Source organism: Vulpes vulpes, chromosome 15 (assembly GCF_048418805.1).
Source record: "Vulpes vulpes isolate BD-2025 chromosome 15, VulVul3, whole genome shotgun sequence".
NCBI classification, from domain to species: Eukaryota; Metazoa; Chordata; class Mammalia; order Carnivora; family Canidae; genus Vulpes; species Vulpes vulpes.
The window spans coordinates 51328089-51452789 of NC_132794.1; the positions used below are offsets into that span (position 1 = coordinate 51328089).

The 124701-nt window shown below is 49.9% G+C and overlaps 5 protein-coding genes and 4 non-coding genes across 15 annotated transcripts; 4 read left to right on the forward strand and 5 right to left on the reverse strand.

Annotated features, from left to right (window-relative positions):
* Positions 1–6871: 6871 nt before the first annotated feature.
* On the reverse strand, positions 6872–26950 carry DUOX2 (dual oxidase 2). Its single transcript, XM_072738409.1, has 34 exons — positions 26691–26950; positions 25948–26031; positions 25589–25678; positions 25138–25302; positions 24359–24546; positions 24019–24220; positions 23713–23879; positions 23265–23325; positions 23019–23115; positions 22495–22585; positions 22135–22237; positions 21434–21597; positions 20690–20865; positions 20351–20469; positions 19826–19963; positions 19492–19605; positions 19099–19301; positions 18614–18799; positions 17438–17663; positions 17265–17358; positions 15218–15393; positions 14649–14718; positions 14115–14198; positions 13379–13557; positions 13045–13275; positions 12818–12917; positions 12068–12117; positions 11688–11815; positions 11285–11438; positions 9883–10115; positions 9503–9661; positions 8996–9151; positions 8764–8892; positions 6872–8456 (listed from the first exon to the last, which is right to left on the reverse strand). The coding sequence occupies exons 1-34, from the start codon at positions 26761–26763 to the stop codon at positions 8334–8336; spliced, it is 4713 nt and encodes a 1570-aa protein (XP_072594510.1). The 5' UTR covers positions 26764–26950; the 3' UTR covers positions 6872–8333.
* A 273-nt stretch (positions 26951–27223) lies between these two features.
* Positions 27224–30866, forward strand: DUOXA2 (dual oxidase maturation factor 2). 2 transcript variants are annotated; one of them, XM_025998640.2, is made up of 6 exons: positions 27224–27370; positions 28524–28581; positions 28852–28986; positions 29406–29619; positions 29889–30103; positions 30469–30866. In XM_025998640.2, the coding sequence occupies exons 1-6, from the start codon at positions 27224–27226 to the stop codon at positions 30660–30662; spliced, it is 963 nt and encodes a 320-aa protein (XP_025854425.1). In that variant the 3' UTR covers positions 30663–30866. The 2 variants fall into 2 exon arrangements, with proteins under 2 accessions (XP_025854425.1, XP_072594512.1); XM_072738411.1 differs by having other exon boundaries at positions 30021–30103.
* A 478-nt stretch (positions 30867–31344) lies between these two features.
* Positions 31345–39904, reverse strand: DUOXA1 (dual oxidase maturation factor 1). 2 transcript variants are annotated; one of them, XM_025998639.2, is made up of 7 exons: positions 39639–39904; positions 34528–34704; positions 34149–34206; positions 33703–33837; positions 33279–33492; positions 32813–33030; positions 31345–32127 (listed from the first exon to the last, which is right to left on the reverse strand). In XM_025998639.2, the coding sequence occupies exons 2-7, from the start codon at positions 34672–34674 to the stop codon at positions 31871–31873; spliced, it is 1029 nt and encodes a 342-aa protein (XP_025854424.1). In that variant the 5' UTR covers positions 34675–34704; positions 39639–39904; the 3' UTR covers positions 31345–31870. The 2 variants fall into 2 exon arrangements, with proteins under 2 accessions (XP_025854424.1, XP_072594511.1); XM_072738410.1 differs by lacking the exon at positions 39639–39904 and having other exon boundaries at positions 34528–34920.
* Positions 39905–40518: 614 nt separating this feature from the next.
* Positions 40519–72972, forward strand: DUOX1 (dual oxidase 1). 4 transcript variants are annotated; one of them, XM_072738412.1, is made up of 35 exons: positions 40519–40625; positions 42011–42164; positions 42428–42533; positions 44360–44443; positions 44606–44770; positions 46053–46240; positions 46379–46580; positions 46734–46900; positions 47288–47348; positions 47477–47573; positions 48514–48604; positions 49751–49853; positions 50097–50269; positions 51453–51628; positions 51837–51955; positions 52565–52702; positions 53372–53485; positions 54434–54633; positions 55258–55443; positions 57451–57676; positions 57949–58042; positions 58321–58496; positions 60035–60104; positions 60574–60699; positions 61252–61430; positions 61606–61836; positions 62373–62472; positions 62733–62782; positions 64158–64285; positions 68180–68333; positions 68736–68968; positions 69234–69392; positions 70667–70822; positions 71065–71193; positions 71865–72972. In XM_072738412.1, the coding sequence occupies exons 3-35, from the start codon at positions 42476–42478 to the stop codon at positions 71985–71987; spliced, it is 4656 nt and encodes a 1551-aa protein (XP_072594513.1). In that variant the 5' UTR covers positions 40519–40625; positions 42011–42164; positions 42428–42475; the 3' UTR covers positions 71988–72972. The 4 variants fall into 4 exon arrangements, with proteins under 4 accessions (XP_072594513.1, XP_072594515.1, XP_072594514.1 ...); XM_072738414.1 differs by having other exon boundaries at positions 60610–60699; XM_072738413.1 differs by lacking the exon at positions 42011–42164 and having other exon boundaries at positions 40523–40625.
* Positions 72973–74381: 1409 nt separating this feature from the next.
* On the reverse strand, positions 74382–93967 carry SHF (Src homology 2 domain containing F). 2 transcript variants are annotated; one of them, XM_025998371.2, is made up of 7 exons: positions 93443–93965; positions 84219–84360; positions 81659–81865; positions 79963–80103; positions 78577–78748; positions 78313–78432; positions 74382–74937 (listed from the first exon to the last, which is right to left on the reverse strand). In XM_025998371.2, exons 1-7 carry the CDS (start codon positions 93941–93943, stop codon positions 74751–74753), a joined length of 1470 nt encoding a protein of 489 aa, XP_025854156.2. In that variant the 5' UTR covers positions 93944–93965; the 3' UTR covers positions 74382–74750. The 2 variants fall into 2 exon arrangements, with proteins under 2 accessions (XP_025854156.2, XP_072594517.1); XM_072738416.1 differs by lacking the exon at positions 79963–80103 and having other exon boundaries at positions 93443–93967.
* A 5667-nt stretch (positions 93968–99634) lies between these two features.
* On the reverse strand, positions 99635–99706 carry TRNAH-GUG (transfer RNA histidin (anticodon GUG)). Its single transcript has one exon. It is a non-coding gene; the product is annotated as a tRNA-His (tRNA).
* A 1490-nt stretch (positions 99707–101196) lies between these two features.
* Positions 101197–101268, reverse strand: TRNAH-GUG (transfer RNA histidin (anticodon GUG)). The gene has a single exon. It is a non-coding gene; the product is annotated as a tRNA-His (tRNA).
* Positions 101269–101927: 659 nt separating this feature from the next.
* Positions 101928–101999, forward strand: TRNAH-GUG (transfer RNA histidin (anticodon GUG)). The gene has a single exon. It is a non-coding gene; the product is annotated as a tRNA-His (tRNA).
* An 8307-nt stretch (positions 102000–110306) lies between these two features.
* Positions 110307–110410, forward strand: LOC112920106 (U6 spliceosomal RNA). Its single transcript, XR_003235027.1, has one exon. It is a non-coding gene; the product is annotated as a U6 spliceosomal RNA (small nuclear RNA).
* The last annotated feature ends 14291 nt before the right edge of the window (positions 110411–124701 follow it).

Here is a 124701-nt window from a genome sequence, read left to right on the forward strand (position 1 = left end):
ATTGATTTTTTTAAAAAAATTTTCCAAGCATTTATTCTATGCCAGAGATCATTCATAGAAGTGGCTAAGACAGACGTGGAGCTGACATTTAATTGAGGGTGGTGACTGGAAGGAAAGAAATGATAAATATGATCCTTGCAGGTTGATGCATTATATAAAGTATAATATACAGGATGATGTGTTAGAGGATGTTACAGTTTTCTATTGCTGCACAAAAAACCAACACACACCTAATAGATTAAAACAAAAACACTGATTAAAAAAAAATTGTTTTGACACAGCTCTAATACAGATTTTGATTTGATTTGATTTTGATCAAATCAATTTTGATCTAATATAGATTTTGATTTGACAACCATCACTATGACACATCAAATTTTAATTTTTCTTTGTTGCAAGTCCTTGCTTATTAAGTAATTATAATTTTAAAGTATCTTTATTTTTTATGACTATGAAAGTAATATATACTTCTACAAAAAATCACAGAAATGTATAAATAGAAAATGAAAGTCACTCTCAGTTCTACTCCACCCCCAAAGTTAAGCACTGTTAAGAATTTATAAATATTTTCAGTTACCATCAAAACATAGATACAATTTATTTTCACCTAATAATAAGTATTAACCATTTTTATATGTTTACAAAATCTTTGTAATTATAGTTTTTCTAAAAAGACTTGTTTGGACTGGAATCCTTTTTTAATGTTTTTTTTTTCCTCTTATTAGAAATATCTTGGTGTACCTGGGTGGCTCAGTCTGTTAAGCATCTGTCATCGGCTCAGGTCATGATCTCAGGGTCCTGGGATTGAGCCCTGAATCAGGCTCCCTGCTCAGCTTCTCCTTCTCCCTCTGTTACTTCCCCTACTTGTGCTCTCTCTTCCTCTGTGTCAAATAAACAAATAAAAATCTTTAAAAAAAGAGGAAAGAGATATCTAGTATTTTTTAACAATGAATAGAATTACAAGAGGAGAATAAGATCAACCATAACATTGTCACCTAGAAATAATCACTATTACAATTTTGGCACATTTGTCTATAAATGTAAATCTTTGTTTAGATTTTTTATCATTTTCTTGGGATAGGTTCCTATAAGAGGAATTAGTGGGGGGTGAAGCACGGGCTTAAATATTTTAAGATTCTGAAGATATTTTGCCACATTTCCTGAATATGAGATTACTCATCTAATAATTTTCACTGTAAATGGCTACATTATATTCTGTTTGGTCCTGTAGCTTACTTAACTATTCTCTTACTGTTGGGCGTCCAGATGTTATGGCCGTTTCACAGGGCTGCTGAGAAAATGAAATGAGAGAACATAGGAAGGAACCCAGCTCTGGGCCTGATTCGGAGGGCAACTCCATTACTTTGCCTACCCCTTCCTTCCACCACTTCAGGTACTGGCATTCTGTCTCCCTGAAAACTCAGTCCTAACTGCCTTCCATCCCACCTGGAGGCCACTCCAGCCCATCCCCCAAAGCCTGTGCCTTCATGGATGCCAACCTCTCCTGAACCCAGACCAGGCGAGACTCCTGTTTCCTAGAGGATGATGCTAAAGTGACAATGCTTTTCCAGAAGTCGCTGACACTGACAAAGTAGCCATATCACATTTGGTGTTGGCAGATGCAAAGGTAATAGGAATTCAGAGATGTTCTTTCCTTCTAAGGATGCTGTCTTTACGAAGGTCTGACTGTGGAAGGGGAACACAGCTCAAGACTGGACCAGTAGAAGTAGATTCCAACCCAGGATGAGTTTGTACAACTGACCTTCTGTGTCCTAAAGGCTGAGCTCACAGTCTGTCTCCTTCGGAGAATTTTCTAAACACCTCCAGTCCTTACACCCTTGCCATCATCTGGGCATTTCATCAGTCATTTATTGTGTGATGCAACTTATTCACCAAATACCCTCTAAGAGCCTGCTCTGTGCCCAGCACCATACAAGGCAGTGAGGAAATAACAGGGAGCAGCAAAGGCACTGGTCTTACCCTCTGGTTGCTCACAGCGTTAATAGGAAGGAGGGGCACTGCAGGAGAACTGTGCTTGCAAGAGAGACTCCTCTTCCTCACAAGAGCTGGGCTGATTTTCCACCCCTGAGGGGCTAGGAGTGTGTCTTGCATTCTTTTGGGCCCTGTGTGATTTAATATGCTTTGTGTTCACAGCAGTTGCTCAATAAATTACATTTGAACAATTAATAATGAGAAAATAAAATAAAACAATAAAAATGTTGATTGCCCCTTTTTTATTGAGTTGTCACTGGCATATAACATTATGTTAGTTTCAGGTGTGCAACATAATGATTTGATATAGTATATATTCCAAAACAATCACCACAGTTAGTGTAGTTAACATCCATCATCATATATAACAATGTTTTTCTTGTGATGACTACTTTTAACTACTCAGCAAGTTTTAAATATGTAGTATGGTGTTATTAACTATAGTCACCATGCTGTACTTCGACTGCTTCTTGATTGCCTTCTCTTTCTGTATGTTTAGAGACATCAGGATGGAAAGAGCAGAGATTCTAAGATTTCATGGGACCTAAGTTCAAATACTGATTTTGCCTGTTATTAGCTGGATACTAACGGGAAATTTGCTCTCTGAGCCTCAAGCACCTCCTCTGTACAATGAGGGTAACATTACCTCCCCCAAAGAGTTATTATGAGAATTAAATGAAGAGATTTATGTAAATGTGACATAGGATCTAACACATATAAGTCCTCAAATGCCAGGTCTCCTCCCCTAGCCAATTGAACCTTGGATAAGAGGCCTAGGAAGACTTTTTCCTAATATGAGGTCTCCATTCACTTGAGACAATGAGTCTCTTAATGAAAGTGATAATATAAACAGTATTACTAGGTGCCAGGCACAGGTAAGGGCTCTCCACACGTTATCTTTGCCTGAACACTTATAAACTACAAAGATGATGCACCGAGAGTTTCCTTTGTTTGCTCAAGGTCACCCTGCTGGGTCTTAAACCCAGTTTGATTCAAGAGTCTTTACACCCGGGACGCCTGGGTGGCTTAGTGGTTAAATGTCAGCCTTCAGCCTGGGGTATGATCCTGGGTTCCCAGGATCAAGTCCCACATCAGGCTTCCTGCATGGAGCCTGCTTCAGTCTCTGCCTCTCTCTGTGTGTCTCTCATGAATAAATGAATAAAATCTTAAAAAAAAAAAAAAAAAAAAGTCTTTACTCTTAACTACTTCTCTACACTGGCTTCACTTACTCAAAAATTCTTAGCAAGTGAGTGGGAAGGTTTCCACACTTTGTCAACTTTCTCTCCTCTCAAATGAGGTAGCACCTCAGTCTGGAAAGTTGACAAAGCGGCAAAGAGCAAGGCTTCATTCCTTTTCTAACAGAGCTCAGCCTCAGCACCTCCCCATCCTCATATAGTCCATTCCTACCTGACCCTGAAGCTCTTCCATCCAATTTCATCCTCATCTTCTTCATCCCCCATCCCATTGCCATCAAATCCCACCTGATTCCTTCTCTAACTCTGTTCCACTCTTATCCTCACCCCTATCCCTTTGAGGCAGAATTTGGGTTGGGTTTTGTCCCAAGGCCTGAGATCGACATCTATGACCTGAGGTAGAGAAGGTTTGTTCCTTTTTACACTGTTAGTTTGAACGTTTCCATAAATTTCCTCTAAGTCACTCTTCCCTAGTCCTCTTTTCTTGAGGTATTTTTGTGACTTCCCTTGCTTACATAATTTTCTGGAGTCTATCTTCTCCCCTACGCCCCCTCGATGACCTCATTTTCTCAAAATGAGAAATCGCCTGATGGCTGCCTGTTCCTGGCTTATCCCAGTTGCTTACTCTTATCTCAGCAACAAATGGCTTACTGGAAACCTGGGCAAGGCTAGACTGGGCAGCCAGACCACAAGAATATATGCCTAGGGTTGACACCTAGAACCTGGTTGGAGTAGGGCATTAGAACTTGAGGCCAGGGAGGCTGGGTACTACTTGAGGCTATTCAAGATCATGATGACACATCCCTGTGTCCAGCTGGACATGCATTTGATATTGTCTGGTGTCTGGTCTGGGCAAGAGTGATCATGGAGTTTTTAGGAGATCCTCAGGCCCTATCATGGCAGGGAGGGTAGGGCTGAGTAGAGAGTGTTACAGATAATCATGACCGCCATATCAACAACATTCTCTAGTCTGGCAAGGAGAGGTGAGTTAGGAGGGGGAAGATAAATACTTTGAGCAGTCTTTAGAAGGAAATAAGGCAGGCACTGGTGGGCCAGATTTGGGAATAAGTTAAGGTTGAGACTTAAGCGACTAGAGTTTAGGATTAATCACTGGTTGTACACCTGGTGAGGAGCAGAGGGGCTGGAGGCCCATAGGCATGATGATATTAATAAGTAGGTTGATTAATAATTATCACATATTGCAAATGTATAATACATTCTTATGCTATAGTGCAAGCTCTGATGGTTTTTTCTTCCTTTTCTTTTCTTTCTTTTCTTTTTTTCTTTCTTCTTTCTTTCTTTTTCTTTCTCTTTATTTTCCTTCCTTATTTATTTTTTTTAATACAAGTGACTGATTTAACTCTTGATTGCTGAGGCATTAAAAATGGTCAAAGGAGGGGCACCTGGATGGTTCAGTTGGCTAAGCATCTGACTCTTGGTTTCAGTTCAATTCATGATCTCAGGGTCCTGGGATGGAGCCCTGCATTGTTCAGAACAGAGTCTGTTCGTCCCTCTCCCTCTGTTCCTCCCTTTGCTCTCTTTCTCTCTCCCATAAATGAATAAAACCTTTTAAAAACCAGTCAAAGGACCAAAGAAGACACACAAAAGATCAACAGGTACATGAAAAGATGCTCAATATCAGTAGTCATTAGGGAAATGCAAACTAAAACTTCATACCTGTTAAAATAGCCATCATCAAAAAGATAAGAGATAACAAATGCTGGCATGGCTGGGGAGACAAAGGAACCCTTGTGCACTGTTAGTAGGATTGCAATTTGCGGCCACTCTGAAAAACAGTATGGAAGATCCTCAGAAAAGTAAACATAGAACCACTATAAGATCCAGCAATTCCACTTCTGGGAATATATCTAAAGGAAACAAAACACTAACTTGAAAAGGTATTTGCACTGCCATGTTCATAGAAGCATTATTTATGTTAGCCAAGACACAGAAACAATTTGAATATCCATCAGTGGATAAATGGATAAAGAAGTTATGCTATGTATGTATATATACAGAATATTATTCAGTAATAAAAAAATGAGGAAATCCTACCATTTGTAGTAACGGATGGAGCTTGAAGGCATTATGCCAAGTGAAAGAAGTCACACAGGGAAAGATAAATACTGTATGATCTCACCTATATATGGAATTAAAAAAAAAAAAAAAGCAACCAAACTCATAGGAAAAAGGATCAGATATGTGGTTACCAGAGGTGGGGGTGGGGATAAGGAATTAGAGGAAGGGGATCAAAAGGTATGAAACTTCCAATTATAAGATAAATAAGTACTTGGATGTAATGCACCACATGTAATGCACCACTGCAGCTAACGCTGCTAAATGACATACAGGAAAGATGCTAAGAGAGTAGATCCTAAGAGTTCTCATCACAAGGAGAAAAAAAAAATTTTTTTTCCTTGCTTCTTTTCTTTTTATAGTAGTTATATGATATGATGAATGTTGTTAGTGGAAGCTATTGTGGTGATTATTTCACAATATATATAAATCAAACCATTATGCTCTACTGCTTAAACCTATACAGTAATATAGTGATACAGATTAATTATTTTTCAATAAATATGAAAAAAAAAGAGGCAGTCATTTAAAAAAAAGATGGCTATCTTGAATAAACACATTACCAGCCACATGGCTAGATAAAGAGCCAGGCTGTGGCTCCCTCCCACCACACCACTCAAAGTTCCATTGTTTTAGAGGTCTCGGTTGATTTCTACTCTTTGAACTGCTTGTTTTTCTCTTCCTGTACTTTTGATTCCCACTCTTAGGGATTTAAAAAAATTTTTTTAGAGGTGCAGAGGTGCAGAAAGAGAATCTTAAGGAGGCTCCCTGCTGGGGCTTGATCTTAGAACCCTGAGATCATGACCTGAGCCAAAATCAAGAGTCAGACGCTTAACCAACTGAACCACCCACGGTGTTACAACTCACAACCCTGAGATCAAGAGTTGTGTGCTCCACTGTCAACCCAGTTAGTCTGGAGCCTCTCTATTCGTATGTTTTAAATTCACCAATAAAGAATGAGCTTGTGAAATCCTAAGCACCCATCCTCTACCCCAATAGACGCAGATCCCCAGGCCTGAGCTATGACCTCCCTGTGTGGTCCCAGGTGTGTCATGTAATTTCCAACACTTTAAGTAATAAACCTCATCTCTTTCAAAGTCTCCTGATGGGGGCATCTTGCAATCATAAGAAGAACCACAAGGACTGGTCCAGCTACAACACTGATTATTAATGGGATGAGACTGGCACACAACACATACATTTTCTCATCTGCATCTTTTTCTGGACCAGTATTGCTATCTGACTTCCTAATACCCACACAGACATTTTAATACATGAGGAAGCAGGCTCAGAGAAATTAAGAGTTTTTCCTCTGTAGCTACTTAAGGATAGAGTTGGCACTGGGATCCTGGTTTCTGATCCAGCATTCTTCCACTTCTGTCAGAGAGATTCCTTCAGTATAGAGGGTTAGGAGCTAAAGGCATTTGCCCCGTCAGAAGAAATTGGGACCAATGAAGAGAGGAGCATAGGGCAGGGATGTGGAGATGGACAGAAACTCTCCCTGCCATAGGTCCTATTGGCTGGAAAACTTCATGACCCAGCAATTCCACTCCTAGATATATTCCCAAGAGGAATGAGTACATTATGTCCACCAAAGACAGGTGCGAGAATGTTCATTGAAGCTTTATTCAGAATTACCAAAAACTAGAAACAACCCAAATGTCCATCAACAGAAGAATGAATAAACACTTTGGTACATTTCTATAATGGAATACAATTTGGCAATGAAAATGAATATACCACTGATACACACAACAACATGGATGAATCACAAAGATATTGTGCTGAGTGAAAGAAGCCAGTTTCCAAACAATACATTCAGTATGGCCAAACCTAATCCAGGGTGACAGAAATCACATCAGGGGTTGCTTCTACTGGTTGGGGGAGACTGTTGGAAATGCTCTATACTGTGACTTGGGTAACGTTAACACATGGACATGTAACTTTACGATTTGCACACTTTGCTGCATGCAAATTATACTTAAATTAAAAAAATTAAAGCTCAGATTTTTAGGAAAGGGTCAGTTGCAGAAGGAAAAGAAAGTGTCTTAAAGAGCTGAGTATGGAGATGACATCCCAGGCTGCCTCCTGTGTGAGGTCACTAACTTTGTCTGAGTTGCCTGGGATTCAGATGTTTCCTAGGATAAGAGACTCTTTTTTTTTTAAATTTTTATTTATTTATGATAGTCACAGAGAGAGAGAGAGAGGCAGAGACACAGGCAGAGGGAGAAGCAGGCTCCATGCGGGGAGCCCGATGTGGGATTCGATCCCGGGTCTCCAGGATCGCGCCCTGGGCCAAAGGCAGGCGCTAAACCACTGCACCACCCAGGGATCCCCAGGATAAGAGACTCTTAGTGGTAGAACTGGGAGTGCCCTGGGCAAACTGGGACAGCTGGTCACCCTGCTTCTGTGGAAGTAGGAAACTGAGAGGGAATTTTGGGTGTCTGGCAGATAGGCTGGACTCCCTTAGTCTCAGAGCCAAGGGGCTGCCCCACAGACTCAGAGAGGATCCATCAAAAGGTCATGGTATCATGCATTGCTGGTTGACTGCAGAAACATCAGGACTAGGGAGCCATCTTTGTTCTCTGGTTATTTTTCAGTGTTCCTGACCCTTTAAGAATAAGAAGGGGTCAGGGGTTCAGTTGGAAGGACAAGACCTCGAGACTAAACAGAGGCAGTTTGACTGTCTAGGTTCCAAGCATCATGGCTTCTGAGCTAGGCTCTGAGGAGATTCTCACTTAGCCCTCAAATGCTGAGTCCAATACCAAAGCAATACATCAACTTTGTGCAAGGAAAGCAGAGATATGGGGACTGATCGGAGGCAGACACTATCATATCTCTTCACCTATACAGATGTTACAAGGCAGGGACTGTCCCCATCCTACTTTTGTTTGCCATAACCTGCTGTGACTTTAGCTAGAGGGGTCTTCTCCACCTTCTCAGAGCATAGGACAGATAAGGGCCAGGAGGGAGGGGCTCTTCTAGCTTCCCAGCTGAGGCCTGAGAAAGATTCTGACAAAGAAACTGCTGGTAGGGCTGGTCCACAGAGGGAAAACAGGAACCAGGAAGTTCTCAGAAGTTCTCATAGTGGTGCACGAAGTGGGCCTGGTCCAGCCTGTTGATGAGCTGACAGGCCTTCTCTACATTCTTGGTCATTCCTGGAGGGCCACAGCTGAACACCCCAATCTTCAGTACCTATCAAATGTGTTGAAAGGAATGGTTGTAGACAGGAGAGGCCTGAAGGCTTAAGATGCTCACCCCAGAAGGAAGCTGCTTCTTGAGCCTGCTGGAATGACCAAGGCATTGACCCTTAGTCCTAAAGAGGAGGCTTGAGTTGGGGGCTGCAGGGGGTCAGGTCTGAAGCCTTCCTCCAACACCTGACCCTATACTGGGGCTGACATGGGGTGGTTCTCCATTCAGATTACAGCTGCAGGCTGCTTGAAGGCCAGGATATCCCAGCAGGGGAAAGCCAGGGTCCCAGGGCAGGTGGGGAGGGGCTGACCTGTGGGTGGACCTCCTGCAGGGACTTGAAGAATGGCTCAAAGGGAGGTCGGCCAAAGTGGGTGATGGAGCGCAGGCCCGTGAACAGACTCCGGTTCAGCACCTTCTGGAAGTGCCGCTCACAGATGTACTGGGAGATGGAGTGGAGGAGGAAGGTCACAGCCAAGCCAGGGTCAGCTCTTAGTCTAGATGGTGGCCCACCTACCTGCCCTGCCTGGCCGGCCCTAACATACCAGCATGGTGGTCCTGAGGTCAAACTTCTCAGCCAGCTGGGTGATATAGATGTGCACGGACACCAGGTCCTGGTGGTCATTCTCCTCTACCTCCCGGATGATGTCAGCCAGCCACTCAAACTGCCGCTGGGTTCGTGTCACCCAGATGAAGTAGATCTGGGGATACATGGCTGGAGCTCAGGACTCAACTCAGCTTAAGGTTCCTCCACTCCAGATGCCTTCACCTGAGAGGCTGGAAAACCTCAGACCACTCACAGACACCAAAACTCTGGCAACCCCATAACCTTATAACCAACAGACTCCAACAGAGGCCCTTCTGTCCATAACTCCTTCCCTCCCTCAAATGTCAGTGGATATTTGAGGCATGTGGATAACCATGTATGAATGACTCAGAAGCCTCAGTGCCTAGGAGCTGAGGGCTTTTCCTCATATTACTCTGCTATGATGTGGGGACACAATCAGGCAGTCTGTCTCCATTCCTTCAAAAAACGGGAGAGAGACACTCACCTTTTTACAGAGCATTTGGCTGCCCAAGGATGACTTGAAGACCAGGTCTTTGAGGATAGAGGCAAAGGGGGTGACCCCAATGCCCCCTCCCACCAGTACTGACACTTCAAACTTATGCCATTCCTGATGGCCCTCCCCAAATGGTCCATCAAGGTACAGCTGCCAACCAAAGAGAGAGAGGAGATGAGCCTGGCCTGGCCTCAGCTCTGAGGTTAGAAATGGGGATGGGGCAGGGAAAAGAAGGACATAGGAACATTCTAGCATTTTCTGAGGTACCAGCCTGCTGTTGTGCTGGCTGGAGCATCTAGTCTCAGGGTAGAGGAGGGTGGGAAGCCTTTGCCAATGCTGGATCCCCCAAAGTGATTCCCAGTGGTGGGCACCTTTGGGTATCTGGCACAGCCGTCACCCTTTGGAAGTGAGTAGGTCTCCCTGAGGCGAGTGGTCCAGGGCCCCACTGCCCGGATGTGCAGGCTGAGTGTGTCCTCATGGGGTGCAGAAGTCAGTGTGAAGGGGTGGTATTCATTGGTTCCCAGAGCCAGGCAGGCGATCCGCACCCACTGTCCTGACTTATACTCAAAGCCTTGGGGTCGCTGGAACTGCAGGTGGGTCACTCCTGGGGGTCATGAACAGGCAAGGGAAGGGATCAGAACGCTTGCTCCTAGTGCCTGAGGACTGGCAGATGTCCTGTCTTCTCCACACAACCAAGGAGTGGACATATGGTCTGAGCAAGTGGGGTTCCTGGAGGTGGGAGTTGGAGGATCCCTTTCTCTCTTTCCTGGGTAACCCAAGAGCTGGGTTTCCAGCTCCTCTCTTCTCCTCCACTCCTTATTCCCATGAAAGTCCTGTGCCCTAGACCACCTTCCTATCAGTCTACAGGTAGGGGACCTCGAGTTCCCCAAGGACCAATTCAGTGTTTACCAAACCTCCACCATCTGAGAATCAATTACTTTTGTGATGGGCCATTTCTACACACCTCTATACTATTGTTTAATATTTTTCCTTAAATTGACTTACTTTTTTCAATTTGATTTACCTTGACAAACTTCAGATTGCTAAAATGGGTAGAAAACCAGTATCATGTGATCATGTATTCTAAATAGAAGGCAGTATATTTTATCAAATTTTCGCTGGGTACTGTTTGGTACCTGACCATAGCTGAGCTTCAGGCCCATTCTCTTTATTTAAAAAGTTGATTTGAAGAAAAAAAAAGTTGATTTGCAAGTACTGGAGAGTACAAAAGGCATACAAAGCTCCATGCTGAGGCTTTGTCCTGGAGTAATCTTAATTGACATAAAGTTGAAATGAGGTTAATTTTCTTACTATGTTAGTCCTGAAGATTAGAAGGTCCTACAACACCTAAAATCATCTTCTGCCAGCCTCTACAGTGATGTGAATTGCCACTTTGGCCAACACAGACTCTCAAAATGTGGGCCTAGTGCCCATTTCTGAAGGGGGGATAGTTATTCTAGAAGAAGGAATGGGAGGGGTATTTATGATTCCCCAAGCCCTACCCAGGCCACACAGGAGGTAGTCTGTGTTGTCCTTAAACCTCTTTGTATGCACTCTCAGCTGCCTCTTCTCACAGTCTCTTCTCATTGTTTGCAAGGCCTCCTGGGGGCAAGCATAGCCCTTTCTGGGGCTCTGTTTGCATCAGGAAAGCCTCTTCCCCAAGAGGCTATCAGAAGCCCCCAGTTGTGGTCTGGAGGCCTGGAGAGCTGTCTCCACACACCTCGTGAGTTGATTTCCAATGCTGTCCACCTGGGGTCAGGCTGGGCCTGGTACCTGAGGGCAGCAGCTCTGCCTTCACCACGCTGATCTCCACCTTCTTCCGGCTCAGGCTCACCAGCTTGTCCCCCACATAGATTAGTGCCGGGACCAGGAAGTAGACGTAGAAACGTGGCAGCTGGATCAGGCCAAAGCTGCCATGGATGATGAGCTGGAGACATGGCCAGTTAGTACAGCTCAGGCAGCCAGGCCCCCTCCTTGCACTCCCCTTGCCCAGACGCCTCCTGACCGGCCCTCGCCTGGGCTGAGTAGACAAAGCCAGTATAGACTACAGAGGCTGGGGTCTCCGATCTCAAGGTCTTACCCTGAGATCTGAGGTCCAATTCAGCCTGCTCCCTACCCTCATCGTGAGCACTCATCCCTGTCCCATGGCCTGTCCCTGCCCAGAGGAAGCCCTTACCAGCACGTAGAGCACGATGTAAAGGTGGTGGGTCAGCCAGAAGCCCCGGAAGCTGCGGCGCCGGAAGTGGTGGGAGGCGAAGACATACATGACGGCCAGAACCAGGAGCAAGAGCACCCCTGTCATGCCTGAGAGCAGTGGGGACTGGCTCAGAGAATACTCTCAGGACTTTAGCATGAGGTGAGAATACAACAGAGCATTGCCCCCATTCTGCCCTCCTTCTCTGACCTCCCTGGCCCAGCTTGTCTGCAGGGACTGCAGCCAGGGCTTGAAATGGAGACTAGAAAGAAACCACGACCACTACAAACAAGCAGGTATTCATGTTAAGTGGAGATCCTGAGATAGAACCCCCACACCCTACAGACAGCCCCACTCCCTACCTGGGACTGTTTGGAAGAACCACCAGTAGAACTTTTGGGGAAGCTGGGACCTGTAGGGCAAAGATATATGGAACTTCTGTTTGGGGCAGGACTGGCTCCCCCACTGTCACCATGTGACTCTGCTCCTGCTGGCCCTGACTGCTAAGGTTACTGGGCCTCCACTCAGATGGCCAGGGATCCAACTGAGGGACATGGCCTCCACAGAGCCTCCCACAGCTCTACCCTCTGTTGTCTTGGCAATTTTTCCCCCTGTGTTATCTTGAACTCTCCTACCACAGCTGACATTTGCTTCCTTGACTGCTTCATATTCTGTAAGCTCTGTGAGGGCAAGGGTGTGGCTCTGCTCATTGCTTTAATCCCTTTGCTCAAACAACGCCAGGCTGAAGTAAATAGTCAATAAGTATTTGCTGAATGACTGCATGAATTTATCCTGCCTATTCCCTGGCACCTGGATGGTCACATAAGATGTGCTCCATAAATGTCTGCCCAGTGAATGAATGATAGGCTAAGATACCAAGTTCTGTGCCAGGTACGTGTGGGGAAAGGTCTCCAATTCAACTTTCAAACGTCTTTCTGGGCTAATCATGGCCAGCTTGCTTCCAGAGCAAGGAAGTCACCTTTCAGCTTCCCCCACCAGGCTTCTCACTCTCATTCAATGAGAGAGTGGAGTTAAGTGCCATCTATTTCTTTTCCATTATACCCTTCGGCCTGCTCCTAGTGTTCCAAGGGGGAACCCTCCCCAGAACTGACCCATCATTCATGAAGATGTTGGGGAAGATGCAGGCCAGCAGGCTGAGGGGACTGACTGAGAAGATGAAGACATTGACTGCATGGCCAGCACTGTGCAAAACTGAGAGAGATCATGTTAGAGATGTCACTCGGGGCCGACTCTTCCTCCTACCCGAGGGACTGTTTCCCTCCCAGCTAGACCCAGGGGGTTGCAACAAGGGAAGGGGGGATGCCCAGGAGCCACGGACTGGCCAGGACAACAGCAGCCATGGCGATCCAGCGATGGAAGTCCACGGCGGCGTCGAAGGGCACGTAGTGGTTGAGGAAGGTCTCTCGCAGGAAGGTGATGAGGTTGCGGCACATGGTGAGCAGGATGTAGGAAAACATGAAGGAGATGCTGGCGGCTGTGCCCCGGGACAGGATGATGCCCACAAAGGTAGTCTCTGCGATGCCCGAGGGTGGCGAGGCAAAGGCATAATCTGGACAGGGGTGGTGGGGGGATCAGCAGGGCACAGAGGCTGGGGTCAGACACCTGGGCTCTCCACATCTCCCTCCCCACTGCCCATAACCTGGAGCTCTCACAGTAGGCACGCTCTGCAAACAGGCCGGCACAGATGGCTGAGAAGACCGCAACGCATACGATATGCCGCCGGTAGTTCTCCACGAAGCGCTTGTACTGCCGCAGCTTCTGAGCCAGGAGGCCCCGCTGCATCTTCTCCTTCAGTGCCTCCGTGTACAGCCGGGGTGTGGGCCCCACCACCCTGCAGCCATGGGAGGCGGCTGGCCCTAAGACCAGGGTACCCCAGCCTCCCCTAAATGCCATCCCACGAAGGAGACCTAGTGACCTGGCAGGGCTCAGGATGGGCCAGAACAGATGAAGGAAGCAGCTTATGGGAAGTTAGCTCCTACCCTCCTCCAACTTTTACCTAATATTTATTTGCTCCATCTACTCACTCTGCTGTCTTCCCACTGCTTCACGTTATCTTCCTCCTGCTCATTCTGTCCTTCCCTCCTGCTGTTCCCACCCCCCACCGCCCCTGGCCTTGCTGCTGTGCCCAAGGCAGGCAGGAGCCAGGAGGCCCCTTACTGCCATCTCTGTATTGTATCTGAGGGCCAGGCCTCTTGCCTGAAGACTAGGGTGCAAAGGCTGGAAGATGTTGAAGGATCATTAGACTCTGTGGCCCACGAGTCAGGTCAGGGACACGTGGAATGAGATACATGATGGTTCCTTGTGTGTCCAGGAAGGGTGGACAGGGCCCAGAGACTTTGAGACTTTTCCCCATGCTTCCTTGGACCCAGGGGTCTGGAAAATACTCACTTTTTGCCAAACCTCTTCTTCAGCCCAGGGCCTCCCAGCTCTGGGGCTTCTGAGGCAGAGAACTCCAAGTCCTGGGAACAGGAGCTGAGAAACGGAAAATGGGGCTTGTTCTCCCCTTGTCTCTGAGGCCAGGAGAAGAACCACCAGACCAGAATTTCAGGAGATGGGGATGGATCCTGGGACCCATCCCTGCCCACAGAAGCCTGTAAAACTCTCTGCCTGTAAAACTGGGCAGAGAGAAGCCAGGCAGGAGATGCAAGGCGGAATGAATAAAAGATTCTGTTGCTGAGAAGGATTCTGTCCCTGAGAAGGATTCTGTCCTGGAGGGGCAGGGAGAGAGCCAGGCTCCTGAGCCACATGGGGACATGGGGTGGGAGAAGCACTGGAATTTGGACCAGGATCATTCATGTACTAGGAACTTCTTTCAGAGGGCAAATAGCTGATTCCAAGGACTGACTCAGCCAGCACTACTTCCTTCATTTCTCTTCAGGGAACCTGGCTGAGGGGACCTGCCAATGCTCCATTCCTGCTCACCGTTTCCCAGGAGTTCGAGTGATGAATGAGACTCGGCAGCTGATGTTTGGTTTAAAGATGTCTCCAACACCTGAAGAGAAGAACGAGAGTCTTCTCCAGGAAGGCTGCCACAGCACTTGCCAGAGACTTGATCATGTTCTCATCTCTCGTTCCAGTCTCGTTCCCCTCACTACCCACCCTGAGTACCCATTGGACACAAGGCAGCCACTGCTAGACAAGGTGGTGACTTGGTACCATTAGAAAAGGAGACCACCGCATCCTTTGTATAAAGAAAATAATGCCTCTTCATCTGACTAGATACACCCCAGGCCCATGTGCATGAGCTTAGTGAGTGGCATGTAGGCTAGATTTCAGCCCACCCCCTGATGTCTCAGTAGGCATCTTTGTGCAGTGAACAGATTGCACAGCTGAATGTGACACCCTTGATTACATGTATCTGGCTCTATATTAGGCACAAAAGACTTGGGGAGAAATAAAACCTGGGTGATCCTATCCACCAGTAACTCTCATTTTGAAGGAACATCCCTCCCTGACTCCTACCATTTCTTACTCACACACCTCCACCTCACCTCTGACGCAGAGCTGCGTACGCCGGAGCTCACTGTCATGATCCCGCAGCATGAAGTGGAAGTCCTCCCATGTCAGTTCCTCCTTGTCCTGGAAGCCTGACTCCCGGAACATGGACTCTACCACCTCAGTCAGCTGGGCCTTGGACAGGCAGTTTTTGGAGATCTCGATGAAGGACCTGGAGGAGGAGGAAAGACAGAGCAGCCTGTCATCCAGCAAGGTCAGGTTCAGGCAGGTGCAGGGTGGGGCGGGCCCTAGATGATCTAATGTGGTTACCAGTGACCCGGGAAATGGCACTGAGAAAGTGTTCATCCAGCCTGCAGCTAACATGAAGCTGGGGGGTGGGGTGGCCAAGGGTTTGAAATTGAAAGTGACCTTGACCAGTTAGAGAAAGCAGCCCTCAAACAAGGGGGCATTGAAAGATAGGATGAATGTCCACTTAGGGTAGGGACACGTCCAGATGGGCCACAGGCTTCTCATGTGGCAGGCTCTCTGCCCACTCTCCTGTGTTAACGCATCCCATGCCACCGCTGGCCTTCCCCTTTCACAGTCCAGTGGGGGCACAGACAGCCCGTGTGGGGGGGGAGGAGATATAGCTACATTGGCTGTGCTTCCTTGTGCCAGCACTTCAGGGTACAGAGAGGAGTGTCTACACACCCCATCTGATATAGCACCTAGAGTGACAGAGGCAGTGGCCACACTCTTTTCTCAGGCTGTGCTTTGGGACAAAAACAAAACAAGCATGCACATTTGTGTGAGTCCAATAGAAAGATACCTTTGTGAGCATGGCAAAGCAAGCACATTAGAAAAACACATCATCCAAGTGAGGCTGAGCAGGATTCACAACTGAGTACAGGCGGAGAAGGTGGATGCTCTGTCCTGGGAGACAGGGACCTTCTCCTAGATTCCCTAGAGCCTCACCCAGGCCTGGGCCTGCAATGGCACACCCAGGGAGGGATGGACAGCAATCAGCTTCACCCTAGCCTTTAAAGATTGATTGATTGATTTGAGAGAGAGCTAGTGGGGGGAAGGGCAGAGGGAGAAGGAGAGACAGAATCTTCCAGCAGACTCCCTGCTGTGCAGGGAGCCTGACTCAGGGCTCAGTCCCACGACCCTGAGATCAGTACCTGAGCCGAAATCAAGAGTCCGATGTTTAACAGACTGAGCCACCCAGGCAGCCTCACCCTAGCCTTTTAGACACCCATGTCCAGTTGTGGTATCTGGGCTATAAGAGGGATGCAGCAGTGAGGGGGAATGCTGAAAGCAAATGGAAAGGCTTAAGGTAGAAAAGATAAAAGACTCTGCACTGTTTTATGCATTCTATTTATTCATTTACTCATCTACTCCACCCAATTAAGATTGTATTGAATACCTGCTATGTGCTCATCACAGTGCAGAAGAGGTGGAGTCAGAAACAAAAGAGAAATAAGAACCCTGTCCTTATGGAGCTGAAGGGGACTGTGTTACTGAAACAGTGTCTTAAAGAATAAGAAGTCTATGCATTCAAAACTGGTCTTTAGCAGCACACCACAACCAGAAATAGCTTAAGAAGCAGGAAAAAAGGGGGGCTAGATTATATAAGAACTTCCCATGTTTCTCCTCCTGCATGTCATGGTGATTAATATCGGAAGAGTGACCAAGATCATCCATCCTCCATCCATTATTTCACAATGTAAAGCACAGTGTTATGGTATGCAAGAGTTTACAAAGATCCAAAGGCATCCAAAAGGGGCTAGTAGACATTTGTTATTGCTCATGTGGGTTCGGTTGTCATTGTTGTTTGTTTGTTTGTTTGTTTGTTTGTTTTTAGCTGGGGAAGGAGAACTTTCTGGCTGGTATAGACAGTGCAGATAATAGACCCTCCTGGAGGCAGAGGCCTGGCCAGATACACTTATGAGGCTGGATGCTCTGAGAGCCTAGGATGCAGTAGCTAAGCCACCTCTCAAAACAGATGGTCACATAGCCTCCTCACCCACCCTCCTCTGAATTGACGTGTTTTCCTGTATCAAATAGCAGGGAGTCTCAGAACTGGAAGGGCCCACACTGTACCGCATCATGGTGAAAAACTCATCCTTGGAGAGGAAGCCGTTTGCATCAAGGTCATACATGGTGAACATCAGGCGAGACTTGTCCTCTGGGGAGCCTGGAAAGAGAAAGGGGGATGCAGATCACCTCTGTGCTGAAAGATTGCTGGTTCCTGGAATGGCCCACCCTCCCTCTACCTTTCATAAAGACCACCAGGATGTCCAGAAACTCCCGGAAGGACAGGTAGCCATTGCCATCTTTGTCAGCCAGAGAGAACATGGACTCCACAAACATGTCCTGGGGCTTAAGGCCCAGGGACTCGGCAAACTCAGCTCTGCTCAGCTCGCAAGTCAGGGCCTCCCGCACCTTCTGTGATGAGTTCAGGGGCAGGGTCCCTGCATCTGCCTGGTCGATGTCCAGCACCTGTATTTGGGCAGCAGAGGGAGAGAGATAAGGAGATGAGGCCTGGGCTGGATGCAGTTCAGTGACCCTTTATATCTCCCCAAAGCCCAATTCAGAAAGGGTGAGCCCTAGTGACTACTCCTGGCCCTTAGTTATACTTCTGCCTTGGGCTTCTGCTCTCCTGTTGAGGGGGTGACTCAAATCTCTAGCAACTAGCCCATCTTCTCCTTGGACCCAAGATCTGGGAGCTTTACACAGTAGGGATGGGATGATGTTAGGTCTGTAGCGGGGTAAGGGGGGAATGAGAAAGGGCAAAGTTTGGGATGCAAAATGCAAAATGAAAGAGCCTATACTGGGGACAGAAGAGGAATAGTCAAGGGTGGACAGGCAGGAAGAGGCTAGAGATACGTTCTCTTATCTTGCCTGATTTGGTCTCTGCCAATCATACAAAAATTTTAAAAGTCATATATGTGTAACTACCATTTATTAAATGCCTACAATGTACCAAGTACTTGGATAAAACACTATACACAGAACAGTGTTTTTCAAAATGTAAAGCCCCCTGGAGGGCTTGTGGGCCCCAACCACAGAGTTTCTGATTTACTAGATTTGATGGGGAGGTTTTAGATTTCTAACAAATTCCCAAGTAAGGTGGCTGCTGCTGGCCCAGGGGCCACACTTTGAGAACCACTAATGTAGACTATCTTACTGAAGTGTCACAACAACCCAAGGTGATAGATCCTATCTTAATCATTGTTTTACAGATGAGGAAATGGAGATACAGAGCAGAGACAATGGGACTAGCCCAAGGTCAGGCAGGGAATGAGTTGCAAAGCTACAATCCAGTCAGAAGTGTCTGTCTCCAGCCCAGAGAGCAGAAGCTTAGTTTACCTCATGTAGGGTCCTGTCCAGCCCAGCTCCCCTCCAACCCCTGGGCCAGGTCCTGTCTCCAAAAGATACAGCTATGGCACCTGGGCAAACAGGTATCTGAAGAAGATCTCCAGGATTCGGCCCCGCTGCTGCTTGGTCACAGCTCTTCTGAACAGCTCATTCTCTCTCATCTCAGCCACGTCAAGGCCCAGAGCCCATTGCACACAGAAGTCCTGCAGATGCTGCACAAAGGTGCCCCGCTCTTCCTCAGAGTTAAACAGCAGCACCTGGGTAGAAGGAAGCCCGTGCCAGTGCTCAGAGCTCCAGCTCTGGTCCAGTCTTCCCTCAAAAGGACCTTGAGTTTAGGGAAGGGGAGAAAAGCTGCCCCCCGCCAATCCATCCAGGCTGGAACCCAGTGAGTAGACCAAGGGGGTCAGAGGGAGGGTCATGTTGAGTGTGGGCTCTCCTCAGCATTGCCTTCACAAGGGAGCTCTGTAGCTGGGGAGAGGGTAAGCGACAGGACTTGCTCTGAGAGGGGAAATACATAAATAAGCATTCCAGGTAGGGGAGGCAGGAGGGGCCATACCAGGTCATACTCCTTGGGGATCTTGAGCAGCAGGGTATGGCGTCCACGGTTGCTGGACAGTATGAGGTTGACCTGCTGGGGGGGCTGCAGCTGGACAGTGCGGAGCACAGACAGCTGTCTGTCCAGGACCTGCAGTCGCCTGTCTGGGAGCAGCTGGATGGTGATGGGATAGCTTTTCTCCCTGGGGCCTGGCCACTCCATCGCTGGGGAAGGGACAATTGGGCAGAGCATTCAACAGAGGTACCCAGGCCCCTAACCTCAAGCCAATTCCACTCTACCAGTCTGAGCAGGCACCCCAAAGCCTGGCTTTAACCTCATATCTGTAACCTGGTTTTTCTCCCAGGGTCCCCAATCTGGCCCCCACTCCCGTCTCTCCCCTCAGCCCCATCTCACCTGGCACACCGTCTTTGGCTGCTTCTTTCTTCACACTCTCTTTGCCTTTCTTCTGTAGCCTTTTGCGTTCTCGGCCTCGGAAATGGGCCACCACCCCAGAGATAAGCAGGCTCACTGAAAAGGATCAGAAGGAACCAGTGGGGAAGGGCCCCTTTGCCCACAGCTTCACTGAAGGTTCTGCTCTTGCCCCTCCCTTCACAAGGTCCCCTGCACCTGGCTTCAACTGCAGCGAGAAGCTAGTCCCACAGACCAGCACATTATGAGGGGCAGGGACAATCAGAGGGCAGGGCAACAGCCAGGAGAAAAGAGGTGGGTGAGGGTGTGAAGGGCTCACCTAACGGAAGACAGCAGAGGGCCACAATGGTGATGCCAAAACCAGGACCGCTGCCCTCAAAGTAGTCAAACACGGTTAGGGGCACACATTGGGGCAAGCCTTGAGTCGTGAGCTGCCGAGGCTGAGGGCAGGGGGCACCTAAGGGAAAGGATACAGAAGATCTCAAAGTCTGAGCATCTCACTCATTGGTCAGGTATTCTTCTCTCTCCTGTAAAGAACCAGGTACCCTTCTCCTTCCCAGGCCCACCTCTCTGGAGCTTGTTCCCCTGGAAAAGTCTCCTTCCATATCCTGTTCTCAGCATCCATCCCAGCTTGACCACGGAGTGCAGCCTGCAAACCAGTCTAGTCCCTATGAGGGGAGGCAGCCTAATGCAGGCTTCCCAGTGCAGTCACCCTAATGCAGGCTTCCCTAATACAGAAGGGACTTCCTGGCACCTGGCTCCCTGGACAGGACCAAAGTGATTCCCCCTCCATGCTTAGTCCTTTCTCTGGCTGCCATTCACTATGTTCTCCCAGGCCACCCACCGTCATGCCAGATAAAAACATTGGGTTGTAGAGCACTGTGGTTCACGTTAGTAACAGCCACCAGCACGTCCCAAAAAGTGGTGTTTTTTATTTCCGCAATTTCCTCTTTGGAGAATAGCCTGTTGGAGAAAGCCAGGAATTGTTGGCATGGGAAGGGGCTGCCAGCCTCCAGCAATCTCGAATCCAGGGACTCAGATGAGGAAAAAGACCCAGAAAGTCTGGGGGGAAGGGTGAGGCCAGCTGGGAATCAAAGGCCCTTGAGGCTGCTGACATTACACACAGAGGTCCTGGGGCTCAGGCCAAGGTAGAGTTTGAGGAAGGTGCGCCGGAAGACCTTACCCATTCCTGGTGTTCTCAAACCAATAGCGGTCACCATCCCGCAGCCTCACAAACTGGTCGAGGATGATGGCACTGAAGAGGGGCCCGGGGTCCCCATGGCTCTCCAGGAGCCCCCCAGGGAGCAGCTCCAGCCTGGTCAGGTCCTGGTTGTACAGGGCAGCTGTGGCCTCCAGCACCTGGGGCATCACAGTAAGTGAGGAGTATGTGTGTACACATACACGCATGTTTGTGTTAGGAAGGGCAGCCACTGTTGCTCCCTCAGGACTCCCTCAGCTTTCCGGCTTGCTGCTCAGGCCTGAGGGAGTCTCCTCTTCCTAGACAGCCGCCCTCAAGAGTGGCAAGTCTGATGGAAGGACAAATGTGTCTCCACCCATGGTGAGACCGCTGTGAGGTGCCTGAGGACCATATCCACTACCCAGACTATCCGGCCCCAACAATGAGCAGTTTCAAGGTCACCCAATTCATGAGGAGGGCACCAGCAAGAATAGGACAATGGCACCCAACATAGGCCAGCCTGCAGGAATGGTACAGTGTAGCAGTGAGGAACATAGAACATGCTCTAGAATCAGAGGGCTGAATTTAAATCCTCTCTATGACTGACTTACCAACTATGTCATTGGTAAAATAAGGGTAATGATAGTAACTACCCTATAATATTCTTGATATAGATGAAATGAGTTACATACGTACAGATCTTAAAACAAGAAAGTTTTAGCTGCCATTGCCATCATTAGTATTTCTCACCTGGGCGTCCACATTGGGGTTGATATGACTCCAATTCCCGGGAATCTCCAACCCCAAAGCCATCAGGGCTTGGGTATAGCTGGGCAGCCCCATATCTCGGCCACGTTGGATACTGCTGGCCACATAGTCTGTGCGGGAGAACTTGCCAGAGCCAGGCCAGTAGTCTGAGAAGGAGGGAGGACCAGGCTATAGGCTGAATCCTCCTGACCCTTCTTTGTCCAGCAGCCTTACTTTAGGCTGTTGGCACTACCCATCCCCAGCACTCCCAATATATGGGCCCATATCAACCTTGCCTCCATGTGGGGTCAATGTTATCATGTGTGATGGGAGGCAATTTTTCTGGCAAGAATCTTCCTCTGGGCTCAAGACTGTTCTAGTCACCAAGTAGTATATTCCCTGTCCTTTACATCCTTAATGTCATGAAAGGGCTGGATGAAAACCTTTAGAGACCTAAGCACCAAGGAGTTTGTGCTGTCACCCCTCCTCCCACACTTAAGCATAGGTAAGTTAGAATAAAAACTACACTAAGCTCAAATTAAGCAAAAAAACAAACAGAATAAAAGCTTTTTTCTTCTATTTGCAGTGTGTGTATCTGTGTTCCCACATTGTAGGTATTCTAGGGTCTGCCTGTTGATTCATCCAGAAGGATCCCCAGGCTCCTGGGCCTCTGGGCCCTTCTCCCCTCTGGCTCTTGAGCTCACCCCTCAAATCTTCAACCACTATCCTGTCCTCCAGCTCTGAAATCTGAGAGGCCATTCCCAGCAGGAGCTGATCCACCGCCTGGGCACTGTTCAGGTTGGTGTTCTGGAAATAACACATTCAAGGTAGGCTCTTGGGCCTCTCCCCAAAGCCTGGCTCTTGTCACCCTGAACCACTGCAGTACCTCAGGACAAAGAGCCCTTGGCCCATCCTAGACTCTTTTGAGCTGTTGTCCCCAGATAATTTTCTGATCCCTACTACCTGGAGCAACAGCACCCGAGAAAGGGAATGGTTGCTTTTCCCAGCATGTGTGTCCAGGCTGACACTGACCCACCTTCCCATGACCCGGACCCCAGGCTGACCTCCCGAAGCCAGTAGCTGTTGCAGACCCTGAGAGCTGGGGAGCTGCCCAAATCCTTGGTCAGGACCATCTGGAAATGACAACTGGCATTTCTGAAATGGAGAATCAAGGATGAGATGAGAAATCAGGGGAAAAGCTGAGATGAGGTTGAGTGGGATGAGAGACTCAGAGGGGTATGGCCAGGACTGAGGACTGAAACTCTTTGAACATAGATGCCACATAGATGTGGCAATGTGTGTGGATGGAAGGTATGGGTTGTTCTTTGCCCACCTACAGTGGGAAGGTGGGGAATGAGAGTAACCCAACTGCTGAACAAGTCCTGCTCTCAGCAACCAAAGTTCAGCCATTAGGAGGGATTGTTAAGATTGAAACTCCTAACCCAGGGTCCTTTTTAGGGTTCCAAATTCTGCTTCTCTTCCCCATTAAACTGTGGAGTTGTATAAAAGGCGCCAGGTCCCTGAGGAGCCTTGATTCTTCACCTCTGCCAGCATTCTACACCTCTCCCACTGCCAGCCCCTCCCTCACCTCATGTAGACGCCAGGGGGCACCATGGTGGAGAAGAACTGCTCAGAGGCCACCAGGAACTCTGGGGAGATGCTGGGGTCCAAGAAAGGATGATACCCTGCCCCATATGGTAATAAGAGAAATAGACTCCTTATCACATCGTGCCATACATGCACTTACCCTATGGATCCTATGGATCCTGGCCACCCCCACCCCTGGCCACTGCTCCTCCCCCATAATCCCGGTATCTTCACCCAACTCCTTTACCTGTATATTTTGGGAGTGTTTTCTGCAGGAAGCTGGGCAGCCACTCATAGAGAGCAATGTTCTGAGGGTCAAGAGAGGGCAAAAGGGAGGCAAGTGCTGGAGCAGTCCCGCTGGAGGGACCTGAGCCCAAGGAAGCCTTAAGTGGGAGATGAGGGCCAGGCAGGGGCAGTCAGTCATAAGGGAGGCAAGTCAAACGGGACAGGTGCAGAGGCCTGTCCCCCACTAGGAACACGGGATGGGAGCAGGGGCCACTAGCTAAGAACCACAGCCAAGTCTCATGTGTAGCAGCCCTTTGCCTGCTCCTCCTCCAGTTCTGGGGAGCAGTGTCCTCCTGGAAAGGGGCGTTTCTGGGGGCTGCTCACGCGAGGAATGAGGGCTCCGCGGGGCACGGTGGGGGTGGGGCGGGGTGGGGGGCAGGCGGGGGACAAGGGGAGGGCGTGTGGCGGACCTGGTAGGTGGCAATGACCCTCTTGCGCGCGTGCTGGAACAGCTCCTCGTCCCCCCAGTGCGGGTGCTGGCGGGCCAGCCGCTGCGCGCACAGGTTGTGGTAGCGGAACCACAGCAGGCCCAGCGCCTGCAGGAAGGGGTCGCGGTTCCCTCGCTCCGCCCCGAAGGCTGCAGCCGCGCAGGGCCGCCGGGGAGGAGACGGGCGGTGTGAGCACGGGGAGTGCCGCCCGCCGCCCCCAGCCCGCGCCCCGCGCCCCGCGCCCCGCGCCCCGCGCCCCGCGCCCCGCGCCCCGCGCCCCGGCCTCACCGTACAGGCCCCCGGGCCCGCGCTGGCCGCTGGCGGGGTCGGGCGCGCTCCACATGAGCAGGGGCGGTTGCGCGTTCCGGGGGAAGGCGGGGTCGGGCCCCGACGCCAGCTGCCCCCCGGAGAAGCTCCGCAGTGCGTCGCTCCAGGAGTGCGAGGAGCCATAGATGGCGCTGCCGTCCAGCCAGCCCGTCACGTCGTTGGTCTGCGGGGGCGCCGGAGGCTGAGCCGGGCTGGCGGAGGCGGGTGTCCGCGGGCGAGGCCGTGGGAGCCTCTCCTGCCCCGCACCCGCACCCGCACCCGCACCCGGACCCGGACCCGGAGCCCGCCCGCCGCGTCTCACCAGGTCCCGGGGGTTACTGGGGCTCTGTCCGCTCTCGGGGTCCCAGCGGCTCCTCTGGAAGGGGAGGACCACGTCCCCGCGCCCGTTGGGGTCGAACACCGGGTCCCCGGGCGGGATGCGGATGTTGAGGAACTCGGCCGGGCAGCCGGGTGTCTCCACGCTCACCAGGTCCGAGAGCACGTGGTAGCCTGTTGGCAAGGGGGCCAAACTGATGGAATGGCCCTTCCCCTTGGGCAGCGAGTTTCTCTAGGTTTCTTAAGAGTCAAAAGACATGTTGGAGTGCAAGCTCTACCACCAGCTCCGGGTCTTTTTTTTTTTTTTTTCTAATTTTCAGAGTGGGGATATAGTTTCCCCTCCACCCACCTCATAACATTGTTGCAGCAATCACAATCATACGAGTGTAAGGGCTCCCCAAACTAATTCCCATCCCCCAACAGATCTGCCTCCCCCCTTCTCTTCGCAGGAAAGAGGATATGATCCTACTGGCAGGAGAGCGGTGGCGGAGGACTCAGCTCCTAGGAGGTATAATGGCGGTCCAGGGACACTCCCAGGTTTGGAGCAAGGGGTAAGAGAAAGATCAGAAAAGCAAATATCCCTGAGTCGAGACACTCCCCAATCCCTCTGAGATAGAAAGGCTGGGAGTGCTGCTCAGTGCGGAGGAGGAGGTGCCCGGGAGGCTCGGTCCGTCCCCTGCGCTCTTGCAGAGGGCCACCGGGCCGTCTCCCCAGGCGCTGAGCCAAGCGACTGATCGCCCCCGTGCTCCCCCACTTTGCTCTCACCAAAGAAGACCCCCAGCACCGTGCGGTTGCGCAGGGATGCCTGCCCGGCCGGGCCCCGCGTGACGGCGTCGCTGAGGACGCGCGGGTTGGGCAGCAGGGGCTCCCCCAGAGCCTGGTAAACGCCGTCCGCGTAGTTGGCCGGCACGCGGCGCTGCAGTCGGAAGCCTGTGCCAAGCGGGGAGCGGGGCTCTGTCGGGGCACTCGGTCCCCAGCAAGCCCTCAAACCTCTCCCTACACCACGTCGATCCCCATCCTCCCTGACGAGACCCTCCTTCCAGGGGTCTCCGGTCCCTGGAGTGCGTAAGAGTTCCGGGCGCACACAGCGAGCGGGCGGGGCGCGGCTGGCGGCGCGCTCCCCGCATCTCCGCGCGGGGCTCCGCCGCCCGGCTCTCCACTAGCCATCCCCCTAGCCCCCTCCACCCTCACCCCCGCCCCGGACCACGGGACTCACCCGCTGCGCCCAGCTCGTGATGCCTCAGGTTGTTGAACCAGCCGTCGTAGCGCTGCACTTCCCAGGACAGTGGGGGTGAGTCCTGGCCGCCTGCCGGTCAGAGTGGTCCGCTCAGCGCTAGCCTCCCTGCGACCACGACCACCCCGGGACACGACGGCCTCGCCCGTGCTTCTCCCGCTCACTGAGCGCCCCCAACCTTACCCAAGAGGCAACCCCTGAGCGGCTTTGAAGCTGCCCTGGGATATTTCCCCTCCCGCTCCGTGTGATTTGACGGATCTTGTAGCTTGCCTGCATCTGTTCCTCCCGGTCCTCAGGAGGTACGGGGTGACATCCCGAAGCGAGGGGCGCCGGATACTTACCCGCGGGATCCAGGGATGCAGTCAGCAGAGCTCCCAGGAGCACCACTGCCTCTGGCCTTGCACAGAGCATGCTGAACCCGCTGCCTGGGAGGTGGGAGGTGAAAAGTGAGGGACGAGGAGCTAGTGTCCCCATGCCTGCAGCTTGCACTGGGGAGGAGGTGCCTCATGTTTCCACTTCTGGAGCAAAGCTTTTAGAAGCATCACCAAGGATCCACACCTGCATGCCACTCTTTTCAGGATACCTGGTAAGCACTGACACTGGGTCCCCACTTTCTACCTGGTGGAAGAACTAACAGTGGCCAAAGGAACCCCCCAGGCCACTAGTCCTCTGAGGTTTGTCAGTCCCAAGCAGAACTTTACATCCAGCCTCGCAGCCACCTGCCTGCATCTCCACCCCCACCGGACAACCTCCAGTCTCCATCCCCAAGCCCTCTGTAACTGCTTCTCCTAGAGGAGGCATGGAAGGGAAAGCCATTAGTGAGCTGGGAACCCATGATCTGCAGCCCCTCCTACTCTGCAGTGAATGCCTGTGCATGGACAAGAGGGATGGAAAGATCAAGCCCCAAACTCCTGTCCAACCTCTGGTTTAGGACCCCCATCTGAGGTCAGAAGTTTTTCTTTCCTCTCAGAATCTTCTGAGAGCTTCTCTGCTCTCCTCCCAACCTCCATCTTCCCAACACAGTACCACCACCCCTGCCCCTCCCAACTCTGAAGATCCTTTGCCTCCCCAGCAGCAATCTTACCCTCTTCTCTGGATCCTCTAAGGCTAGCTGCCCTGGTGTCCACTTGAGTCAGATCAATGCCAAGAGTCTGCATCTGGACAGGAAGCTCACCCTCTTACTGTGATGGTAGGGCTCCCCTCATTTGCATAGCAGCCTCCACCCCTTATTTGCAGGATTTCTTCCCAACCCCACCCAGCTGCCAAGCCCAGACAATGGCCCAGCCAGCTGCCCTGGCTACTATAAAAGGGCTCCAGGTCCTGCACCGCTTACAAACACTGAGTGGACCACAGAGCTGCGAAAGTAACTGGCTATAGCCAGTGAGAAATAATTCCTCTCTCCTGCCTACCCGACCCCTCCTGGGGCCAACCCAGAACACTTGAAGGCAGCCAGCCACTCTGCTTCCTTAGGGGTGAGTTGAGGAGCTCAGACTTGATCAGCCCATTGAGTCCTGTCCAAGAACACAAGAGACTGGGTAAAGAGAACTGGGATCCGGGCTCGGTTGCCAAGTTCTCACTTTTCCCTCTCCACCAGACCCAGCCTGGCCCGGTTGCAGCATGACTCTGTGGAATGGAGAGCTGTCTTTCTACCCCCAACCCCGGCATGCCCCTGGCTTCAGCGTCCCATTGCTCATCGTCATTCTGGTGTTCTTGGCCTTGGCTGCCAGCTTCCTGCTCATCTTGCCTGGGATCCGTGGTCACTCGGTAAGGAGATGCTAGATGCTAGGGCCTGAGGGTCATGGGCAGCTTGTCTCTGGAAGACATAGGACAGGTAATACTGTAATAAGGGCCTCCATGAATAGTCAGATGAAATGTTGAACCAGAGGAACATAGGTGGAGCAGACCCAGAAATCTGGTGCAGCAGGCGCTGCCCCCCCCCCCCCCGCCCCCATGCACCGCTGCCCAAAGACTGAGAGAGGTTGAGGCCCTGTACAAGACATTCTAGAGACTGATCCCACCTGGATCATTCAGGAGGCTGCTACAGAGAGTGGGTGCCCAGTCCAGGAATCCTGGGGCTACTTCTAGTCTTCACATGCTGCTGGAGTCTCCCTCCTCTCCTCAGACTGTGGCTGCACTCCAGTTTCAGCCTCCAAGTACTGACCAGTGGACCAAAAGGATAGAAACCAGTGGCTGAGACTGCTGTGTTTCACTGGTGTGCTGGGTTAAAATGCATGTGTATGGGCTCTCCCATCCTAGGAACTCAGGGACTCCCATGCAGGATTCAAAGTCATAGCAGCCTGGGTAGTTTTTGTTGGACTCCCCCTTCTCCTAGAACATAAGTTGTTTTTCAAGTCTAGGAGTATCTAGCCTTCCTGCTTGCTCTGTATTGGTTTCCTTGGGAAACTGGTGCAACTAGGAGTATCTGAGAGGCTGCATTCCCTCCTTCTCTACTTGGCAACAGGACCCTGAGGCTGCCCTCTCCTGGGGTAGGTGACCTCAGCCTGCCTAGCACTTCTGGACTTACTGAGCCTCACCATAGTAGTGACTCAAGTAGCTGGCAAGACCAGGACCAGGAGCCAGATCAGGGAGGGGGCCGGGGGGGAGGCTGGTGGGAGTGAAGGTGATGGGACAACACCAGGCAGAAAGCCAGATTGCAGAGTGGACTGGGAAATGGGGTAGGGAGGCAGAAGTGCATGGCTAGAAAACTTTGGAAATGCCAGTGGCTCAGAGGGACTTGCACAGAAAGCAAAGCAAGACTGTAGCTTCAAAACATCAGGAATGTAACTGGGAAAAGGGTGTGGGGCAGGAGAGGACAGTTGCAAGGGCACTAAAGATCTAGGTGGCATGGGGTCAAGGGAGGTCTTGGGGACTCTAGTTGGGCAGTTACCAGGCCTGACAGAGGTTCCTGTTCCTGCAGCGCTGGTTCTGGCTGGTGAGAGTTCTTCTCAGTCTGTTCATAGGCGCAGAAATTGTGGGTGAGTGTGCTGTGCAGTGGATCAGGAGAGGACCTGGGGTGAGGATGGAGGTGGGTGGAGGGCACCTAGGGAAATGGAGATTTGGGGTTTGTTTTCCACTCTCTCTTCCCATTCTTTGGCTCTTTCTAGTGCCCACTCTTCCACCCTTACAGTGTCTACCACCTTGGACCCCTAGAGCCCCCATCTCTCTGTACAGTGTCCTGTCTGCCCTCCCACTCTGCAATTTCCTTGTCTTTAATTCTCTCCCTAATCCCCCCCCCCCCCCCACAGCCGTGAACTTCAGCGCACAGTGGTCAGTGGGAGGGATTAACACCAACACATCCTACAAGGCGTTCAGTGCAGCACGAGTCAGCGCTCACCTTGGTCTGCACATCGGCCTGGAGGGGATTAATATCACACTCACAGGTGGGGGCTTGAACTTCTGGAGTAGCAGATGGGGTGGTGGGGGGGAGTGCGGCAGGGGCAGCCAGAGGAAATCTCAGACCCCACAGGCTTGAATAGTATTTGAATGGTTTCCTTTGTTTTGTTAAGCTTTTATTTATTTATTCATGAGAGACACAGAGAGAGGGGCAGACACAGGCAGAGGGAGAAGCAGGCTCCATGCTCCCCTGATCCCGGGAACACACCTTGGGCCAAAGGCAGTCACCCAACCGCTGAGCCACCCGGGCATTCCCTTGAATAGTTTTTAGTCCCCATGGATCCGTGTTTTCTCCCACCGCTGCGAACCCATTTTTCCGCACACCCTCCCCCCTCCCATCCGTATTGGCTTAGCTGCGGTCCCGGATGGTGCGACCTCCCTGACCCCGGCCGCCCTCCCCTCGCAGGGACCCCAGTGCACCAGCTGAACGAGACCATCGACTACAACGAGCACTTCAAGTGGCGTCTGGGTGAGAACTACGCCGAGGAGTACTGGGAGGCCCTGGAGAAGGGGCTGCCCGATCCAGTTCTCTACGTGGCGGAGAAGTTCACCCCGAGCAGCCCCTGCGGGCTGTACCGCCAGTACCGCCTGGCGGGCCACTTTGCCTCCGCCGCGCTGTGGTGAGCCTGGAGGCCCGGCCCGCGGGAGCGAGCGCGGGGGGCGGGGCGGGGCGCGGCGGGGCGTGGGAGCGCAGGGCGCGCGGGCCGAGAGTCCCCGCCTCTTGGGCGGGAACGTCGGGAGCCCAGCACAGAGGTCGGAAGCCGGGAGGCCCCGGAGGGTTCCGCTGCGCGCTCGCCATCCCAGCCCCTGTGGTTGTGGGGTCGGGCCCCGGGGGGGGGGGGGGGGGCGAGGCCGCGCAGCCGGTCACGGTGCGGCGCCCGCTCCGCAGGGTGGCCTTCTGCTTCTGGCTCCTCTCCAACGCGCTGCTCTCCATGCCCGTCCCGCTCCACGGAGGCCTGGCGCTCCTGACCGCCGGCGCCTTCGCGCTCTTCTCTACCTTCGCCTTCGCTTCCATCTCCAGCGTGCCGCTCTGCCCGCTCCGCCTCGGCTCCTCCACGCTCACCACTCACTACGGTGCCGCCTTCTGGGTCACCCTGGCCACGGGTGAGGACCAGGGGGCGGATCCCGGGAGGCCAGGGGAGGGGACGGGACTCATACCCAGGTGCGCTTTCCCCGTTTACAAAACGAGTCCACATATATCATCTAATTTGCTCCTCTTAATAGTTCCTACAAGCAGGCACTGTTATACCCATTTTCCAGAGGAGGCCAGGGGCTTCTGAGGGGCGCTTGCCCCAGTTAGCACAGGAACTCGTGTATCACGCACGCACGTAATCCATATGAGAGGTCTTTCTGCTGCATGTGCTGGGGGAGGAAATGCAAGGTGTAGCTCCCAGGAGATGGAAGCGGGCTGGCCAGGTTCTGGCCTGCAGACCTGACTACCCTGTTTCTTTCTGTCGGGGTCACCGCAGGCATCCTGTGCCTCCTCCTCGGAGTGGCCGTGGTGAGTCTCCACTACTCTCGGCCCAGCGCTCTTCGCACCTTCTTGGACCAAAGTGTCAAGAACTATGGTAGCCAGGTGAAAGGGAGCTTGCCTCTCATCCTCAGCAACCCACTACATAAGCAATTTGGAGCCCTGGACTTAACGACCAGTACTAACCTTTGAGGGAGACTCAACTTCGGACTTCTCCCTGCCTCGGCCCTCTGCAAACCCGGTAGCAATACCTGCTGGGCTCTGGCCAGAAGAGCATGAGGACAGTCACTGCGCGGCAGGCTGGGCGCAGGGAAAAGCAGGCGGCCTCAGACATGCCGCTCTCCTGTGCCCTGAGAATGGTCCAGGGCGAGCTGTAAATAATTTTTTTTAAACTTGTTTCTGTTACATTCCATGGCTTTTCCAGGCTTGGGAAATATGAGTCGTCAGCCTACTTCCCTGGGTTGGAAGCAGTCTCTCTTGCTTGCCACAGGCTCTGGGAGAGGGGCGCCCTCTAGTGAGCCCAAAGGGAACCCACAGGAGCCAGCATCTTCTAGAGCTGCTCCAGAAGGATCCTAGGTAGCAGTAAGGAGGCAGGTCACCCTCCCACTGGCCCAGTGGGATCCCCCTCTGCTGGCCAGCTGAGTGGAGTAGGAGGGAATGGCATTTTTGAGGTCATTTATTAACTCCAGTTTATTCACTAAGAGGTAGTGTCCAAGGGCCAAGGTAGATATCGGCAAGGCATAAAAATGCAAATCCTAGGATTTTTTTTCTTTAAGGTCCTTGGCAAGACCTACAATCTTATTTGGCAAATTTGAGAACGGGAGCTTAAAAATAATGTAGCACGCTGAGTTAATATTAGGCCCGGGACAAGAAGTTTTGTTTCTTCTCCTGCCGAGGGCTTTCATTGTACCAAGAGATCACACAAGTTGGGGAAGTAAAAGAAAAACAAAAAGGACCCAGGAAAAAGGAAAACAAGAGGTGTAGAGGGATGAAATGGGACTACCCACCACACAGACACAGACACACACACACACACACACACATACACACACACACACACACACCATGTAGATGAAGCTGAGTTTCAATAAATGGCCCTGTCAAAGAGGCAAGGCACTTAGGGAAGGCAGTGTTGCTGTGCAGAAATGGGCAGCACCTGCTCGGTATTACCATGGAGACAGGCTTTATAGTAAGCAGCCCCAATGTCTGTTTAGCATTTTAGGGCTTTTTGTTTTGTTTTTTAACATCAATAGGAAGAGCTTCTTTTTCCTACTCCACCTACAGATTGGGGCTGGGGGCCAGACACAACCCATCCTGCAGTCAGTCGTGGCAGGTTTGTGAGGCTCCAATGAGATCTGCAACCAGATTGGAAGTCCAGGTGTCCACCAGGGAGAAGAACCTTATAGGGCACAGTCAGGCTCTGTGGGATGCTTCTCCTTAGAGCATGCCTCAGAGGAAGCTTCTGACAGAGGAATGTCCTGGGGCTCAGGACTCTCAGCTGTGGACCGGTATCGGGGGCTCAGAAGTCCCCCTTCCTCGGGATTCCACTCCAGTGCAGGATCCTCCCCCGTACTCTGGTTGAAGAAAGCCTTCAGCCTTTGGGGATGTATCCTGTGGGCCACTGCCATGGCCAGGCCAAGCAGCACACAAAGTAGTCCTGGGGATGAGACAACAGGTGTCCTGCCTTGGTAACAGTAACACCCTGCCAAGAACATCTTCTCCTAAGAGCATCAGAACAACTCTAAGAGAATTGCTGGCATCCCTGTTTCAGGGCAACTTGGTCTCAGAGCAGGGACTAGCTTAGGGTCATATGGCTGGTGTGGCTCTGTTGTACTGAGTTTTTGGACTCAGCCCAATGAGCCATGAATTACATCTCAGAAGAGAAAGAGAGAAAGAGAAAGAGAGAACTCCAAAAAGAGAACCCTCAGGGAAGGGCAGGGCACAGAGGAGGAGGCATGAGAAAGGGCAGGACAATTTAAGGCTATGTGAGGCAGGGAAAGAGAAGGAATGGAGGACACAGAGAAGAGTATTTGGGGGAAGTGGACCAGGACATAAGACTGGAAGATTTGGGAAAGAGCTGGGTGAAGAGTTAGGGAATGAGGGAAATGACAGAGACAGAAGACACAAGACAGAAGACAGGGCATAGGCATCCATGGGGGTGGGGAGTAGAACTGAGGAGAGAAAATCCAGAGATGAGTAATGTAAGAGGGATGGTGCTTTAAAGAGAGGAAAAGCATCCTGGCTACCAGAGGCAGACCCTCAACCCCCACCAATATGGTGGTCCTTGACCTTCTTCCCCAGCCTTAAGCCCTCCGGTGTCTATCTTCAGGGCTGGGCCTCACCTGTGGTCAGTGTGATCCAGAAGGCAGGCCCATGGTGAGTGTGCAGCGAAGCAGTGCCCAGGCGCAGGGGACAGGATGGCGTGAGTGATGTGGCGGTGGAAAAGAAGAGCAGTCCCAACATCTGGAAGATGCCTGTGGCCAGCAGCATGTGGCCACCATAGACCAGCACAGGCATGGACAGCATCACATTGGCCAGCAGCCAGCAGAGGAATGCCACCCTAGAGAGCCAGGACCAAATGAAGGCTGGCCTAGGCACCTCTACTTGGAAGGGCCCAGGTGGAGGCTCAGGGACCCAAGAACATCCCAAAGATGTGAGATAGGGATTTCTGTCTATTGGTTTCCCAACCAAGCATTGTGGGGCTGGTGCCAGCCTGTCCCCACTAGGGATTTCCACATAAGTGGAGGAAACATGGGTAGAAACTCCATTTCTAGGTCTAGGCCAGCAGGGCCTCCATCCCACCCTCACCAGAGCATGGCTGAGGTGTAGTGTCCTGCCAGGCGGTACTGGCCATGCAGACCACACGGGCTGTTGGGGGTGAACTTCTCAGCGAGGTAGAGCACAGGGTCTGGTAGCCCCTTCTCCAATGCCTTTGCATACTCCTCAGCGTAGTTTTCACCCAGGCGCCAGGTGAACTCCTCGTTGTAATTGATGGTCTCATTCAGCTGCTGCACTGGGGTCCCTGGGGAATGGGGCAGTTGTGCTCAGCAGGAACCCAAGGACCAGAGTGGGCATTTGCCTAGGTAAGGGCTTGTCACATTGGGCAGAGGGACAGGAGCTGGTCTTAGTGTCTGGAAATTTCCCTTCCTACCGTCCCCCCATCCTGTAGATCCAAACCAGATCCCAAAGACATAGCAGAATCTTCTCCTCCCTCACAAGAGCCATCCCTCACCTGTGAGTGTAATGTTGACTCCTCCCAGACCAACCTGGAGCCCAACATCTGCGCGGATCCATTCAGAACTGAAGGCTTTGTATGATGTGTTGGTGCTGACCTGGCCCACGAACCACTCCGAACTGAAATTCACAGCTGGGGTTGGGGAGTTGGACATATGGGAACTCAGGAAGGTCTAGGCATTACTGGGTTAGAGTCAGAAGGGGTCTAGGTCTGTTTTGCTCACAATTGTAGATCTGTTAACTAGCTCAGTCTCTGGCTCATGGTTAGCTTGTCAGCAATATGTTTGCCCAAGACGAATAAAGGGATCAGAACCCAAGATTTCCCTTGGTGACACTCTGCTTCTGCCCCTCCCTCCCTTCCCTGAAGCAGAAGCTGCCAGTGAGGAAACAAGGAGAGGAGAAGCTGACTGCTGAGGGAACTAGATGGGACAGGATCACACTCACCCAGGATCACAGCCCCGATGAATAAGCTGGTCACCACCCGCAGCAGCCAGAACAGCCTCTGAGTCACAGAGTGGGTAGGTTTAGGAAGGAACACCCTCCTTCCAAATCCACCCTTCCTCTTTCCAAACTTGGGTGTCTGTGTGTGTAGGCAGGGGCACATATTCTAAAATTGAGGTCACTTGGTCAATTGAAATCAAAGTGTCTGGCATGTAATAGGTACTCAATAATCATCTTTTGAATCAGGGAGTAGGAGTGACACTTTTTCTCAGGACTGGAGGCTCTTTCCTGAGTGTGGTTGTAGTCAGAGAGTCTGGCCCCCTCACCCTGAGGCCAAGATCTCTCTGGGGCTGGGGTCTCCAGGGCTGGGTTTGTTTCTCACCATCTTGCCTCGAATGCCAGGCAGTATGATGATGAAGGTGACCAGTGCAGTCAGAAAGATGGCAATGATGACGGCCAAGGTGGTGTCCATTGGGAAGATTGGCTTGTGACCAGTATAGAAGGGGAAAGTGTGTCCCAGAGTGGCCATTTTGGTGGGGTTGTGCAGGGGAGGCGTATGCTGTAGGACAACAGATATGTATGTCTCAGTGCTGGAAATACAGCAGAGAGTAAACCAGACTAGGTCCCTCATCTCTGGAGCTCACCAGAGTCTACTGCTACTGCCATTCCACTGCCCCTCTGTCTTTCATCTCCCTATGTTTTGACTGTAAGAGAGTGAGGGTCTTGGCAATCTGTCTCTGCTGCCTCATGCTCCTTTCCTGACCCTGAGGTCCCTTAAGTCAGTGCCACAACCACCCTCGAGGCTTCTCTGCTTCCTCTAGGACTGTCTTAAGAAATATAATTCTCTTTTATCTCTCTCAGGCCTCCAGCACAATCAGACAAATCACAGGACATAAAAAGAGCTATATTTACTATCAAGTGAAGGCATAAGGGTGAAAGATGGTACAGATTACAAAAAGATCGGCTTTCTTTCTTAGTCCCCAAAGGAACAAAGGGCAGACAGCTCTGCTAAGTGTATAAGCCAACTACATTATCAGAGGACTGATTCCCAGTCCTGGCGATGCCCACACTGGTCTGTTCCACTTTCTCAAGCACCCTGGCTCCTGCTCTGGCAACTCTAGCATAATTGAAATAATTGAGTTCACCTCGTTTGACAGTCAATGAACCTAGCTCTGCTAATTATCCCTATGTGTGACCTCTACTGGGGCCCTGGTTTGCCCAGGAGTCTCCATTATTTATAGTCTGACCGGGTAGGGTCTTGTTAAGCCATATAGTAAAAGAATAAGTTTGGAGTTAAGCAGCTCTGTGTTTGAATTCTGCCTCTGCCTCTTGCGAGTTATTTGACCCTACAGAGATTTGGTTTTATTACAAAATAGGGATGATAATGTCATTGTGAGTGTGAAACAAGATTGTGTCTGTAAAATGCTAAGAATAATATCTGAAACAGAATGAGATCGATAGACAGGGGAAAGGGGACATTTTATCACTACCACATTGGGAAAGAGGGGACATTTTATTACTCCATGTATCTCTTTATCCAATCCTTCTCGGAGAGAACCATGGGTTAGAATCAGATCTGGGTCCAGTTCCAGCTCTTCATTAATTTTAAAACATTGGGGAGGCAAATGACAACCTCCTTGGCCCTTGGTTTCCTCATCTACAATTGGAAATGGTGATCTCCAGGTCCTCTCTAGTTCTAAATTCTGTGATTCTTCTATAATACCTGGTGGCTCCCAGCCTTCTACTCTCCTTCTAGGTGGGCCACCTCCTATGCTGTCTCTGGGGGTAGCATAGTGTCAGGCAAAAAGACAAAGCGACAGACAATTTTAACTTTTAATCCTGTCTTTTGGACAAGTCACATAACGCCTGAGTCCCAGTTTTCACATGAAGTGTTGCTTTTCTCTTAACTCTTTAATTCTTCCATTCCAGAGGAACAAGTACCTCTTTTCCTCCTGGGCTGTCACTCAAATCCTGCCTGCCTACCACCTTTCTCATTCATCATCCCTTTTCTCTTTACAACTTCTCAGCTTCTCTTTCTCTCCTGGCTCCTTCTTCTAAGGATATGTGTACATTTCTCCCATCTTAACAACACAAAGAGAAAGGACTCTCTCCCTTGAACTTCTCAGTCCCTCCAGCTACTGTTTTATCCCACTCTCCCCTCTTCACAGCCAGGCTTTCTGCAAGAATAGTCTATGTTGGTATTTTCACTGCTTTACCTCCTCAACTCATTGCAATCTGGGTTCTCTCCATCTCCAACTTCTCCATTAGGTTACCATATGCTAAATCCAAAGGGAAGTTTTCACTTATCATTCTTGATCTCTCTGTGGTATTTTGCATTGTGGACTGTTCCCTCTTTCTTCAAACTTGTCCTCCTTGGACCTCCATGACACCATGCTTTTCTGGGTCTCCTGCTTTTGGCCATTCCTTTTGTGGCTCCTTTGCTAGTCCTTCCTCCCTCTGAAATATTTGTTTCCCCGGATTCTGTCTTGGCTTTTTTCTTCTAGCACTCTTCATGATTCCCTAAGCAAACTCCTATGGCTGATGCTTCTCAAATCTGTCTCTAGGTAGACCTCTTACCTGGGCTTCAAACATAAAAGGGCCAATTACCCCATAGACATCTTCACTTGGCTTTCCCACAGATGCCTCAGATTTAACAGGTCCCACACTGAATTCACTGTCTCTGGTCTGCTTTCATTCTGTTTTTTAAGTCTCTTTAGTGGCATCACCATCTTATCAATAAAATAAGTCAGAAAGCTGGACCATCTATCTTACCTCCTAAACATTTCTTGAAACCATCCATGCATTTCCTTCTCTATGCCCTAGCTCAGCCTCATCTATCTTGCCTTGACTAAGCAAATATAATCATCTTACTTATTTGCTTTAGGTAAAATCTAATCTCACAATCACATACGAAGTCCTCTGTGATCTGATCTCACCTACCATTGCATCTGTCTTTGGCCCAGCCTAACCTCCAGCCATACTGAACTACTGGCCTCTCCCTGAATCTGACACGCTCTTTCAAGTCTTCATGCCTTTGTATATGCTATTTCCTCTGCCTGGAATGCTCTTACCCCTTAGCAAACTCCTTTTACACCCTTCAAGCCGCAGCTCATGTTACTCCCTCTGTGAAATATCCTCTGACACCATTGGGCCAGGGTGGATGTTCCCTAATGTTCTGATTGCATTTTGAATATGCTTCCACGAAAACAATAATTACACTGTATTGTAATTGTGTGAACATCAGTCTCCTCATTAGCTTCTAATCTCCATCTTTGCATCCCTTGCATGTAGCATATACTAATCAGACTGTGGGTTGAATGAAAGAATATATGAATGAGTTCCTCTCCCTTTAGGTGGCATCTTCTATTTCACACACAAGAGGGAGCTATGCTCCCTCTGTCCTCGATACAGTATTAAACTCTCATTCATTGTTAATGGAGTGTCACCAGGACAGGGCTAAAGATTGGGCAGGAAGGGATTTGACCAACTCTGTCCATTTTTGTGCTTTCACAAAATGTTCAGAAAGTCTCTTCCAATAGTTGGAATCCAAAGTATGAATATTCATGTTTAATTGAATCTGAAATGCATTTCAACACAAGCTAAAGATAAATAACAACTTGTAGATTGTTATCTTTTAAAATGTGTGATGATATTGATTTTATTTATGTTTTAGAAATTTTTTATCTATGACCTAGACTAAAGCCATTACAATTGTGATGGAAGGCTATATTTTTTTAGAAAAGTCTATAAAATATAGAATATCTTGGTTAATAAAGTAGGAAGAGAAAGCAAGTTAGCTAATACATGTTATATGTTGAAATTTCAAAAACAAATATTTGCAATATAAGCAAATAATTGTGTAATGTATTTTGGTTAGAGTTACCTGTTAACATTATCCCTGCATATATTTTAATGGGAGGTTATAAAATATTTTACAAGAATGGCTCATCTCTAATAACATAGTGCTTCAAAGAAACACTAACAAAAGGCTCTCTATCTTAAGTACAAAAAAACAATGTTAACTTATTTCCAATTCTCCAAAATATTTACTAAAGATGACTAAAGCAAAAAGATGGTTGGTGAATAAAATTCACCTTCTTTAATTTCTTCTTGTTTAATTTAATGAATTAGGTTTTCCTTAACCTACATTGTCTAATCCAAAGTTAATATTGGATGACACTGATCTCAAATTAGTTTTAATTATTAAGGTAACAGGCCTCCTGTATGAAGTGGTGGGACTGAAATGAAAAGTCCCCATGCCCAGCAATACTGCTTTTCTTACAGATTGTAGTTTCCCTTTGGAACATCTTCCTCCTTGGCAAGCCATGGAGGCTCTGACAGCAGAATTTCTTCCAATCTGAGAAAAACCTTTTGTCAGTCTCCACTCACTTCTCCCCTAGCTCACCACCATGACTAATATGTATACACAATGGATATTGATATAAATAAGCACAAGATACAGTCAGACATACACTTACAATTTCTGTAAACAGAAATATAGACCGGAGAAGAAAGTAGTTCTCAGTAACATAGAGAACTAGATACATAAGCCCTCAATCAGAGGCCCCGGGTGACAAAACTGAGGTGCTTTCTCAATGGATTGGCCAATCCCCACACTCTGGGGTCCTCCCTCCTCCCTGGCCTGGACAAGTGAGGGGCACCCCCCACACACACACCTTTCTGAACTCCCTTAAAATACTGAAGCATTTCTATTGCTCAGTTGTGTTTCAGACAGTTAATGTAATCCTTACCTATCTCAGGTTGAAGTAGAGTTCCTGTGTGTGTATGAGGGGTGGGCAAGGAATAAAGTCACACACCTTTAAGAAAATTCAGCCTGGTACAGCAGGTCCTCAGCATTCAAAGTTCTCAAGTGCTTTCTTAGTGTTCTGTGGCCCATCTGGTAGCCTGACTCTGCCCACCTCCCCCATCTTCTGGAACCTAGTAATTCTCTACAAAGGGGAATGGGTGACATGGCTGGAGTTGCCAAGAGCTCTGATTAATGATACACAGCTACTGGAATGTAATATTTTGTTTCTCTGGTTGGAGTTGATCCCATTAAAAGTTTACAACTCTGGCTGGCTAAGGGAACCCTGCCAGGAGCTCCTGCCCCAGCCTCTTCAAGAAGATGAGTGGACATGTGTGTGTGTGCTGTTGCACCAAGGTATGATTAAGTGGAGCAACAGAAGATCTGAGAAGTGGGTTGAGGCAGGAATCCCCAGTCAGGGCTGAGGTAAGGAGCCCAGAGGGGCTGAATCATGTGAGTCAAACTACCTGGGCTCCAGGTAAACCGGGATAAGGATTCCATGTCTGTAAATCCAGTGGCCTCCTCTTAAATCTTACCAGGCTCTCTCTTTGAGGAACTCCCACTCGATCTGAACTTGCCCTGGGTGGGCGCTGGAAGTGCACGTGCGGGGCCGCTCCGCAAACCCCTCCTGACCGCACAGACCCCGCAGACTCGACCCCGCCACCCACCCCTGGACCCTATGTCCTTACCTTCGCGTCTTGCCGACAGTGCGTGCGTGGCAGCCGGCGCCGCTGGCCTCCCCGCGGTGGAACGTCACGGGCGGCGCTTCTGCGGGTGGGATTGGGCCGGGAACCGGGGCCAGGCGCTCTGTCACCGAGAGCGCGCTCCCTCCCCGGGCCCAGCTCGCTTCCAGCCCCACTCCTCCCCTGATTCGCTGAAGGACCAGGCCTCGGACTGGACTAACCGGGTCCGGGTGCTTCCCCGCCCGCCACTCCAAGCGGCTCTCAACCTTCTCAGACCGCACCCGAGGCACCGAGGCGCTGCCCCCCGCCCCCACCCCGTCCTCGATCTGGGACTCGGGAGGGACCGCGCGCCAGAGCCCCCCCCCCCGCCCCCCCCCGCCATCCCTCCTGCCGGGACCCCGGGCAGCTCCCGCACAAACCTAGCGAGGCAGTCCGAGGCCTGAGACCTCGGGAGCTCACGAGGAACCCCGGGGGGGGGGGCTGCCACCCACTCTTTCAGGGTCTTAGGACGAGCTTCCTTGCCGCGCGCGCTGACCGGTCCTCCTGGTCCTGATGCCCGATCCGAAGGTGTGGGGAGTTTGGGGCTGACGCTCCCCGGCCTGCCCCCCCGCACCCTCCCGGGCTTCCGCCCCCTCCCCACCCGGAGCAGACTTGCCCTCTTCGCCGTCCAGGCGGCCGCACGGACGAGCCCTTGCCGCGGACGGGACCGAGGTCGCGCCTGAGCCCCGCGAGCCGGTGCCGCCGCGCCTGGCGCACCCCGGGCCCCTCGGCGCACCCCGGCGGGTCCCGGGCGCCCCGGCTCGCCGCCCGCCCGCCCCGCCCCGCCCCGCCCCGCCTCAGCGCTGGGCCGCGCCGTCGGCTCCGCACCCACAGCCCCGCCCGCCCCGCGCAGAGCTGCGGAGCCAGGCGGCGGGGAGCGGGCGTCGCGGGCCCCGCTGCGAGCCGGGAGGGAGCCAAGGCGCACTCCGGGGTCCAGGGACGCCGCGGCCGCAGGTCAGACCCGAAGGGCTTCTCGGCGCTCGGGGGAGGGACTCCCCGCGGGGCTTCGGCGGAGCGCCCCGGCTCCGCTGCGCTCCTTGAGGGAAGGGGAACTGGAGCCCTGGCCCCCCTGCGCCTCGGTTACTAGCCCGAGGGAGCCTACCGTGGAACGTGTTCAGGCCTATCCTCCACCCCACCAAAGTTTTAGGTTCCTGGAGAACTGGGAATGTTCCGTGGCCTACTTTGCTTGGGCCTAGGGGATCTCTCTGGAGCTCTTCCTGGCACCAGCACGTTATGCCAGGGAGGGAACTTTGGGTTTTTAGAGAGTCCAGGCTTCCCCTCAACCTTCCCTTGGGACCAGGTTGGAATCCCTAAGGCTTTGGCTTATATTTACCCCCACCCCAGAGTCACCATTGTAGGAGTTCAAACTGGAAAAGTAGCCATGTGGAGCAAGAACAAGGTAGGCCTGTGTTCTCTCCCTGGTTCTGCCACTGCCTGGGGCTTCACTGCCCTGTCATAAGGTTATGCCTTCTGCTCAAGGTTGTTAAAAAGTTACTGAACCAATGTTGCTGTATAAATCATTGTGGCTACCTACCTGAAAGGAGTGGGTTTTAAGCATGCCCACATTCCTCTTCAGGTTTATCCCCACAGCTCGGCCTGAAAGCTCACTGCATGCTTTTACCAGCTGGGGTCCAGGATCCTGAAGACACAGTGGTAGAGGGGAAGGGGCAGGGCATCCTAGATCAGGGAAGGACCGCTATGGCCTCATCAGCATGTCCATCCCTATGGCTTCAACCGTTCCAGACCCAGTTCTTCACATACTATCAAAGGCCACCATCTGGACAGTCTCTGTGATGGAGTGAGTGGAATGCTGAGCTTTTGAGTTATGACAGGGCTTAGGGTTTTTCATTTGTTTAATAGGAGATGGCAAGTTGGGATGAGGTCACCCTCTGGGGCTCCTCCTCTGGGACTAGACAACCTATTCAAGAGTCCTGAGGATTTAGTTTGCCATAAGGCTTTCTCTGAACTCCCACCTTCTTCCACTAGAGAGTTCCCCAGCCCCACCCCACCCCCAGTTTCTACGGGAGACTTTAGAAGGTCATTACTGTCCTGAGGCACTACCTATGCCAGTTAGGAGCCCCAGCCTGAGTCCCCTGCTGCCTCTGTTTCCCTGTTGTCTCTGGGCAATTTGTTGGCCTGGGGAGAGAGAGCAGAAAGCTGGCACCAAACACAGGAGTGCCTGGTGCTGTATTCTTTGAGTCCACAGAGCCCACTCTCTCTACATATCACATTTACATAACACCTGTAGCCTTTCTCGCTTTAAATTCAACCTCATTCTTGCATTGGATTCTGGCAACCATGCTAGGAGATAGACAGTTCAGGCATGTTTACTCCCATAGCTGGAAGAGGTAACCAAGGTCCAGACCAGATAAGTGACCTGCCTAAGACCACATTCGTGGACTAGCAGCAGCCCAGTGTCCTGGCACCTGAGCAAGACTCTGTCCAAGGAATATATACTTCTGGAAGCTGGGCCAAAGCAAGGTTTTTCAGAAGGTAAGTCCAGAAAGGCGGAGATTTCTGTGTGCTTCGTTCATCACTTAATCTCCAGTTCCTAGGTCAGTGCCTGATACATAGTGAGTGCTTGTCAAGTGTTTGTTGAATGAATGAAAGATTCTTGGGAGACGGTGAGTCTCCTGCTCTTTGCTCCCCACTATGGTGTTGGTCCAGCCCACACCTAGATTCACAGGGACCTGCAGAGGCCTTGGCCTGAATCTCCTGAATTGCTGGGACACATTCTCCCTGTCCTCTTTTTCTAGGGTCTCCATTTTAGGGTGTTCTAACACCTAAGCCCTATTATATTCATCATGGGCTTCTGCCTGGCTCTGACATGGACATTCCTGGTTGGGTCATGGACATCCATGGGTAAGTACAGATTGAAGAAGTAGAGTTAGGAGCAGAGGAACCTTGCTGTGTCAGCATTTCCAATTTCATTCCTTACAGTCTGGTGGCCCTTTCTCTCTCATCTGTCTTCTTTCTTTCTTCATAAAGTAAGGACCCCTGATCCCAGGTGGGAAAAGATGGATGAGGCATACAAAACAATAAAGGATCTTGTGGCCAGATTAGACCCAAAGCTGAAGGGAAGTCACCAGTGTTTTAAAACAATATGAAAACAGTAAACCAACCACCACCACCGATATGGTCCATTTGATTTCATCTTGTTACTGTCAGCTTTGGACAGTCTCTTACTAGAATCTGAGGCCATTCTCTGAAGTCTGGGTCTCTGAGAAGGGGAGTGGGTTTACGATGCTACAAGTTAGGTTAAAAAAAAAAAAGGCAGTTCCTTATCATCAGGAGGATACAAGAAAAGGAAGCAGAGGAAACCTGTGGAATGATGAATGATCTATTCTGACTGAAGGCAGTGGACCCCTGCAGTTTCTCCCAGGATGGAGCTGTTCACATTCCTATTCCTTCTAACTCCCTCTTTGCTTTGATCTTGGATCTTCCTTTTCTAGCCAGCTCTTGCATTTATTCCCAGGAGGCATTCTACCTTATACCCTTCCCCAAAGGCCTTCCTCCCCCTTGTTCTGCCACCAGTTCATCTTATTTTAGAGATCACATGTACGTAGTAGCTGCCGTAGTTCGTGCCCCAAGTCCTGAATCCTTGGTTGTGCTCTTTGCTCAAACATCAGGGCCTGAGTCACTTTCCTTCTCTGGCTTCTGGGTGAGTGAATGTGCACGCATGGACGTGCACATGCACATGAATGTGGGGCTAGAGGGTAGCTCTGAGATCTTGCCCTTGGTCTGGGAGGAATGGGTCTCTTGCTGGCTGATGTGGGTCCTTTTCTTTGTTCTTTCTCTGAAGTGACTAGAGAGGGAGTTTTAGTCCTCTAGCCTTTTGGTTTGGGGAAAGGAATATGACTGGTCATCTGATCTACTGACCAGAAGGACCCCCATTCCACCTCTGATTTTGGACCCCTCCCTCTGCCCTCACTGTCTGAATTCTTCCCTCAACAACTGAGTGCTCCCTTCCAGATCCTAGTTTTTGGAAAGTATAATAGGATCAATCAACAAGGGGAATTATAGGAGGAACATGATGCCTCAACAGAGAGGAAAGGCAAGGTTATCACCAGGCAGTCCCTGATCCCACCCCAGAAACTGAAACTGGAAAAGAGATCAGGGTAGCAGTAGACCCCAGAGCCACAGCCCCAGGGCTTGTACCCTTGCCCTGGGCTTTGCTTGGCAGGAGAGGGCCAAGCCCCTCTCCACACTGCCCCTACCCAGGGAGTGGTCACAGAATGACCTCTCCTTTCCTGGGTGGAAGAGTGGTTGGCTGGCTTTTGGGATGTAGCTGGCTCTTGCTCCATATGATATCTTAGGGTTGGGAATGGTTTCTGTCCTGCCCTATCTCCCAGGAAGCTGAGCTGTGAGGGCAGTAGGAAGCTCCTGCATGCCCTTCCACATCGCTACTGTTCTCTAGCTTCTGTCTTGTTCTTGGAGGTTCTTTATCAGCACACACTGCCCCTGGCTATGCTGCTTCAGTGCTCCCTACCATGTTCCCCTCACTGAGAGCTTGAGTTTGGATATCATTTTGTCCTCAGTTCTCTCCCTTTGCACCCTACCTTCCACAGTGTGCCTGGGGTCCATTTCTGCTGCTTTCCTTGCCAGGATCCCAAGACCTATATCTTGCAGGCTTGCCTGCCCTCTCATGCCTGAACTAACCCAGCTGCCCCTTCCCTCTTCTCACACAGGAGCTCAGAAACCCATTTCCTGGGAGGTACAGCGATTTGATGGGTGGTACAACAACCTCATGGAGCACAGGTGGGGCAGCAAAGGTAGGTGAGGGCCAAGTGGAGACAGCCCCAGGGCCAGGGTGCCAGCAAAGGCTCATTGATTATTAAGGTTTTAGGATCTGTGGTATGGAGGGAAGCCTGGGAGAGAGGAGGTAAGGGAGCCCCACTGAGGATTAATCTTTGTCCCTACCCCTCTAACCCCAGGCTCTCGGCTCCAGCGCCTGGTTCCAGCCAGCTATGCAGATGGTGTGTACCAGCCCTTGGGAGAACCTCACCTGCCTAACCCCAGAGACCTTAGCAACGCTGCCATGAGGGGCCCTGCAGGGCAGGCCTCCCTGCGAAACCGAACAGTGCTAGGAGTCTTCTTTGGTGAGGGCCTCAACCTCTGGGGGATGGAGGCCAGTAGGGTCCACTGGACACCTCTATGTCTGAGGGGGGAGTCAGGGAGTGAGAGAGAGAAGTGATGGAGGATCTTAGAGATGGGGGTGAGAGACGGAGAGGGAGGCAGTGGGATGGGATACTGTTACCCAAAACTGGATTTGCCTCTTGGGGAGTGTTGAGCCAAACGACACAACTAAGCCAAGAATTAGGAGTTTTATTTGGAACAAGTAAGGGGGAACATGGAAGATATTTCCCAAAGCAGTGTCTTACCCAATAACAAAATTGGGGAAGTTTTAAGCTAAAGGTACTTACAGATTCATAAAGGCACTTGTACAATGGGGAATTCAGCCTAGAATTTAGGCAAAAGTCATCTCAGAGTGACAGAGTCCAGGTCTTAATTGATGGAAGTCACACAAGGGCTGGCAAAGGTAGGCATCAATTCTCTGTCTTTAACTGATCTGATATCTGACTGCTCAAGGGGGTTTAAATCCTGCAAAGATAACTCAAGAATGTACTTTGGGCAAGTAGTCATAAATTACAAGATGTCTGGGGCCTAACATGACTTTCCTTAAGTCAAGAAAGCCATGTCTTGTATTTTTTCTGGGGAAGAAAAAGTAAAAGGAGAAAGTCTGGATGGGGGAAGCATAAATTTGCCTCACATTGAGCTGTCGATGGAAGTACAGGTAGAGGCAGGAGCATGACAATAATCTGGTAGGGACTCTTGGTGGGAACCTATTCTCACTTTTTGCTTCTGTGACTCCTAGGACAGTCTTAGGGCAGGGTTCTGATTTTGGCTAGAGGGCTGGTGGGGGTGTGTGTCAAAATAGGGGTGCTAGGGTGGGTGGTGTGACCCCAGTGACTGTGGGTTGTTGGCTCTCAGTTGGAATGCTTGGCTCCTGCTGGCCACCCATGTGTCTACATTTGATTCTAAGTGTCCAGCATTGCAGTGAGACTGACAGGTTATCTGGGCAGGCTGCTCCCAGCTGCATGTTGGAGCAGGTGTTCCCAGCAGGACTGCCTAGGCACACTCACCGGGCACCTCCCAGTTACCAAGGAGAAGACCAAACTGGCAATGAAAACAGTTTGGACCAGGGTGTAACAAAGGATTAGGAAGGGTGGAGGAGGTCAAGACTTGGCTTTACTCTAAATGGCTGAGGAGTCTTTTGAAGCTTCAAGGGAAGTCTAGGAGGGCTAGATACCTGATGCAGAAGGGAGAGTGGCCCTCAGCTGGCCTAGCACACCGTGTCCCCCTACCCTCTCTTGCCAACAGGCTACCACGTGCTCTCGGACCTGGTGAGCGTGGAGACACCCGGCTGCCCGGCCGAGTTCCTCAACATCCGCATCCCGCCCGGGGACCCGGTGTTCGACCCCAACGGGCGCGGGGACGTGGTCCTCCCCTTCCAGAGGAGCCGCTGGGACCCCGAGAGCGGACAGAGCCCCAGTAACCCCCGGGACCTGGTGAGACGCGGCGGGCGGGCTCCGGGTCCGGGTCCGGGTGCGGGTGCGGGTGCGGGTGCGGGGCAGGAGAGGCTCCCACGGCCTCGCCCGCGGACACCCGCCTCCGCCAGCCCGGCTCAGCCTCCGGCGCCCCCGCAGACCAACGACGTGACGGGCTGGCTGGACGGCAGCGCCATCTATGGCTCCTCGCACTCCTGGAGCGACGCACTGCGGAGCTTCTCCGGGGGGCAGCTGGCGTCGGGGCCCGACCCCGCCTTCCCCCGGAACGCGCAACCGCCCCTGCTCATGTGGAGCGCGCCCGACCCCGCCAGCGGCCAGCGCGGGCCCGGGGGCCTGTACGGTGAGGCCGGGGCGCGGGGCGCGGGGCGCGGGGCGCGGGGCGCGGGGCGCGGGGCGCGGGGCGCGGGGCGCGGGGCGCGGGCTGGGGGCGGCGGGCGGCACTCCCCGTGCTCACACCGCCCGTCTCCTCCCCGGCGGCCCTGCGCGGCTGCAGCCTTCGGGGCGGAGCGAGGGAACCGCGACCCCTTCCTGCAGGCGCTGGGCCTGCTGTGGTTCCGCTACCACAACCTGTGCGCGCAGCGGCTGGCCCGCCAGCACCCGCACTGGGGGGACGAGGAGCTGTTCCAGCACGCGCGCAAGAGGGTCATTGCCACCTACCAGGTCCGCCACACGCCCTCCCCTTGTCCCCCGCCTGCCCCCCACCCCGCCCCACCCCCACCGTGCCCCGCGGAGCCCTCATTCCTCGCGTGAGCAGCCCCCAGAAACGCCCCTTTCCAGGAGGACACTGCTCCCCAGAACTGGAGGAGGAGCAGGCAAAGGGCTGCTACACATGAGACTTGGCTGTGGTTCTTAGCTAGTGGCCCCTGCTCCCATCCCGTGTTCCTAGTGGGGGACAGGCCTCTGCACCTGTCCCGTTTGACTTGCCTCCCTTATGACTGACTGCCCCTGCCTGGCCCTCATCTCCCACTTAAGGCTTCCTTGGGCTCAGGTCCCTCCAGCGGGACTGCTCCAGCACTTGCCTCCCTTTTGCCCTCTCTTGACCCTCAGAACATTGCTCTCTATGAGTGGCTGCCCAGCTTCCTGCAGCGAACACCAGTGAAGTATGCAGGTGAAGAGTTGAGGAGGAAGAATGGGAGAGCTAGCAGTATTTTGGAGGGAGGCAGCAGGGGGTGGGGAAGGAGGCTGGGCAGTGAAGGGCTAAATGTTCCTATCCCCTCTCCTCTCGCCTTCCCCCAGGATATAGCCCTTTTTTGGACCCCAGCATCTCCCCAGAGTTCCTGGTGGCCTCTGAGCAGTTCTTCTCCACCATGGTGCCTCCCGGCGTTTACATGAGGTGAGCGCAAAGGGTAAATGTTGGTGTGTTGGGGGGAGTGGGGATGTCATTTGAGAAAAATCTGCTCTTTAGAGCCCTCAGGAAAGGATTATCAGTCTGAAGTGTGCTCATTTCCCCAGGGAACAGTGAACTTGGGTGGTGGTGGGGGGGGAGAACAGTGTTTTAAAAAGACATCAGTGTGGTTTTTAAGCACTTTATGTCCATTTCCCTATAGCTGGTGTATATATTAACCCCCCAATTAAACACAGGCTAATTTAGACTCAGAGGGTGAGTTACAAAGCCTGCTCATCTGAACATTAGGTCTTGACACTACACAGGGGACATTTTTAGCTATAGGCACAGGACCTGGGGCTTGCAAGCCTTTGGAGGGAATTATAATAGAAATGTGTGAGAGTTGAAGATACATTTTGACTCCAAAATAATGAAAAGGGAACTTTAAACTAAAAAACACATATTTAATTAAATGTATATGGAACAAAAATGCCATTTCTTTTCACAATTGCGTTATAATTTAAAAATAATTCATAGGTTAGATTTTCTTACTCGGGAACAATTTTTGGATATGCCTGATGAGAACCACAGAAATCATAGCAATTGACTTTTCCACAGACAAGTAATTTCAAAACAACAATTAAAATCCTTTTAAAATGTTTTAACTTACATATATATGTTATATATATAATGTATAAACTCTCTCTTTGGGAATCAGGAAAGAAGTGGTACTCTAAACAGAGCCTCATGCTTTTGAGTAATATATGTATAGACAGTGAGATGGAGAAAGAGACAGAGGGAGGTGAGGCATGTGCATGCTTTGGGTACATTTTTAGATGTTTACAATGACCTGGGCCCCTGGCTATATATAGTCTTGGAGACCAGAGCTGTTGCCTGACTCTGGGACCTCATGGCCTCAGTCACCACTCCCTTTCTACTTGCATTTCAGAAATGCCAGTTGTCACTTCCAAGAGGTCATCAATAGGAACTCAAGTATCTCCAGAGCTCTCCGGGTCTGCAATAGCTACTGGAGTCGAAAGGTCAGTATGTGGGTGGGTGTATGTGTGTAGTGTGTGTGTGCACATGCCCTTCTGTGTATGAGTGTCAGGTATGTCATGAAGGTGGGCAGCAGGGCCAAGGCAGCTAGCTATATGCATGCTCAAAAGTTAGTCCTCCACTCCGACCTCAGGGCTATGTGACGGACAGTGAGCCCTATGCAAATGTGGTTCTAGGTTTTTCTTCTCCCTTGATAGCTCTGGGTCGCCTGTAGGCCTTGGAGTACCCCCCAAAGAAATGTCCCAATTAGACATACCTAAGGCAGTGTGTGAATGGGTATGTTGGGGGGGAACAAGAAGGAGGGAAGAATTCTGACATTATCAGGGATAATCTGTTCCATCCAAACCTGGCCAGTGTGGGTGAAGAGTGTTGACAAATAATTTTTTAAAATACTTTCTTTTTTTTAAGATTTTATTTATTTATTCATGAGAGACACAGAGAGATAGGCAGAGGGAGAAGCAGGCTTCTGGTGGGGGGAGCCTGATGCGGGACTTAATCCCAGGACCCCAGGATCACATCCTGAGCCAAAGGCAGATGCTTAACTGCTGAGCCACCCAGGCATCCCATTGACTAATAATTTAAAGCAAAATCAATACTTGATGTAGAGTGTTCATAAGAGGAGAAAAGAGGTAAAGAGAGATGGGAGGGAAAGGAAGAACAGGAAAGTGCAGAATCAGAGTCATAGTGCTGAATTGAAAAAGACCTCGGTGTCCTCTTAATTGTTTTAATTTAACTTAATTTAATTTTATCCCTAATGCTCTTTTCATTAAGGGAAGGGCACCAAGTTCAGAGAGGTCCTGTGACTTGCCCATAGTCACACAGCTGTTCGCTAACAGAGCAAGGACCAAGACCTACATGTTCTAGTGCCTTTGTCAATCATACTGTCAAGTCTCTTAAAATAGAAGTAAAGATTTAGATCCCTTGTGTTTGTGGTGACCTGTCTCGCAGTAGCATGAGCTTCAGATAGGGACATCACTCACCTTAAGGAGGGAATCAACCTATGAAGGAAGGATGGCCTACTGGTTTCAGAGCAAATATCAGTACTGGGTGGGCCCAGGATATGGACTGTGGGTATGGAGAGAGCCTGACTGCTCAACCTCCAGTTCCATTTTCTCTCCCCATTCCCAAAGCATCCAAACCTACGAAGAGCTGAAGATGTGGACGCGCTACTTCTAGGCATGGCCTCCCAGATCGCTGAGCGAGAGGACCATGTGGTGGTTGAGGATGTGCTAGGTGAAGCTGAAGCTGTCCCTACAGAGTGGCCCCTGGGTGGGGTTTCTGCTGGAGCTCCTGCGCCAGGCTGGGAGGAGTGCCTGGGCCTGGGAGCCTTCCTTCTTTCATTGCTGAGAGACCTGTTGACCATGGTTTCCTCTGTGTGATTCTGGGCCCCCTGGGGATGTTCGAAGCCTGGGTCCTGAGCTAATGGAGCTGTGGTGGCCCTGAGCAACCTCAGACTCTCTGCTCTTTCATCCCCAGATTTCTGGCCTGGGTCCCTGAAGTTTTCCCGTACAGACCACCTGGCTGGCTGTCTACAGAGGGGCCGCGATCTGGGCCTGCCCTCTTATACCAAGGCCAGGGCAGCACTGGGTCTGCCTCCCATTACCAGATGGCAGGACATCAACCCTGCACTCTCCCAGAACAACCACACCGTAAGGAGGGGTTGGGACCCAGACGGCAGGGGGGAGGGTCAGGGCACATTGGCCTGAGACATGGAAGGGAGGCAGTGAGACACAAACAAGAGACAAGTCCCTGGTGAGAGGGATGGGACTTACCCAGGTGGCTTTTCCTAGTATCATACACCAGGATGGAGGGTCCCAGACTAGCAATATTTGGCATTAGAATTTGTGACTGTGCAATCTAGCAAATGTTTGTTGAACATCTCTTGCATGCCAGGCACTTAATAGGCATTATCTCATTTACTCTTTCCAACATCCCATCTGAGCAAGTGTAGAAGGTCCTCAACCCAGGAACAAGCTGTACTTTTTTATATACTGATACTCAAGCTGCCTTTGGGGAGTCAACTGTCACACCCTGAGCTATTGCCTGGGCAGGTGGCATTGCCTGCAGCCAACAGACCAGTTTTTGTGGCCTCACCATCTTAGCACAGTGGTGTTTCTACAATTGCATGCTTGTTTTATTACTTTCGTCCTTACTATTTTATAAGATTGTTGGAAAGTGGAGAATTGAAAAGACCGCGGAAGAAGCAATATGCACATGGGGCTTGTAAACTTTATAAAATCAATATAAAGATAGGAATCACCAGGAGTACCAAAAGTAGCAAATATTTAGCTTAACTGGGCCTCACTGGAATTAAGCTGGGCAAATGTTTATTTGGATTGCAGAAAAAAGAACTAAAGTAAAGGTCAGATAGAAAATGCTGCTCATATAATGTTGAAGTCTGTCTCCAAAAGGCAATGTATATGCAGGGATTGGATTTTTTTTTTTTTTGGGGGGGGGGATTGGATTTTTAAAAACTTTTTTCACTTTCAATAATAGAAACCTTTTCTAACACATCATTCTAGCCTTCCAACTTTTGTACTGAATTTTGACCCTTAACTTTCATACCTTTTTGAGAACAAGCCACATAGGGAACTGGCTGCCTGTTTTATTCCAACTTTAGAAAATAGGCAGCTGAATCTGTGAGTGAGTTCCCATAAATGAGTTAACTTATGTAAAGCACACAGAGCAGTGCCTGGGGCATAATAAGTGAGTGCTTGTCGCTGTCATTTATTATTATCATCCCTGGGGCTGATCCCTGGGAACTACCTCTTTGCCCCAGGGCAAGTGCCAGGTCCTTGCACTCACTCCTGTGCACTCCTGTGCACTCCTCAGGTGCTGGAGGCCACAGCTGCCCTGTACAACCAGGACCTATCCCAGCTAGAGCTGCTCCCCGGGGGGCTCCTGGAGAGCCATGGGGACCCCGGGCCCCTCTTCAGTGCCATCGTCCTCAACCAGTTTGTGAGGCTGCGGGATGGCGACCGCTACTGGTTTGAGAATACCAGGAATGGGTAAGGCCTGGCTGGCCCCCTTCCTCAGACTCCACCTTGGCCTGAGCTCCAGGACCTCTGCATGTAATGTCAGCAGCCCTGTGGGCCCTTGATTCGGCTGGACTCACCTACTCCTCAGCCTCTCTGGGTCTCTTTCCTCATCTGGGTCCCTGGGCCAGAGCAGGCATCTGTCTCCCAATGTAACAGCTCCCTACCTATCCCACCCCAGGCTGTTCTCTGAGGAAGAAATTGCAGAGATCAGAAATACTTCCCTACGGGATGTTCTAGTGGCTGTCACCAACATGAACCCTAGTACCCTGCAGCCCAATGTCTTCTTCTGGCATACGGGTGAGTAGCCAGGGGGTACTTGGAGGGGTCTGGGGTCTGGTGTCTCATCCCTCCTCAGCCGTGGGCCTCATTCAGGTGCAGTTGGGCAGTAGATTCCAAGGAGGCAGTGAGCTATGGTTCTGCCCTTAGAAACTTTGGTTCTGGGCACAAGGTGACCGACCACAGGTGTCTGTGTAGGTCCCCTTCTGCACAACCCCAGGAGGTATCCATGTGAGGGCAAGACTGAAACTCAGAGACATAAGGAGAAGGCTCCCATGGGCTGGGCTAAGCCTGGGTTGGTGTGATATCAGGAAGGCGTAGTGCAGTGAGGATATCCTTATCCCACAGCAGTGACAGGGGAAGGGCTTTGTGTGTGTGTGTGTGTGTGTGTGTGTGTGTGTGTGTGTGTGCATGTGAGGGAGACAGAGGCTGAGTAACCCAAGTAGGCAAACACCACATTCTTGGTATAATGACAGGGGTAAGCAGCTCCCACCCCCTCTGCTACTGAGAGTCCCCCCCCCCCCCCCGCCCCACCCTTCTGCCACACTAACCTTCTCAGTGATTCGGTGCCAGAGCCTCTGGCTCAGCACCCCCCCCACCCCAGGACTCCTGCTTCTTCTTCCTCCCCAGGAGACCCCTGCCCGCAGCCAAGACAGCTCAGCACTCAGGGCCTGCCAGCCTGTGCTCCCTCCACCATGCAGGACTATTTTGAAGGCAGTGGATTTGGCTTTGGAGTCACCATTGGGACTCTCTGCTGCTTCCCCCTGGGTAAAAGTGATGGGCAGGGTGGGGTTGGGTGAAATGCGTACTCTGAGGGATGGCAGTAGGGTGGTTTCATCAATACAGACTATGCAGGATACTATTTGGGCACATGAAGAAAACCTCAGAGCAGGAGGGGACATGAGAAGTGTCTGACCTGTAGCTAAGTTAACTCCAGGGAAAATTGCCTTCCTGTTCTCCTGGGGTCCCTCTAAGGCCCAGATTGGTCAGGAGCCACAGGGTATCTGTATTTCACAGTTATCTGCAGGAACCTGGGCCTGGGAAACTGTTAGAGGCAAACCCTGCTTGAGAACCAGCTGAGAACTAGCTGGGGCAAAGGTTTGAGACTTAGACTTTGTCATGGCTGTGTGTGAGTCCACCAGCAAGCATGGCAGAGTGGGTCTAGTATCAGCACAAGGACTCTGGCCTTAGTCTCTGGCTGGGAAGGGACCTGAGTGGTGGAAGCAGGGGAGGCTGTGCTGACAGTGCTGCAACATCTTAGATGATACCCAAAGCTCCCTCCTCCACCCCCCTACCAGGGAGCTTCACAATCTGAGACAATTGAATGAGCCCACCTAGGAAGTGGGGAAGGCAGGGGGTCTTGCCAAGGAAGGAGGCCACTGATCTCTCCAGACTCCCACCCTTCCTCTGAGCATCCTACTGCCTCTGCCCTCTCAGTGAGCCTGCTTAGTGCCTGGATTGTTGCCCGGCTCCGAAGGAGAAATTTCAAGAAGCTCCAGGGCCAGGACCGCAAAAGCATCATGTCTGAGAAGCTTGTTGGGGGCATGGAAGGTAGGCCTGGAGCTGGCCAGGGTGGTGAGAGGGAGGACATGCCTGGGCTGCAGCCCCCACCCCCACCTCAGCAGCCTATGGAAAAGGCCTTCCCTTACTAGGCCCCCAAGCAGCTCAGGGCAGGTGGGAAGAGCTGTGGAGGCATCAGGTAGTCGTTGGACCTGAGGTCCTCCACCCTCCTTAGATCCTCTCAACGGGGGCACCTGGGTGGCTCAGTCAGTTAAGCGTCTGCCTTTGGCTCAGGTCCTGAACTCAGGGTCCTGGGATGAGCCTCAGGCCTCCTTCCTTCAGGCTCTCTGCTCAGCAAGGAGTCCTCTTACCCCCTCTGCCCCTCTCCCCTCTTATGCCATCTCTCTCTGAAATAAATACAAATCTTTAAAAAAAAAAATCCTCCCAAAGGTCCCAAATAAAGAGGATGTGGTAGACTTATGGGGAAGAGCCACAGGACCCTGACTACACTTTAGAGGCTTAATATGATTCTCTAGAATCCTTGGGAAAGGATGCTTTGTGGCATCTTGTACTGGAAGTTCAGGCAACAGCGAAATAATTAATGAAGGTCCAGAGTCACACTGATGGAGGATTGGAATCTTGGTTTCACCTCTTGGGCTTTTGGGCCTTGGGCAGATTTTTTAATCTCTCTAAACCATTTTTTCCTATAAAACAGGAATAATACTAGCATTTACCTCACAGGTTTATTAATATTAAATTAACTTGTTCACGCAAAGCACTTGGTACAGTATTGGGCACATAGTAAACACTAAGGAAATGGTAGTCATTCTTCACGTAGGCTAGAGGCACAGGAGAACCGCTGGGCAGAGGATGACCCTCACTACCCAAGAAGGGGTGAGGAGCTTAGGAGGCCTTGACCTGACTCCACTCCTAAGCTGAAGGAGGCCTAAGCTGGCCTCCTTCCTCCTTGCCCTGGCTGACCCAGTCCTATCTTTCCAGCATTGGAATGGCAGGGCCACAAGGAGCCTTGTCGGCCTGTGCTCGTGCACCTGCAGCCTGGGCAGATCTGTGTGGTGGATGGCAGGCTGTCTGTGCTCCGCACCATCCAGCTACGGCCCCCCCAACAGGTCAGCCTCATCCTATCTGGCAACCGCGGACGCCGGGCCCTACTGCTCAAGATCCCCAAGGAGTATGACCTGGTATGTTGCAGCTGGTCCCATTCCTCCAAGCGCAGCCAGGGAGGCAGGTGGGTTGAGGGGAAGGAGCACCAAACCAAGCAGAGTTTCCGCTAGTTTCTTCTAGTCCCTGGCTGTAGTCCCTGATGCAGAGAGAACCTTGAACATGTTTGTCCTGCTTTGGGCCTATGGGGTGACATGATCTCCACAGTGCCTTCTTCTTCTTGCACTGTCCTCCTCCTTCCTTTGTAAGGATGCACCAGTGGATCCTAGCTGGGAGTCCTGGGAAGAAGCCAGGCCCCCTGATTTTAGGATCCAGGGAATTGTTATAGATTTTGGAGGATAACTCAATCAGAGGCTGATCTTCAGCTCTGACTAGCTGGCTCCCGGTGCCCTCCGTCATGTGTCCTCCCTCCCTTCCCCTTTCTTCTCCAGCATGAACAGAGAAGGAAGGATTGCTTCAGACATGAGTCTTGGCATGCCATCTCTGTGCCTATAAGCTAGCCTGAACCCCACTGAGCCCAGGCCGTAACAGTAAATCCCTTTTAAAAGGGTGCTCTTTCAAGGGGCCCCTGACAAAACTCACACAAAGCTCCTGGCCTCAGGAGGCACTGAGAAGTGGTTGCTCTCCCTGTCACCTCTCTGTAGGTGCTGCTGTTTAACCTGGAGGAAGAGCGGCAGGTGCTGGTGGAAAACCTTCGGGGGGCCCTGAAGGAGAGCGGACTGAAGTTCCAGGAGTGGGAGCTGCAGGAGCAGGAACTGATGAGGGCAGCTGTGACACGACAGCAGAGGAGCCATCTCCTGGAGACCTTTTTCAGGCACCTTTTCTCCCAGGTGTGTAGGTAGGGTGAGGTCTGTCCCTACATGTCTGCCTATGGTGGTGCCCTTATCTGCAGATGGCCTAACACTAATAATCAGGTCTACTGAGGTTTTGGCCCAATTGCTTGGCCTTTCTGTAAGGAAATGCTCTGGTGCCCACCTGCGTGACTCCAGGGAGGCCACATCAGGAGCTTAAATGCATGTGTCATTCAGCTCTCTCCCTAGGGCTATCCAGGCTTTCTACCTTCACTTAACTCACCCTGGCCAGAAGGCTGCAGAAACCCAGGACAAGAAGGGCAGTGTGGGGGCAGTGAGAGCCCTTGGTCTGCCTTCCTTGGCACAGTGTAGCTGCCAGAGGCCTCTGTGGGGTATTAATGCACACCTTGCAGACTTTTGAGAACTACTGAGAGGATGTGGGGAAACAAGCCAGGAAGAGAAATGCAAGGACTTGCATCCATATCTGGCACAAAAATAAAACAGTCTGGGTGTAGAAGGGTGGAGAGGAGAAGCTTGGTAGAGATAAGATCAATACATCATGGGCCCCACTCAAGACCTTTGTCATGCTTCTGGGAAAATGGAACCTACCCAGAAAGGAAGATAACTGGCCAAAAATGATGGCTACAGAACTGATCCAGGAGGTAGGCAGTGTAGGAGTTCAGGGTGGTGGAGGATCATAGTTTGGGTCAGATTTGGCGAGGACTTAAAAAAAGGTGGAAAATTTTTGGCTCAGAGGAAAGGAGCAGAGGTGCCCAGTATAAGGACAAAAAAAATTAATGTTTGAGAAGAAGGAGCAGGGTTGGCAAGCTGGGGAGAAGATTCATGAGGGAAGCAACCATTTAGTGGTCATTTACTACGTGCCAAGCACATGACTTTTGTCATTTACTTCCCAAACCAGTCGAACATGAGTATGCTCAAAATGGAAGGACCCATAGGTGAGGAGATTCACTGCCAGGGCCCAGGCGGGACTGGAGCACCTCTACTCATTTCAGGACCCATCAGGGCTACCGGGACTCCTTGTTGCTGGGGGTGAGATGGTTTGCTGCTGTGTCCTGGGGGTGGCTGCCAATCCTCTCTATCTGCACAGCACTTCCAGGTTTCAAAACATTCTCCATACAATGTCTCCTGTTGAATTCTCACAATAGCCCTGTGAGATAAGTAGGGCATGTAAGAAAATGAATGTTAGACAACTGGAGAGATTTGCCTGTGGTCACACAGCAAGTGGGTGGCAGAGCTGGGACAGGAACCCGGGTCTTTTGCCTCCAGCCCCAGGCTCTTTCCACTAAAGCTCCTTGTTTGAAGTAACAAGGTTTGCCTCATGAAACCATAACCAGCCCTGGACTGGGGGCCCCCAGTTAAAAGGCAGGAAATATAGGTGTTATAGCCTGGGGCCTGCCTGCTTCCCTCACTACCTGAAGGTAGCCCACTGTGAGAGTTCCCCTTTCCCATGCCCAACTTTTTCTCCACTCACCTGGGGTTTTTCTCAGTCAAAACTCCTTGGGGTGTAAAAGCAAGCTAGCAATGATGAAGGGTCAGTTGACTCTGAGGATATGCTGATGGAATTCTCAGGAATTCCAAAGGGAGGACTATGACTTGGCTTAGAAGGGGCTAGGGAAAGGAAAGATGCCAGCAAACAAGGTCAATTCTCTCTCTTACCCGGCCTCATTTTCTCTGTGTGTTTACTTCCCTCCATCTGTATCTCTGAGCACTTGGAAGAACAGGGTGGCCCACAACTTCTGAGCTTTCTTGTGCTCAGATCAAGACAGACCTGGAACCTGTCAGTCCCAATTCCAGATAATCTGCCTGGGTCAATTGTGCATCCCTGGTCCAATCAGTTAACACAGAGGGCCAGGGCTCTGTAGAACAAATGGCCTCAGGGACCACCTGCAGGTCATAGGGTAGGGCTTAGGGGACAGGGTGCTCGGCAGCTATCTGGAAAAGGTGGTATCTGTCCTATAAGCTTCAACTGGACTTCAAGGAAACCTTGTCTCCTCTTTCCCTCCCTCTGCTGCTGCCCGAGTGCAGGTGCTGGACATTGACCAGGCAGATGCAGGGACTCTGCCTCTGGACTCATCCCAGAAGGTACAGGAGGCCCTGACTTGCGAGCTGAGCAGAGCTGAGTTTGCCGAGTCCCTGGGCCTTAAGCCCCAGGACATGTTTGTGGAGTCCATGTTCTCTCTGGCTGACAAAGATGGCAATGGCTACCTGTCCTTCCGGGAGTTTCTGGACATCCTGGTGGTCTTCATGAAAGGTAGGGGGAGAAGGGAGTGATCATCCAGGTAGGAGAAGATGGAAGGAGCTAGAGACTGCGGCTGGAGGGTAGCTGATCTGTTGGAGATGGGGAAGTGCTGGGGCTAGGTCTCTAGCCATGGCAGACAGCTGGGAGCACCTAGGTAGAGATCAGCAAGGAGAGCGACCCCTTATTGTGCTCAGCAGTTGGGTCACACTCATGTGAGGCCCCTTCTGGCCAGCTTGGGGTTTAGGCAGGTAGGTTGGGGTCTCACAGGGTCCTCCTTCTCCCAGGTTCTCCGGAGGAGAAGTCTCGCCTTATGTTCCGCATGTATGACTTTGATGGGAATGGTCTCATTTCCAAGGATGAATTCATCAGGATGCTGAGGTTGGTCCTGTGGGATGGCCAGAAGAGTAGGCCAGAGCAGGGATTACTGGGGGTAAGAAGTAGGGCATGAAGGTGGGAGCAGGAGAGTAAAGATCACGGGCCTCCTCCTCCTCATCTATATAGCCAAAGACTGTTACAACTAGGAGGAGGCTTGGAATTTGGCCAGTTGGAGCCCTTCCATGTGGTCTCTGAAGGCCTGGTGGGATAATCAGGAGGTCCTCCTGCCTAGGCCTCAGGCTTCTTTACAGGGCCTAATGGTTTCCCTCCCCTGACCCCAGGTCCTTCATCGAGATCTCCAACAACTGTCTGTCCAAGGCTCAGCTGACTGAGGTGGTAGAGTCCATGTTCCGGGAGTCAGGCTTCCAGGACAAGGAGGAACTGACATGGGAGGACTTCCACTTCATGCTGCGGGATCATGACAGTGAGCTCCGATTCACGCAGCTCTGCGTCAGAGGTGGGACAGCCTGGCCTTGGGGCTGACTGACTTATCCATTAGCCACAGCAGGCACAGTGTATAAGGCCCACATCCTCTTAGGAGCCCACAGAAATATTTTAATCAATTTTAAGATTCTCTTAAAATCTGAAGAATGAATATAACAATAATAAACAGGGGATGATTAATCCAGGTTGGATTATATTCTTCTGTATAACCAACATGATTGTAAAAATATTTATCTTTTATAAATACACATATATACATATTTTTTCTTTTCTTTTCTTTTCTTTTTTTTTTTTTTAATGGAGGAAGTGGCTTAGGAAAGCGACAGTGCCTAGGGCCCACAGTGCAGCTTTGTCCCGGGGGTGGGCAGGGTTGGGGTGGGGAGGGGGACAGCACACAGGATTATGCTTCTCCTGGCTCTCTCTCAAAGGGCCATGTGCAGGGTGCCCAGGGACGGGGGTGGGGGTGGGGGGACACAACAGTGTCTCTTTGTTACAGCCCTCTCCAAGCCATATTTGCCTGAGCTGGGGTGTCTGGTGGTGGTGGTGGGGGTGCTCTGGTTTTGTTTGCCTTTATATCCCTTGGCTGAGTGCTCAGTTCAAGTTTGCTTTAGTGCACGGAGACCCACATCTGTTGTCCTTCCCCCTACTTCCTGTCCCATCTGTGTCCACCTCGGGTAGGTAGGGGCTAAAGCCAGGGTAGTAGGGGCAGGTAGCAGGACCCTCCATGGCCTACTCTGAGCTGGTGCTGCACCTTCACAGTTTCTCACTGGAGCATGTTGAGACCAAACCCAGCCTCTCCAGATTATGAGCACTTCAGGGAGCTGAGCAGCCCAGATGGAGAAGGGTGAGCTGGGTAAGACCCAGCTGCACTCTGGTCAGGGCTTCCCCTGTCCAGGGCTGGAGGGGAGCTAGCTGGTAGAGTGCAGAGCCAGCACTCCTGATTCTTCATCTTCTCACTTTTCCTAGGTAGCTGGGGCAGTAGGCACCTGGGCCTGAGGGCAGAATAGGGGCAGGTGCCTGGACGTGAGCCCAGGCCACAGTCCCAGGGACATTCAGTCCCTGGAGGCGAGGACGGGCTGGGGGAGCAAGCATTATGTAGAAGGGTAGCTTTGAGTACTACTTTCCCCCCAACATTTTATATTATGAACATTTGTAAACACAGGAAGGTAGAAAGCATTTTATGGTGATCTCCATGTCTCCATATATGCCACCTAGATCTACATTTAATTCCCAGGAGGTTTTAAGCTGGAGGGTTCAGCAGGGGTTTTTGTAGCAGAATGGTCTTAGCTACCCCATTAGCCTGATTCCAGTCCCAGGAGTGGGGCTGCAGGTGGACACACATCCAGGGGACACTGCCTGGCCAACTTTGTTTCAGGCCTCCCTGCCCACTCATGGCTGGGTCTAGCTCCCACTGGGGCCACAGCTTGAGGCTGGGCACATGAAGGCAAGGGTACCGGCCAAGGAGCCTCTACAGTATGGACATAGGATGAGTGCCAGGTCTTCCTGGGCTCTGGGCCCTGAGCTGTTCCCAAGATCAGGCCTGTGTTACAGGGGTGGAAGTACCTGAAGTCATCAAAGACCTATGCCGTCGAGCATCCTACATTAGCCAGGAAAAGATCTGGTGAGTCCTCATCTGGGAGTGGTAGAGGGAGGGCTGTGGTTAGGGGGCTTGCCTTTTCTCTCCCCAGAATGCCTAAAATCAGGGGCCCTTCTAGCCTATGTAGTGCCTTCATGCAAATTAGAAAACAGTGCTCCTTACTCCAGGCAGACACAGCCCTGCATCAAGAGGAGCGGAGAAAATAAAAAAATAAATACATACATAAATACATAAATAGCGGAGAGCCTGCTGGATTTCAGTGCTCTCCTGCTGCCAGGGTCAGGTGCCCTGATCAAGGGCAGAGCTGGATGCGTTTCCTTGGCTGGGACCCCCCAGGATGTAACTTCTTTTCTCTCTAGTGAACTGTGGGAATCCTGCTGTCCCCTGCCTGAGAGCTCTGACCCTTCCTCAGCAGAGTCTGCCTGAAGGCAGACTGGGGACAGTAGAGGATCAAGTGCCTTAGGTGGCCAAAGTCCTCTCCTTCTTGTCCTAGTCCCTCCCCCAGAGTGAGTGCTCGCTGTCCCCACAGCAACACTGAGGTGGAGTGGACACCACAGAGACTGCAGTGCCCCATGGACACAGACCCTCCCCAGGAGATTCGTCGGAGGTTTGGCAAGAAGTACGCCCACTCCTCTCCTTAAGCCCGGGCAGTTCATCCATCCCTTTAGCATGCAGGGGTGCAGGAAGGATAAATAGTTCGTGCCCGAGAAGATCACAGCCTACAAGATGGTCTGGTATATTGATCATTATTACAATGTCCCACTGATGAATGTTGTAATAGTGGTAAGAGCAAGGGGCTTCAGAGCTCAAGGAAGTGCTCACACTCTGCCTGGGAAGTCAAGGAAGACTTCCTGGAGGTGGGTGTCTTCTGAGCTTCCAGTAAAAGGTGAGACCAGAGCAAGAATGGGGAGTTGCAGACTGGGAGGGGAGAGGACCATCTTGAGTGTGAGTGGGAACTGGGCTAGAGGGAGTGCATCCCCTGGGATGAACTGACCAAGTGAGCCCTTGCAACGCTGTCTGATACCAGTCCCAGTCTGCTTGAGGAGTATGGGATAGCCTTGGGTCTGAACCCTGCTTGGCTTGAGCAACTTGATGCCCTTTCTCTGCTCTAGGGAGGTGGGTTGCACTAGCGGTGGGTCCGTAGCCAGAGCCAAGACTTCTTGTCTGCCAGGGTAACATCATTCCAGCCCCTGCTGTTCACGGAGGCTCAACGGGAGAAGTTCCAACGCAGCCGCCGCCACCAGACCTTGCAGCAGTTCAAGCGCTTCATTGAGAACTACCGACGCCACATTGGCTGTGTGGCTGTGTTCTATGCCATCACTGGGGGCCTTTTCCTGGAGCGGGCCTACTGTGAGTGGGGGCAGCCCTGAAGTTGGGGCTCCTATGGATGCATGGGGCCTGCTGGAATGGAGGCTGCGGGGGAGTCCTGCTTGAGGGGTGGCAGCCGGGACGTGCACTTGATCTGCCTCAGAGGCCCTGTCTCCTCTGCACTGCTCCCCTCTTACCTATCTGGGCTCTCCAACAGACTATGCCTTTGGGGCTCACCACATGGGCATCACGGACACCACCCGTGTGGGCATCATCCTGTCCCGGGGCACAGCCGCCAGCATCTCCTTCATGTTCTCCTACATCCTGCTCACCATGTGCCGCAACCTCATCACCTTCCTGCGAGAGACCTTCCTCAACCGCTACGTGCCCTTCGACGCCGCCGTGGACTTCCATCGGCTCATTGCCTCCACTGCCATCGTCCTCACAGGCAGGGCCCTGGAGTCCTGGGGATTCTGTCTACTTCCTCCTGCCCCCTGCTGCCTTACCCCCCTCTGAGAGCCCCTCCTCTCTTTTGTGCTTAACTTGAATGTAAGTGCTAGATGTCCTTCTCCAAAGGATGGCGCTGACCTGGCAGTGGTGTGGAGTGAGCTCAGGAGCCTCATAAGGGCCTTCCCATGCTCTCAGGGCCACCTCACCAGCCTCCTCCTGACAAGTTACTGGCACCCTAGAACAAGTGCACATAATATGTGATCTCTCCCAGTTTTGATGTTACAAAACATATTCTGTGAGAGAAAACAAGAGAATGAACTTCTGATGGTATCATTTCACTCACGTGGCTGTGCTCATGGGTGGCGTATATGGGCACTTCCGGGGGTGGGGACGGACAGGAGGATGATTAGAGACCAGACCTTCTTTAGGCTCCCAACACCAGGTGGCTAGAGTCCTCCAACTTGGGCTGAATGGGTTGAGTGCCCCCACCAGGCTGCCCACAGGCTCACTCCCACCTTGTCTGGTCCTCCTTAGTCTTACACAGTGCAGGCCACGTGGTGAATGTGTACCTGTTCTCCATCAGCCCACTCAGCGTCCTCTCCTGCCTCTTCCCTGGACTTTTCCACAACGATGGGTGAGTGAGTGGGTCGCTGTGTGCGTGCGTGTGTGTGTGTGTGTGTGTGTATGTGTGTGTCAAGGTTGGAGGATTCTTTATGGGTGGAAAGAAGCAAATTCTCTTGGCTCTGAGGAGAATGTCACCTTCCAGACTATAGGACAGTGACCAGCCAGAGCCCTGACCCCAAGTGGGCAGAAAGGGAGACTTGTAGCTGGGTTGGGGTGTTTCCTCTGGAAGTCCCAGACATCTCCGCATCCTTCCTTGCTTTCCCTTCACAGATCTGAGTTTCCCCAGAAATATTACTGGTGGTTCTTTCAGACTGTGCCAGGTAAGAGCCCTCCCTGCTCTGAGTTGTGGGCTCTGGGTTCTATCTGCCATGAGGCTGCCTAGTAGCTCTTACTCAGCTCTCACAGTGATCAGGCTCTGCCCTCTGGCCCTGAGGACTCTCCTGGGCAGTAGGAGCCTCTGCTTCCCAGTCCTTCTCTTGGGTGCTTGGCTGGGCTCCTACCCCAAGTCTGAACTTCCTCTTTCTGTGGAATGGGAGTGGACCGCCTCGCCCCTCACCCCAACATAGACACCTGCCATGACAGTGTCTTTGAGGAATGCTGTGCTGCAGCTGCATTCAGCAGACTCTGCTGGAGGGACAGGCTCATTGTCAAACTAGGAAGAGCCCCCTACCCTTTGTAGTCTGTCTTGACAAGGGCTGTTTAAGGATGTATTCTAACTCCCCATAATCACCCATTTTAGAACTATTAGCTGTGAATCTATTCAAGAGCTTCTTGAACCTATTTATATTTTCAGTCTGTTTCCTCCTTGGGGTAATACATTTCCTACACTCCTCTCCGTGAAACACAGCATTCTTTTTTTAATCCTAAAACAATCTGCTTTGAACTTCAGAGTGCTTGCTAATTCCTGCACACTGGGATTTAGTGGATAAGGCTGTATTTATGCTCTCTTCTCTGTTCAGGCCTTTACAGGCTTTGATTAGATCCCGTCTTAACCTCTGCTTTTCTATACTGCAGGGTTCTAATCTTCTTAATTTCTGCCTCTCTCCTCGATCACTTGAGGGGCCATTCTCTGGCCCCACACTTTCGTCCTGACTCTAATATTACTTTTCTTGTGTACCCCATGCTTGGGGTCCCCTGTGAGAGGAGGGTCCTCCCACCAACACTGAACTGAACCCAGGGGGCTCAAGTGGTTGTGATTATTCACTAATGGTGCCAGTGCTCATGCCATGGTAGCCAAGTAGAGTGCTAAGGGGATGTAGATGAAGTCTTAACTCCATGGAGGCATGGCTTGTAATGTTCAAAGTCTGACCCAGAGGGCCCGGAGCAGATACCCGGTGCATTTATTCTTTCAGCACACATTTATATAAGACCCATGGGGTGCCAAGCCCTACCGTAAGCATTAGGATTCAGTGGTGAACCAGCAGCCTAGTCCTTGTTCTTGTGGGCCTGACAGAGAAGTGACAAACATAAATGACACAGGTCCTTGAAAAATAGCAATCGGGTCTGTGAGGGATAAGCAGAGTCTGCTGAAATAAAAGACACCTGTGATCAGTGGTGTAGGGAGAAGAGAACAGAGGAGAAACCTGGGCTTCCACTCCCTCCACCCAGAGCAGTGAAGTGGAACGGGGCCCCTGAGCCATGGCAGCCTCAGAATAGCCCTGCTCCTCTGCCCTTCACTCCATGTTCATTTCACAGGCCTCACGGGGGTCATGCTGCTCCTGGTCCTGGCCATCATGTATGTCTTCGCCTCCCACCACTTCCGTCGCCACAGCTTCCGGGGCTTCTGGCTGACCCACCACCTCTACATCCTGCTCTACGTGCTGGTGAGGGCTTTCAGGGTCTTGGCAGGATGATCCCAGGGAGGCAATGAGGGCTGAGACATAATTTCTCCATCCCCTTGGTCATTTCAAGAACCCTCTCCACTTGTCACTTCAAAGCTGGAGACTGTAGTGTGGAGCGGTCAAGCAGATTGACCTCAGTATGCAGTACTTGGAAGATGGGTGCCCTGGCATGGCTCTAGCAGTAGTAGCCCTACCAGGCTGGTCTATGTTCCTTGCAGACACCTCCACATTATTTCCTTCACATCATTTCATCAGTCATTCCTGAGTTCCAGTGGCTGGTGTGGGCTCCTGGGTGGACTGCCTACATTCAAGGGAGCATCACCCTCTCTATATTAAGAGATATATTAATATCTCTATATTAAGATATAGAGAAATATATCTTAACTTGGTTCTGACACTTTTGTTCTGATCCTGGGCTTTTGATCCCAGGATCAAAAAGTTCTGATCCAGAACTTTTGTTCTGATCCTTTTGTTTTCTGGGGTGTTAGCACCGCACCCAGCTAAGTGCCACTGGTAAAGTTAATAAGCTTGCTTAAAATGTCTTCACTGGACTGTTGATAAGATGAATTTTTAAGACTCTACCTATTTCCATTCCTTCTCCTTAACCTGGGCTCCTGCTTCCCTTCCTTCACAATCCGCCCCCCTCCCCCCCTTCTCTTGTTCCCTTTACCTTCCCTGGGTTTGCCATCAGTTGCATCAGCTAGTTAGTTCCAGAGCTGACTCTGATCTGTGCCTGTGTCATGGCTCTGCTTAGCCTACCTTCCTCATGGATGCAAGAAGTTCCCTAAAGGACACCCCAAAGGTCTTGCTGAGAAGCCATACTAAGTCCCAAGGCCCCAGTGTCCCCACCGATGATAGCTTGGCTGCCAGCTTTCAAGACGTGCAGAGCCCAGATGGTTGTCATCCGCTACGTGGCTCCAGGCTGAACTACACACAGGGATCTCCCTTGTCCTGAGACAGAGGGAGAGAGTCCATCATTGCCTGGGTCAGGCCAGCACCTGTGGGCTGCCCTGCCTCCTCCCAGATGCAGTTCTCCTCACTGATCAGAGGGTCTGTTTCCATGTTGCTTGAGGCTCAGCACTTCACAATTCTGAAGATGAGTACCCAGCCTTGACTTAGGTTGTTTCATAGAACTGATGTTTGTTTCCAAAGAAATCTCTGCCTTCTTTGGAAGCTGTGGCTAAGTGATCCCTCCCTACCCACCCTTTCTAGGGTGGAGCCCTACCATTCCAGGTTACTGTTTCTGTTGGGGTGGAGATGATATTCTTGATCCTGGTGAAAAAAAACCCAGCTTCTTTGAACTAGATGAGAGACCCAGAAGAGTAGCCAAACTGCTTCCCTGAGACCAAGACCCCTTTCTGACTTGTCCTGGGATTCAGAGTCACCCTTCCTGCCAGTAGGGGAAGTCAGCAGCTCAGAAAGGTGCAGGACCCTCTCTGCTGAGCAGTCTTAGCCCTGGCCGCTAGGGAGAGTCTCACCTGGGGCGGGGGCGGAGGTGGGGGGTGGGGGGGTGGGGAGTGGGGTGGGGGTTGAGGGTTGGGGTGGGGGTTGGGGGGTGGTGTTGGATATCAGGGCCAAAACACCAGTTTCCTTCCCATTTATCCCTGGTATGGCCACTTGACTTCAGGCAGAAAGAGAAGCTACAAGTAAAGGACTCCTGCATGGAGCCAACCCTGCAGAAGGATGTCCAGAATCCTGATCCAGGCAGAAGAGGGCAGGGCTAGCACAGCAGAAGCTGAGCTGGCGGCAGCTCCCCTAGCTCCTCAGCCAACCATGAGTCTGCAGCAGCTTTGTGGTTTAAATGTAGAGCCAACACCAAATGGGATGTATAAACAGAGGAGTATGAGGTCACCCTGACATTGTTCTCAGCCTAGTTAGATCCTCCGAAAGCCTGAGGGGGTGGGCGTGGGTTCCATAATGAAAGAGGAGCTGGGGGCAACCAGAGCCAGTTAGAGAAGAGCCCAGAGAGGTTTCAGTTAGTTCTGTGGGCAAAGGCTCAGGAGGGGAAAGGGAGAGCTGAATGAGGAGCCAGAGTTCAGTTTAACAGTTATCTGTTGAAGGGTCTAGTAAGTACTAGTTTGGTGCTAGACCCAGTGGAGGAAGTAGGAGACTTTAAGCCCTGCCCTCAAGAATTTAGGATTTGAAAAAAAAAAAAAAAAAAAGAATTTAGGATTTGCTGCAGAGAAAGTGCCATGCATCTGAAGTGATCAGAATGAGCAGACAATATAGGATTAATTGCTGAGTTGAGCATTCCAAACAGTGAGTTACAGTAGCTCACTGAAGGGAGTTTCATTTGGGCCAAACTGGTTAGGGAAGACTTTGGGGAGAAGATGGGACTTGAGCCAAGCCTTAAGGAGAGGCTAAGATTTGAAAGGGCACAGTGGAATCTGAAGAGCATTCCAGGTAGAAGAAAGGGCATGAGCCCTGGTGCAGAGGCAGAAATGATGAGAATATTCAGGGCACAATGGGGACAGGCCTAGCTGTGGCTGGTCTTAGGTTATTAGGTGCTGACAGGACATGGTGGACCCGTGTGGGCTGCAGGGGCAGCTGAAGGGCTGTGGCTCAGTGGAGGGGACGTGCCATATGGGAGATCATAGACAGAAGAGAGCAGAGTGAGAAAATCAGGTTTAGGCAACATGCAGGATCAGGGCTGGGAGAAGGAACAGAGAGCTGGTGGAGGAGGTGGAAAGTGAGTGTCCTGAGAGAACCAGCACAGTACTGTCACCCAAGTGGCAAGGAGCCGGCAGTTGCTAGTACCACAGACTGCCAACCATTGGAGCAAATGAAAGGAAACCTTGGGGTCTCGCCATTCATGGGGCGGGTGAGCTCCCAGCGAGCAGGTCCTGAGAAGAGGTGGAGGCAGGAGCCAGAGTGACCAGACTTAGGAGCAAGCAAACGGGAAGAATGGGGGTAATGGTATCTGACCATGTTAGATCAGCTTATTGGGGAAAGGATCAGAGCTGGACAATACCTGTCAGTTATTTCTGGAAAATGGGGAACTGGTTAGGTGTTAGTCTCCAAAGGAATAAATTGGAGGAACTCCTCTTACTCAACCGTTATTAAGTGCCTGCTATGTACCAGGCAGCAACTTCTAAGAGCTGAGAGTATGGTGGCAAAAAAAATTTTTAAATAAAAAAAAAAGGACCCCACCCCCAGTCCAGTGGGGAAAACAACGGAAACATGTTAATGAATGAAAAAACATTAGTGTGGATGATGACAAGTGCTCTGATGGGAGTTAACTGGGAGATACAACAGAAGACCAAGGGAAGGCCTGACAAGGCGTTTCTGCTGAGGCCTGAAAAATGAGACAGAGGTAGCCAGGGGAAGAACCTGAGAGAAGGCATTCCTGGGAGAGGGAACAGCAGGTGCCAAGGTCCTGAAGCAGAAAGGACTTGCCATGTTTGAAGAACAGGAAAGGGGATACACTGGCAGGCAGAGGCTAGAGCATCTCAAGGCCTTGTGGTATAATGGGAAGTCTACTAAGGCTGGTTAAGCTGGGATGGCAGGATAAAATGAACTTGAAAAAGTCACACTGGCTGCCCGGAAGAGAATGGGTCACAATGGGGCAACCCAAAAGATCAGCTAGGAGGCTACTGCAGGAGAACAGGTGAGAGTCGAAGTGGCTGGTTTAGGATGGTGCCAGGAAGACGCAAATAGTCTCACTTGTCATGGATGCTCTGCAGGATGGGGTTGGGGTCCGGAGTGGTTAGCTTTGGGAACCTGGAAGGAGCATGGTACACAGAGAAGTGGGGATGGAGTGTGCCCATGGGGGTGGGGTAGGGGGGTGTGGAGGTTGCAAAAGGCTAAAGCCTGAGCTGGCCACAGACACTGTTGTGGGCATGGCTTGGTCTGAGCTGTATTCTTTACTCTGTCCAGCTCATCATCCACGGCAGCTTTGGCCTGATCCAGCTGCCCCGTTTCCACATCTTCTTCCTGGTCCCGGCACTAATCTATGTGGGGGACAAGCTGGTGAGCCTGAGCCGGAAGAAGGTGGAGATCAGCGTGGTGAAGGCAGAGTTGCTGCCCTCAGGTACCAGCCCATAGGCAGTCAGGGACCAGCTGGGTGGTACTGAGAAAGGCGACAGGGCGGGGACAGAGCTTGGACCTTGCAATCCCCTGACTTGGCTACTGGAGTTGGCAATGGCCCTGAAGTGGCAGCGATGAAGGAGCTTTGTCAGAGGACCTGAGTCTCTTTCACAACAGAGAGAGGAGGAACCCCGGGCCAGATTCCTTTCCCTGCTGACTACCACCACCAGTGCTGCATTGCCTCTCCTCAAGGGGGACATGGCCCAAGGGGGGTAATGCCTTCTGATGGGGAGAGGCCTTGCCATATTCCAGAATGAGAGCTGAGACTGCAGGTGGGGGAATTTTCTGGAGGCCACAGTGTTGCTGAGTCCTGGACAGCAGCCTCCTGCCCACTTCCTTTCCCCAGGAGTGACCCACCTGCAGTTCCAGCGGCCCCAAGGCTTTGAATATAAGTCGGGACAGTGGGTGCAGATTGCCTGCCTGGCTCTGGGCACCACTGAGTACCACCCCTTCACATTGACTTCTGCACCCCATGAGGACACACTCAGCCTGCACATCCGGGCAGCAGGGCCCTGGACCACTCGTCTCAGGGAAATCTACTCACCTCCAACAGGAGATGGCTGTGCCAAATACCCAAAGGTGACCAAACCCAGGCCAGATGTGCTACATGCCCCCACATCCACTCAGCAGGCCTTAGTCTTGCAGCCCCAGACTCCCCAGTGTGTTCCCCCCCCCCCCACTCCCAATCCAGAGACTGGTCCTTCCAGGTAATACCACGTAATAACACGGTACACCCTTTTCTCTTCATTCCATAAACATATCTGCCCTTTCCCTGCCTCCCATTTCTAGCTTCAGAACTATTGTGGTGGTGGAGCTTAACTCAAACCCACTCCTCCTCTTGCAGCTGTACCTTGATGGACCATTTGGAGAGGGTCACCAGGAGTGGCATAAGTTTGAGGTATCAGTGCTGGTGGGAGGGGGCATTGGGGTCACCCCCTTTGCCTCCATCCTCAAAGACCTGGTCTTCAAGTCATCAGTCAGCTGCCAAGTGTTCTGTAAGAAGGTGAGTGTCTTCTCCTCCTGCCAGCCCATGACCCCTGCTCCCTATCACTGTGTCCATCTCTGCCTGTCTCTCCTGCCTCTGTTCTTGGCCTGATATGGGCAAGGCCAAGTTGGCTTGACCCCAGAGGGATCAGGGTATCCTCAGACCCTAAAGAACAGAGTTGGAGGGATCCCTGGGTGGCGCAGCGGTTTGGCGCCTGCCTTTGGCCCAGGGCGCGATCCTGGAGACCCCGGATCGAGTCCCACGTCGGGCTCCCGGTGCATGGAGCCTGCTTCTTCCTCCGCCTGTGTCTCTGCCTCTCTCTCTCTCTCTGTGACTATCATAAATAAATAAAAAATTAAAAAAAAAAAAAAGAACAGAGTTGGAAAGGGGTAAAGAAACCCATTCCCTCTTACAGAGGAAGGAAGCATTGTCAGGTTGGGAGAAGGAAGGGAACACTTGGGGTGGGGCAAAAATTAAACTAGCTGTTTTCAAGAGGAAGAAGAGGGGAGGTGGCAAGGCAGGACTGGTGGGCTGGGTCCTTTCCAGGAACACAGCCCAGGCCCTGAGGCCCCCTCTGTACCAGGTCCCTTCACCCCAGTCTGGACCTGGTAGCAGGCCCCTGCTTGTCTCTCTGGGCCTGGCAGGTGAGTCAGGGGCACAGGAACGCAGCAGGCAGAGGCCCAGCCCATAAACTGTTAGCATTCAGGGGGTGACAGGCAGCTCCCTTGCTCCTCTATCCGTGCCACCTCTACCTCTGTTTCTTAACCGACACAGCCCCGCTTCATCCTCTTCAGGAGTTGGAGATGGGTCCTTCCATGGCAGCTTCCATCCTCCTGGTCTCTCTTTAGTCCATTCCCATCTGCTCCAAGCAGCCAGCTGGGTCCTCCCTAAGGTTGTTCTGTGATGTGACCCCTAGTGGAACCCTATCCCTCTGGGCTAGGGTTGGTTGGGAGCCTAGCAGCCTGAGGAGGGCCCATTGGAGGGAATGGCAGGGCAGGCTCAGTGTGAAAAAGCTGCTTCCCACCCCATCAGACCATCAGTTCACTTGACAAATGAGCTCCTTTTTCATCATCCCAGGTTATCACTTCCTTTTACCTCTCCATGCCCTGGGGCAACTGCATCTCCTGCCCCAAAGCCTGGTCCTATCACCCCACAATACTCCATCTCCCCAGGGTGCCTGGGGGAGAGGCACAAAGTGACCAAGGCCAGGAGAGTTCTATTGCTTTGGAGATCCTTGGGATATAGGGAGCCTGATATGAGCCAGGTCCTAAGCTCCAGCCATGTGTCCCCAGATCTACTTCATCTGGGTGACACGAACCCAGCGGCAGTTTGAGTGGCTGGCTGACATCATCCGGGAGGTAGAGGAGAATGACTGTCAGGACCTGGTGTCTGTGCACATCTATATCACCCAGCTGGCTGAGAAGTTTGACCTCAGGACGACCATGCTGGTATGTCAGGGCTGGCCAGGCAAGGTGGGTAGGTGGGTATATGGAGTGGCAGGGTGAGGCAGATGACCAAGGCAGGTGGGTGGACAGCCAGCTTCAGATCGCAGGAGGCACAGAGGTGGTGGTCTTGACCCTCAGCCCCTAGCTCCCTCTCCACCCCAGTCTCTGTCTCCTGGGCTGCAGGCTGGCTTGGGTTAGGCACTGACCCTGACTATCCTTGGCCTGACCTGCCCCTCTACCCCCAGTACATTTGTGAGCGGCACTTCCAGAAGGTGCTGAACCGGAGCCTGTTCACAGGCCTACGCTCCATCACCCACTTCGGCCGCCCTCCCTTCGAGCCATTCTTCAAGTCCCTGCAGGAGGTCCACCCACAGGTCAGCCCCACCCCATATCAAGGTTCTCCTGGTCTTTATCATCTGAGGTCTGAGCAAACTTCCCAACCCAGCTCCATGAGGGAAGGAACTGACTGCTGATGAGAACTCATCATCTGGGTGATAAGTGGGGGTAACAGAATGTAAAAAAAAAAGTAGGGGTCACTCTGAGGGGTGAAGGGGGGAGGCAGGGGACAGGGACTTGCCACTTCTAAAGCCATGATGCCTATCCAGAAGGAACAGCTCAGTGATTGAGCTAGTCCTTACCATAAACTCAGAGCTACTCTTACCATTAACGCTGAGCCAGCCCTCACCCTGGACACTGAGCCGATCTTTACCATGAATATTCAGCTAGCCTCTACTCATAAATAATGACCTAGCCCTCAGAGAGACACTAAGCTAGCCTTTAACTTGCACATTGATTAACCCAGCCCCTAGCAGAAACACTGATCATGTACATGAAGCTGACAAATGCCTTGGAGGAGGTGGAGGTTAGACCCACACAGAGCAAATCCACCAAAACTGAGCTAGACTTAAAAATGCCCAGCCTGCACTCACCACACATGGTATGAGGCAAACCTTTATCAGAAACATGGAAGGAGCCCTCACCAAGGACTCTTGCTGGCCTTCAACATGAACACTGAGCTAGCCTTCACATTTTCCTCCCCCAACAGGTCCGGAAGATTGGGGTGTTTAGCTGTGGCCCCCCTGGCATGACCAAGAATGTGGAAAAGGCCTGTCAGCTCATCAATAGGCAGGACCGGACTCACTTCTCCCACCATTATGAGAACTTCTAGGCCTCCTGTCCAGGGGCTCTTCCCACTGTCCCACTGAACAGAGGTCTGGACCCGCACCTTACTCTGTACTTCCTGTTTCTGGCTTCCTCAGCCTTCTCCCCATTCCTAGCTCCCAACTTTGGTCCGAGTGACCATGGTCAGTCACCCCATATGGGTTCAGAGACCCCCAAGTTCAGACTGTCTCAGCCTGGAGAAATGGGAGGCACTATCTGGGAAATAGCAGGTAGGAGAGCTATTATTACTTTGGAGCAAAGTGACACCTCTTCTTCCAAACTAAGAAAAACCCTCAAAAGACTGGAGCTGACATGTGTCAGCTGTGTGCATGTGTACAGGGGACTGTGAGCCTAAGGGTGAAGTGGGAGCACAGATGCTGGCATTTTGGAACCCCTCCCCCCAAGCCTCCCCCTTCTCTAGGCTCCCCACTGTCAAAAGGGCTGGCAAATGCCTTGGGCGGGGCAGAGGCTAGACCTGCAGAGAGAAATTTACAGGAACCCCTTCAGCCTCCTAGTCTAACAGCACAATTGATCTCCTCTCCCGGGTTCTTAAACGTGTACTGTAGTCAGAACCTGGCCTGATATCTCTTTGTAGTGCTCTCAGGCCTTCTCTCTTCTTCCTACTCCAGTAGTCTCCTTTATAAATAAACCACTTTTCTGCCCTCTGGGTTTCTTTATTCTGCCCCAGGATGGGGGTAGGTACTGGCAGAGGAAGTTAGTCAACCAGCCAGCTAATGGCTGGTGCAGACAGCCCTCTGCATTCGGCAGCATCTACTTCTAAAGGAACTGGCCCGGGATCCCTGGGTGGCGCAGCGGTTTGGCGCCTGCCTTTGGCCCAGGGCGCGATCCTGGAGACCCAGGATCGAATCCCACATCGGGCTCCTGGTGCATGGAGCCTGCTTCTCCCTCTGCCTATGTCTCTGCCTCTCTCTCTCTCTATCTCTCTGTGACTATCGTAAAATAAAAAATAAAAAAAAATTAAAAAAAAAAAAGATTTAAAGGAACTGGCCCAAGGCCAAGTACTTTCACCGGAGAGAGACCCCTTTCCCAGCTCAGGAGTACCCTTCCTGACCCAGGGCCTCTCAGGATAGCTAGTGTGGGGCTTCTGGAGCCTGATCAGGAAGGGCAGAGAGAGTAAAGGGGTGGGAGTTCTGGAGAAGGTGAGCTGGCACAAAGCACAACGGAGGTGTGTGTGGCAGGACAGAGCAGGAGCCTACAGCGAGCCAGAATCTTCCTGGCTTGCTCCAGGACCTCTGAACAACAGGAATTGACCACCATGTGCTTACATGGGTCTTCCAGGTAAAGAGATGAAAGCAAGGAGCCGGATGAGCACATCACCTAAACTCTCCGAGCCTGTTTTCTCATCTGCAAAGTGACTGAATACCCTCCAGGTTAAAGATAGGGCAACCCTCTTTGAGGGAATGTCTAAGTTTCAAGTGAGCCTTTCGATTGTCCCTACAGAATTCTTACATGTGTCAGATCATAGATCCTGGATTTCAATAAAATAGCCAGGGCGTTAGAGACTCCCAAATCCCACGACTGACACTGCAGGTTTGGGTTCTGTAAGGAGGCCTTCAGATGTGCTCCCAGGGCAGCGGAAGTCTGTACCAGCCCACGGGGAGCCCCGTGGGAGCAGGAGCGCGGGCCTGGAGTGGGCTGACAGCAGCTCCGACCCGTAGCCCAGCGGGCATTGGCGGGGGCGGGGGGCGGGGGGCGGGGTTCTGGCTGTGGGCGCGGGCTGGGGCGTCGCTGGGCCGGCTGGAGCCCGGCGCCCGCGCCCCGCGGCTAGCGCACGGCCAGCAGGGGGCACACGCGAGCCGCCCGCCAGGCTCGGCCGGGAGCCCGAAGCCCCGGGCGGAGGGGAGATCCGGGCCCAGACCTGCCGGTTGCGAGTCTCCAGGGGCCGGACTCACGGTCGGGGAATGGGGGGGCGCGGCAGGCTCCGCGGCTTCCGCGTGGCAGGGCCGCCCGCCCGCTCGCCCGCGCGCTGCCTCTTTGTCTCTCCGCGCCCCCCCGCGAGGGCTGTGGGCAGGAAGTTGCACGCGCTCCCGGGAGGCGCGAGGGGAGGGGGCGCGGGGGGGGCGCGGGGCCCGGGCGGGGATGTTTTGACGTCTCGTCAAAGGAAGGAACCTGATGCTTCGAGAGTGCTTTTCACAGCCGGCTCGTGTCTGCGCCCGAGCTGATTTATAAACAGAACCTGCGCTCGCTCGGCCGCCCCCTTCCCCGACGGCCCGGGGCGGCGCTGCAGGCGCGGACGCGGCTGTGCCTGGCAGGACCGGGTTTATTTACTGCATCTGGCCGGGAGCCGGCGCGGCCCGGGACTGCGCTAGTTCCCTCGGCCCGAGCCCTCCCCTCCGTCTCCCCACCCCCGATGCCACCTCCATCCCGGGGCTCTGCCTCCCCCGAGCCCGCCGGCGGTGTAGGGGGAGGCGGAGGGATGGCCAGGGCGCCCCGCACTGACCCAGGGGGAAGGGGCCGGTGGAGAAGGGGTCGCCACTGGGCGCCCGCGGCGGGAAAGGCGACGAGCCGCGGAGCTAAAACTCCTCGGGAGACCAGCGGCTCCCGCAGGGGCCGTCCCCTCTCCGGGATTCCGCCCCCGGCCCCACACAACCTTTTACTCCAAGGCCCCAGCAGGCCGTCCCCGTTAGAATAAATTAAGGAATCTCCAGCTTCCACTCGATCTCTCGGGAGAGGGGAAGGGCCACAGCCCCCGCCAGGGGATGGGCGCAGGGCCGGGTCCAGGATTCGTCACGGTGCCCGTGCCCCACACCTACAGAGTCCGAATGGCCACAGGGTAGAGCAGGGACATGTGCTCGGCCCCCTTAATGGGCAGCTTGCGGCTGGCGTAGTGGTGCACGATTTCAGGGACGCTGCTGAAGGGGGGGCTGTTCTGGCCCAGCACGTACTTGTGTTCCTTGGTCCGGGACAGCTTCATGTGCATGAAGCCCTGACTGCTCCTGGGAAGAGGAGAGGACACCCTGGTGAGTAGGGGCCCCCTCCAGCCCCCTCCCCACCTCCACCCCTGCAGCAAGCGTGGTTGTTCCTAGCCAGCTGTGTGGGGAGGTGACTAGGGAAGGTGGAGGTCAGTCCAGAAAACATGGAGGAGGCAGAGGGGATTTCTGTGAGTAGGTAACGGTAGGCACTGGCTGTGTGGTGAGGGCACTGGGTGTGCCACAGATGTGTGTGTGTGTGTGTACAGGGTGTGTGCAAGTGGAAACTCTAGCAACCAACCACTCTCCCTGCCCCAAACCCTGGGACCCAGACACCAGTGCCCTCCAGCCTGTATGGCCAGGGCTGGTTTACCCTCCTCATCTCTGAGCTGTGGGGGAGGACACCTGGTGACTCACGTGGAGACACAAGCATCCTTGGCAAGACCGTGTGTGGATAGATGTGATACCCAAGTGAATCTCGGTTGAGGTTCTCTCTTGCAGAAACCAGGGGAGGGCGGGAGCTGCTCTGGAAGTCCCTCCCAAATCAGGGAAGGCTCAACTGCCTTGTCTTGGGGATATCCCCTTACCCTCCTGCTAACTGGGCCTTGGGCCAAGCCCCCAGCTCCTCTATCCCTTCAGCCTGCAATGACATCATTGGTGAGGCTGTAACTCCATTCCCTCCCTCAGAGAGGAAATGATCCGCTGCCTCTCCCATCTCCCTGACACAATCCAGGAAATCGACATTAGTGCCTGGCCCTGCCCACAAGACAAGGACCCTGCCGCTCAGAGCTCTGGCCAGCTCCCAGCTGTCTGGACACCCTCTTAGAGAGAAAGCATGGGGGTGGGGCCCCAGCAAGAACAGCATCTGCCCCAGCTACCACAGGCAAGGAGGACACAGTGCTTGGGGGGCCCTGAAGCCTGCATACTTGTCTCTCCTGGCAAGAGCCTACTTGGAGACAAGTGCAGGGCTCAGAAACCAGTATGGGAGCTAGGGCCAGTGAGGGGCAAGCCTCATTTCTTCCCTCCCCTGCCTGGGTATCAAGAGGCCTCTGACTGGACCCACTTCCCTAGGCCCATAGGTAAGTGAGTGGGGGAGAGTGGGTGACTGAAGAGAAGAAACGGATGGCAGGAAAAAACAGGCCCTTATCACCCACCCTTCCAATCCCCTCCCCTGCCCCAGGATACAGTGCCCTAAAGCCTGCTGGGGGCCCCAAGCTGTGTGTTTGGGGGGGTGGCAGGCATCCTTCTTCTGTACGGCTGAGGCTGACAGTGACCACACAGGCCCTGGGCAAAGGAGCTAAGGGCTGGAGGAAAATGAACAGTTCCTGGGGGTGGCAGAGAGGGAAGGCAGTGAGAAGTCCCTCTCCCATTTACCCTATGGGCCCCAGCCCAAGTTGTGGGCAGCAGTTTGGGCCTTGCTTCCCTCACTCTCTCACAGTTTGGAGATACCCCCATACCCACAGTCCACTTGGGATAATCACCTCTCCCAAAAACTGCATTATATCTTCTCCCTGAGGGAGAGATCTGGCCAAAAGAGGAACAGTGTGGCAACAAGCCTCCTTCTGGATAACTGACCTCTTGGGACAAAGTCCCAAGCAGAGTCCTTGCCCAACCCTTAGGAGCCTGGGTGGGACTAGCTGGGCCGCAGGGCCAGAGCTAACATGGCTTTTGGAGGAAGCTGTTTAATTACCAGTGAAAGCCCTTGCATTACAGAGAGCAGAGAAACCATAATTGTATTTCAGAGAAGCCATTTATATGCAAACGAGGCTCTGGCAGACAGACGCCAGTGGGGCCAGATCTGCCAGGGCTGTAGTAGCATCCAGGTCTGCCTCCCCGCTTACTCCCCAGGCTAAGGCTAAGCCCTGCCCTGCTCCCTTCGGGGAGTCAGACCCTTGCCTTGGACTGTCCAGACTTGATGAGAGGTGGAGCTATGCAATGAAATAGTGTAGTTCTTGTGGTCACACTGAGCCGGGTCCAAATCCTGCCTTTGGCACTTTATTACCTGGTAGCCCTGAGTAAGTCACATACCTCTTTGTATTTATTTCTGTCTACAAAAAAGAGATTCATCTTGCAGGTTGGTAGTTGGTTTGGAGAGGGTATATACGCTGCTCGGCACATAAATGCTCTATGAATCTTAACTATTAAAGCAATACACATTCCTAGTGTTATATCAAATTTTTGACATGGACTTTTCCTAATGCTCCTTTTATGATTTTATGATAATTTGCAGAGTATGAGAGCTACGAGAAACCTAAGAAGTACCCATCAATGCATTTTGTGAAGGAAGAAACCAAGGCCCAGAGAGGTTACATGATTTGCCTAGGGTCACTTGGCTGGTTTTATTGAGCCCAAGAATAAAATTTAGGTTGACTGGCATTGTCCCATGATCTTTTAGTTGAAGTTGAGTAATCATCCTCAAATGTAGCTGTTTAATAGTCCCAAACTTCTGTATATTGCATTTGTTTGAAGTGGGGGTATACCTGTATTCTAATGCCCCTCGGAAAGGCCGTAGGAGGTGGTAAGACGTCCCAGTAGCGATGAGGGGTTGTGAATGGACGTACCATTCTGACAGGCTGCCATGTGGGGTGGAGGGGCAGAACTCCCAGGTACCAAGGGGAGGACTGGCCATTCTGCCGGAATGGCCTAGGAAATCAGTGCTGGTCTGTATATATCTGCTACCTAGGACGAAGGCTGATGGGAAGGGAGTGCCCTGCCTCCCACTCCTCTTCCTGGATCCCTTAAAACTTGGTTAACAGCCACTAGCACCCAGACCTCCTGCCCACTTCTTCCAAGTGAACAATAGCTTTGTGTCCATTACTCCACCCCCTCCCAGGACCCCCAGCCTCCCCTCAGGCAAAGTTCCTATCTCCTCGCCTGTGTTTCAGGAACATCTTGTACTGCCATTAGTAAAGATGACGGTGATAGTTTACTTGGCACTTAACATGGTGTTAAGTGCCTCCCATGTATTACTTCACTATAAGGTAGTGCAGAGAGCAGAGAAACCATAATTGGTTTCCTTCCCTATAAGGTAGATATTATTATTCCCTCATTTTATAAATAAGAAAAATGAGGCCCAGAGAAGTTAAGGAGTCCCCAGGCTACATAGCTAGTAAGTGACAGAAACTTTCTGAGCTGGACACTGTAGCTTGACTGTTTCCTCTAATGGACTCTAGGCTCCTTGAGATCAGGAGCTGAGCCTCAAACCACTCCAGATCCCCAGGGCCTGGCCCAGAATCAGCAAATGTGCATGTAGGGGATGGAGTTCTCCCCAGCTTGGCTGGGCATGGGGAGAATGTTGGAGTCTCCTCCTGTCCTGCTTGTTTTCTTCCCAAGGATTCTCCTTGGCGCCATCCTGACAAGCAAATCCTGCCTAACACGGGTAGTTGGCCCACCCCTACTCACTTGAGGGACAGGGAGAAATCATTCTTGCTGGTCTCACTGTTGCGCACCAGGTAGCTGGCCTCTTTGCACAGCCGGAGCAGGTTCTCGGCATCTGTTCGACTGATGGCCCCGTGGTACCAGCTGAGGACAAGAGAGAGGAAGGGGGGCATCTCTGCTGGGTCCCTCGCTGTCCAGGCCCACCCATTCTGGGTGTCCCCTGCAGGCAAGCCAGTGGCGGGAGGGGAAGGGAGGGGAAAGAGTCCCCAGCTGGACACAGACACTCACACCTGGTTTTCCAGAGGCAGTGCTGGGTCTGTCCACTCCCCCAAGGGGCTGCTGGGCTCCATGCCTAGGGGCTTGGCTGACTTGGGGTTCCCTGCAGAGAGTCGGGGAGGTAGCCGCCCCTTCTCCTCCCGGCCGGGTGACAGGCAGCTCTTCTCAGATCCTTCAAACTGGGCTGTGGGGAATATACTGGTCATAGACTCTGAAGACCCCAGAGATAGAGCCCTATAGAATAACCAGTGTTCCACCCCCATTTTCTGCCAAAAGGGGTTCAAAGGAATGTTCTGGAAGGGTGGGACATGCTCCTGGGCTTGACTGGTTCTGGGGACAGAGTCCTGGGTCCACTCCCTGGTTGGGGGTGGGGCTCAGCCCTTCTGTGCCATACTGTGCCTACCAGTCCCTACACTGTGGGAAGAGAGGGGACAGGAGCAACATGAGAAACCACTTAAACTTCTCCCTGTGGAGCAGCTGCCTGCCTTCCCCTATTCTATTCCCCCTCCGGGTGGCTTCACCGCTGATAATATTGTTTCTTTCTCCTCCTCAGAGTTCATTACCGTTCTCCATATCACCCTGCCAAGCCATTCTGTAGAAATGACTTATTGATTTGAGAACAATTATCCGATTCCCCTTGGTGCCATCCTGACAGGCTAATCCTGCCCAAAGCCACCAGCCCCCCCCCGCCCCTCCCCCCCACCCCCAAGGTCGCTGCCCACAGGCTCCCTGCCCCCACCCGGAGGAACCCAGCTGAGGCAGCTCTGCCCTCCTGGCCCAGGGCAGGCCTGACCACTGGGCCAGCACGAGGCAGGGAGGGAGCTAAGGGGCCACATGGGTGCAAGTGCACATGGACAGGCAATAGAGACCCTCCTCCATCCTGTATTTACAAAATACCACCCCCCACCCCACCCCCGCCTCGCTCAGGCATAAATGTACAAACAGTGTTCACAAGCCCTTGGCTGCCCATTCTGTACAAAACTGAACGAAGATTAAGTGTTCAGTGCTTCCTTTCTCCTTATTTGGGCTTTTTCTCTCCTTCTAGTACTTTCAGGCCCTTATCTGTCTCTCAGTCACCAGATGTAAGGATTAGACCCTTCCCTTACTCCCAGGAGTCAGACACCTGTGCTATCATCATCCCCACCCCAAGAGTCATTTGCATTAAAGTCGTATGCAAAGAAGTGAATTTAAAACAGTGGATTTTTGTGGGAGACCTCTTCCTCACACCTTTGGGAGGAAGGAGGGATGTGTACTTTGTGCCCTTTCTCTTCCTCCAGGATGAGGGAGATTTTTCCCAGGTTCTCCAAACCCTGCCCCACTTCTCCTCCAACCCAAGCCCACAGGGCCTGAGGGGTGAGGGGACCTGTGACCCTGGCCAGAAGCTCCCACAGGACCCACCGCTGCTGTCCTCCAGGCTGGGCTCAGGGAGGGGTGAGGCTGGACCGGAGATGTCCCTGTCCCCATCAGGCAGGGAGGGGCTGCTGTCCAGCTGTCCCACGGGTGGAGGCCAAGGTAGGTCTTTGATGACCTTAATGTCAACTGGAGCCAGTAGCAGCAGGGAGAAGAGACACAGACAGGGACAGAGACAGAGAGAGAGAGAGAGACAGAGAGAGGCAGAGGTTGAGACACCAAAACCCAGAGCCAGGACACAGGATAGCCTAGAAAGGAGGAGGGTCAGAGTAGAGGCAAGGGTGGTTTCTTAGGGGGAACAGGACCATCAGGGGGCTGGACGGAGCCACGGTGATCACACCAGGCTAGCTTAGTCCAAGGGTGGGAGGCACAGATAGCAAATAGGATGCAGTCTTGCCCTGCCAGCCGTGTGGGTCCCCTTCATTTAAACCTTCACAAGCCTCCAGGGCCCAGAGGGACCAGGAAGGAGGAAAGGAGGAACAACAAGCTGCCCTCACCTCCCAGCACCACACCCAGGTTCTCATGGCCTTCTGGCACCCTCGGACTTGCTGTTCTTCCTCCTTTTCCCCATGGCCTGGGAAGTCATGGGCAGCAAGACTGAGACAGCCCAGTTCCAGGCTGTCAGGAAGTCTCTGATGTGGGGGCAGATATTTTATTGAAATTTACCCCCCACAACCCTCAATCCTGAGCCTTGACAATTAAGAGAAGGATGCCACTGGCGGCTCCAGGACTGCTAACGAGGTTTCCTAATGACGAGCATAGATTTTCCCATTAAGCAATCCAAACAGTATTGATTCTCCAAGGAGACTTCTGGAAATAAACGGTCCATCCTCAATGGTGCACGCGTTACAGGAAACAAATTAGAAACCTGTGGTTATCCAGTCTGGCCGCCAGGGTGGGGAGGACAGGGCAGAGAGCTGAGTCCAGCTCCAGGATGAGCCCCTTGCCCAAGGAGGGATGAGGGGAGCATGGAAGTGGGGATGGAGTTGAATGACATTTAAATCCTTTATGTTCTCACTCAATCAAGTCCAGGAACTAAAGCACTCTCCAGGCTCTCCAGGCTGTAGCACCACCCACTCAGGCCACCAACACACACCTCTGCAGGGCGGACTCCAGGCTTGGGATAGGCGCTGGGGTGCTTGGTACAGGAGAAACCTACCCTTCATTCAGCAAAGGGGGGATTTCTCATAGCTTCCCTCTCCCCACCAGTTCCTGCTCCTCAGAAATCCCCCTGAGGCACAGGCGCCACCGGTCTGGCACAGCCTGCTACTGGGAGACGTAGCTCCCTAATTCAGGGCTGGGATCTCTAAAGGTTACACACAGCTGTTTTCATTGTCTGGAGAGTTAAATGCCTTCCTCTTTTGTTAAGTGTGAGTATTCAACATATATCACAAGTTTTATCATTTTGTTTGGAATTTCTTTATTTAAAATATATCCAATCTCCCAAAAGGTGGAAGTGGCCTAAGCCTCTTGGTGTCTGAGGGATGCCCCTTCCCTGACCCTGCACACAGTGCTGCACTCACACTGCCCAATTCACCAATCTCTGTGATGCACTCAACTATACCTCCCTGGAGCCCAGTACCTGGGCCTCCCACGGCCCCTGGGGTCCACTCCTTCCACTCCCCTGGGCCTGGAGTGCTGTTCAGAGGCCCCAGCAGACCCACCCTCTCCAACCAGGGCTTACCTGCAAAGGCTTTGGAAATCCGCTCCTTCTTCCACTCCCAGGGCTGGTCATACTCCTCCGGGGGCCTCTCATCATCCTCTGGCAGCCGGGACTCCCGAGGCCAGGGGGTCCCCTCACCTTCTGGGGTGGTCCCCTCCTCCTCTGGCTCATAGGGCGTGTCATACAGAGGCAGGGGCTGAGCTGCTGTCTCCTTGGAGCTCCGGATCTCTGCCAGGGCAAGGCAGGAGGGGAGGTGTAAGAGCAGCCCTGGCTGCCTGGCTCAGCTACTCGGGCAACACCCTCCCTCAGGAACCCACCAAGTCTGCTTCAGAGATGCCACTGGCTTCAGAGGCCCAGTGGCCACACATCCGGGATACCTTGCCCTCAAAACACCTCTGGAGTTCCAAAACAATGGGATCCAATGGAGGCAGGGGCAGAGAAGCACCAGTGTGAAAGATAGAAAAAAAGATTCTTAGATGGCCAGCAAGGGCTAGGGAAATGAGGCTTACACATTTTGGAAATTGAGGCAGGGTTTCTCCTAATCCACCTCCTCTTGGCTACACAGGTCCAATTTTTCCCTTGCAACCCAAGTAATACACTTGACAATCAGAAAATCCTTTATTGATCAGACACCGCTGATCACTCCCTCTTTGAAACTGTCCCCTCTGATAAGTCATTTTTGTGGTCCTCCTCTCTGATTGCCCCTGTTTGGTCTCCTTCCCTGGACCCTCTTTTGGTCTCATTTGCCCTCATTCCTTGCCCAGTCTCATGGCACCCTATACACTTCCAGTTGCCATCAAGATTTTCACTTTTATGTTTCAAACTTGCCACTTTCCCCAGAAATTCTTCTAGTCTGCTCTGTGATTCTCTTTTTGGGATCATGCACCCCTGTGGAAATCTAATAAAAGCTACGGAGCTACTCCCCCGGAAAATGTGCAAAATTTCACCTACAATTACTGGGGCTTCGTGGGTCCCCTTGGGGTAACACCCATCTAATCTACATAGAGTAGCCACCCTCCCCACTTTCTTCCTTTCTGTCTCCTACACTGCTCTCCCTCAGTCCTGGCCCTCCTTCATCCTCTAAATCCCATCTGTTCGGCACCAGTACCTGATGACTCTTACCCTCATCTCTCCACATCTAGATTACTGTGAGGGTGACCTCCACTCTATCAGCTCACGTTTCCATGAGCCCCATGGAATAACACTCTTGGCCATGCTCTGCCTCCTTGCCCCTCTCCCAAGAAAGGAGAGCAGCTTATCTGATCACCAGTGGATGCTTGCTCCCTTTCTCAGCTCTGCCTTCTGGTTCTTTCTCCTCCTGCCCCCCGTGAAGGGGCCTATAACTGTCCTGCATGGCCCAAGGCTGAGTGGGCAAGTTTGCTTCTGGGAAATATTAAGAAGCCCATCACGGAGAGATAGCTAAGTAATGTTCCCTAATCTACTTTATCAGTAATAAAGCTGACATTCTTATCTTCATCTGTTTCCTTAATCTTATTTCTCAATGATCTCCAAGCTCAGAAGGGGAAGAAAGCAGTGTTAATTATTGCTCCTTAAAGTCTCAACAGTGTCCACCAATGCTAACTCATCTTTCTGAGGCCCAGTTCTTCTAGTCTGTTTTGTACACTGAAGCCTCAGTAATCCCCTTAAAATGTATTTGCTCTGTTTCTGCCTTGCTTAAGAATCCATATTGGTTTCCTTCTTTTGGAGCAAGTTCAAATGCCCCATTCCAGCCTTCACTGCCCCTTTTTGGCCTCTCTCAACTTGGCTCCCCAATATGGCCAACTCTAAAACTATCTGCCCCTGAACAAACCTTCCTTTCATCCTGCCTTGGGGCCTTGGCTTGACTCACCCCTTTCCTCCTCTCTGATCACCCACATTCGTGCTCTTTCCCTGGATCCTCTCCTGACCTCTGCTCTGCTCCCCAGGACCAGGTCTTATTCATTGCTCTCTGCCCCTGCTCCTTGACAGGCTTGACCAGCATAACGTGCATTGCATCTGCTTCTCCAGACATGTGTTTCCAATTGCCATAAAGATGTCTCACGTTGACATCACATCATCTCAAACTCCCCACCTTCTCTAAAGCTAGTGATTCTCTTTTTGGGTTCCATGACCTCTGGCCCATACCACTATCTTGCCCTTCCTGACCCTTGGTTGTGTGGCTTTCTCTACCGCCTCATGTCTTAGGCACCACAAGTCACTGCTCCTTTTCTAAAATGACTCTCTTGGGGCACCTAGGTGGCTCAGTTGGTTAAGTGTCTGCCTTCAGCTCAGGTCATGATCTTGGTCTTGGTCTTGGGATCAAGCTCCACATCCCTGCTGAGCAGGGAGCCTGCTTCTTCCTCTCTCTCTGCTGCTCCCCCTGCTTGTGTGCTCTCTCTCTCTGTCAAATAAATAAAAATCTTTAAAAAAAACCTCTTGAAGGCAAGGGCCAAGGACCCCAGGTGGTCCATGGTAGACCCATGGTCTCCAAGGATCTAATAAAGGGATCATGGAATCAGCCTTTGTCTTGTGGGTCCCAGAACCTGTTGTACAAATACGTAGGCTTCAGGAAGCAGTCCCCACCCCTGACTCTACCACGCACCAGCCATCATCTTTTGGGCTTCATAGGGCTCCATGTAGCCATCATTTTCAGGCACCTTCTCGGGGGCTCCTGAAGCTCCTGCTGGGCCTTCACCAGTCTCCTGAACATCAAACGGGTCCGCATAGTCTTCAAGGATTGCCAACTGTGGAAAGACAGTGAGGAGAGCAGGCTTCAGACATCTGAGAGACAGCTCTGCTTCTCCCTAGATGCTCTGTCCATGGGAGTGAGTCCTGGGCAGAATGTCCTACATCCAGAGCCCGAGGTATCCAAGAGCAGGCTCTGAGCTTGGATAGGGACGAGCTCTGGCTCTTCCTTTGCAGGGCTCCCCTTCAAGGCTGTCAACAGAATGATAGATTTTTCTTTTCTGCTACTTTTGTGCCTCTGGGGCACCCCCCCCCCCTTAGGTTAAATGGCCCGGATTAAGCTCTGGGCCTTACGGCCTGCCTCAGTCAGAGTCCAGACAGGGCAACAGAGGTTATTTGACACCAGGTGGTTCAACAGAGGGAATTAATTCAGAGAGGTGTTGGAGAAGTTCAAAGAACAAGTGAGGAATAGCAGAAAACAGATTAACTTGATCTATGCCTACAAGTTCATTCCCAGATGCTGAACAAAGAAAAATTTGCTGACCATCAAGAAAAGAGCTAAATACTCACTTTATGGCACAGTTCTACTGGTTTATCCTCAGAACATTCATCACAACATCGTGAGTAGTATTATCCTCATTTTAAGGGAATGGAGGCTCAGGACAGGTAGGGAACAACATGCCCAAGACTATTCTGTATAAGTGGAGGAACCTGATTGGAACCTGTGCCCTTTGTGTGAAATTATGCTGCCAACCTGCCACCAGTGGGCATCTTGGCCATCCAGGGAGAAGAGGCCACCTTAGGACAGCCCTGAGGAGAGCCAGGATTTGAGCTCTGCTGAAAGCCCCTGGCTCCTGATGATAGGAACAGAAAAGGTGGTGCCCTGGCCTCATATCCTACACTGCCCCTTTCTCCCTCACAGGTGGTTCATGACTGAATAGTACGCCACACATCCTGAGGAGGAGCTCAAAGTACTCAGGGCGGGGTGCAGCTGAGGACAATAGAGCCTTTCTCCAAGCAGGGCATTGGCTCCTTGAAGGGGGGAGGCTGAGGTGGAGACACAACCCAGCCCGCCCAGGGCTGCCAGCACCTCAGGGGAAGCACGGCACACTGAGTTGACAGGCATTGACAAGAGGTGGCTCTGGGGCCTGCGGCATGAGGAGGGGCCACTCCTACATCTCCTCTGTGCTTGGTGTGGGCTTTGGGTCTGGGCCAGATCAGGACTGTGGGAGCCAGTTGAGCAGGGAGGCTATGGGGGTGACTACCTGCCCTGGGTCAGTGGATCTGGGACCCCTAGCAAAGCAGAAATGGAGAAAGGAAACTGCCTACCACAGAAACCCCTCCTGCATGTTTCTTGGGGCCCCCTGTGAGCCCCTCTAGAGGTCTCTGAAGCACATCCCAACATCTCCTACCATCTCCCCCTTCCATTCTTCAGCTCCCACCATTCCATCTTTTCTCACCCAAGCCCCCCAGCTCCTTCACCTCCCTCAAATCTCTACCTGCTTCTGAGAAGACCACCATCTTAGGTCATACCATCCCCACCTTTGGATCATCCCCTAGCCTAGAGTTCTTTGTCCTTTCTGACTCTCCAGCTCTAATAAGCACCTGGCTCACAGTAGGTACTAGAAAAATGTCTCTACTAGACCACTGCCTATTTCCCCTTGGAGCCCTCCCCCCTAGTCCTCCTTTCTCTAGAAATCCACTCCTACCCCAAGCTGCTTCCTCTCAGGCCAAGTAGCACCCACAGCCCCAGCCACCTGACCAAGGGGGCTCTGGAGTTGGGAGCTGGCCCCCAGCCTCACACTCCTAAGTGGCAGATACTTAACAGTAACCAAATCCACAGACATGCTATCCTTAAATGGTGTAATGCCCACAAAAAAAAAAAAAAAAAAAAAAAAGCCCAAAGTTAAAGGGATTTAAAGATCCACTTTCCTCTTCGGTTTCTCCCTACCAGCCTTGGATCACTCTGTTACCTGAAAGTTCTGTTTGTTTCTTACCAACAAGCTTTTCCCTCTGCCTGGATTAGATTATTCTCTTTCTTCAGAAAGCCTTTCCATCCTCCCCCAAGCAATGGTTAGGTGCCTTTGTGCTGAGCTATTATTACATTGTGTCATAAATATTTGTTTCATCATCTGTCTTCCTATAGACCGTGAGCTTCCTGAGGGTAGGAACCATGTTTACTGCTAAATTCCCAGTGCCTAAAAGTGCTCAGTAAATACTTGTTAAATTAGTTCACATAAAACAGGAAGAATGGACAAAGGAAACTTTTCCTTGTTTATTCGGAAGAAAAAGGCATAACAAATTCAGTGGGGAGATGGGGGGAGAGCACTGAGTCCCCGGAAGCTGCGCAGTGAGAAGCACCTGGCCCAAGCCCCAGGGTCCTCAACTCTACAGACACCCGCCCCTTCCTGCCCAGCCATTCCCTCACCAAACTAGTGCCATTCCCACTGGAGTCTTGGGCTGGGCTTGAGCCATGACCCCTCCCCAGCCGAGCACGGGCTTCCCAAGTACCAGCCCACAGTGCCTGTGGGCACCCAGGTGGCAGCTCTGTGGGCAGGTCAATGGCTCCTCTGTTCCATCCCTGACTCCACACCCTGCTCCAGGAAACCCTAGCCCCCCGCCCTGGGCAGGTCACCCAGAGGAGCCACCCACAGGGCTGGGAGTCAGGAGCAGAAGCAGAAACACCTGCTGGGAAGGTTGGCAAGATGGGCACCCACCCCGGGCCCATAGGATCCCTGTTAGAGGCCAGGCCTGGCTTCCCAGTGGCCTACAGGTCATGTGAGGAGACAAAACTGCTTGGTGAGAGAAAACTGCCTCTGCAGGCTTCTGATACCTTTGCTCTATCATGATTTATTGTTCATGAGACCTTTACCTGACTGCTGTACTCACCGTTGTATACCACATCCATCACAGGGTCTGGCACAAGGTAGGTGCTCAGTGCACATTTACTGGATGCTCAAAAGGCCTCCCTCTCCTCAGACTCTATCTTTTGGAGTGACACGGACTCTCAGATCCCCAACTCCAACCACTCTGACAAACCAGTAGCAGCTGCAGGAGCAGGCTGTCAGGAGAATGGGGGGATTTGAATGGGGATCAAAGCCTCCAGTTCAAGGGCAGAAGGGAAGAACTGGCAGGGAAGGCACCCAAAACCAGGGCTAATATTTAGGCAAACCCTCTGTCTGGTTGACAGAATGCTGTCGAAATGCTGAAATACTTCCAAACTAGTAGGCAAGTAGCTGCTGCTCAGAGGCCCCCTTGTCCCCAGGCCTCCTGCCAACCAGATCCCCTTCCTCTTGCCATCCGGCAGGCTCCAGACCTGGCTCTTGTGCCTGTTCCAAATGGGCAGTGTCCCTCCCAGAGCAGCTGTCCTGCTTTGACTCTCTCTTTTGCCTAAGCCTCTCCCGCAATAGCTGGCAGGCCCACCATCTAGTGCGACCTTCCACACCAGATGCAGCTGGCCCCTGCAGTCCTGGTCCTGGGGCCAGGAACTCCTGGGGTCCAAGGGGAGCTAGCTAGGAGCACATGCCACAGGCTTTGGGCTCTGCAAGGTCCCCAAAGTCTACCACCACCCCTTTCCTCCATGTCTTCAGTTGACATTTAATGTTTGGAAGCCTCTGGTTTTTCACCTGTAGAATAGGGATGGTATTAATACCTACCTCGTAGGATTGGGAAGAAGACCGTGTATGGGGCAGCCCGGGTGGCTCAGAGGTTTAAACGCCGCCTTCAGCCCAGGGCATGATCCTGGAGACCCGGGATCAAGTCCCACATCAGGCTCCCTGCATAGAGCCTGCTTCTCCCTCTGCCTGTGTCTCTGCCCCCCCCTCTCTCTGTGTGTCTCTCGTGAATAAATAAATAAAATCATAAAAAAAAAAAGACTATGAATGTAAAAGTCCTGAGTTCAGAGGCTGGAATGGAGTCAGTGCTCAAAAATGTTAGTCCTGATGATGATCTCTCCTATTCAGACACTAAAGTCCGAGTTTCGGTGCTCAGCAGGGTACACAGATTGCAGCAGTGGGGACAAGATTGGGACCCAGGTCTCTTGACTCTCAGTGCCTTGCTGCAGACTTTCCAGAGAATTTGGGAAATGTGGCATCTTTTCTACTCGTAGATTTAAAATACATTTTAGCATGTTAAAGGCTCTGAGAACTCATGTAGCAAAGAGAGCTGTCTAATTTTGTTTAACTCGGCATTTCTCCAAAGTATTTAACCGTGAAATCCTTTTTCCGCTGAAAGTCTGTCAGTTTTGGAAATGGTATACTATTTGCTTTTCCAAAAGATCAAACTTTTGCACCCTCTGTTCCCACTTATTGGAATGCCCTTCCCAATTTTATCTGCCATGGAAACTTCTTCACACGAGACACATTTGTTATCTTTTTCTAATTACAAAGAAATGTCATGCTTGTAAAACATTCAAACATCACAGACACACAATGGCTACTGACCGGCCTCTTAAGGTGTGTCTATGGCCACTTCAGAACTGGATGGCAAGTGCTGGCCTTCGGGTTCAGGAAATGGTGAACTCAGCACGGAAAGCACTCTCCATTCCTCCTCCGAGTCTCCTCCCCCTCATTCATCAGCAAATGCTCAGTGAACACTAGTTGTCCCCTGTCTGTAGGACTCCCCTAAGGTGCAGTGGTCCCAGAGCATGGTGCTGGCAGGCGGTCTGCAGTCAGGCTGCCTAGCTGTGAATCTCAGCTCCCCTACTTACTAGCTGTGAAACCATGCAAACGTGACTCAACGTTTCCGTGCTTCAGTCTCCCTATATATAACTGGGGGATAATAACAGAACTTTCCTCTTGGGGTCGTTGCCAGAAGCAACTGGTCTAAAGCATATCAGCTGCTTCCAAATGGTACCAGGCACAAGGCAGGTCCTAGATAACTATCTGCCATTATATCATTAAAGACAAAAAGACTAAATTTCTGAGTCCTCCAGGAGCTCACAGTGACAGCCACAAAGCCAGCTCCAAAAGAGCGAGGCACCTTGAGGTGCCAGGAAGCCAGTGGCTGCACCCCAGGCTGTGGAAGAACCGCAGGCCCATTGCATGTGGGGGACTGGGCTCTGCCTCCACTCTTGCCTAACATCACACTGGTCCTGTGGGGAGGCCCAGCTGGAGGGGGCAGCAGCTACCCTCCAGAGCCCCCCAGGACCCAGCCAGCTGCACCCACCCATGATCCAAGGGGCCCTAGCTGTTGCCAGCTCCCAACAGGTGGAGTGCCAGCACTGACCGAGGTGTCACTGAGTCACTGGCCAAACCAACAAGCTGCAGATGTCTTCCCAAAGGAGTGAGCACTGGAAGAGTGTACAGGCCTGCCATAAAATCCCCTGGTAGTTGCAGGCCTCAGTAGTACCTTCCCACCCCTGGCCAAGCACCAGTGGCAGCAAAGATGGCCAGCCAGGGCCCCAAAGGGTTAAGAGATCTAACCAGTCCACAAAGGTCCCTTCATTAGGACCCTTCTCTTTTCCTCCCTCTGCCTCCATTAAAGGACATGTGCAAGATAAACAGATCAGAACTCCAGACTCTGTGGAAGTCATAAGAAGGAAAATTCAAGCAAGAACAAACAAACTCAAAAAAGGCAAGGACCCAAACCAAAACAGGCAAGTCTTCTAGGGTGGTAAGTCCCTTTCAGTGTCCAGGCCAGTGTCATTTAATGATAAGGAAATCCTCAGTAAACACTGGCACAGGTGTGATCCTGTGATCTTACAGCAGCAGCCCCTACCCACCCTCCTAACTCCAGGGCAGTTATGTCTTGCTGGACTTCAGACACCCTCGGTGTCTCCTTCCCTTTTCTCTTTCTACCAGTCTTTTCACTTGCCTCCAAATTTGGACTTGGAGGATCCAACTCCGTGTGGACACCATGTATGATGTGTACCTATTTATAAAAGTTCTTAAAACACTGGGCCCTATGAAACCCTCTAAGAATCTGGGAGCTGGGAGCCTTTTCCCGGAAAAATGCTCATGCACCCAAATATTTGTACACGATCTGGAGGTTCATGAACCCCAACAGCCTCTCCATGAGCTAAAAATAAGAGCCCTAGTTTCAATTCATACAGGGTGCTTGTCTTATTGTTCACAGCATCTCTTTTTCTCTGTTTCTCTCTCTCTCTCTCTCTCTCTCTCTCTCTCTCTCTCTCACACACACACACACACACACACAAATGCGCGCATATCTTGGCAGGATAGAAGCAAAGGACACACTGTGCAGATGGTCACAGACAGCTCAAAGCTTCATCCAATCAGGGTCCCTTTCCCATCCCCATCCCCCTTTCCTAATTAGACCAGGTTTTTCCTGTTGCAGGTCTGAGAAAAGGGAGCAAAGCAAGGAAGGCCCTAACCCCTCTGCCCAAGTATGGCTTGGAGGCCAGACAGGGCCCAGCACCATGAGGGAGTTCTTCCTGTGGCCAGATGGTGAGGCCCTGCCTGCCTGGTTCAGGGTGCGGTTCCTGCTGCTCCCACACCTGCCTTGCCAGGCCTGCCCAGATGGCCACCCTTACCCCTGTGCCAAATGCAGTGGTGGGTTTAAGGGAGGGCCTGTAGCCAGAGCCTTGCAGGGGGAGACACCAATGGTCCTAAGCTCCCTGGGCCTCTCAGGGCCCTGTCTAAATCCCCAATCTCTCCTGCCCCCCACAGTCACTCTCCACAGGGCTCATTTCCCCTCAATCTTCTCATTACAGAAGTATTTCCACCCATTTCATCAAACCTCATGACCCAGGCCCTCTCACAGGGCTCTGACCCACCCGGCACCAGCCACTGGGCTCCAGGAGAAGAAGGAAAATGAGGCAGCTCATCTCACCTCAGGAAGTAACCCAAAGCAACAAGCCAAGAAGACCTGCGTGGCTAAGAGGAGAGGAACAGAGAGAATCGGGACAAAACATGTCACAGAACAGAAACTCCAGCTCAACAGGCTGGCTCACCATTCAGAGACAGCAACTCAGTGTGAGTGCTGCAGGCATGTGCCATCACTTGGGTTTAGAATAAGGGGCTCAGATACCTGACCTGGACTCTTCCTAAGGGAAGATTCTGGGATCCCCTGAACTCTGCTCTTAAATGAGTGGAGCTACCCTCTCCCAGTGATGGGAAGCTCCAGGTCAGGGCCCGCAGAGACAATGTCCCTGCCCCTGAGCCAGTTTGGATGGCATCCTGGATCCTTCTCATCACACCCACTAAAGAAACCACAGATTGTGTGGTTCCTGGGAGATCCTGCTGGATTTCATTCCTGTCCCTGCAGCTGACAAAGGAGTCAGACACCTCTTGGCCCCTAAGGTCTGAACAGCCCACAGATCACAGTACCAACCCAGCTTGAGGCATGGATGCCCTCAGTGAGAAGAGGCTATGGGTCAACCACAGTTGTGTGGACACAGCCCCTTCCTTGGGGCGGGGGGGGTCTCTGTGGGGAAATGTACAAAGGGGAGCTGTTGTTAAGGGAGTCTCTGACCTTCAGGTCACCCTAGCAATGGACAGTCACCATTCAATGGACGTATTTCATTCACCCCTTCTTTATGCCGAGCATGTCAGGCACTTGGGAAATACAGACATGAGGAGGACAACAGTCCTTTTTCCTAGAGGAGCTCATGACTTGGGAGCAAGCCTGTTAGGCCATTCCAAGACTGCAGAAAGGAATGCCAGGGATAGCTCAGGCCCATGTGCCAATGGGCAGTGGTCAGGGAGAGGGAAACTAACTGGCCAATAGTAAGAACAAGGCTTAATGCTCCCTCTGCCTCACTGCCACTACCACCATCACATCACCCAACAGTGGGGGACAATTAGGAAGGAGAGGAGCTAAAGGACATGTGATGATAGCACAGTCTCCTTCTGCAGGCTAAGGATCCTGGCCCAGGAGGGGCAGCCATGCCCCATGGCAGGAACTAGGGAAAAAATAATTCACATTCCTGAGGCTTCTGCTCTGACCCTGACACATCTCTCTCATCCAGGAAATAGGGCAGAACAGCGCTCTCTCCACTGAAAACCTCAACCCTGGAGCCAATGGATTCAGACAGGAACTTTGCTCTCCAATCAAATAAAACTGTGTTCTCTGCTGAGGAAAGGGATTAAGCCTCAGAGCTGAGCTTCCAGGGATGTGTGAGGGGACAGCAGAGCCAGGACAGCCCACAGAGTCACTGTCATGGAATTTAGGGCTAGAGGGACCTGGATGGAGATGGCTTTCAGCTATCAAGGAGGGAGGCTGAAGTGGGCTTGAGCAAGGGATGGCTTCTCCACCAGAAGCCTCGGAGGCACAGTGAATGTTCTCCAGAACAGTGAATGCCCAAGTCTCCTTTTATCCCACACCTGCAGGTCTCCCAAAGGCTCTAGCCTCCCTCAGAATGGACCTGGGAAAGGAGAGGCCAAAAGAAGAGAAGTGGGCTCAGTAGCTCAGCCCTTTCTGGGCAACAGGTTCTAAACACTGACTGCCCCCACACCTGGGGGGACAAGGGAAGTAAGTAGTGCTGTGGGCCTGCCTGGACCTCAGCGGTCAGTATCCTTGGTGAAGAGCTACAGAGCTACACACTGCCTGTCCTGGCTTCCTGAGAACAACAGTCCACCTGGCTCCAGTACCCCTGGGTAAGGCAAAGGCCAGCTCCTGCTGTATCCACAGGGAGAAACCCCAGTCCTCACCTCCTTCCTGGGGCTCCAGCACCTGCAAGGATGCTTGGGCTCCCTGAGGAGGAGGAACCGAGCTTTGTGCTGCCTCCGCTCTGGGGCGAGGGTGGGGGGAGGGGGAGGGGGTCAGAGATCAAAGGGCAGGGAGCTGCTGCTCCCGGAGGGCAGAAAGGCCACCAACTGGCGTGGGGTGGGGGTGCTCAAATACCGTTAGAGAAAAGCACGCTGATTAGGCCCCGGGACGAGGCGGAGGGCTGAGACGAAGAGAGCAAAGCCCGCGAGGAAGAGGGTCACTAGTCCTGGGGCGGTAACACGGACAGAAGCAGAGTTTGGGGCGCACGTCCGAGATTAGTCGGTCGAGAATTTGAACAAAGGTGAATGAAGGCTCCGAGCCTCCGGGTCAAGGATTAAGATCTTGTCCTCCAGGAACCGTAACACGGAGGGGCCCAGGCCCGGCCCCGGCCAGGCCACCTTTGTCCCTCCTGAAAGCCCCAGACCTCGTACCTCCTCTCCCCCGGCCACCCCCGCCCGGCGCAGCACTCACCCTGTCGCTGCCGGCCGGGGGTCCGGAGATCCGCTCCTCGGGAGGGGGCGCTGGAGGGCCAGGGGTCTCAACCCGTATAAGGCGGTGGGGAGGCGAGCCGTGGCGCGGGGGCGGCGTGGGGCCGGGGGTGGCGGGGGTGGCCGGGGCAGCAGCGGAGCCGGACGGCCCCCCAGAGTAGGGGTCTTCGAAGTCGCGCTCCCTCTGCAGCCGGTAGGCGGCCAGGATGTCCGGGGGTGGTGCAGGGGGCGCGGCCGGGGAGGGTGCGGGGGGGCGGTAGTCCGGCTCCGGGGGCGCCGGCTTGCCCCCACCTCCGCCGCCGCCCCCCCCGCGGAAGCCCAGATGCTCCCGGAGCCACTTGGCGACCCCACCGCTGCCGCCCCCGCCTGGGCCGGCTCCCGCTCCCCCGGCGCCCCGGCGCGACCCCCCCGGGCCGCTCCCCGCGCTCCCCTGCGCCCGCTGCCCCGGGCCGGAGCCCGCCGGAGGAGCTCCGCTCAGTAACATGGGGCCAGCCGGACTGAGCGAGGGGAGCTCGGTGGCCGGCGGGGGGCGGGGCGGGGGCGGAGCTCCGCCGGGCGGCGGGGGGGCGGGGCTCGTGGGTAACAAGGGAGGGGCGGGGTTCCGCTCCCTATCAGGGTCGACCTCCCCCTGCCCGGGAGGAGGGGCGGGGTGTGGGCTTCCAGCGGGTGTGGACACACGAGAAGTAAGTGGGCGACCCCCAACGCAGGGGATGCGAATCCTGGACTGAAGGTGAGTCCTCCACGTGTCCCCACACGTGCCCCTGTGGGGGCGCACCTGTCTCCATCTGTCCCCCTCCCCAGCTCGCAGCTCACGCGCGGCACCTCACACGCCTGGGTTCCCAGCGCTTGGACGCCTCCCTTCCCCCAAGGCCTCCTAACTGGGAAATATCCCAGGAAGAACAGCTAGGGGGGGGCGACAGGAGGGGCTGTTCCGTTCGATGTGTGTCTGTGACAATCCCCTCTCTCCCGCCTACCGTGGGAGCCCCACCTACCGCCTCCCATCCAGCTGCTCCCACTGCATTGCTTCCCGATCCAGACAGACACATCTCACATCACAGATAATCAACTCCCTAGTGACACCCACTTCTCCCGTGTCGTTTCCACACACGCCCTGCTCACATGCAAACAGCCCTTAGGCGAACGAACGCCTCCCACCAACGCGCGCCGCCGCTTGGAGCAGGCCCACCCGGCCCTGACGGCGGCTGCAAGCACACACGCAGAAATCCCTTCAAGTCAAACCCCAGGTTTCGTTGTCAATCAGATTAGTGACAGAATAGAAACAGACAAGTCAATAAATCAAGTCTAGAAACAGTTCCAGTGTTGTCTATCACAACCCCTTATCCTCTCGAGAGGCTCGAGGCTCCGATGCTCAAGCGATAGGCATTTTTGTCTTAGAAATAAAGCCTGTTTCTCCAAAGAAATAACGTAGCCCTGAAGCAAACGCCAACATTTGCTTTTGGCTCTGCCGAGAAGGTAGCAGCTTCATCTCACCATCATCCCCCCTGGGCACTGCCTCAGAGTCTCTCTCATCCTTGGGCTCACATCTGCCATCTGAGGGAGCAAAGAGCCACATTAGGCTCCAAAGGGGAAGGCGGCTTAGAGGAAGAGGAGTAGAGGAAGATGTTGAAGGCAAAACTTGGAATCCCTTAGGAATTCCAGGGCCGAGGTCTCCAAATATTTGTTGGGTTTCTGCTTTGTGCATATTCTAGTTGGCATTATAGGACAGTGCTTCTCAGACCTTAATGTGAACACAAATCTTACCTAGGGAACTTGTTAAATTGCAGTTTCTGATTCTGTAGGTCTAGCTGAGGTAGCATCCCAGACTGTAGTTCTAACAGGCTCACTAGTTATCAGATGCTGCTGGTCCCCACCCTCACCCCCAAAACATACACACACTTAGAGTGGTAGGGCTGTAGGAGACACTGATTCAGGAGTCCAATAGCCAGATCTGTGGACAAGGTACTCAATGCAACTGATCCTCACTTTCCTTATATCTGCAAAGGACATAATAATTGTTGTGTGAGGATTAGACAATGGACAATGAACAGGTTTTGAAACCTGTGAAATGCTTACAATGGTAGGTGTCAAATGAAGCCATGTTTGTTTAGAATGTATGGAGTTAAGCTGCTGACAGCTCAGAGGAACCAAATCAATTGAGTCTACACAAAAGATGGCAGGCTTCATGAGGGAAATAGACCCGAGCTGGGTAGGATTTGACCAGATGAAACAAAAAAAAGCAAAAGGTCACTCCAAGTTATGGGGTTAACATGAGCTGGGCCAAAGCAATGGTAGGAAGCAGCATAAAGAAGGGGAGGATTCCTGGTGGAGAATAATAGGAAAAAATGTTAGATGAGGAGGAGGGTGGATATCATAAAAGTAGAATATAAATGATATTTTTATTTATTTTTTAAATGATAATTTTAAAACTAATACCCTATGTGCACCTTGCACTTCCTGTTATTTTAAATTATCTATTAGGGCACTTTCTTCCCTTTCCAGCGTATGGACTCATGGAAGCAGGCTGTTGAGCCCCTCATGGGGACCAAGCAGCTTGCTAGGAACCCAGGATATAGAGGTGAGGTGATCACAGCAAGGCTCTCTGAGACTTGGGTGAGTTTCGCCAGATCCAAAGTCTTGCATTTCAAGCATTATACCATAAAATCAGGATTCTGTAGGGGAGCAGGGTGCTCCCATGTCTTATTGCAGAGCCTGTCATGTGGCAGGAGCTTAACAAATGTTGAAATGAATAAAGATCATTTCTCTTGTTCTTATTTTTATATAGCTATAATTGTGGCATATACAATTTTATGTCCTTATTTTTTTCACTTAACATTGCATAGTTCCCCATTTTTATTGTGAGCTTTATTTTCTTCCATTTTTTTAAAAAAAGTCAAACCTACAGACAAGTTCACAGAAACAAGTACAGTGAAAATCTGTATATCCTTCACCTAAATTCACTTTTTTTTTTAACATTTTGCCATATTTACTTTATCCCTTTCTCTCTTTAACTTAAATGTTTGATGCAAGTTGAAAATATGACACTTTCACTCTAAATAATTCAGCAGCCATTTCCTAAAAATAAAGAATTCTCCTACAGGGCCATATGAACACATCCACAATAGTGTTGTCTATTATGCAGTCCATATTAAATTATTTCCATTTTTCCCCTTAAGATGTCATATATATATACCAGATTCAGGATTTAACCAGGGCTCCCCCCTATGGCATTTGTTAAGTTTCTTTAGTCTTTTTAAATCTTGAACAGTTCCCCATTTTATTATTGTTAATTTGTTTTTCAGACATTGATCATTATGAAGCGTCCAGGGCAGCTGTCATGCAGAATGTCCCATATTCTGGGTTTTTCCAGTTTCCTCATGATTCAGTATAGGTTAGACATTTTGGAAAAGACCACTACATAGGGGATGTTGTGGACTTCCCACTATGTCACACTGGTAGGCCCGTAGTGCACATTTGTCCTTTTATTCGTGATGCTGGGCTCGATCACTTGGATAATTTGGAGTTCATCAGATCTTTCCTTTACAGTTTAAGGGTAAGCTGTCTTCGGATATCCGAAGACCTTTGATTATTTGTTCCCAACAAATAAAATTATTTGCCCAGTGGTTTTTAGCTTCCATTGATGATCTCTGCTTATATTTGTTATGATGCTGGGGATTGCAAAATGGTGAGTCTAATTTTGTCATTTCTTTCATTTATTATCTAGTATTCTCTTGTAAAAAAAAAAAAAAGCTGCTGCTCTGCTGCTTCTCTGTCTCTTTGTTTCTCTTTCATCCCCATGGTCTCAAAAATTATGTACTTATCTATCTATTCAGTGTGATATAATTTGTTACCATTATTACTGTTATTCCTTTTTGATGCTCAGATTGTCCCAAATTTGGCCAAGAGGAGCTCTTTAAAGAAGCTTCTGTGTCCTTTTGACTTGGTCCCATCAATCTTTAAGCAGTTAACTTGTTTTGTTACAGAAGATATTTCAGATTTGTATTTCCCCTGCTGCAGACCCATAATCAGTCATTTTTTAAGGGAACTTTACTCCTTTTAGTTGGAAATGGTATTTAAAAGATGACCTAATACTTCATTTATGTACTTTTGATACTTAAAAAAAACAAAACTAAACTATTCAATATATCATCAAATGAGCATATTTTAGTTTAGTTCAATATTACCTTATTTATTGAGCATTTGGGACATTTGCACTCTCTTCCCTTCTAAATAACCTTAATAAACATCTTTACACAGATAACTCTTCCAAGTTTAGGATTATTTTCTTTAGCAAGATTCCCAGAAATGGAATTATTGGGGTAAAGGGTGTACATTTCTTTTTTCCTGAATCTTTGATATACAGTGCCTAGTTGCTCTCGTGGAAGGTTTTTATTTTATTTATTTTTTAAAGATTTTATTTAATGACACAGAGAGAGAGGCAGAGACACAGGCAAGAGGGAGAGGGAGAAGCAGGCTCCATGCAGGGAGCCCGATGTGGGACTTAATCCCGGGTCTCCAGGATCACACCCCAGGCTGCAGGCGGCGCCAAACAGCTGCGCCACCTGGGCTGCCCTCGTGGAAGGTTTTTAAAGTCAACAATGACTTCTAAGTGTCAAACCCAGTAATTTAATCTTATTCCTCTTTCTCCTTTGCAGCACCTGAATCTACTGACCTCTATCCCTGAACCCTTCTTCTTCCAAACTTTCTCTAAATGACAGTTATGGTTTTCCTTTCTTTCAGGCCACGCCCTCTCCCTCCTTTAACCTCCTAAATTTGTGCATGTCCCAACGCTTAGTCCTTAGCCTTTACTTTTCCTAGGGGGTTCTCAGTGGGGTTCCCTCACTTTTGTTTGTCTGATTTTGGATGCCCAGTCCTCTCCTGAGCTCTGATCTCTTCTGGGTTTTGCTTTCTTCTAAGACTGGTCCTTGCCTCTTGTCACCAGGCTTGCTTCAGGCCTATCTCTGTTCACAAACTTGAGAGGACAAACATATCTTAGTACACTCACATATGCACTCTGTTCTTTGAGATTCTAGATATAGGTGGAGTTTCATTTGGGCCTAGTTTTCTAGTTGTCTGATATAAAAATAAATAACATGGTTCTGTTTTGAAAGTATACAGCCTAAGGTACAATCATGAAGTAAACTGGCCCACTTCACTCATTTATGGGCTCCATAAGAAACTTCTATTCAAATATTTATGGAGTGGCTGTATGCTTGGAACATATACATTGTAAGATTCAATTCTGCCTTTGATTAACTTGAATTTTCTAACATTAGTGGCCTGTGATTTAAGTTTGATCCTGATAATAAGATAATAGATGGAAGTGAAAGGTCTTCAAATGGACTGCCAAGTCAAGTCCCTCTTCACAACCCAAAATTTAGGATGCTACCCTGCCCTTCCAACATGAAATCAAAATAGGACTCTTCTCAACAGAGCCCGGGCTCCCATCCAAAGGTTTTTTTAAGCACAATAAGGAATCCCTTTTCCCTATCTCACCAAGTCAGCCATCCCTCACCTGTCCTCACCAGGATCCAGGGTCTGGGGAGAAAAAGGACAGGGTCGGTGGGTGAATATTACCCCCCAGTATGTGTACTCTTCATTGTAAAGGGAGATTGCCTATTTGTGCACATATATCATAGCAAATTGTGTCTGACCTCTGGGTGTGAGGGCAAGGAAGGGATGAGGTCGTTTGTATTATGCAAGAAGGGGAGAGGATATATTTTTTTACATACGTGCTATATAAATGTTTGTTTATACAAGGGTCTCATGGAAAGATATGAGGGAAACTGCAATAATTGGTGGATGAGGTGAAGAACCGAGAGGGACACTTACTTTTCATTGGGCTTGTGCACATGTATTCTCTATTTAAACATAAACAACTCAATTTTTAAAAATTCATAAAAGGGAAAAAAAATCGCAAGGTCACGGGGGCGCTGTTTTGCTGCTGTAGAATGATTGAGACACTGATTTCCAATTCCTTCGAGAAAGGATTAGAACTGCTGTGAAACTGAATTCGGAGCCTTAAGTGCGAATTACTGGAGGTGGCTCACTCTTCAAGGTAGAAAGACGCGGCGGTTCATTTCGAGAAAATGAATTGTGATCTCTGCAAAATATTATCCGTGGCAAGACGAAAGGTTAAGAAAAAGGCGGGCCCCTTGCCGTGCCATTGTTCCCACAATGCCGTGACTCGGATTCGAACCGAGGTTGCTGCGGCCACAACGCAGAGTACTAACCACTATACGATCACGGCGAGCTACCGGGGACCTGCAGGGGTGGCCTTCCGATTGTCCTCTTCAGTAGTCATAGGCGTTCGCAGGCTGCACGTCACCGAGAGACCCACCCACGGGGCGGAGCTGCAGCCTAACGCTAAGTCCGAGAGTGCGCAGGCGCGTTGCGCTCCAGCGCGTCGCTCGGGTTCTCAGCTTTGGCCCCTTAGCCACCGGATCAAACCCGCTGAGGAAGGGTGGGCTCCTTGTGAATGAGGTGGGAGTTTAGGGGGGACCACTTGGGCATGCAGGGACGGGACTGGCCGGATCTCTGTTCGCAGGTTGTGTAACTCGCATTCCTAGGAAGATGCCCATCTCCTGCGCCTGGGAGGTCTTTGCAGCGAGCGACCCGGGGTGTGACGGCGGCGCTCCTAAGGGGTTCCCGTCCCTGCTGATTCCCCGAGGAGTGGCCCAGCATCTCCTCCGCGGTGGTTGTGGACGCCCAGCCCCCCTCCCCAGCACTAGTGAGCCACGCACGAAGGGCTCAATGAACGCATCTCCCCCTGCTCGTCCGCTCCCCATCAACCTCCCTGCAGCTTCTCTCCGGGCCCGGACGGCCCTGACAGCCCTGACTGCCCCCTCACGGTACTCCCGCCGGACCCGGTGCCCACCTCCGCTGTGCCCCGGGCGGCAGCGGGCACCACCAGTCCGGTTTTTCTCCTTGTCCGCCAGGGCTCCCGCCCCACGGCGCCTAGAACCAGGCCGAGTCCCCAGCAGGCGGAGGCTTTTTGCTCAACTGAGAACGTGCCACTGGTTCTAACAAGAGAATCCACCGCGACCACCTGTCTGCTCTAATCATCACCCCCGTCCCCTGCAGAGTCACCGGAGGGAGGTTTCTAAACACTAGTCGTATCCTTTCACTCCTCCACCCCTCACCTCCGCCCACAGATGCAGGAAATTCGTCCACATTTTTCCAGCTCCTCCCTCGGCCTTGTTTCTCATTCCTGAATTACTTGCATGCATTCATCCATTCCCTCACTCACTCACTCAACAGGTCCTTTCGAGGTGGGGAAGGGGGGCGGATTTTTAAAGAGGAATTGCCGGTAGTTCCTTTTTGAGACCTCCTTCATACCTTTTGCACACAAGATTATCCTGGCTGCTCGGCAAATTCCTTTTTCTGCCTTTATGAGCTACTTCGAAAGTCACCTCCTTTGCAAAGGCTTCTCTTCCTATTCTTATTGGGAGTCCTTTTCCAGCGAAGCCGTGAAAATTCGTACATATGCCTATGACAATGATCAGCCTTGCGAGCGCCTCCGTGCTTTGTCCCCAGTGAACGCTATGGCGGGTGGCCCGAGAAAGGGGAAGCCTGTATCCTTCGGGAGTCCAATGTAGCCAGAGCCGGCGTGACGTAAATGTCGTTTTCAACTGTCACAAAGGGATTGGGATCCATTTTCGAGAATGTTACAAACTCGAAATAAAAATGGAGGACGGTGATAAAAAGCCAGATCCCTAGCCGTGTCATTGCCTTTCGCAATGCCGTGACTCGGATTCGAACCGAGGTTGCTGCGGCCACAACGCAGAGTACTAACCACTATACGATCACGGCGAGCTACTGGGGATCCGGCCTTCGGTTTCCTCGCCTGAGTTCTTCTCTGTTGAAAGCCCCGCCCCCTCGTCACGTCATCATTGGCTCCCGCGCTCTCCAATCTTGCCTCCCCTCGCGCGCGCGCAGACTCGCTGGTCTCCACCTCTGTCCGCGCTCTGCGCGGCCCAGATCCCGCCGCTCCGCCAGGTTGCGGGCTGCGCTGGGGCGTTCTCTGCCCCCTCAGCCCCGCGCCTTAAGGACGTTGTGGGGGTGGGGCGGGACCGATTTTCCTTTCTTGTGGTAGAATTCTAGAGACGGCCCCGTTCCCAGCCGGAGTCCGCTCAGACTGCGTGAGCGCCGGGGCAAGGTGGGTGCAAGAGGGACCCCCCTGTTCGGGCGACCCCGGGTCATCACCTCCGTCCCGGCCACGGCTGAGTCCCAGCCTCGTAGGAATCCTTCGGTTTGCAAAGCGTTTTCAGGGCCTTCTTTTTACGACCCGTGCGCACGGCCAACAGAGACCCGAGGGGGAGTCCACGGCGTCCCCACTTCGCTTCGGGGTCGGCGCCAGGGCCAGGCTAGGCATAGCTGGCCCAGGGCAGCGCGGGAAGGCTACGGCGGCGGCCCGGTGGACCAGAAGGCCCACACTCGGGAGCGCGAGCCTCGCGGCGTCCCGGTAGCTCGCCGTGATCGTATAGTGGTTAGTACTCTGCGTTGTGGCCGCAGCAACCTCGGTTCGAATCCGAGTCACGGCATTGTGGGAACAATGGCACGGCAAGGGCGCCTTTTTAGATTCGGGGAGCCACGTGGCATCCCTGCGGCTGTGCCCCGACTGCCCCCCCTTAATTGTAGGTTAGGGCCGAAATTATACAGTGCGGCGAAAGTGGGCGGAAGTGAAGCAGCCCACCTCCACCCTCCCCGCGGTGGGTTTGTTTTAGGACGTGTTCCGTGTGGTACTTTCTCTTAACTCACTTGGTCACTGTCAGTGATCGGCTCGAACACCAGGTCCTCAGAAAAGCCTCGCCCTGCTAAAACGTCAGTACTTTTGAGTGTAGGGGTTATAGGAACAGATGGCAAACATTTATTAAGGGTTAGAGAGCCACTGTGAGGGGTGTTAATGATAGGCTTGTGGCCCCCACTTCTACAGCCTCCTAGGTGAGAGGGTGTTTTCCTCCTGCAGGGTTTTTTTTTTTTTCTTTCCCTAATCCACCTCAGATTTAAAGCACATTTTATCTGTTAGTTTATTTTTTGTGCACTTAAAAAAAAAAAAATCCAAGCTCAACAAATTCGGATCTGTCATTCGGCATTAGGCAAATTGGAAGTGAGGTTTAGATTTGACTCTTGGGTGGCTGCTGGCGGCTTGTGTCACTGTCAAGGAAGGAATGAGAGAGGATTGAGTGAGGAATGAGCCTCTCTAGCTCCTCTCAGGGATCGTGGAGGTGGCAAAGCAAGTCAGGAAGCATTCCTGGAAGAGATGGACATTTTGGTGGGGCTGTGCCCTCTTTACCCACAATCCATTGGCAAAGTCTCACTGAATAGCATGTAAAAAGCAAGATACTACTGTGGGCTGTAATTTCCTAGGGTCTCCCTGCTCCCAGTTCCCTAAATGTGATGAGTTTAAAGCCACAAAACAGGACAGCTCAGAGCATGAGAGAATAAAATAGCGAAAGGTCAGCCTGAGAACTTGCTATCCCTACCACCTTGAGGTCTCTTCCATGTATCAGAACTGGGAAAAGAGGCAGGAGGTGTAAGACCTCTGTTCACACATTCCAGCTCCAGCTGTTTCTGTTTGGGTTGGATTTTGTTTTGTTTGTTTTTGGCTTTCAGTCCCCACTATAAGTCACTTAATTTTTTCCTTTTCTTTCTGATGGACTCTAGTAGCTAACACTCTTTCTTTGGGCTGGTCCTAACCCTAAGTAAGGTTAGCATAGTTTAATAATTAAGCTGGTGCCACCTGGAAGCAGACTCCCTAGGTTTGAATACTGACTTTTGCATTAATTAGTGAGGTGATGTTAGGTAAGCCACCTAATGTCTCTGTGCCTCAGTTTTCTCGTTTGTAAAATGGGAATAAAGCAGGCTTATTATGAAAATGAAATGAATATTTGTAAAGTAACAGTGCCTGCCACTTACTAAGCCCTATTTATGTTTTACTTAAACTAATAATGAAATCAACCCCTTAAAAAGGATATAATTAAATCAGCACCTTAATTAAAAAGGAAGGCAGTGGTACTTAGGCATCTAAATGGTGTATTTCCAAGTAGACATTCCACTTACTCCAATTAGCTACCCCAGATATTTTTGGAACTCTTGTTTGGGGATTACCTTCAGGGCTAATTTATAAGCCATATAAGTTAATCCATCTCAATATTTATAGTCTCAATATTTTACTTTGAAATGTTTTTTTTTTAATTTTTATTTATTTATGATAGTCACAGAGAGAGAGAGAGAGGCAGAGACACAGGCGGAGGGAGAAGCAGGCTCCATGCACCGGGAGCCTGATGTGGGATTCGATTCCGGGTCTCCAGGATCGCGCCCTGGGCCAAAGGCAGGCGCCAAACCACTACGCCACCCAGGGATCCCTGAAATGTTTTTTTGACTGCTTTTAAATCCATCTTCAAAAGATGTCACCACTGAGGGGTTTTTTTTTTTTTTTAAGATTTTATTATTTATTCATGGGAGACACAAAGAGAGAGGCAGAGACACACACAGGAAGAGGGAGAAGCAGGCTCCCCACAAGGAGCCTGATGTGGGACTTGATCCTAGACCCCAGGATCATGTCCTGAGTCAAAGGCAGACACTCAACCACTGAGCCACCCAGTTGCACTGAGTTTTTAAGGTGTAATAAGCTTCAATAGCGATTCCAAAAATGGTTTGGGTAACATTCCAGCAAACTATTTTTTGGTATCAGTGTGTTGACTTTTTTGTTAAGCATTACTTTTAAGTTTTTTTTTTATTTTAATTACAGTATAGTTAACATACAGTACTATTTTTAAAATTTTATTTATTTATTTGAGAGAGAGCAGGGGATGAAAGCATGAGAGAGAGAAACAAGCTCCCTGCTGAGCAGGGAGCTGGATGCGGAGCTTGGTTCCAGGACCCCAGGATCATGACCTGAGCCCAAGGCAGAAGCTTAGCCAACTGAGCCATCCAGGCGCCCCAGTGTGTTGACTTGAAGGGGACAACTGTAATTTATGAGCTTCAGAGTGTTTGCATAAACAGCCAATGCCATGGCTTCCTGGTCACATCTGGTGCCTCTGGGAGCTACTGTTATAACTGCTGGCCACCACAGAGGTGTGATACAGATTGGACCAACAGCCTTGGAAGCTCCTGGAGGTGCTTCAAAATTAGAATCTTGTTCACAGCCCAGAACTACTAGATCAGAATCTTCATTTTAACAAGATCCTCCCCAGGTGATTCACTTGCACAGTCAAGTCTGAGAAGGTGCTGCTGTTTTCTAGAACCACTTGGTTGGAGTGAAACCCTTCATTATTTACCTTGCCAGTACTCAGGGTTACTAGAAGGGACCTGTCAGAGTCTATTGGGCCTCATCTAGGGGAGTAACATTAAGATTTTGAGGATGAAAAGAGCTCTGGGAGGAGTCACCAAGAGGCCCGTATTTGGGGGCATCTAAGGAGGAAGTAGCACCCATGTACTTCCACTAGGAGGTGCTGCTTTCAAGACCCACTTTGGATTTAACTGCCAACAGGGAACCTATTGCCCAGAGATTCTCTGGCTATTCAGGACTCAAGTTTCATTCATTCATTCATTCATTCATTCATTCATTCAGTAAACTATCATCTTTTAACACTTAAAGTGCTTTGCATCCTGGAGGGCTGCAATGGTATATACTGATGCTCCTGGCCCAAATAGTTTAGTTTTCCAGCTAGGAGAAACAACTAGCCCAGAGGCAACAATCAGAAAACAGAAGAGGGAGGCCTAGATGGCTTATTTGGTTAAACATGGAACTCGATTTCAGCTCAGGACAGGATCTCAGGGTCCTAAGATGGAGCCCCTCCTCCTATGAGGAGCTTGCTTAAGATTCTCGCTTTTCTCTCCGCCCCCCCCCCCCCCCAAATGATAGAAGGAAGAGCCATTTCTTGCTTCAGTGGAACAAAACTTTTCAAGAGAAAACTGATATAAACTTCCACCAGAATAGTAAAAGAATTGAAGTTTATTTTTAGCACTTCCAGCCCCCTCACTCTCTCTTCAACCTCTTTGTGTTGTTCCTATCTCATTATTCTCATTCATTAGATCAACAATATTTATGGAGGGCCTACTATGTGCCAGGCACTGTTCTAGGTTCTGGGGCAATAATAATGAATGAGGTAGTTGTGTGTTCTCATAGACCTATGGTCTAGTGCAGAAAAGAAAGCTAAACAAAAAATAAATAGAATTTGAGCCAACGGAAAATAATGTGATATAGTGTTCTCCTGTTTTCTGCCTATTTTCCATCCTCCTATTCCCTCTGCTCCTCTGCTCCTTTGTGCGAAGTATGATGGCTAATAATAACAAGTGTTGCGTTTTAAAGGGGATCAAAGTTTTACACTGAGGAGATAAATTCTGACCCTGAATGGCTCATGGGTGGCATAAAGAGCCTTCAGATCTGAGGCAGTCTTGTGTAGGCAGGGTGAGGATGACTCTGGTGATCTGCATGGACCCACGATAAAATAAAATATATCCAAGTGAATGTTAAGGGCCAATAAGCAGAACCAGATGGCCTCACTGGTAGGCCAAGAACTTACCAAGGACACCAGAAAAACAAATCATCTACCCAAAAACGTAAGAGAGTTTTTTAAAAGAATATAAAGCACTGAAGTGATAATTTCAGGAGAGAGAGAAGAAGACCCCAGAACTTTGTTGGGAAATAACAAGCTATAAATACTTAATTTTTTTCAATTACACATGAGACATCATAATCTCATCAGTGCTTAGGATCTTTTGTGCACTAAAATCAGTCCCCTGGATCAAAGATGCAACCCTCAGGAAAAGAAAAGGAGAGGGACCCTGAATTAAGATTATATTTGTCACCCAGTGGAACATATTTGAATAGAAAATAAATTTAAGAAAAAGAGATAAAGTTGCACTTCTTGCATTCTTGAATTTTTAACTGAGATATGCCCCTAGTACACATGCATTAGTTGGTCTCTTATTTCCAAGTATTATTCTCTGTTCCTGTAGAAATAAATCCATGGAGAGATCCTGAAGGACTATTCTTGTCATGAGGCCTGAAACTCACTCCTGAGGAAGAATGCAGGAGCCATCTCTCAGAAGTAAAGGTCTAAATCAGTGATTTCCAAACATTATTCTAGAACTGATAAATAGGAATTTTTCATCATGGGATAAGAGAAAAATAAGGTCTTCAAAAGGCTAAGTGTATTTAATTCAAAGGACTGTCTTCTAGGCTGAGATTATATCCTTCATACTTTTGAGGTTTTAAAGTGACTTTTCTTTTATAACGTGATAAGGTAAGTGATAATTTTTTCTATAGTCTTTACTTGGAAAATTAACTGGCAATCCTATGTTGATCTCCAAAATTATTTTTTAAATTTTACTAGTCAGTAAAATCTAAAAGTACACTACAAAGCCCACTGTAAAGCAAAGCATTAGGGGAAGAAGAAATTGTCCTCAGTTTGTAGGGAGGCTGTAGAGGAATGCTCATAGGGAAGTTGTTCCTGTTCTGTCAGGCAGTGGTACAAGCTAACACCCATTCACCCACCCAACAAACAGTAGGCCCTAGTATGATCTATGTTAGGCTTTGGCGATATAAATTTGAATAAGACTCATTCTTACTCTGAGATGATCATTTCAGTCCAGGGTTAATCAGCAGAGTGAAGAAACAATTACAATTATGTTAGAAGTATATACAAAATGCATTACAGCTTAGATCATTCATTCCCCCAGGATATGACATTTGAGCTGGGTTACAAGGCATGCATAGTAATTTTCCTGGCAGAAAAGAGGAAAAGATATCCTAGGCAGAGAGAAAGGCAGAAACAAAGGCAAGGAAGCATGAATATGCAAAGAGCATAGGGAAAGACAAGTCAAAGCTGTGACATAAGATATGGAAAGGAGAGGAGGGGTGGAGCCAAATTGTGATGATTCACTTGCCCCTTGTCAAGTCAGGTCTTTTTTCATGGAGGCTAGTGGTTCTTAACATTTTGTGGTAACTTACTGTTTGGGGGATCCATTTGAAGCCATAGGCTTGTTCTTCAAATGATGGATCTATGACAAAAATGTCAGGAATTCACAAATTTCCTGAAGGCCATTTATAGACTTTGTTATTGGTATTGGGGACTATTTAAGTCTCCATTTTTAAGCAGAAGAGGAACATAATCATATCTGTATTTTAGAAAGACGACGTACAAATGGGTAATTACTGACAAAGTCTTTTTTAAAAAACATTTTATTTATTCATGAAAGACACAGAGACCTAGGCAGAGGGAGAAGCAGGCACCCTGTGGGGAGCCTGATGCGGGACTGGCTTGATCCCAGGACCCCTGGGCCAGGGCCTGAACCAAAGGCAGATGCTCAACCACTGAGCTACCCAGGTGTCCTTACTGACAAAGTCTTAGTTCAGAGGAGAGATGGAAGAGAATTTCAGCTTCTGGTTCTGGTTGTTGAGTTTGGGGCTTGGGGACTAATCTGGGGGTGAAGGAGGAGCTCTTTCCTCACATCACACCCATAGGTGTGTGATCAGAGAGCAATAAGCTTAGAGGCTCCTCAACTCAGAGGTAGAGGGAATGGACATATTGGATGAAGGAAATGGATGGGAGGTTTGAGAGGAAGCTCTAATATCAAGGGTAGAATACTTTTTGGAGTCATGGTAGTTCAAATACTATGAAAATAGATGTATCTGTGTTGCCCTAATGTCATTGCTGATATTGAGAATCTGACATGATGACAGAGTATGCAATTTTCAAATGTCATTTTAAATTAGAAGGGAGAGATACATGTAAAAATTGCAAAAAACTGACTTAACTGTTTTCCCAATTTCTCCTAAATTTCAGAGTCAAAATACTTGCGTCATGACTACCCTTTGGTTGACTGGCTTCATCCTGAGTCTGGATGACTTTCTTACTGTATCATCAAAATGGCTAAGAATTCCTTTCCTCCCTAAATCTCTTTAGATCAAATGCTTCAAGAGAACTTGTAGTTTTAAAATATGTTCACAAATCTTCTGATGCTCCTACCTTCCCAATCATAGAGCTTCCTTTCTCTCCCTGGAGTGAGGGCTAGACTTAGTGACATCTTCAAATGAATAAAGTAGAAGGGATGGTGTGTCATTTCTGAGATGAAGTCATAAGTACATTGTGGCTTCCCCTTTGCTCTCTCTATTGGATCTGTCAGAGAGGAATAATTTGCCCTATAAGGTCCTTCTACCTGAACTAAGAGTTAAATTGACATAAGACAGATTAATAGGAGAAAATCAAGTTTAATAGTTTTTGTAGGATCAGCACGGGAGTCTTGAGTTGCTCCGTTTCCGATCTGGGCCGGTTCACCCCTCCTTAGGCAACCTGGTGGTCCCCCGCTCCCAGGAGGTCACCATATTGATGCCGAACTTAAGGGAAAAGGAGAAAAAATGAGTGGGAAATATCAGAAAGGGAGACAGAACATGAAAGACTCCTAACTCTGGGAAACGAACTAGGGGTGGTGGAAGGGGAGGTGGGCGGGGGGTGGGGGTGACTGGGTGACAGGCACTGAGGTGGGCACTTAACCGGATGAACACTGGGTGTTATTCTGTATGTTGGCAAATTGAACACCAATAAAAAATAAATTTATAAAAAAAATAGTGTTTGTACGAGAACTACACACACACATGGAAATTGCAGACAGGCAACATGAGGCTTATATGAGCTAAGGGAGGGGTAAGGTCTGAGAATACAAGGGAGACAGGACCATTAGTAGGAAGGTGAGAGGAGATGTTCGGAAAACAAAGGTTGCCCTATGATGTAGATAAGTTACTTAGGTGGAGAAGAATCTGTTAATAGCCCTCTTCCTTGTACAAGGAGGCATTTGAAGGGGACATAAAAAGCTTTTCCTGAATCTACTGGGTTTTGATTGTTTTTAACTCAAAATAATGTTCATGCCAAAGTGGCCCACCTTGGGGGCAGCCTCCCTTTGGCACTTACAGATCACTAGCTCCAGAGGAAGCCAGCTTCTATGTCTTGAGAATGCCCAAGCAACACCATGGAGAGATCCATGAGTTGAGGAACTGAGGGCTCCTGCTAACAATCATCAAGAAAATGAGATCTTTGGGGATGCCTGGGTGGCTCAGTGGTTAAGCATCTGCCTTCCGCCCAGGGAGTGATCCTGGAGTCCCACATTGGGCTCCTGCTTCTCTCTCTGCCTTGTCTCTGCCTCTCTCTCTGTCTCTCTCATGAATAAATGCATAAAATCTTAAAAACAAGAAAGAAAATGAAATCTTTGACCAATAGGTTTGTGAGTGAGCCATCTTGAAAGCAGATCTTCCAGCCTCAGTCAAACCTTCAGATGCCTGTACGCTGGCTGACACTTTAACAATTTCATGAGAGACTGAACCCAAACCACTCAGTTAAGTCATTTCCAAATGCCTGAGTTAAGAAACTGTGAGATAATCAGTGTTCATCATCTAAAGCTGCTAAAATTTCAGGTAATTTGTTATACTGTGATAGATAATTAATACAGATTTTATTACCTAGAAGTGGGGCACTGCCATAATATAAAAACCTAAATACGAAAGAGGCTTTGGAACTGGGCAAACACTAGAAGAGCTTTGAGAAGAGTGTTAGGGAAAGTTTGAATAGTTTTTTTTTTTTTTTTCATTATGCTAAGTGTACTCTTTAATCCCCATCACCTATCTCACCCACCCCCACCCAGCCACCTACCTCCCTTCTAGTAATCTTCAGTTTGTTCTCTATAGTTGAGTCTCTTTCTTGGTCTCTCTCTTCCTTGCTTTATATATTTTGGATACTAATCCTTTTTTGGATATGTTATTTACACATATCTTCTCCCATTCGGGAGGGTGCTTTTTTTGTTGTTTCCTTCACTGTTCAGAAACTTTATTTTGATATGGCCCCAATAGTGGGCTTACTTTGGCAGCACATATATTAAAATTGGAACAATGCAGAGATTAGCATGGCTCCTGTGCAAGGATGATGCATAAATTAATGTATAGTCCCAATAGTTTATTTTTGCTTTTGTTTCTCTTGCCTCAGAAGACATTATCTAGAAAAGTGTTTCTACAGCCAATGTCAGAGAAATTACTGCCTGTGCTGTCTTCAAGAGTTTTTATGATTTCAGGTCTCACATTTAGATGTTTAATCCATTTTGAGTTTATTTTTTTGTATGGCCCAATTTCTTTCTTTCTTTCTTTCTTTCTTTCTTTCTTTCTTTCTTTCTTTCTTTCTTTTTTTTTAGGTAGCCCCCCAGTTTTCCCAACACTATTTGTTGAAGAGACTCTTTTTAGCATTGTATATTCTTTCCTCCTTTGTCAAAGATTAAATTGACTATATAATTGTGTTTTATTTCTGGTTTTCTATTATATTCTCTTGATCTATTTTTTTATGCTGGTACCATACTGTTTTAATTGCTACCACTTTGTATAACCTGAAGTCTGGAAATTGTGATAACTCCAGTTTTGTTTTTCTTTTTAAAGATTTTATTTATTTATTCATGAGAGACACACACAGAGAAAGACAGAGACACAGGCAGAGGGAGAAGCAGGCTCCATGCAGGGAGCCTGATGTGGGACTTGATCTCAGATCTCCAGGATCAGGCCCTGGGCCAAAGGTGGCGCTAAACTGCTGAGCCATCTGGGCTGCCCTGTTTTTCTTTTTCAAGATTGCTTTGGCTATTCGAGGTCATGTGGTTCCAATCAATCTTTAGGATTATTTGTTCTAGATCTGTGAAAAAGGCTGTTGGTATTTTGATAGGGATTGCATTAAATCTGTAGATTCCTTTGGGTAGTATAGACATTTTAACAATATTTGTTCTTCCATCCCATGGGCATTGAATGTCTTTCCATTTCTTCACCTTGTCTTGAATTTCTTTCATCAATGTGTTTTTTTTTGTTTTGTTTTGTTTTATGATAGGCACGCAGTGAGAGAGAGAGGCAGAGACACAGGCAGAGGGAGAAGCAGGCTCCATGCACCGGGAGCCCGACATGGGATTTGATCCCGGGTCTCCAGGATCGCGCCCTGGGCCAAAGGCAGGTGCTAAACCGCTGCGCCACCCAGGGATCCCTTTCATCAATGTTTTATAGTTTTTTAGAGTATAGGTCTTTCACCTCTTTAAGTTTATTCCTAGATATTTTGTTGTTTTGACCATAATTATAAGTGGGATTGTTTCCTGAATTTGACTTTTTTGCTGCTTCATTATTAGTGTATAGGAATGCAACCAATTTCTGTGCATTGATTTTGTATCCAATGACCTTACTGAATACATTTATGCATTCTGGTAGGTTTTTGGTGGAGTCTTTATGGTTTTCTATAGATACAGAGTCATCTACAAATAGAGTTTTACTTCTTCATTACCAATTTGGATGCCTTTTATTTCTTATGTTGTCTGATTGCTATGGCTAGGACTTCCAATATTATGTTGAATAAAAGTGGAGAGAATCTTGTTCCCGACCTTAGGGGAAAAGTTCTCAATTTTTCACCATGGAGTATGATGTTACCTGTGGGTTTTTCATATAAGGCCTTTATTATGTTGACGTATGTTTCCTCTAGACCTACTTTGCAGAGGGTTTTGATCATGAATGGATGTTGTACTAAAGTCTGAATAGTCTTGAAGAAGCTAGCTACCTCTCTTCTGTTCTCCAAATGTCACACAAGTACCTCTTATTTGTGGAATCTAACATGGAAAAAACAGTTGTCAAGGGATTCTAAGAAACATTTTCCAGAATTCCTAAATCTTGGGGGATCACAGAAGTGGGATGCTGAGTTGCCAGTAGACAATCTAGTGCAGTTCATTATTTTAGGTACTCAGTATCCATACATACCATTTTACTCACATTTAGCTTCCAAACAATGATAGTGACAATATAATGCTTACACCTAATGTGCTGTAACTACCTCTCTTACAAAGATGCCTTACCATCTCCCCTTAAAAGGGGAGACCCAAAATCTTATCAGTCATTTTTCTTGTTTTTCTGATGGTCATCCTTTTTCTTTTTCAGTCACGATCCGCCATCCCCCCCCCCACCTTGATATTCTGAAATCTAAAAACAAAATATAAGGTTAACTGTCATCAACTCATCCTAAATGGGCAAGCACAGGAAGGGAAAAGAGAAGAAGAAGAAACTAAGAAGTATAAATATATACAGAATAAACTAAGGAAAAATATGCCTAGCTACTAAGATTTTTTTTTTTTCTTAATTGGTGATCAACCAGTTCTTTATCTGATATCTCAAGCCTTTACTCTTAGGTATATGAACCATTAGTGGTCCTGACAGAATGGTATTGCTATAGTCTTCCCTTAACTTTTACTATGGAACATCAAACTATAAAGGGACACCATATCCAGAATAAGCATTAAGTTCATTGAGGAATTGCTTCCTCCTCCATGGTGGGACAACATAATCAACCTGTTATCAGGTAACTGGCTAGTGCCCCTGAAGAACGATGCCATACTATGGACTCAACATTGGTCTCTGTTCTTGGTAGATTCAGCAATCACCAGTAGGAGAAGCCAGATTCACCTTGATGAGAAGTCCCTATTGTAGAGCCTATACATAACTTCGTCTCTGCCATCCTGGCCATTTTATTTATGAGTCCACTGAACAAGCACTGGGATAGTTGATGAAATAGACAGAAAGGTATCCAATCTCCTGTCAGTGGTTCCCAATGGCTGAGCCCAATTGGAAACCAGAGACTGACGCAGCCTGGTGATGTAGCTCACACTAGTCAGAGCAGGATGAGAGAGATGGAAAGGGGATCTGGAGGAGAAAACAAGAGCTATGTGGTGTATTCTTCACTGTGGTGCCTCAAGTAAGAACTCTGCTTACCAGATCCAGAAACTTTTTTCTTTTTTAAAGGATTTGTGGACACGTTTTTATTACTACTACTATCATTATTATTACTCTAAATAAGCTCTACACCCAACATGGGGCTTGAACTCATGACCCCAAGATCAAGAGTCACATGCTCTACCAACTGAGCCAGCCAGGCGTCCCAACTGCCTGGCACATACTGTATGCTCAGTAAATTCTGTTGATTGCATATAGACTTTGTGAGTTACCTATTTTCTGTATTTTGTTGGAATCAACTGGCTTATCTTTCTAGCTATATTTTATCAGTTCTCTCCTCCAGATCTTAGAATGATTCCCTAATGTTTAATACCAATCTTAGTTGGATATATCACTTTCCATCCAACAACTAAGATTTTGTTGTTGCCCAAAAGCCCAAAAGCTTAGTTGTTGGATGGACTAAGCATCAACTCATAGAAGCAGCAGCACCTGCAATATTCTTCATTGCTTCCATCTAAGAAGTTAACTTTTCAGCAGTAAAGAGTGTGAATTTTTTTCACATCTCTGTTAAGATCAGAATTTAGAGGGTATGAAATGGTGGTAGGGAAATAAACATATGACTGAGGGAGTCCAGAGACTTGGGTGCCAGCCTACTCTTGTCCTTTGGGCACTTGTTTTCACTTCCTAAGGCTACTGTAACAAATGACCATAAACAAGTGGTTTAAAACAGAATTTTGTTTTCACACAGTTCTGGGGGCCAGAAGTCCAAAACCAAAGTGTTTTCAGAATTGCACTCTCCAAAGACCCTGGGGGAGAATCCTTCCTTGCCTCTTTCAGCTTTTGGTGACTCCAGATATTCCTTGGATTGTGGCTTGCCTAATTCCATCTCTGCCTCAGTACTCATATTGCTTTGTCTCTACTGTGTCTCCAGCCTCCCTCTGCCTCTCTCTTATAAGGACATCTGTCTCCATAAGATAGTCGATGTTGCAGACATATTGTTCACGCCCCTTAAGGGAACAACTGGCTCTTGGTAAAAAGAAATAAGGTTTCAGAAAAGAACTTGCTACTTCAAATTTGTTAAAAATCAGACTTAATATTTTGTTTCAATTCTTATATCAAATATATGGGAAGATATTTTAGTTACAGGAAATCTGTAAACTAATGAGTGAAGTCTCCTTGAAACTCGTGTCAGTAAAAAAATGAACTTGTGCTTTGAAAAGTGTACATTTTTCTTGTTTAGAAACAAAGTCAAGTTTCTGAAAGACTTTTTTTTTTGGTAATAGTCGGAATTGCATAGACTAAAGTAAATAGAAGCTCTGCTCTTTGCATGACTCCCCAGCAATCACCATATTGCTCCATTTCTTTCTCTCTATTCTCCTGCCGCCTTCTACATCCTGCTCTAAGATGCTCCAGTAATTCCTGCTATGTTACTGGTGTAGGACACGATAGCCACCACCAAGTGAACACTTAATTTGCACCAGGCACTATGCTAAGTGATTTACACTTCTTGGAGCACTTTACTGTTTATACAAATGTCTTTTCCCCTCCTTTCACTTTGGTTCTAATTTAATCAGTCTCACTCAGTCTTGTAGGCAGATATGCTTATCACCACTTCCATTTTGCAGAAGTGGAAATTGAGGTTTATGGAAGTTAAATATTCTACCTTCCCCCATGTCATGAGGTCATTTTGCCCAAAGAGCCTCTGATTCCTAGTATTTTTAATCCTGCCTTAAAAGTTAAAAACCCCAGGGAGTCCCTGGGTGGCTCAGTGGTTAAGTGCCTGCCTTTGGCCCGGGGCGTGATTCTGGAGTCCCAGGATCGAGACCCGTGTCAGGCTCCCTGCATGGAGCCTGCTTTTCCCTCTGCCTGTGTCTCTCTGCCTCTCTCCCTCTCTGTGTGTGTCTCTCGTGAGTGAATAAATAAAATCTTAAAAAAAAAAAAAACTAACAAAAGTAAAAAAACCCAAGAGAGAAAAACCCAGAAATGCTTAATAACAGAGACCAAAGATTACTTCCTTATAACTTACTTTCCAAAAAAGGGTAGACTTTAGTCAGCATTAGAGCATTTAGGGGGAGGGTCAGGACTGGGAGGCCAACACCAACTTTTTTAGAATTCGTCCACTGCACAATTTAGCCATGGAAAATAATTAGCCAATCATAAATCAATAAGGAATACTAGAGGTCAGGCTTTTCTAACCAGAACCCAAGGCAAAAATCTCCTACGAAGTTAAGCAAACAGAAAATAAAGATTTGAATCCGCAGCCTATAAGACTAATTGTAGAAGATTGTTGATGCTCATTGTCTAGAGGACACTCTCATGGGGCTTCTCTGGGTTCTCCACAGCCTTGTCCATCCCCATCACCAGGCCATGACTGCTCACCTACCTGCTCTCTAATGCACATGCGCTCAGCACTGTTTGCCTCAGTCATCAGCTCCACTCTGCAAGGACCGTGGTGGGCCCCACAGGTGTTCTGGAGCCTGTCTTCCCAGACTTCTCTCCATCACAACATCTCATGCAGAGCACTGCAAAGTGTAAGTAGGAGAGGTAGAGAAAGGAAGGAAGGGGTTTGAGGGAGAGACAGAGAAGAGAGAGGGAGGGAGAGTCAGAAAGATAGAGAAAGTACAAACAGGATGTAGAAGCAGAGGATGGGAGAGAAGATAGAAATCCCTAATGCCAGGACAGAGAAGTATAAGCCCTTAGTATTTACCATAGTCCCACTCTCTGTGGTCAGATAGTGTTTGGTTGATCTTTCAATTTGGTATTTTTAGAACTCTTTCCTGAAAGAATAGGTTATCTGGTATGTGGCCATTGAACTGGCCATGCCCAGCACTGCAGCCTGGAGGGACATTTATCATCTCCCTCCCCTCTCTCCACACTCTTCACACATTCAGTGTCTCACTGCAGTAGGAAACTGCATGTGGGCCAAAGTGCGAGAGAAAAAGACCTTAAAATTCTTGCCAGCAAAATTTAAAAAGCATCAGAGTGCCAGGAGAAATGGCGAGCATTTCAAAACAATTAACTATGATTGGATACATAAGACATTAAAAATTAATGGCATCCTTGCAAAACACTTGTCACCTCCCCTTTAAACCTGCCATCTTAAAATTTTATTTATTTATTTATTTATTTATTTATTTATTTATTTATTTATTTATTTTTAAAGATTTTATTTATTTATTCATGATAGACACAGAGAGAGAGGCAGAGACACAGGCAGAGGGAGAAGCAGGCTACGTGCAGGGAGCCCAACATGCGACTTGATCCCAGGACTCGAGGATCATACCCTGGACCAAAGGCATGTGCGTAAACCGCTGAGCCACCCAGGCTGCCCTAAACCTGACATTTAAACTGCCTGCAGTAACTCAGATGGCTTGGTATTCAGGGTCAACCCTATCCAAGATTGTGATGTTGAAGAAATAGGTCTTTAAATGTGTCCCTCTGTACCCTACTCCACATCTCTTTTTCTCCCTCACAAGATCTTCCTTCAAGGAACTTCCCCTCTGGTGAGATGGCCTTAAGGCCCTAGCTCTAACACAAGCTCTGCTCCTAGCTCTAACACATGCTTAGCTCTGACACAAGGCCAAATGAGGGAAAGTGCCAATAGTGGGGGCTGGGGGGCAGATACGGGAAGAGAGAAGCAAGTATAAGGAGTGCTTTACCTAGGGGGTAACAGAGGGGAATCAGGAGAGGGTAGCATCTAAGATACAGGAGGTTCTTACGTAGAACATGGTGGTTCTGGGACATCGGTGGGTCATCTAAATGAAAATGACCTTTAGAAAAAAAAAAAAGAAAATGACCTTTAGGATTTTGGGAAGACAGGAGTGTCTTAAAGTCAGGGTTAGAGAGAGGAACTGGATGTCCTCTCCATGAAGTGGGAGGCGCCATAGGCTGTTAAGTTCACTGAAAGCCTGAGTACAGAGGCAGCAGAGTGCAGAGACAGCAGAGCACAGAGTCCTTATGCCATACCCATCAGGTGACTGCCTGTGGCTTCATGATTTGGATTGTCTACAATCAGTGTAGTTGTGGTTAGTAGGAAGATCTTGAAGGTCCATTTTGCTCTAAAAATCTGTATGATTCTGCAAGATAATCTGCTCTAAACCCCCAGGTAACAGCTATTTTATGACCCTGGCTTGCACCACAGACTTGAGATGGAATTGAGTAAGAGAGGAACAGGAGGGCCTCCAAATACTCCTCGTCAGTACTTGGATTTCTTCAATAATTCTCTTGGAAGCAGGATAATTTCTATATCTGTTCTCTTCCTTAGCTGTTAGCAAGATAATACAATCACTCAATAGCTCAGCCAATGATTAGAAAGCTGGATCTTCAGTCTCTTGGCCTTTCCTCTTAATATAACTCCTTCATTTTAAACACATTTTAAACATTTTCTCCAGAGGTGGCTAAATGACATGAGTACTATATTAACACTGTCAGACCCAACCTTAAGAGTTCAGTAGGGGTCACCCATGTGGGAAGATTTCAGGAGTGCCTGAAAGATGTTCAGAGCTATCCAGCTCCTTTCCTTACAGCATGATTTCTTCTATCTTCATTATTTTTTTAAAAAAAATGTTTCCATTTTTAAAATTTGAAGTATAGTTGACACACAATGTTAGTTTCAGGTGTACAATATAGTGATTTGACAACTCCATATGTTATGCTATGTTCACCACAAGTGTAGCTCTCATCTTTCACCATACAAGACTATTATAATACCACTGACTATATTCCCTATGCTGTAACTTTCATCTCTCTGACTTATTCATTCCATAACGGGAAGCCTATACCTCCCACTCCCCTTACTCATTTTGCCCATCCCTCCCATCTCCTCTCCTTTGGCAACTATCAATTTGTTCTCTGTATTTATGTGTCTATTCCTGCTTTGTTTGTTTGTTTGCTCATTTTTTTTTATATTCCATTTAAAAGTGAGAGCATATGGTATTTGTCTTTCTCTGACTTATTTCACTTTAGGTCCATCCATGTTGTCACAAATGGCAAGATCTCATTATTTTTTATGGTGGAGTAATATCTCATGGTAGGTATATACATATATAGAAAGACATGTGTTGGGGACCCCTGGGTGGCTCAGAGGTTTAGCGTCTGCCTTTGGCCCAGGGCGCGATCCTGGAGTCCCGGGATCGAGTCCCACATCAGGCTCCCAGCGTGGGCCTGCTTCTCCCTCCTCCTGTGTCTCTGCCTCTCTCTCTCTCTATGTCTATAATAAATAAATAAATCTTTAAAAAAAAAAGACATGTGTGTATATATATGCATATGTGTGTTTATATGTGTATGTATAAACACGTGTGTGTGTGTGTATATATATATATATATATATGTTACATCTTTATCCATTGATTTATTTATGGATACTTGGGCTGCTTCTATATCTTGGCTATTGTAAATAATACTGCAGTAAACATAGGGGTGTGTGTATCCCTTCAAATTAGTGTTTTCTATTTTTTGGGTAAATACCCAGTAGTAGAATTACTGGATCATATGGTATTCTATTTTTAATTCTTTGAGGAAACTCTATACTGTTTTCCACAGTGGCTACACCAGTTTGCATTCCCACCAACAATGCATGAACATTCCTTTTTCTCCATATCCTCATCAACACTTGTTCTTTCTAGTCTTTTTGATTGTAGCCATTCTGAGAGATGTGAGATGATATCTCATTGTGGTTCTGATCTGCATTTCCCTGATGATTAGTCATGTTATGCATCTTTTTATGTGTCTATTGTCCGTTTATCTTCTTTGGAAAAATGTCTATTCAGGCCCTCTACCCATTTTTTATTTGGATTTTTAAAAATATATTTTATTTATTTATTCATGAGAGACTCAGAGAGGCAGAGACACAGGCAGAGGGAGAAACAGGATCCATGCAGGAAGCCCAATGCAGGACTCAATCCCAGGTCCCCAGGATCATTCCCTGGGCTGAAGGTGGCACTAAACTGCTGAGCCTCCTGGGCTGCCCTGGATTTTTTTTTTTTTTTTTAGTTTTTTTTTTTTTTTTTTTTTTTTTTTTTTTGAGTATTGAGTTGTTCTTCATTATTGACTCTCCAACAAGTATCTATCAAGTGCCTGCTGTGTAACAGCTCTAGGAAGTACTGTGCATTTGAATTGTGAATGATGAATGCTTTGGTGGGTTTGTTTCAACTGGGTTTCTGGGCTGCTGGAGAGGCTTTCTGTCTGTCTGACAGACGGCTGAGGATATCACAGAGGAGGATGGAATCTTTCTGGGGGGTGAGACAGGAGCAGGGTAGGAAGGCCTTCTGTGTGTCATCTAGCCTGTAGACAGTTTAAACAACTGTAAAAAAAAAGTTTGAAATTGAACTTCTAGAATTGAAAATACAACATCTGGAAAGAAAGTACATTGAATGTGATGAATAGCAACTTAGACATTGCAGAAAAAAGATTAGTAAACTTGAAGACATAGCAATAGAAATTATCCAAAATAAAACACAGAGCAGGGGAAAGACTGAAAGAGAGAGAACAGTATTAGAATTCCTGGGATATCATCAAGTGGCCTAGTATACATATAATTGGAGTCCTAGAAAGAGAGGATAGATGGGAGAGACAGAAAAAAAACTTAGAAGATACACTATTTAAAAAATTATATCTTAAAATATCTTTCATTAAACTTCATTTTTTGGTACACAGAAACACAGTTGATTTTTGTATTTTGTTTTTGCATATTCTTATGGAAATCATTCCCACCATCAGGTTGCTCTGAAGAACAAGTCCAGTTGCTCTGAAAATTCATTAGTACTTGGTATGGTCCTTGGCTCTCATGTAAACAGTTCACTCACACAGAACCAGTTGCTTCTTCACTGCCAAATCTAGCATCTTCTCATTTATCATGCCACCTGATTTTATGTATCATTGAATATCATTGATCTTTCCTCCTTATGGGTTATATCTCTTTTTCACTTTTCCTCTTAGCTCTCCAACTGCTTCTATTAAGTCTGTTTGTCTCTTCTCGCTGTCCTGTCAGAGCACTTGTTCTGACTTCCTGGGAGGGTGGTGGTAAGCCTGGCAGGGATGGGTGGGCATAGCAATAAAGGTGGGTGGGTGTGAGCTCTACAAGTTCCCTGGAATGAGGTTTGGAAGAACATCTCAGGCTTGACTATGTTACATGTGAATACAAATCCCAAGTGAGGAAGTTTAGGCAGTGCATCCTTGGTAGGAGCTCTTCCCCCTCCTCCACTTTTTTTCTCATTAGGGCCTGAGTCTGCTATCTGCAGCTAAAGAAGCTAGAGCTTTTCTGTCCTCAAATGCCTACTGAAATTGTTAAAAGAATGTATAAACAGGAGCAAATTGTATCAACATAGGAAGCCCATGATCATCATTGACTGTGTACTAGAAATCAGGAGAAACGTTTGCTTAACAAAGAATTTAGGACTTGGCTTGAAAAGGCCACTGGATTATTGCCTGTCAGAACTAATGCTATCTCTAACTCTGAGAGATAAGAGTTCTGGAAGGAAGAAGTTGAGGGTGAATTGACGGGCCAATTGAATGTATCACCTTACTGTCTTCATGGACCTTTGGCATTGGATCTCCACTGTTAGTGTGAAAAAGATCTGATTTTTTCTCTTGTCTGAAATGGACACATGAAACAGAGATTTGGGTACTCTGTGGAGAAAGCTTTCTTTTCTAAGGTAATAATCCCAATTCAGCATTAAGCACCTGGCCATGCTCTGGTTTAGGTTCCCTTCTTACTCTACCTGGGCTGATGGTTCTCAGAATTGGTCATCCCCAGTTTCATGGAGTCTCTGCCTCCATTGTAACTTTACTGGCCTCCACCCGGTTGACTTTTCTCTTGCCTTCCGTGGTTTTCTAGCTCCTATTTGGCTTTCTTCTTTGGCTTATTGATAATCTTATGCTTTTCAGACTCAGTCATTCTTACCTTAAGCTAGAGAAGAAAAGATCAACACCTGGGTAGCTCAGTGGTTAAGCATCTGCCTTTGGCTCAGGGCATGATCCTGGAGTCCTGGGATCGAGTTCCACATTGGGCTCCCTGCATGGAGCCTGCTTCTCCTCCCTCTGCCTGTATCTCTGCCTCTCTCTGTGTGTCTCTTGTGAATAAATAAATTTTAAAAAAATCAACCAGGGTCACAGTGTCAACAGCACTGCAGATGGACTTTCTGAAAGTCATCCTAAGCTTTCCATTCTAACTGCTAAATGCTAGTACTGCAGGCCCTGGGAGTTTCCATAGCTTTGTCTCAGTTGAATTTTCACATCCTATGAATAAAGTCATTGCAAAGATGCATGAACACTTTTGCTGCTAAGCCTAACCTGTAGTACCCATTAATGCTCTGTTCACCTAGCATGACTTAATGCCTTTACTCTACTCTTTCATGCTCTATCGGTTGAGGCTGCAAGCAGTAAGCATGAGAGAAGGTTATTGTTAGTACATATCTGAAAAGGGTCCCATACACATACTTAGAGAATTTATTAATGGGTACATACTTCACAGAAAGTGAAGGTATTATGATTGGCCAAGGTATTATGATTCACCATTTATCAGACAGATTTCTTCTCGATTCAGCTTTCAGATAGAACAGTTACTAACCCTCAAATTGTAATGTCATGTAAAGCAAAGAGCTAGGTAGTATTAACAAGAGCCCTGGCCAAGCAAGATACCAAGACCATGATTTCTCATACCTCTATGCTCTGCTGCTTAATTGGTTTAAAAGAGTGTGAGAGTTTGTTTTCTCTTTTCCTTTGCAATACCCCTTATGGCTTTCTTTTTTTATTTAAAATTTTAACCAGAGAGGTCTAGTTTCAACTTGATATTCTAGGATTAGAATGTTAATAGATTTTGCTAAAGTTATTGTTCTTAACTCATTTCTGGTGGTACCCACTGAACTTTAGTTCCCAGGAAATAGTTGAACGTGGTTACAAAGTGATGACAAACCTTTTCTAGGCATGTGATTTCTATTTATTTTTGGACTAGTATATCCCCTCTAATTTTGCAGTGGCTTTACTGAACTGACATTTGACTGGGTATAATTTTAAATCAGCTTCACCTAGTGTATCAGTTTGGGTCCCAACAGGAAACAGATGGAATACTTAAATTCAGATAATTATAGGAGGGTTTATTTACAAAGAGACCATTAGAAAGATGTGTGCAAGATGTAGTGGAGCCACAAGAAAGGATAGTGCAAGAACCTGAGGCAGTAAGCAGTGAACCACTACTATTCCTAGGCCTGAAGGGACAAGATGTAAGAGAACCCAGGAGGAGAGTCAGATAAAGACCTCCTCAATACAGTGACCTCAGTCTTTTCATACACTCTGATCTCTTTGTGGGTCCCCTTGGTAGAACCCAATCAGATGAGCTGGAAGGCATGGGAGCCCTCATGGTAGTCCACAGGGTCAGGCTCCTGGGTACAGAGCTGGGTGGAGAGAGGATCTGGAGGGGCAAACCAAAGGTACCTGACACAGGAAGTCTAGATTAAAACTAAATTAGTTCCTTGATACACTTTGCAAATGATGTTCCAGAGATAATAAAGTACTTCAGGCACACAAATACCTCTAAGCAATCTCTTTTACTCACTACTTTCTCTATTAAGCAAGGAAAGGCAACAGAGTTCATGAGATGTATCCTTTTGAATTGATTCAGTTAGGTGGCAATAAAGGTTTTTTTCTCTTTTCTCAAATTACCTATATCTGGTAATATACTCTCTATTCAACTAACACAGGCTTGGGCTCCCTGCAAAGGGGAAATGAGGAGGAGGGAAGAGTGAAAAGGAAGGCTATGTTTAAGGAAGAGGGAGCATCTCAGATGGGAGAGATAGCAGTGGAGAGTCATGGAAATCTGTGAACCAAGACCCCCTGGGCATCTGAACGTGGTGACTGGTCCCAGCCCTGCTATGCTGTACTGGCTCAGCATGATGGCCAACGGGACCTTCATGCTGGGCTTGCCCTCTTTGGACCTTCGAAGAGTTTGCAAATTGGAGATCTTTGCTCATATGACTTAAGTGTGCTGAAGATAGTTAGGGCAGAGATGGGTGAGCCTGGCCCAGGTAAGATATGGCATAGGAGGATGGTTGAGAGCTCAGATTTTGAAGCCGGGCTGCCTGAGTTTGCATTCTGTCTATGCTCCTTACACCTTCAATGACCTTGGGAAAGTTACTTAACATCTCTGTTTTCCAGTTTCCACATTCATAAAATGGAAAAGATAATAGTAACCACCTCCAGAATTGTTCGGAGGAGTCAATGAGCTACTCCTTATAAAGTTCCCACAAAGAACCCAGCACATAGAAAGCACATGTCAGTGGTCAACTGGAATAGCATCAGGTCCTGCTCACCAGGGATTCTTGACAGTGGTAGTGATTTTCTTCCAGTCTGTCAGTGCACATCTTATTGACTGCTCAGGGTTATGGGTTCGTATGGTTCTTAGGGAAGATTGGTCAAAGCTGCCTCTCAGAATAAGCCCTTTTCTGAATCTTGGAAGCTAAACAATCCCTTGTCCCTAAGGAACAAGGGAGAAGTCAGTTCCAAGAGTCTCTCCTGATGTGACTAGTGTCCAGTTCTGTGGTTGGAGATTACTGAGGATATTGCTAGTCCAGGTTGAGTAGGCTTATTCTGACCTGCTCCTCCTTGGCAAGGTTTGATTGGCCTTTCTGCCATGCCACAATATTATCTATTGTACCGTGGCCGAATAATTTTCCTCATTGGTTAATAAATTCTTCCCAGGCCAGGTAATATAAATTCTGGGAATTGATACAAATGGGATGAAGTAATTTTTGTAACTTATTTTTGGTGTTCTTATCAGGAGGAACCTACAGCCTTTTACCAGAGCAAGAAGTTTCTGCAAAACATATGCTGGCTTGTTCAAGAAGATCCTGCTGGGCCTGTTTGGGTGAGATGTTGGGAATTCATGGAAGCAAGAGACAACAGTTATTTTAGGAATGTAACCTTGTATCAAGACAATTGCTAGATGGAAAACAACTTTATTCACAAACTGATCTAAAGGGCTATTTGGTGTATAGATCTTAATGACTTGTAAGTGAACATAATTTATCAAGTTGCACTTCTAGGAATAGGTAAAACCTGAGAATGAACTATTTCTCAAAACTATACTGTTTGATAGACTTAGATATTTGAGAGAATCTGGGTTTTTTCTTTCTTGTCTCTTGAGTCAATGCAGCTTGTTATGGTCTTTACAAGAGAAGCCTAGTATATATTACTTATTTCCTGCTTCATTAGTAAGAACAATGATATAAAGCACTTTAAAAAGACAGAAAACCTGTTTGAAGTATACTGTCAGTGATGTATAGGACTTTGGGGCCAATATCAGAGGGAGCTAGGATGATGAAAACAAAAATCTTATTTTGAGGCAAGTCAAGCAGCCACGAGATGAGAACCATATATCGTAGTAGTTTATGTGGTTTTGCTCCAGGGGAAAGATCAAAATGACTGGTGTTATATGGTTTTGAGAACAGATGACTTTTGAAGAGTCTAGTGGTAGATGCTGATCAAATCTACTCCAAGGGACCAAAAGAGGATATCAGATA

What these genes read in the sequence shown, in the direction of transcription:
- DUOX2 (XM_072738409.1), bottom strand. Translation starts at nt 26,763, where the DNA reads ATGCAGACTCTTGGCATTGATCTGACTCAAGTGGACACCAGGGCAGCT. An exon ending in ACAGCTACTGGCTTCGGGAG is followed by an intron (nt 22,238 to 22,494) that starts GTCAGCCTGGGG and finishes TGTTATTTCCAG; the next exon opens with AACACCAACCTGAACAGTGC. An exon ending in AACATCTTCATGAATGATGG is followed by an intron (nt 12,118 to 12,817) that starts GTCAGTTCTGGG and finishes TTTGCCCTACAG; the next exon opens with GTCCCAGCTTCCCCAAAAGT.
- DUOXA2 (XM_025998640.2), top strand. Translation starts at nt 27,224, where the DNA reads ATGACTCTGTGGAATGGAGAGCTGTCTTTCTACCCCCAACCCCGGCAT. An exon ending in CATAGGCGCAGAAATTGTGG is followed by an intron (nt 28,582 to 28,851) that starts GTGAGTGTGCTG and finishes CCCCCCCCACAG; the next exon opens with CCGTGAACTTCAGCGCACAG. An exon ending in GATTAATATCACACTCACAG is followed by an intron (nt 28,987 to 29,405) that starts GTGGGGGCTTGA and finishes CTCCCCTCGCAG; the next exon opens with GGACCCCAGTGCACCAGCTG.
- DUOXA1 (XM_072738410.1), bottom strand. Translation starts at nt 34,776, where the DNA reads ATGAGGGACCTAGTCTGGTTTACTCTCTGCTGTATTTCCAGCACTGAG. An exon ending in AGTCAACATTACACTCACAG is followed by an intron (nt 33,493 to 33,702) that starts GTGAGGGATGGC and finishes CCCATTCCCCAG; the next exon opens with GGACCCCAGTGCAGCAGCTG. An exon ending in TACACCTCAGCCATGCTCTG is followed by an intron (nt 33,031 to 33,278) that starts GTGAGGGTGGGA and finishes CTGGCTCTCTAG; the next exon opens with GGTGGCATTCCTCTGCTGGC.
- DUOX1 (XM_072738412.1), top strand. Translation starts at nt 42,476, where the DNA reads ATGGGCTTCTGCCTGGCTCTGACATGGACATTCCTGGTTGGGTCATGG. An exon ending in GCACAGGTGGGGCAGCAAAG is followed by an intron (nt 44,444 to 44,605) that starts GTAGGTGAGGGC and finishes CTCTAACCCCAG; the next exon opens with GCTCTCGGCTCCAGCGCCTG. An exon ending in CGTCGGAGGTTTGGCAAGAA is followed by an intron (nt 60,700 to 61,251) that starts GTACGCCCACTC and finishes CTTGTCTGCCAG; the next exon opens with GGTAACATCATTCCAGCCCC.
- SHF (XM_025998371.2), bottom strand. Translation starts at nt 93,943, where the DNA reads ATGTTACTGAGCGGAGCTCCTCCGGCGGGCTCCGGCCCGGGGCAGCGG. An exon ending in GATTTCCAAAGCCTTTGCAG is followed by an intron (nt 80,104 to 81,658) that starts GTAAGCCCTGGT and finishes TACTGGCTCCAG; the next exon opens with TTGACATTAAGGTCATCAAA. An exon ending in CTGCCTCTGGAAAACCAGGT is followed by an intron (nt 78,433 to 78,576) that starts GTGAGTGTCTGT and finishes TCTTGTCCTCAG; the next exon opens with CTGGTACCACGGGGCCATCA.